The sequence below is a fragment of the Pelobates fuscus genome, chromosome 1 (assembly GCF_036172605.1).
Source record: "Pelobates fuscus isolate aPelFus1 chromosome 1, aPelFus1.pri, whole genome shotgun sequence".
In the NCBI taxonomy this organism is placed as follows: Eukaryota; Metazoa; Chordata; class Amphibia; order Anura; family Pelobatidae; genus Pelobates; species Pelobates fuscus.
In genome coordinates, this window is record NC_086317.1 from 142460090 (window position 1) to 142604268 (window position 144179).

A 144179-nucleotide genomic window follows, 5' to 3' on the forward strand; every position below is an offset into this window, starting at 1 on the left:
AATTGGACACATGGAGGGGAGGTGAAGAGGGAGGGTATGGGACACATGGAAGGGAGGGAGGAGAAAGGCAGAGTATGGAACACATGAAAGGGAGGGGGAGAGAGGGAAGAATGGGACACATGTAGGCGAGTGGAGAGAGAGGAAGGAATGTGACACAGGGAGGGGAGGGTTGGAGGGGAGGTGAAGAGGGAGGGTATGGGACACAAGGAGTGGAGGAGGGAGGGTATGGGACAAATGTAGGGGAGAGAAGGAGGGTATGGGACACATGGAGGAGGGGAGAGGGCGTGTATTTGACAAATGAAGGCGAGAGAGGGAGGGTATGGGACAAACTTCAAACTAGTGTATATTTACAGTGTATTTGTACTATTTTCTTTATTAGTGTATTTTGCCTGTATCTTCCCTTTCATAGTTCTATTAGCTATTTTATCGCTTGATTTTGGAAGCAGTATTTCCATTTTGTTTTTGTTTTTTTCTTATATAATAAGGTAGTCATTTTTCTGAGTTATGACTTATGAGTGCATCTGCTCAGTATATTTGAGTATCAAAGTAACATTTTGACATTTGTTCTTTTGCTTGTTGTGGATCAGTGAAGGGGTATGTTTTACCCTCATGGAGTATTGTTACCTTGACCAGAAATCCCCAATTACATATGATTTTTCTTTTACCTTAATAATATTGTCACTTCTTCAAAAAGTCTTCTTGCTGTCAGTGTAGCCTTTAATATGTCTGCAAAAAACAAATGTCCCTGAATATTTCGTCTTTAGGGGGATTATTCCGCATTTCTTTCATGATTATATATTTTAGGTAGTAATAAGAAAATCGAACAATGACGTCTCTAGGAGCTGAGATGTCTTTAGGTTTTCTTAGTCTATGGAACCTTTCAAGTGGATGAGGGCCATATGTTGATATTTCTGTTATTGATGGAAATAGATTTATTAGGTAAGTTTCTAGTTGTTGGTTGGTAACGCTTTCTGAAATACCTCTTAATCTTAGGTTCTTTCGCCTTGAATGGTCTTCAAGATCTGATACATTGGTTTCTAAATATTGGATTTTGGTTTTAAGCTGAATATTTTGTGATTGCATCTTTGCAAAGTCATTCTGAAATTTGATTAATGCTTTGGCTTGTTGGGACAGTTTGTCCCCCAAATTTTACATTTCTTTTTTAATTCCTCTGTATTTGAGTCAAGATCTTTTATGATTCTTTTATATAGGTTATCCATCATTGTGTTAAGCGAGTCTTGTGTAAAGGATCGACTAGCCATATCTTCTTCTGTTATAGGATTTCCTGCAGATAACTCTATATGATCTGTCATAGATCCAATCGAGCTTCTCTGTAAAGTTTTAGATATTTCTTGGGTTTTAGGTGAACAGAATATATTTTCCTTCTTAGGTGCCATAATGTGTGTATATATATATATATTGTGACAGACCCCTTTTTGGAGTAACAGATACCATCTCGGAGAATTGCCGTTGTATGTGGATTATTGTGGATTTCGGGTACTTGTGGATCCGTACGGTATACACCGCCACGTGGAGAGAACAATGGGTCGCGGCCATTTTGACCGCATGGACTAATGACCGAACTTTCCACACGACGAATTCCGACCTTACCGACAACGTACGCCCATGCTGGTCGACGGATCCAAAGTACCGAAATAAAGACACCGGATCCAAAAGAGAGTTTTCGTTTATATTGTATAGTTCCTGCGTAATTGGTGCAAACGTGTATCTGGCGAACGGCCCAACCGATCTAGGGGATTTTCACGTATGTTGTTCCCTTAGATCTCCGTTCCCTAATACACGTAGCACATTGTATTTTCGTTGCATATTGTGTGTGTTATTAAACCTGTAATAATTGTAAAATATTCTGCCCGGTACAGTGGGAGTGACTCCCACTGTAAATGTATTATCTCCTCCGGATACGGGGAGGAGTTGTTGTACGGCATAAAAGCCCGAGTTGCAGAATAAACATTATTCCTACTTTGACCCTCAACACAGAGTCTCGTCTCGTGCTTGGAGGGGATGGCTATGACTTGGATTCGTAATTATTGGGAACCTGTTATGCTTTAGCTGACTTCAGCTCGTGGGGGAAAGGACACCTTCTCAGCGGCGTAAACCCCTACTACACCGGGGTGCCGCTACAATTGGTGGCAGCGGCGGGATCGTTCTTTCACCCCAGAAGGACAGCTACCGAGAGCAAACAGGATGGAGGCCTACTACGGAAGGTTGAAACGATCTACCCTAAAAGACTTGTTGGAGAGCCGTGGTCGTTCGGCTAGCAACAAAAAGAAACGAGACATTTTGGCAGAGTTGGTCGCATTGGACTTAGCTGAGCATAATGGCGAACTGGGTGTCGAACCAAACCCGGAACCGGAGATCGCATTGGTCCGAACCCCGGAAGATGAACGATTCGACCACGAGGTGAGGGTAAGGCTGGCTCACTACGGACCAAACCCCTCACCTAGGATTGTAACCCAAGTAATTGCGGCGGTCGATGCCAACCGGCGCCAGACTTCCACTAGCACCAGTCCAATTGCTGGGACTTTCCAAACTCCCGAGGAAAAGAGGAAAGTACACTTTGCCGCTTTTAAAAATTTTGTGGAAGCAGAGGGGGAGATTGACCAATACCTAGCGGACTTTGAACGTCAATGTGCCCTGCATAAAGTACCCTCCGAGGAGTGGGTCAAAATTTTGTCTGGCAAATTATCCGGACGAGCCAGTGATGCTTTCCGGGCGATCCCGGACCATGAGGTGGGAAACTACCGATTGGTAAAAGAAGCTCTATTGTCCCGATATGCGGTAACCCCCGAAGCATATCGGAGACGCTTCCGAGAATCCCGAAAGCAAACCGGTGACTCCTACACCGAATGGGCCTGCCGATTACAACGCACGGCTGGCCACTGGATGGATGGGTGCCAAGCTACCACCGCGGAGGAGGTTTTACAGTTGTTTTTGTTGGAGCATTTTTTTGAAAAGGTGGACAAGGAGCTCAGAGAGTGGATTCGGGATAGGAGACCCCTTACCCTACCCGAAGCCGCCCGGTTGGCCGACGAGTACGCAGACGCCCGCAAACCCGATCTCTCGGTCCAAAAGACAGCTACCCGAGTAGAAAGCCGCCCCGTCGGCCCTACTCCAACCACCCCCGCTACTCAACCTAGCTACAACACTTCCTCCCGCTTCGCCCAGTCCAGTGTCCCGGACCGCCGGCGGTGCCATAGGTGCCAACAGGTGGGCCACCTGAGAGACAAATGCCCACTTGATCCCGCTCGACAAACTTCCTGGAGGAAGCCCGCTGAAGGGAACCCCCGACCTTTTACCTCAGGGGCCCATTGCATTGAAGCCCAACCCCTGGGGGAAGAGCAATGGGAGATTTTACACGAGGCCAATCCCCTATATGCGGCTGCCGTAGACAACCGACAGCATCACCGACAAACAGTCCGGGTAAATGGACAAGTTGTCAGTGGATTACGAGACACTGGGGCCACCCTAACTTTGATTCAACACGACCTGGTCCCCGAAAAGGAACATACTGGACAAACGGTGGCCGTTAGAGTGGCCGGGGGTGCAGTACATCGCCTCCCCACGGCCCGAGTGCATTTGGATTGGGGGGTGGGAGCTGGCCAAGTGAATGTGGGCCTGATGAAAGGGCTACCCGCGGAAGTACTCTTGGGAAATGACTTAGCCCCGCTGTTGTCCGCTTTTGCTCCTCAAGGCCCTGCTGGAGCCTGCCCTGTCACCACCCGGGCTCAGGCTCGTGCCATTGGAATCGGCCCGCCGGTCGTGGAGACCCAGGTAAGATCTAACCCTCCGACTGTGACCTTAGGACAGACCCCCTTAGACTGGGATACCCCTGAGACTTTCGGGAGGGAGACACGGGAGGACGTCACTCTACGGAAGTATAGAGAAAAGGCTGACAAAAAGGAACTAGGGACGGATGGGGAAAGCTACGAGTGGGTGGGGGATAGGCTGTATAGGATCCCCCAGGAGCCCGCAACAGGTAAAAACCCCGTCCCACAGAAGCAACTAGTGCTACCTAAAAAGTACCGACAAGAGATCATGAGGATCGCTCACGATATACCCTTAGCCGGCCATTTAGGAGTACGTCGCACGGGCCATAGGATTACCCAGAATTTCTTCTGGCCAGGGTTTAACCGGGACGTGCGACAATATTGCAGAACCTGTGACACTTGCCAACGGGTGGGTAAGAGGGGGGATCGCCCAAAGGCCAAATTAATGTCGATGCCGATCATTGGGGAACCTTTCTATAGGGTCGCCGTCGACATTGTAGGCCCCCTAGCGCGACCTAGCCCATCCGGTAAGAAGTACATTCTTACGGTGGTAGACTATGGGACCCGGTACCCCGAGGCAGTACCTCTGGCAAATATTGAAGCTGAGACCGTGGCAGATGCCTTGGTTAAGATATTCACTCGGGTAGGGTTCCCTAAAGAAATCCTATCCGACCAGGGAACCCAGTTCACTGCCGTACTCACACAACAGTTATGGAAAGTGTGCCACATTAAACCCCTGCTCAGTTCCCCGTACCACCCCCAAACTAACGGTCTCTGTGAGCGCTTTAATGGGACTCTCAAACAAATGTTGAGGACCTTTACGGACGGTTGCAGAGACTGGGAAAGATTCTTACCCCACCTGTTATTTGCCTATAGGGAGGTCCCCCAAGAATCTACGGGTTTCTCTCCCTTTGAGTTATTGTATGGGAGGAGGGTGCGAGGACCCCTCGATCTCATTCGGGACCACTGGGAAGGGGAGACTGAACAGGCAGGGACACCTATTGTGCCATATGTCCTGGAACTCCGGGACCGCATGGAGCAGCTCTCCCTATTGGTAAGGGAGAATCTCCAGGCAGCCCAGGGGCGACAGAAACGATGGTACGATAGGGGTGCCCGGCAACGACTCTTCCAAATAGGGCAGAAGGTATTGGTGCTAAAACCGGTGAAGGACAACAAACTGCAAGCTGCGTGGCAGGGTCCTTACAAGGTTTTAGCCCAACTCTGTGATACCACCTACCTTATTGCCAGCTGTGCAGATGAAAGGATCCAACGATCCTTTCATGTGAACATGTTGAAGGAGTACCAAGAACGGCAGGAAGATATTCACGCTGTTTGTGCCCCAGCTACCGATGACCCCGAAAGTTTACCCCTACCGGACCTGCTAGAAAGGGAGACTCACCCCGACCCAGTTAGCCTAGTGAAACTGGGAGAGCGACTGAACCCTACGGAGCTGGAACAAGCTAGACAGCTCCTATGGGAGAAACAGAGTACCTTCTCCCAGGAGCCAGGGTACACCACCACCACCACGCCATACACAAGGTAGAAACCCCAGGGCAGGCCCCCCTCCGACAACCCCCTTACCGTATTCCGGAAGCCGTCCGGGACGGGATGCTAAAGGAAATACGGGAAATGATCCAGCTGGGGGTCATTGAGCCCTCTGACAGTCCCTGGGCCTCTCCCGTAGTCCTAGTCCCCAAGAAAGACGGAACCACTCGGTTCTGCGTCGACTACCGACGACTGAATGAAAAGACTACCACTGACGCTTACCCCATGCCCCGGGTAGACGAATTACTAGATCGCATAGCCAGGGGTAACTATCTATCTACCATAGACCTCTGCAAGGGTTATTGGCAGATTCCCCTGGCCGAGGATGCCGTCCCCAAGTCGGCATTTGTCACCCCGTTTGGCCTATACCAATTTAAGGTCATGCCATTCGGGATGAAAAACGCCCCGGCTACGTTCCAGCGAATGGTGGATCGGCTCCTCGATGGATTCCAGGAGTTTGCATGTGCATACCTGGATGACATTGCGATCTACAGTGAGACTTGGGAGGAACATTTCGTCCACATAGGAGTAGTCCTAGATAAGATTCGGGCCGCGGGCCTGACCCTAAAACCCGAGAAGTGCCATTTAGGAATGGCCGAGGTCCAATACCTGGGTCACCGAGTAGGATGTGGGAACCAGAGACCGGAGCCTGCCAAGGTTGAAGCAGTAGCGAACTGGCCTACACCTAATACCAAGACCCAAGTATTGGCCTTCTTAGGGACCGCCGGGTATTATAGGCGTTTTGTCCCTGATTATAGCACGATAGCCAAGCCCTTGACTGACTTGACCAAGAAGAATTTACCCCGACAGGTCCTGTGGTCTCCCGCTTGCGAAGCCGCATTCCAATCACTCAAACATGCCCTTGTTAATGCTCCTGTCTTGGCTGCCCCAGTACCTAACAAACGTTTCCTTGTACATACAGACGCTTCCATGTATGGACTGGGGGCTGTGCTGAGCCAAATCGGGGAAGATGGAAAGGAGCATCCGGTCGCATACCTCAGCCGAAAATTGCTACCAAGGGAAGTGAGTTATGCGGCCGTAGAGAAAGAGTGCCTGGCCCTGGTATGGGCATTGAAAAAACTAACACCTTATTTGTATGGACAAGAATTTTCTTTGGTAACCGACCACAATCCATTGGTATGGCTTAACCGGGTCGCAGGAGACAATGGCCGATTGCTAAGATGGAGCTTGGCCCTGCAAACGTAGAATTTCACCATCAGCTATCGACCCGGTAAGCTAAATGGCAACGCCGATGGGTTGTCTCGACAACTGGACAATTCTCCGGACAAGTGAATTCCGGTCATCCCTAAGTTAATCCGAAAGGATCAATCCAGGTCTGCCGGAGTGTACCACTAGGAGGGAGCCGTGTGACAGACCCCTTTTTGGAGTAACAGATACCATCTCGGAGAATTGCCGTTGTATGTGGATTATTGTGGATTTCGGGTACTTGTGGATCAGTACGGTATACACCGCCACGTGGAGAGAACAATGGGTCGCGGCCATTTTGACCGCATGGACTAATGACCGAACTTTCCACACGACGAATTCCGACCTTACCGACAACGTACGCCCATGCTGGTCGACGGATCCAAAGTACCGAAATAAAGACACCGGATCCAAAAGAGAGTTTTCGTTTATATTGTATAGTTCCTGCGTAATTGGTGCAAACGTGTATCTGGCGAACGGCCCAACCGATCTAGGGGATTTTCACGTATGTTGTTCCCTTAGATCTCCGTTCCCTAATACACGTAGCACATTGTATTTTCGTTGCATATTGTGTGTGTTATTAAACCTGTAATAATTGTAAAATATTCTGCCCGGTACAGTGGGAGTGACTCCCACTGTAAATGTATTATCTCCTCCGGATACGGGGAGGAGTTGTTGTACGGCATAAAAGCCCGAGTTGCAGAATAAACATTATTCCTACTTTGACCCTCAACACAGAGTCTCGTCTCGTGCTTGGAGGGGATGGCTATGACTTGGATTCGTAATTATTGGGAACCTGTTATGCTTTAGCTGACTTCAGCTCGTGGGGGAAAGGACACCTTCTCAGCGGCGTAAACCCCTACTACACCGGGGTGCCGCTACATATATATATATATATATATATATATATATATATATATATATATATATATATATATACACACAGGTGATACTCGAAAAATTAGAATATCGTGCAAAAGTTCATTTATTTCAGTAATGCAACGTAAAAGGGGAAACTAAGATATGAGATAGACGCATTACATGCAAAGCAAGATAGTTCAAGCTGTGATTTGTCATAAGTGTGATGATTATGGCTTACAGCTCATGAAAACCCCAAATCCACAATCTCAGTAAATTAGAATGTTGTGAAAAGGTGCAATATTCTAGCTCACAGTGTCCCACTCTAATCAGCTAAGTAAGCCATAAAACCTGCACAGGGTTTTTGAGCCTTGAAAGGGTCTCTCAGTCTGGTTCAGTAGGAATCACAATTCCATCATTGACACCCTCCATGAGGAGGGAAAGCCTCAAAAGGCAATTGCAAAGGAAGTTGGATGTTCCCAAAGTGCTGTATCAAAGCATATTAATAGTAAGTTATGTGGAAGGGAGAAGTGTGGAAGAAAAAGGTGCACAAGCCTGGAGAGGATTGTCAGGAAAAGGCCATTCAAAAGTGTTGGGGACTTTCACAAGGAGTGGACTGAGGCTGGAGTCAGTTCATCAAGAGCCACCACACACAGACGGATCCCGGACATGGGCTTCAGATGTCGTATTCCTCTTGTCAAGCCGCTCCTGAGCAACAAACAACGTCAGAAGCGTCTTACCTGGGCTAAAGAAAAACAGACCTGGTCTGTTGCCCAGTGATCCAAAGTCCTCTTTTCTGATGAGAGCAACTTTTGCATCTCATTTGGAAACCAAGGACCCAGAGTCTGGAGGAAGAATGGAGAGGCACACACTGCAAGATGCTTGAAGTCCAGTGTGAAGTTTCCACAGTCTGTGTTGATTTGGGAAGCCATGTCATCTGCTGGTGTTGGTCCACTGTGCTTCATTAAGTCCAGGGTCAACGCAGCCATCTACCAGGAACAAACTTTATGGGGATGCTGACTTAATTTTCCAGCAGGACTTGGCACCTGCCCACACTGCCAAAAGCACCAAAGCCTGGTTCAATGACCGTGGGATTACTGTGCTTGATTGGCCAGCAAACTCGCCTGACCTGAACCCCATAGAGAATCTATGGGGTATTTCCAAGAGAAAGATGAGAGACATGAGACTGAACAATGCAGAAGAGCTGAAGGCTGCTATTGAAGCATCCTTGTCTTCCATAACACCTCAGCAGTGCCACAGGCCAATAACTTCCATGCCACGCCGCATTGAGGCAGTAATTGCTGCAAAAGGGGCCCAGACAAAGTACTGAGTCCATATCCTTTTCAGAGGTCCGATATTGTTCTATATACACTCCTTGTTTTATTGATTGCATGTAATATTCTAATTTACTGAGAATGTGGATTTGGGGTTTTCATGAGCTGTAAGCCATAATTATCGCACTTATGACAAATCACAGCTTGAGCTATCTTGCTTTGCATGTAATTCCCCCTTTGCGTTGCATTATTTAAATAAATTAACTTTTGCACGATATTCCAATTTTTCGAGTATCACCTGTATATATATATAACAGCCGCCAGTCACTGCCACCTCTTTTCATCCTACTGATCATGAATAATCTTTTTATTGCAGTATACCAGCCCATGCACAAATCTATGCATTTCTTGCCAGTCTCCAATCCACACACACTTTAAGTTAATAGAAGTATTCACATTTCACCACCACATAAGTTGAGAGGATGCCTATTTGTGCCATATTGCTTCCTGTTAGGTATGATTTTTCTGCCCTAACACTTACAAACTAGATTTCAGGCAACACTGAAGTCTGGGCTTATCAATACCCACTGAAATCAGCAAGAGTGTAAGGGGGTCCTTCACTAATGCTTGCACCGGGGCCCTGTGATTCCTTATTACACAATGTTTTATATGAATCTACAACTATTTCTGTAAGGAAAGGAAGGCAGAAAGATTGAAAGGGCAGAATACAAGGGGAGTAAAGGAGAAAAGGGATAGAAGGAAAAGGAGAAAAAGGAAAAAAAGAAAGGGAAAAAAGAAGAAAACTTAAGAAATTAAAAGGAGAGAAAATTAACAGGTTAACCAAAGAGCTTAAGGGGTGGAAGAAGGAGTACCTCTTTAGACTGCTACAGGTTTGGCAACTTGTAGGACACAAAGCTAATAGACTGTACATACTTTGGTTGTTGTTTTTCTTCTATTTGTTTTTCCCCCTCATGTCATATCTAACGATAAAAAAAATGGCGACTGGAAAAACTCAAGAAAAAAAAAAAATGAAGAACAAAAATGAACCATGAGAAACGTTTATCTTTCTTTTGATCCCAACCCCAGAAAACAGGGGATCAAAGTAACTCATTGGATGAAACAACGAAGAGTAGGGAAAGCGAGAAAGCAGAAAAGGCTGAGACAGCAACTGAGCTTCAAAAGGTGACGGTAGATCTGCTTAATAATGCTCTGGAAATACAATTTATAAAGATAAAAAATGAAATACAACGCTTTTCAGAAGAGTTTAAAAAAGATTTACTTAATATCAACAGCAAAGTAATAGAAAACTCTGAAAAAATAAAACAAATGGAACAAGGCTTGATACAGAACCAGAACGATATCGATCAACTTAAAAGCAAAATTGTTCAAATGGAACAAAAACATGCAGACCTAGAAGACAGGTCACGCCGCAATAACTTAAAAATAAGAAATATTCCAGAAGTTTCCACAGATAAACTCGAAGAATTTTTAAATAACTTTTGTGCCAGTTTAAATATCAACAATTAGATATATGCCCATTTAATGGAACAATGGCATAGGATACCCAAACCTAAACATCTGTCTACAAATATTCCCAGAGACATCATGGTTTGTTGCTCGTCCTTCTGAATCAAATCAGCCATAACAAACTCAATCAGGGAAGGAGCAATTCATGGTCTTTATGAAAAAATAATAGTCTACTCAGATTTATCGATATACACAAGAGCTAAAAGAAGATTTTATGCAAAACATGCAGAGATACAAAGAGCCAACAACATTCAGTACAGATGGGGACCTTCGGCAAGACTATGGATTTATAAAGATTCAAAAGCATATGAAATTGATGCCCCAGAAAAGCTGAAAGTTTGGCTACAAGCGAGGCATCTGATCCTAGAAACCAATGGCCAACAACCAAGAGATGGAAGTGAAAGGATTGAAATGTGAATGGATATTATGTGAAATGGAATATAAACCTATACATATAAACTAAAAAAGAAAAAGATGAAGATAGAGGAAGGACAGAAGAAACAAGAGGAGGAAGATATAGAGATAAAGAAGAAAGAGAGGATGACATATATTCCTGTTTGATACAGGAAGAAGCAGATAGGGAGTAGGGGGGGGATGATGTAGGGGTAAAATTCTATGTATATAATGTGAAGCAAAAGGTTGACTGAAATTGTTTTTTGGGTTTTCTGTGAACACAATACACATATAGATCCACAAGAAACACTAGAGGAAGATGAAGGTGTAAAGAAAAAGGAAAATAGAAGAGTAAAGTAAGAGAAGTAAGAAAAACCATGATAGAAAGGGAAGGGAAGGGAAAAAGAGAAGGGAAAAAGGGAGAAAAAAAGATTATATATTATGATTAAGAAATGGATTTAGAAAATTAAATTTTTGATAAAGAAGCAATATTAATGCCAACCTAACCATATGCACTTGTAATAAGGAATACTTAACCCCTTAAGGACCAAACTTCTGGAATAAAAGGGAATCATGACATGTCACACATGTCATGTGTCCTTAAGGGGTTAAGGCTATAGGATCTCAATTTCCTATATATGTAAAATATGTTGTTGTGGTTTTTTTTTTATGGCACTAATATTATATAATCTTCTCATATGTCTTTCCCTTTCCTGTTTATTCCCTTCGTCTCTCTTCCACAGAAGATCTCTATAAAATTAACTCATCCCATTGGTTTTCTTCACCTTTGGCTCCATAGTCCGATTATCAGAATTACCACAAGGGTGGTGATAAGTCGACTCTTTCGTGAGTCTTTCCATCAGTATTGGTACACATGATAGGGATGATGGTACTTTTTAAGTACCGGTTGCCAGAGTATATCTCTGAGATAGGTCTTAGAACCTATGAATGTATGTTTTTAATGTTTTTCATGTTTTTTTTCTATTGTTTTTTATGCTCTTGATGACGGGAATGTGAGAGGAGCGAGGAGGTATGTGCAGTTTAGAGTTCAATGGTTAAGTTTGCTTCTTTGAATGTGAGGGGATTAAATTCCCCCCACAAAAGATCTATCCTCATCCAATCATTAAAAAAAACCTAAAATAGGGGCGGAGCCAAGCTATTAACCTGAATGGCCGCATGCAACCAAAGCTCCGTGCCAAACAGCCACATTAATCCCTCTCTCGCAGCCCAAATCTCCCACAAAAGGTGCCAAACGGCACTACCGACAATGGAGAAGGCGATGGGTAGAAAAACAAAAAAATCCAAACCTGACAGACCCAAGCAGGGAGGAAATATCGTAAACCTCTGGAGGCTGGTCCGCAGTAGCATGTGCGCCAATATTGCTGACTACGCCAAAGACGGATCAGACATTTCAGACGACTTCACGAGCAGGACAGAACTACATCATCCACCCGCTATGCCGGCCCCCCTCCCGACTCACCCACAAGCGGTCACGTCCCCGGTGACCACAGGGGTAATGAAAGAGCTCCTAGCGGGGCTGCAGCTCACCATACAGGCTGACATGGCACGCATCCGCATGGATCTTCAGGGCCTAACAGGCCGCCTGAGCACAGTGGAGGAAAACCCCCGCCAAAACAAGCAGGACACAACCATGCTGCAACAAGCCGTACACAAGCTGTAACAGCAGAATCGCAAAACAGAACTGTGTTTCGCAGAGCTGGAAGACCAACGAAGAAGCTTAAACCTCAAGATCAGGGGAATCGGGGAGGAGTTACAGGAGTCAAAGGTACCGCATTTTGTCAGACGACTGATGTCGGCACTCCTGCCCCCTAGACAGGCCAAACAAGCCTCCCCAGGCCCGCCAAAGCTCCTAACACGGCACCCAGCGACCTCCTGATACAGGTCCAGACCTAGGGGGACAGAACAGCGGTACTCCAAGCAACAAGAACTCAAGTTCCCTTCGTGTTTGAGAACATGCAGCTCTCGTTCTACGTGGATCTCTCGGGACCCACGCTAGCCTGGCGCGGCACGATGAAGCCTTTCACAGCCCTACTGCGGCTACATAACATCCCCTACCAATGGAGACGTCCTCAAGCACTCCTCATCAACCACGGGAATACATCCTACAAGATCCAGGACATAGACCTCCGGCCCACAAAACGGGTACCCCCGTCCACCCCACGCCGGACCAGAGAAGAGGGCCCCACAACAGGCACTACCGGAGGGAGACCAGAACTCACCTCAAATCGACACTCTGCCGCACGAGCCAATGGCAGGGAAAAAGCGGAGAGCCTCTCTCCCCAGAGATACTAGGATGGACGATAAAAAAAACACCAAGTATCAGCCCAAGCGAGCCACCACCCGGCTAAGTCACACACACATAGCCTCCCTCTCTCTCTCTCCCTCCCCCCCCCGGGGTTATGGGGTAACCGCACGAGAACAGGAGCACAACATTAGACTACCACTATAGCACATAACGCACTCTTTACCTGCCCACGACCAGACAGCCAACCTATTTCTAGAGGACTCTTGCCTTAATTGCCTATAGTACCAGCGACTTGACTAGAGGTATGGCCACACACCTAGGCAAACTGGACCCACTAAGCGCCAGCACCCACTACCCAAAATAAATTCCCTCAGCCCAGGGCCCTAGACCCAACTATGACAGACACCAGTTCCCTGACAGGCATGTTTGATGTGTTGCAATTGTCTAACTCATGTACTGATACATGTCGCTAATGCTCTGATCTGAGTTAAAAATAAAGAATAAAAAAAAAAAAAAACATAAAATAGATATCTGTGAGACAGATTGGAGGAGTCTAGATACATTTTTCCAAAACTCAAAAGACTTTCCTAGGATTATTACATCCTCATTACAAGATAAAAGGACATCTGGGGTAGCAATTTTTTGTCACGACATATAGAGTTGTGTATAAAACATTCCGAACAAAATAAGGAAGGGAGATATATAATTATGATATGCAGGGGGCAGAGCCTAACCAGCGAGCTGACAGGACGTGCTCTGCAGGAGCTCCTGCCACAAGGGCACAAAATCTGCCAATTACTCAGGCTGCAGAGCCACAATCCTCCTACAAATAAGCCCCCAGAACAGGGGAAACCTGCCAGAACCCAGCGATACCAAACCCAGACGCTCCTCAGGAAGATTGGACTTGGGTTCATTCTGGAGATCTCAGGTCTGGGGCACACAGATTCCGGTACCCAGCGGAGCCCAGACTCTGCAGGTTAGCGAGCGCAACCAATGCCCAGAAAGGCCGCAGGAACACATCCGGACGAACCCAGTGGCTCCCAGGGGCCCCACGGCCAAGCCAAGGCATTGGCTGACAGTGCCATATGTCCCCGAGCGTGGTACCTGTGTCCCCATCCAAGGACTTGCTGCCGCACTACAGCTTGTTTGTCCCCAGTCAGACCTCACCGTTGAATTTACGTTACATTAACTTTTTATTTAAAAATTATTATTTTGCCTGCTTCAGCCTATGCCCACACTTGTTACACTAACAGGGCAGCGTACCAGGGGTTGAACCCGCCGCCAGCATATGTCCACAGCAGGTTGTTGTATGCCCAGCTACCTTGTCATAACACCCAGTTAGCATCAGAGAGCCTGACACGCTCATTACAGTTGAAAGCATGCTAGGCAAAAGCGGAAGCATCTCAGGGATTTAACCCGCTGTTAGCCAGTTAATATTTACCTCGTCAATCACTGTACGCCCAGTTAACATGCTTAGCAAATCAATCAAAGTTAGCAATTATAACTCGATCTATACCAAAGTATACATGTTTGCCTATGTCACATTACCTTACTTGATAATCTTACTTAATCTTCCTAACTATAAAATTGTGCAAGTACTAATGTATACCCCATTGTTACAAATGTTAGACAAGCAAGAGGATTGCCGTTGGGGTACCCCATGCACGCTTGTTTTTTCATATGCACTGCAAAAAAAAAAAAAAATGAATAATTAAAAAAAAATATTACGATATGCACGATAAACAATATTCTTTATACACTAGTTAATACTTATTCACCAAATGTCGCACCAATGAAGTTTATATCAAGATTTTGGGATAGACTGAATAAGATAAAACAGGGACATATCATCTGGATGGGAGATTTCAATTGTGTGATGGATCCTAAGATGAATAAACAGACAATGCAAGACAGACAGATAAAAATGTCCATATACAAGCATAAAAATGTCATCTATGATACCTAGCGTATGTTTCATACCCAGGAACGAGATTATACATGTTTTTCTAAGACACACCTTGCTTATTCGAGCATCGACTATATTTTGACAGATATAAACTCTATTCAAAGAGTCAAGAAAATTGCTATCGATGAGATTACATGGCCAGACCACAACATAGAATTAAAAGATAAATTTACTAAAAAGAGACCTGAATGGAAACTTAATGTCAGGAATTGTATTTGTTTATTACTGGCCCTTTAAGACGGCATGAAAGTACACACCCCTTGGTTATTTAAACTCCAATCTCCAATACCTCAGGGCACAATTAATGTGTTAATATGACTAATTGCATTAGCTTCCTTCTTAATCATTAGGATCACTCCTAGAGAGACCATGTGTTCCATCACCAGACCCCTTCTGAATCTCCTCTTCATACCCCTATATCTTTGATTTCCTGGTTAACTAATTCGGACTGGCCTTGACTCTGCTTTTGGAATTTCCTTCAATACTACTTAATGTCCTACTGAACGACCTGGGACTGGACTTTAACACTGCCTCTGGATTACTCCCCTCTAACTTACTTATTGCATCTGTTACCGAAAAACCGGACTGGATAAAGGACATTTCTTATGGATTAACTCTGTACCCATCACCTAAACTTCTATTTTCAAGGACTGTCCGTTTATCTCTCTGCTTTGCTGCCACATCAGTTTGCCGTGCTGAAACTGCCTCAAAATAAAAAGTGAGTGGTTCTTATTTTTTGGGTTGGTTTTGTCAAAGAAAAAACATGACACTTAAATAATTTGTATTAGAATCTCCACAAAATAAAGAGTATATATAAAAAAACTATTAATTTTAATTTCCAAGTAAACTTTTCTAATGACATTCGTGATTCGTGTCCACTTTATAAAACTAGCTTCTCAAAACAGAAAAAAATATCTCTGAACTTTATATTAAGCTGGAAAATTTAAACCGATGTAATAAAATGAATCCCTCAAAGAACATTTTAAATAAGATTGATGATCTTAAAAATACTATTAATGGAAAATTAATCATGGAAACATACAAGAAACTAAAAAGGCTGAACTCTTTTCAATACTATAAGAGTAATAAAGCGCATAAGATGTTAACTAACAAATTAAACAATATTCAAAAAACTAAATCTATATCGAATATAATTCATAATAATGAGACTCTCTTATCCCCCGATAAAATAGCTAAAGCTTTTGAAGACTATTATAGTAGATTATATAGTATCAATCTCAAAAGAAGGAACTGAAAAAAATAACCCCTGTACAATTAAAAAAACTTAATGAACTTTCACATTGAAAAAGATTATAGATATAATTGATCACTCAAAATCTAATAAAGCACCAGGACCTGATGGTTTGACAGCCATGTTCTATAACTCATTTAAAAGAAAAATGGTGACGTACCTGCAGATGTGCAGTTTGCAGAAAAGGGGGCTCTTCCGGAATACTTACTTAAGAAGAAATATAGTTACTATCCTAAAGCAAGAGAAAAATCCTTGGGATGTTACAAGCTACAGACCTATTTCTCTTTTAAATGAAGACTTAAAATTATATGCTGGCATTATGGCAAATAGACTCAAATCTGTTATAACCAAATTAATACATATTGACCAGGTGGGATTTATACCAGGACGATCATCAACAAGCCATATACGAACATTGTCAAATTTTTGTGAGGTTGCTAGGCGCAGAAGAGTCCCGATGCTGGCCCTGTCATTAGATGCCGAGAAAGCATTTGACAGGGTCAGCTGGGATTTCCTTTCCAGTCCACAAGATATTGCACCTTCCCCCGAGAAATCCGAGAATCGAGAATGGAATTGATCTCATACTCCTCCTGACCCTCAACCTGGACAGGACGAGGGGAAGGCACAGTGGAGGAAAATCTGTTACATACCAAAGGCTTCAATAAAGAAACATGAAAGGAGTTCGGGATGCGTAAAGCAGGCGGAAGAGCCAGACGATATGCAACAGGATTTATCCGAGACAGAACCCTGTAAGGACCTATGAAACGAGGAGCAAATTTCATGGAAGGAACTTTCAAGCGGATGTTTCTGGTACTCAACCATACCCTATCGCCCGGAGAGAATACAGGAGCCACCCTTCTGCGTTTGTCAGCGTGTCGTTTGGACAACATGGAATTATGAACAAGGATTTGTCGAGTCTGATCCCACAACTTTCTCAGATTGGCAACATGAATATCAACCACGGTATCCCCTGGGAGGGGGAGGCCGACGGAAGAACGGAAGGATGGAAGCCATAATTCATGAAAAAGGGGCTAGAACGAGTAGAATCGCAAACACTGTTGTTGTGCGCAAACTCCGCCCAAGGAATCAGACCGACCCAATCGTCCTGGTGTTCAGAAACAAAACAACGCAAGAACTGTTCAACCTTTTGGTTGGTGCGCTCGGCAGCCCCATTGGACTGGGGATTATAGGCAGAGGAAAAATGTAATTTGATACCAAGCTGGGAACAGAAGGATCTCCAAAACCGGGAAACAAATTGGGAACCTCTATCAGAAACGATTTCAGAAGGAATCCCATGTAAACGAAAAATCTCCCTCGCGAAAATTTCAGCCAATTCGGGAGAAGAGGGCAATTTGAGCAGAGGTACAAAATGAGCCATTTTGGTAAACCTGTCAATTACTGTCTGTGAGGATAACCGTATGTCTTTTAGAAACCGGTAAATCAACAATGAAGTCCATAGCCAGACAGGACCATGGTTTCACAGGAATTTCTAGGGGTTGCAAAAGCCCACATGGAAGCGTATGAGGTTGTTTAGTCCTCATACAGACATCACATGCCCCGACGAATTCCTTAAGATCCTTACGTAATGAAGGCCACCAGAAATCTTTAGAAATCAGAGAACATGACTTGCGTATGCCAGGATGTCCGGCAAATTTACTGTTATGAAAACACTGCATAAGTTCCAGTTGGAGTTTAGGAGGAACGAAGTAACGGTCCCCCGGAATAGGTCCGGGTGCCAGATGTTGTAACTTCTTGATCTCATCCAGCAACGGAGAGTGAATCTTAATGCTAGTGCTGGCAATAATATTACGCTTGGGAACTATAGAAGAAAAAACCATATCAGGCATAGTAGAAGGTTCATGTTGGCGGGACAATGCATCGGCCTTAGAATTCTTAGAACCAGGTCTATAAGTGAGAACATAGTTGAAATGAGTAAGGAACAAAGACCAACGAGCCTGCCTGGCAGATAATCGCTTGGTTTCCCCTATATATGACAAATTCTTGTGATCCGTCAAAATAGTAACCGGGTGTAAAGTCCCTTCCAACAAGTGTCTCCACTCCTTTAAAGCCAAAATTACCGCTAACAGTTCCCTGTCACCAATATCATACCTGCTCTCAGGCCCAGACAATTTCCTAGAAAAAAAAACACATGGATGCAGTGGTTTATTCAAACTTAACCTTTGGGACAGAATAGCGCCTACACCTGTCTCTGAGGCGTCTACCTCGAGTAAGAAAGGCAAAGATGTGTCTGGATGGACTAATATCGGTGCTGAGGCAAACTGTTCCTTGAGAGTACTGAAAGCAACAAGCGCTTCTGGAGACCATGTCTTAGTATCAGCACCCTGTTTGGTCATGTTGGTTATAGGAGAGATAATAGACGAGTATCCCTTAATGAAGCGCCTATAGTAATTCGAGAAACCGATGAATCTCTGAATGGCCTTGAGTCCCTTGGGCAATGGGCAATCCAAGATCGATTGGAGTTTAACAGGGTCCATCTTAAACCCCTCTCCAGAAATAACGTAACCAAGAAAATTTACCTGAGATTGGTCAAAGCTACACTTCTCCAATTTGCAGTACAACCCATGCTGTAGAAGTTTATGCAATACCCTTCTGACTTGTTTGTGATGAATTTCAGGCTCTTTAGAATGTATTAGTATATCATCCAAATAAACTATAACACATTCATGTTGAAATTCCCTAAGAACCTCATTAATCAAGTCCTGGAATACAGCAGGAGCATTGCAAAGCCCGAAGGGCATTACCGTGTACTCATAGTGGCCATACCGGGTATTGAAAGCCATTTTCCATTCATCACCCTGCTGAATTCTCACCAAGTTATAAGCTCCCCTCAGGTCTAACTTGGTAAAAATCTTAGAACCTTTCAGGCGATCAAATAGCTCAGTAATCAGGGGAATCGGATAAGCATTTCTGATTGTTATCTTGTTCAAGCCCCGATAATCAATGCAAGGCCATAGTGTGCCGTCTTTTTTATCTACGAAAAAGAAACCGGCTGCGGCTGGAGAAGAGGACCTCCTAATAAAGCCTTTGTCTAGATTCTCCTGAATGTACTCCTCTAAGACTAAGTTCTCCTTAGCGGATAGAGGATATACATTACCCCTCGGGGGCATAGTACCAGGTAGGAGATTAATCTTACAATCAAAGGACCTGTGTGGAGGTAAAGTATCAGCCTTCCTCTTATCAAAGACTGCCTTTAAATCCTGATACTGGGAAGTTATCTGTAAATCTGTGGGCTTGTTAGAGTTGCTAGGTGTGTCCACTAGGCACAACGGTGAGACTTTCTGTACACAACCTTTCTGGCAATCCTGACCCCAAGAGACTATTTCACCTTGTTCCCAATCAATAGTAGGGTTATGCTTTTTAAGCCAGGGATACCCCAAAACTATAGGAACTGAAGGGGATGAGATAAGCATGAAAGAAATCTCCTCCTCGTGTAAAATACCAATGGTTAGTTTAACTGGTAAAGTTTCACGAGAAATAACTGGATCTAATAACGGTCTACCATCTATGGCCTCAACGGCCAGGGGGGTCTCCTTTAACTGAGATGGGATAGCATGTTTCTTGACAAAAGTTTGATCAATAAAGCTTTCAGCTGCTCCAGAATCTATTAATGCCATAGCTTTAAGTACTCCCTTTTCCCAAGTTAAAGAAACCTGTAATAGTAGCCTATGATCCCTGTAATCATATGTGGAGGACAAAATAGAAACACCCAAAGCCTGTCCTCTGGAGAAACTTAGGTGCGAGCGTTTCCCGGACGGTTAGGGCAATTAAGGCGTAGGTGACCTCCTACTCCACAATACATACACCGACCCTCCCTTTTCCTATATTGTCTTTCATTCTCTGAAAGGTGAGTGTTACCAATCTGCATAGGTTCTGGGAGAGCTAGAATAGTAGATTCAGAATTCTGAAATGCGGGAGTTAGTCTTAAGGAAGGTCTATAGCCATAATCACGAGTGTTCTGCCTCTGTCTCATGCGTTCATCTATACGAGAAATAAATGAAATGAATTCCTCTAAATTTTCAGGAAGATCCCTTGTGGCAACCTCGTCTAAGATCGCATCTGACAATCCGTTCAGAAATACGTCCATATAGGCTTGTTCATTCCACTTGACCTCTGCCGCCAAGGATCTGGAACTCTAGCGCATAATCCACAAGGGTTAGACTATGCTGTCTAAGACGTAATAGTAATCTAGCGGCACTGGCCTTTCTCCCTGGAGGATCAAAAGTCCTCCTAAACGTAGTAATGAACGCATTATAGTTATAGACTACTGGATTATCATTTTCCCACAGAGGGTTAGCCCATCTAAGAGCTTTGTCAATGAGTAGCGATATTATGAATCCAACCTTCGCCCTGTCTGTAGGATAGGCGCGGGGTTGTAATTCAAAATGAATTCCTATCTGGTTTAGGAAACCACGACAAGTATCCGGAGCACCGCCATACCGTAAAGGAGAAGTAACACGGGAAGAAATTCCCCCTGTGGCTACCTCTAGGCCTGTGTTAGCAAGAGAGATAGATGGAGTACGCATCTCCTCTGCTTGATTACTCGGATGGGATAGTAATGCTTGCAGCGCTAGAGCCATTTGGTCCATTCTATGGTCCATGGCTTCAAACCTTGAGTCAGGTGAACCAAGCTGAGCGTTTGTACCTGCAGGATCCATGGCCCTGTCGTAATGTCAGGATCGGGACAGGGATCCAACACGCAGAGTACGAACAGGAGAGATGTACGTATACCGGACCTTAGAATGGCCGGACTAACGTAAGGAGAAAGCAGAGAATAGTCAGAGACAAGCCGGGGTCGAGGGAACGAGAGGACAGGTAAGCGAGAGACAAGCCGAGGTCAAAGGACACGAGAGGTAAACAGGAACGATAGTACAAGCCGAGTCAAAACCAAATAGAACGATAAACATGAGAGCACTGAGGAACCAGACAAGCTAGAACCACGACAGGGCAATGAACCATTACACACATCCCTCTTTTATACCCTGGTTCTCTAATTCATGACTCCGCCCTTGCCGAGCCCTGATTCGTTGTTCCGAACCAGATTGACAGGTCGGGATGTGATTGCCGTCATGACGTCGGCTCCTGAGCGTCGTGTCATAAAAGGAAGTGGGGTTCTCGCGGCCGGCGTGGGAATGACTATGAGAGCTGTGAGGATTGGATGAATCAGCCCCGCTGAGAGAACGGACGTCGGGAAGTCTAACCTCCTCCGAGGTAGAGACTTCAGGTACCCTGACATAACTATATCGGGAAAATTTAAAAACTTTAGTGATCTACAAAAGACTTCAGGTTTCACGAACAAAGATTTATTTGATTATATGAAAGTAAGATCATACATAACGAAAAGACTAAAACTATTTTACGAAGAAAATGTAAAATATTTTTAGCAATTCATTAACTTAACGGATACTAAAAAATTTATTTCTAAAACTATTTTTTGCTATATAAAATGGAAAATAAATACTTCCCAAAAGCAATAGCAAAATGGAGCAAAGACTTGGGTTTGCAAATCTCCCATAAAGAATGTGGTAGATCAATCCTGTTTTTAAATAAAAATCTTCACTGTTTGAATTTAAATGAATTACATTTTACCCATATTTGTTTTCATGTTTATATGGAAGATTTGAGGAGATCTTCGGGTTAAAATCAACAACTTAGAGGAAAGTTTTTTCATTCACTTATAACACTTGGTGTTATGTCACATTGGTGAAATTTTATTATCACAGAGCTATATAGTGAAAGAGTTTTGTATTTTGTTTTACATAAGATTTTAAACAGATGGCACTTAGGTCCTAAAAAGATTAATAAAATATTTCCTAACCACTCCTCTGAATGTTGGAGATGTGGGGTAAAGGAGGCAGACTACCTACATATATGGTGGGAGTGTCCAATCATCAAATAACTATGGCAAGATGTCGGAAGAAAGATAAATAAAATATTAAACCCTACGATAACCCTTAGACCAGATCTGATGTTATTACATATTAACATACCCAGTATGAAAAACAAAAAAAATCAAAGACTTGATGTTGTTACTCCACATGATGACTGCAGCTAAATTAATTATAGCTAGAAATTGGAAAAGTCCATTAAAACCTGACTGGTGTTTAATTAAATTTCAAATAGGTTAGCAATTAACCATGGAAAAATATATTCCAACTCCTAATAATAAAACATTTATATATACTGACAAAACACAAAATATGGTGAAGTAAGTAAGAATAAAGCAAATGGTGCACGTGGTAGAGAACTTACAAAAGAGAAGTGGTTATCACGCCTGTCACCCTGTTAGGGGTCCTGTCCAAACCAGGGACCAGGTTTATCCCATAGGAACTGAGTAGCCGTGAAGGCAGATAATTTTCCCACAATATGCAGAAAAGGAAGTTTCAAGCTCATTCGTCTGTATGACAATATAGCTTCTTCTTAGGCTCAGAGATAAAAGGAAAACAAAGATAGTGCAGATGGTATAAAATAACAGAATTTATTCCAACAGATTGCACTTACAATAAATCAGTAGTAAAACAGCATATCTCCACAGTAGAGTGATGACCAGATCTCCAGCTGGAAATGGAAAGAGATCCCAAAGTAGAGATGCAAAAAAATAATAAAATAAAATAAAATTGGACTATAATAACAATGAATTAAATCAACAAATTATATAAAAAGTCCAAAGTACAGTATCCAACGCGTTTCGTCACTGCAGTGACTTCCTCAGGGAAATTTTGATCCTTCAGCAGGTTAGTGCATAACCCCCTAATTTGGTATCCTTATCCTTTTCTCAATTCTGATCTTTTAGCAGTTTAGTAAATATCTCCCTAATTATTTACCTGATGTGGCATTGCCATATTTAAGAATACCAAATTAGGAAGCTACATATTTAAACGCGCCAACATTCTCATGCATACATACACACACACACACACAATCACAGGCACATATATACACATTCACACACTATGTTTGTTTATAGAAGTCCACATAGCCTCCAGAGCCGGACTGGCCCACCGGGAAATTTCCCAGTGGGCCGTTGGCACCTGGGGCCGGGCAGACACCTGGGTCTTCTGGAGGCTGCTGGGGCACCCGTGCTGGCGGCCGCTGGGGGAGGTCTTCTGGCGGCCACTGGGGGAGCTGCGCTGTCTCTGCTCCCCAGCGTGCAGCTTAATGAGACCAGGGCTGGAATATGACGTCATATTCCGGCCCCGGTCTCATTCAGCAGCGCGCGAGGGCGGGAGAGCAGAGCCAGCGCAGCTCCCCCAGCGGCCGCCAGAATACCTCCAGTACGGGTGCCCCTGCAGCCTCCAGCACAGACAGCTGTCTGCACTGCATGACCCCCTGGCAGGTAGGAGTAATGTGTGTCATGGTGTGTGTGTCTGTCTGTCTGTGTCATGGTGTGTGTGTGTCTGTCTGTCATGGTGTGTGTGTCTGTCTGTCTGTGTCATGGTGTGTGTGTGTGTGTCTGTCTGTCTGTGTCATGGTGTGTGTGTCTGTCTGTGTCATGGTGTCTGTCTGCATTGTGTGTTTGTGTGTGTCTGTCTGTCTGTGTCATGATGTGTGTGTCTGTCTGTCTGTGTCATGGTGTCTGTCTGTATTGTGTGTGTGTGTGTGTGCGTGTCTGTCTGTGTCATGGTGTCTGTCTGTATGGTGTGTGTGTGTGTGTCTCTGTCTGTCATGGTGTGTGTGTGTGTGTCTGTCTGTGTCATGGTGTGTGTGTGTGTGTGTGTGTCTGTCCGTCATGGTGTTTGTGTGTCTGTCTTTCCGTCATGGTGTGTGTGTGTGTCGTTCTGTCCATCATGGTGTGTGTGTGTCTGTGTCATGGTGTGTGTCTGTGTTATGGTGTGTGTCTGTCTGTCTGTCATGGGGTGTATGTCTGTCTGTCATGGGGTGTATGTCTGTCCGTCATGGGGTGTGTGTCTGTCCGTCATGGGGTGTGTGTCTGTCCGTCATGGGGTGTGTGTCTGTCTGTGTCATGGTGTGTGTGTCATGGTGTGTGTGTGTCTGTCTGTGTCATGGTGTGTGTGTGGGTCCATCTGTGTCATGGTCTGTCTGTGTCATGGTCTGTCATGGTGTGTGTGTGTCTGTCATGGGGTGTGTATCTGTCATGGTATATGTGTGTTTCTGTGTCTGTAATGGTGTATATGTTTGTTGAATAGTGTTTTTACTCACCTTTTTTTCCCCACGCAGCGTGCTGGTCTCCCCTCGACTGGCCCTGCCTCTATGGCTGAGATCATCAAGCTTGATGCTCTCAGCCAATCCAATGCTTTGCCATAGGACTGGCTGGAAAAAGCTACACCAATCAGCATCTCCTCATAGAGATGCATTGAATCAATGTATCTCTATGGGGAACGTTCAGCACCTACAGAGTGTGGAGGCCCTGAACATAGGTGCACTGACACAGGAAGCACTTCTAGTGACCGTCTGAGTGACTGTCACTAACGGTGTCACTTATATATATTACTCAATCATCTGTCATGGCAAGACATAGCCTTACATATTACACGCGACAATATATGGCGCAGTGACTTGTGGGGCTGGCATAATTTTTTTTTTCCAGGGCTGCTTTGTATCCCCAGTCCGGCCCTGATAGCCTCCCTACCTGTCCAACTACTAATGGATGTCAAGTTTCAATCGTAGTTTAGTATATGGGTTCCATATTAACTAATTCAAGGTATATACATGCTACCTTATAAATGGTGACCTATTTTCTGAAAACAACGATTAATCTATCTTTTTCCTCCAAAACCACTTCCTCTTCTGCACATGTCACAACAACTGAATATGTGAGTTTTGTATGTCTCAAAATAAGCAGTGCATGAAAAACAAATGATTGAATTGGGAGTTGTAGCTTTCTAGCTTGTTTGTATAATAACATTTTAATATTTCCAGGTAATTTACTATTGGCTGCAATGAAAGCTGAAAAGTACAATTTTCCATACGCATTATAGCAGGGTATCATTTATACTTGCAGTTTATTACATTCTACTAATAGGGTATAGGGTTACTTTAATGTAATGTTTCTGTCACCTTACTTCCTATGCTACAGTATCATCATAGCACCTTACACCAGAGTTCCATAGCAATAATACAGTAATGTGTCATTGGGTTTAAATAAGATATATTGTTCTTGTTCAAAACTGCATTTTAGTTGTATAAATAGTTATTAGTAAGTCACATAACCCCTTAAAAACTGCATTTTAGTTGTATAAATTTGTATTATTAAGTCACAAAACCCCTTAATGAGTTAGGGAGTACCATGCCGCCCTGAAAAAAATTGGGCTTTAATGCCATTAGGTCAGCATGTTACGCCATAACGATCAGGAGCCCCCCAGAAGTAATAGACTTACTTTCTGTGGCGATCCTGGTCAGGAGGGACTGTCTGACAATCCAGGAAGTTCCCCTGCACCCAACACAGCCCTTTCGGGCCATGTGATCATGATTATACCAGGCCCGCACAACATATGGCCCTTGAGGTCCGCCAAAAGATTTAGTGCGGCCCGCACACTAAGGGGGCCCATCAGGTTGCCCATGCACCTAATGCCACTTGATGGGCCTTTCACGGCAGGGGCTCCGTTGAGCGCTGTGGCCCTTTAGAGTGCGCGGCCGTGTCCCTTGTTCATTGGTAGCCTGGGAGGAAGTGAGAGCTACGAGTCACTTTCTTCCGGGGCGGGAAGGATGCCGTGAGGAGGGGACCAAGATAAGCTAGGAGAGCCAGGTGCCAGAGGAGAAAGCAGAAGAGGAGGGGTGCAGGCTGCAAGAGCCAGCCCCTAACTCCCAACATCCTCAGCATGCAGACTGAATATCTGTCATGTCCTGTTCCATTATGTGGATATTTCTGGCCTTGGCTTCTGTTTTCCAGTACTCTTTGTACAATTCTTGTTCAGTTGTTCTTGTTTTTTTCTGGTTTTCTATTCTATGTCTGGTTTTCTTTATGCTGGGTTTTTTGGGTTCATTACTTTATTCCGTTCCTGGAATTCCCAGTCTCCTGGATTCCTTTAAATGTTTGTTTTTTGTTGCCACACCTTTGCCATTAATCCTTTTTGTTTCAGTCTGCTCCTGCTAGCAGTGGTCTCATTTCCTTTGCTACTTTCTTTGCAGTTAGTACTGTGTGTCTTTTATTGTTGTTTATTTACACTGCGGGGTACAGACCACATAACTAGCCAACTGAACCATCAGGGATTAGCGTGCCCCTCTCCCCTGCAAGGTAATAAGATTGAGGAGGAAGTAAATGCATGTTTTTTTTAAAATTACATTAGTAAATTAAGAATTTAAGCCCCTATCCTACCCCCTAAATACACACACACTACATAATCACCAAGATACAAAAAAGGTTTCAGGCCCAATTGGTGTTGCCACCCCTTGGGTCCTCTACCTTTAAGAGTGCAGCGCTGTGTTTGGTGAAGGATTACAGTAAGTTACCTGTGGTTCAAAGACAGGTACCCTTTGCGTTATTTTTTTTTTTTTTTGTTTGATACACACACACTACAACCCCTGCACTTACTTACACACACGCACTACATATACTATACATCCCCAATACACACTACACCCCCTGCACTTACTTACACACACACTACACATACTATATACCCCCAATACACCCTACACCCCCTGCACTTACTTACACACACACTACACATACTATATACCCCCAATATACACACTACACCCCTGCACTCACACACTGCATAAACACTAGACCTCCTATATACACATCCTGCACTTACACCAAAACACACTACACAAACTCTGTACCGCCTATACTCACAACACGCCCCCTGCACTTACACGCACAAACACTCTACACACAGTCTCTACCCCCTATATACGCACTACACCCTCTGCACTTACTCACAAAAACACTGCACACACTTTATTCCCCTATATATATATATATATATATATATATACACTACTTATCCTGCACTTACACAAAAACATGCTACATACATTTTATACCCATAGACTTGTATACACACTACACCCCATCGCTCACACACACACACACTACACAGTTTACAAACACACTACACTCCCTGTACTCACACACTATATACCCCCTGTAAACACACAAATCACACCTTCTGAACACACACCATACACACTTACTTTATGCCCCCTAAAACACACACACTACACCCCTATACACTTACTAACACTCTATATAAACACTACTCTATATATTCCTTACAAATACACACACTATATCTCTCTATGCATATACTTACACCATACCTGTCACGATTCCGGGAACCCAACACGCTAACAGACACACACACACACAGAAAAGATGACGTACCGGACCTTAGAGTGGCCGGGCTAAGCACCCACAGAATAGTCAGGAGACAAGCCGAGTCAGGGGAACCAGAAAACAGGATAACGATAAACAAGCCGAGGTCAAAGGGTAGGAGAAAGTCACAGAGTCAGATTAACAAGCCAGAGGGTACGTAACCAGAAATCACAAGTTCAGAATCAATACTATACAGCAAAGACCACAACAGGGCAGGGAGGAACAGGAAAGGTGAGTATAAATACCCTAGGTTAAATTCTGATTGGATAACTTCCAATCAGAATTAACAATCACACGTGGGAGATATCTAAGCCTCCCACTGTGATTGTGGTACTGTTGCTTTAACGCCGGGTCACTCACGTGACCCCGGCGTTTGCATAAATCAACGACCTTCCAGCGTGCAGCGTTATACATGCTGCCGCTGGGAGGCGTGACGGATGCGAGCGGCGAGCGGCGGAGAGGAGACGCCGCTCGCCGACAGGTAGGAGGAGGGGAGACCACGGGCGGCGATGGACTGAGGGTGAGTGCTGCGAGCTGCGAGCAGCCTCCCCTACTAGCCGCCCGCGGACCCCTGACATAACCCCCCCCTCGAGGACCGCCCAACGGGCGGGAAGCCGAAGGCTTCAAAGGAAACCGCGCATGAAAGGAGCGGACCAAAGAGGGCGCGTTCACGTCAGAGGCAGAAACCCATGACCGCTCCTCAGGACCGTATCCCTTCCAGTCAATCAGATACTGCAAGCGACCCCGAGAAAAACGAGAATCAAGCAGGGCAGCCACGTCGTACACGTCACTAGAGGCTGCGCGGAGGGAAATAGGACACCTGAGAGGACCAGAGAATCGATTACAGAGCAGGGGCTTCAAAAGGGAGGTGTGAAAGGTGTTAGGAATACGCATGGAAGGAGGCAAGGCCAGGGAGTAGGACACAGGATTGACCCTACGCAATACCTTGAAGGGGCCAAGGAACCTGGGTGCGAATTTCATAGAGGGGACCCTGAGGCGGAGATTCTTAGAGGACAACCAAACCCTATCACCCGGAACATAAGAAGGAGCAGCACCTCTACGGCGATCAGCAAATCTCTTCTGAGCAACAGCCACTCGAGAAAGAGTAGCATGGACCTGATCCCACATCTTCCGTAAGGAGGTTAGGTGCTCGTCCAAAGCGGGTATTCCCTTGTCGGAGAATACGCCGGGAAGGACAGAGGGTTGGAACCCATAAGCAACCAAAAAAGGACTTAAGCCAGTGGACGAATGAGTCACAGTGTTTCTGGCGAACTCAGCCCAGGGAAGGAGGTGAGACCAGTTGTCCTGGTGTGCATTCGTGAAGCAGCGTAAATACAGCTCCACAGATTGATTCGCCCGTTCAGCAGCTCCATTGGATTGTGGATGATAGGAGGAGGTAAATGACAAGGAAATCCCCATCTCAGCACAAAAGCCCCTCCAAAACCGAGAGACAAACTGAGGACCCCTGTCGGATACGATATCCTGTGGTATACCATGCAAGCGGAAAACCTCATTGGCAAACACCCGAGCCAACTGAACCGCAGAAGGTAGTTTTTTGAGTGGAATAAAGTGTGCCATCTTAGAGAACCTATCAGTCACAGTCAAAATTACTGTCATTCCATCGGATGAAGGAAGATCAACAATAAAGTCCATGGATAGGTGGGTCCATGGTTTCTTGGGTACGGACAAAGGCATCAGGAGACCCTGGGGTTTAACAGTAGGGGACTTACACTGTGCACAAACACGACAAGCCTGCACATAATCCACTACGTCTTTCTTAAGTGAAGGCCACCAGAATTGTCGAAGGAGACCTTTGTATGTTTTGGTAACCCCTGGGTGACCAGCCGTTTTGGCGGTGTGAAATAAAACCAACAATTTCTTTCTATCTCTTTCTTTCACGTACAATCTATCAACAGGTGTCTCAGAGGGTGCTTGGGTTTGGTATGCCTTGATACCATCCAGGAAAAGGGACGAAATAACCAAACGGGTAGCGGCTATTATCTTAGACGTGGGTACAATGGGTTCAGGAGCGGGGGCAATAGACTCCAAAGGTTCGTATTGTCGGGAGATAGCATCAGCCTTGACATTACGGTACCCAGGCCTATATGTGATAATGAACTGAAAGCGTGAAAGAAATAAGGACCATCTGGCTTGACGAGAGGACAATCTTTTAGCATCAGCTATATAGGAGAGATTCTTATGATCAGTGATAACCAGGATTTCGTGTCTGGCTCCTTCTAATAAGTATCTCCACTCTTTAAAAGCCATCACAATAGCTAATAGTTCCCTGTTCCCGACATCATAATTTTTCTCCGAATCAGATAGTTTTTTAGAAAAGTAGCAACATGGATGGAGGGGTTCGTTATAGGATAGTCTTTGTGACAATACAGCTCCCACACCTGATTCTGAAGCGTCTACTTCCATTACAAAGGGAAGGGAAGGATCGGGATGGTGTAACACAGGGGCAGTGGCAAATGCCTTTTTGAGAGTCTCAAAGGCTTTAATGGCGTCAGGAGTCCAAACCCTGGGGTGTAAACCCTTTTTAGTCAGTTTAGTGATAGGAGCAATGACTGATGAAAAGTTTTTAATAAATCTGCGGTAATAATTGGCAAAGCCTATAAACCGCTGTATTGCTTTAAGGCCTTGAGGAAGAGGCCAAGACAACATGGCTTCTAATTTTGAAGGATCCATGCTGAACCCCTGTTCAGAAATGATGTACCCTAGGAATTGTACTGATGTTTGGTCGAATAAACATTTCTCCAATTTACAATAAAGACCATTTTGTAACAATCTCTTAAGTACCTTCCTCACATGGGAATGATGAGACTCCAGATCAGGAGAAAACACAAGTATATCATCGAGATAGACCACGGCACAGACATGTAGTAAATCTCTAAGGACATCATTGATGAGGTCCTGAAAGACAGCAGGAGCATTACACAGTCCGAAAGGCATGACTAGATACTCGTAATGCCCACTGCGTGTATTGAACGCTGTCTTCCATTCATCGTTTTCTTTTATGCGAACCAAGTTATAAGCCCCCCTGAGGTCTAGTTTGGTAAAAAATCTAGAACCTTTGACACGGTCAAACAACTCAGTAATGAGAGGGATAGGATAAGCATTTTTAACTGTTATATTATTCAGGCCTCTATAGTCTATACATGGCCTTAAATCGCCCTCTTTCTTGGCAACAAAAAAGAAACCAGCACCAGCCGGAGAGGAGGACCTTCTGATAAAACCTTTACGTAAGGATTCCTGTATGTACTCCTCCATGACCTGGTTTTCTTTCTCAGAAAGCGGGTAGACCTTGCCCCTAGGAGGCATCTTTCCAGGTAACAGGTTTATGGCACAATCATAATCCCGATGTGGGGGTAGTCTATCAGCTTCCCTTTTTTCAAAGACCAATGCGAGGTCTGCATAGACAGGGGGGACAGAAACAGAAAGGGGTTTAGCTGTAGGGACATTGAGTAAACAAACGGGACGTAAACGGACCATACAGTCTCGTTGACAGGATTCCCCCCAGGAGAGTATATCCAAACAACCCCAATCAAGTACCGGGTTATGCTTAACTAACCAGGGGAAGCCCAGTATGATGGAAGCTGTAGGGGAGTCAATTATTTGGAAGGTTATCCTTTCTTTGTGTAAGGCACCCACGGCCATTACCATTTCTTGGGTCTCATGGGTCACCAGGGGTTTCTCAAGTGGTCTACCATCTATGGCCTCAACGGCCAAGGGTGTGGCCTTTTGGATCAGATTCAAGGCTACGGTTTTAGCAAAGTTCTCATCGATAAAGTTATCTGCAGCACCTGAATCGATCAAGGCTTTAGTTGTAATCGTGGTTTGATTGACCAAAAGAGTAACCGTAATGAATGGTCTGGAGATGGACACATGAGGGGAAAAAACCATAACACCCGAGGCCGACCCCTCTCTAGGCCTTAGGTGCTGTAGTTTCCCTGCAAACTAGGACAGTTACTTCGGAGATGCCCCCTCTTACCACAATAAAGGCACAAACCCTCCCTTCTGCGGTATGTCCTTTCAGCTTCAGATAAGCCTACAGCACCTGATTGCATGGGTTCGGGAGGTGGTTGAGTAGGGGGAGGTAACGCTAGTAGTGCAGTACTGGGTAAAGCAGGTAACCCCTGTGTATTCATTCTTCTTTGACTACGCCTCTCTCTTATACGGTTGTCAATTAGAATGATATAATCTATTAGATCATCCAGAAGAATAGGCAATTCCCTGGATGCTATTTCGTCTAATATGTAAGCGGCCAAACCCTCCTGAAAAGCTGTTACGAGGGAGTCGTTATTCCAAACCACTTCAGCTGCCAGAGTGCGGAATTCAATGGTATAATCCGCTACTGATCTACTGCCCTGTCGGATCCTGAGCAGAGCTTTGCCAGCTGAAGCAACCCGGCCGGGCTGATCAAACGTACGTTTGAAAGCTGTTAGAAAGTCTGCAAAGGACATTGGGGACGTGTTCTCCCACATGGGGTTGGCCCATGCTAGAGCTTTTCCTGACAAATGGTTGATCAGAAAAGCAATTTTGGCTCTGTCAGTGGGGTATGAGCGCGGATTCATCACCAAATGAATATCAATTTGGTTGAGGAAACCACGGCACGATGCTGGATCACCGCTATAGCGCTGAGGTGGCGTCATGTGAACCACGTGAGCAGGAGCGGTTACCGGATCAGGGCTGGGTTCTGGCCCAGCAGCAACAACTTCTTGAACGGCAGGTTGCAAGTGGGCAGTACGAGCCAGTATGGTTTGTAAAGCCTGGGCAAACTGATCCATACGATGGTCTAAACCATCCATTCTAGCCTCCTGATTAACTAGGAGCTGTGGAATGTCAGCAGGTTCCATAATGGCCCTGTTGTAATGTCACGATTCCGGGAACCCAACACGCTAACAGACACACACACACACAGAAAAGATGACGTACCGGACCTTAGAGTGGCCGGGTTAAGCACCCACAGAATAGTCAGGAGACAAGCCGAGTCAGGGGAACCAGAAAACAGGATAACGATAAACAAGCCGAGGTCAAAGGGTAGGAGAAAGTCACAGAGTCAGATTAACAAGCCAGAGGGTACGTAACCAGAAATCACAAGTTCAGAATCAATACTATACAGCAAAGACCACAACAGGGCAGGGAGGAACAGGAAAGGTGAGTATAAATACCCTAGGTTAAATTCTGATTGGATAACTTCCAATCAGAATTAACAATCACACGTGGGAGATATCTAAGCCTCCCACTGTGATTGTGGTACTGTTGCTTTAACGCCGGGTCACTCACGTGACCCCGGCGTTTGCATAAATCAACGACCTTCCAGCGTGCAGCGTTATACATGCTGCCGCTGGGAGGCGTGACGGATGCGAGCGGCGAGCGGCGGAGAGGAGACGCCGCTCGCCGACAGGTAGGAGGAGGGGAGACCACGGGCGGCGATGGACTGAGGGTGAGTGCTGCGAGCTGCGAGCAGCCTCCCCTACTAGCCGCCCGCGGACCCCTGACAATACCACTGTAAACACACTACACCCGCTGTGCACTCACCCTACACTCCCTATGCACACACTATACCCCTAAACACAGACTACAACCCCTATACACACACACACATGCACACTCAACTCAAAGCGAAGGTGTGGTGATATATAACATGAGCCAAGACTTCATGAAGGGGTAAAACGAATCTGTTTAATCTGGCCACAGCTCGGCCTTTTATGCAGGTCTTCCAGCAAGGATACTCCCACAGGGGACCTTGTGGAAGACTGTGACAACAATTACAGTGACCAATCAGTGTACAGTAAAATTTAACACACTCCCCCCTGCACATGAAAATCCCTCCTCTCTATCCTGGAGATAATTGACTTAAGTGTCCAGAGTAAACTTAATTATCTCCAGGCAGAGAGAATACTTCTATTTTTTAACAAGCATAAAACTGTATTAAAATACATAACTTTAATATTTCCGAACGGAATCCCCTCGTTCGACATATCCCGAGATAGCTTGGGTCTGAAGCTCAATATAGGCGAACAGCGCTCAGATCCCACGAACACAGTTAAATCGCCATGGAGCTAAAGAGTTCAAGTCACCGACTGTTCGCATAAAATATATCCAGCAATAGCACCATGAGTTTAGCTTTCTGGGGTCGGTCTCTTTCGTGGAGGTAATACGACAAACGCCACGGCGTTCACATAATTGTAAACGAACGGGATGGAAGTGAGATGGTCCCAGCGGTGTTCGTGAGAAATTGTGGCTGAAAAGAGTTCCACGCGGTCAACAACCGAACACCGCTGGGCGTTCGACAACTTAAAATGGCCGCTGCCACGTGTTCAGTAACACTAGCTGCGACCACCCAATCATTCAATAAATGTTTGTGGTTAACCGCAGTTCTGGGGGGTAAATGAGCGGCACACTTCCAAGGTTGGTGGCCTGGCTGTTCGGTAGTTTTGTTCGTTTTTTAGAGAAAGTACGAAATGGGCTACTACACGAACAGCAGGCGAAAGGTAAAACAAGATAAGTATTCATAGAACCAGGGGTTTTGTCACACCCCCTATACACACTAAACACATGCACACTCAACATCATATAAACACATTACTGTACCTATACACATGTGCACTACAACCTTTAAACACATGCACATTAATGATCCTAGATACACACTCAGTGCAACCCTCTGCAGCCCCTAGATACACACACAGTACAGGCCTTACATGCTCATACAAACCTCCTAGGCAAACACACTCTACAGGTCCCATAAACACGCACACATACTTTACAGCCTAGAAACACACACACACACACACACACAAACACACACTACAGCCTCTACCCACACGTAGTACACCACAGACTCCTTTACACACACAAACTGTATCCTCTACACCAGGGCTTCCCAAACTTTTATGGGCCGAGACCCACTTTTGAAAACGGTAATTTTTTTAGACCAACTTGCTCTTAATGCATATTTTAAAAATGAATAAACTTGGCACATCATGACAGCTTTAAAGGCAGAAAATCAGCACATCATGGCAATCAATTTTAGGTGCATAAAATGGGCACATCATGGCAATCAGTTATAGAGGCATTCAATTGGCACAACATGTAATTCATCTTTAAAAGCATACAATTGGCACACCATGACAATCAGCTTTAGAGGCATAACATTGGCACACCATGGCAATCCTTTTTAGATGCATAAAATTGCCACATCATGGCAATCGGCTTTAGATGCATAAAATTGGCATATGGCATCTTTAGAGGCATAAAATTGGCACATAATGGTAATCAGCCTTAGAAGCATATAATTGGCACACCATGGCAATCAGCTTTAGAAGCATAAATTAGGCACACCATGGCAATCAGTTTTTGATGCATAGAAGTGGCACATAACGGCAATCAGTTTTAGATGCATAAACCTGGCATATCATGGCAGATTTAGAGGCATCGTTTTGGTATATCATGGCAGTTTTAGAGGCAGAAAATTGGCATATCATGGCAATCTGTTTTAGAGGCATACAACTAGTTACCCACAGACTCAGGCAGAATCAGAAGCGATGTGTCCCTCTCTTTCATCCAGACATCTCTTGTTGAGTATCCCAGTGGTAGATCCCCATCTGTCGGAGAACTCCGACAATGCTATGCCAGCTGAGGATCTACCGTTTGCCCACCGTTGCAGGGTTGTATTTGTGAGCAGTGTTTGAGCGTTTGAATGTAAGCATGTTTTTGTATGAAGTACACGTGGGTGTATTTGTATGTACTGTTGACATTGAAATGTAGTGGTGTACTTGTGTGTAGTGCTTGCGTCTGAATGCTAGGGTATTTGTATGTAGTGATGTATTTTAAATACAGGTGTGCTTTAATGTGTTGTGTTGGTGTTTGAATGAAGGGGTGTTTATATATAATTTTAGTGTTTTAATACAGGGGTGTTTGTTGCGTTTGACTGCAGTGCATGTGAAGTGGATGCAATGTGTGTGTATTGTGTATTTAAAATTATATACAATGTGTGTTTGAATGTAAGCATGGAGTATGTGTGTGAATGTACATGTTTGAATGCAGGTATGCATTTGTGTGTAGTGTATACACTTCCACACACACTGAGACATATACTCATACAATGACACACATGCATATAAATACACAGACACACACCCAGACTGACAAAGCAGTACACATGCAGACACACACACTGACACAGATACACAGACACTCATGTACACAGACACATAAATACAGATGCACACACAGGGTAGTTGAGGGTGACAGTGTGGGGGGAGGTGAGGGTGACAGGGTGGGGGAGAGGTGAGGGTGACAGGATGGGGGGAGGTGAGGGTGACAGTGTGGGGATGGGAGGCTGACCCTGTTGGGAGGGGTAAGGGTGATCCTGTTGCGGGGGGTAAGGGTGACCCTGTTGCGGGGGGTAAGGGTGAAAGTGGAAAGGAGGTGAGGGTGACAGTGGGGGGGAGGTGAGGGTGACAGTGGGGGGAGGTGAGGGTGACAGTGGGGGGGGAGGTGATGGTGACAGTATGTAGGAGGTGAGGGTGAAAGCCATTCAAATACCTTTTTCTGCAGTCCATGGTGATCCAGTGGTCTCTTCTTCTTCCTCCCTCCCTGGTGGTCCGGTGGCTCTTGCTGTCCTATCTGCAGCTTCCCTTCCGCCGCGGGCAGACCATGCAGACATAGTCTCGCGAGCTCTGGCACGTGTAGTCTCAGAGCATTACCGCGGTAACGCTCTGTGATTGTCCGAGCTCGCTGACATTTACTGCATGGACTTCCCACGGTGGAGGGGAAGCTGCAGACTGGAAGGTGCACAAGGCTTTCTCCCGGTTTCAGAGGAGCCCTGAACCCAGCGGCACATATTGCAAGCCGCTGGGCACCCTCTTGGTGTCAGGCTCTTGAGGGCCTGACAGTCTCCCGGCGTGGGTCAGTTCGACCCACCAGAAATTTGCAACCTACAGTTTGGGAAACCATGCTCTACACACATGCGATCCCACAAACGACATCTAAACAAATACAACAGCATAAGTAGCAAGTTTACTACACATGCACAACACACTTTAACAGCCCTGTTCCTCTTTTGTTCTCTGGTATCCGACTATTAGGGACACCAAAGACAAGTCACAAAAAAACGCAGAGCATGCTTTCGTGGTGCAGAAAAAAAAACTAGGACATTTTCTCCATCCTAGAGAACTGGAGGCTATGGAGGGGCATTACACTAACATACTCATTTGGGGGGCATGCTTGTCATTGGTGATGACATAACACCCCCATTCTGGCCAAGGCCCTCTTAGTGGGCTGCTCTTCCATTTACTGCCCAGATAGAATTTCTGTCCCAGTCCGGCCCTGTTTGGACTCCTACCACATTATTTAATCCCTTACCCATTGTACATTTGCTAATAAGATAGAACATACCTTGGGATGCATCCCCGATTAATAGGGGGTTCTAACGGCCCTGCACTGTTAAAGAACACTATTTCACCAACCAAGAGATTATAGCATGAGTTTGGGGAACCAATTATCCCGTTGTCATTACTTTCCCCACATTTGATGAACTTTACAAAATCTTTTTATTTCAATTCACTGCTAATATGGAGACATTTCTAGGCATTGTAAAATGATTTTACTGACTCAGAAAGCGTTTTTTGTGTTTTTTTTAACAAACATCACATGGCTCTGAATCAAATTTGCACAGTCAGGATATATCTGAAAATTTATTTTTAGTCAATAGATGAATTGCCATTTTTGGTCAAACTGAGTGTTTTGCAATATAAGATACTCTTAGCACCATAACTACAGTATATTGTAGTGCCTGTCCATGCAAACCTATCATTTAAATCACTCTCCATTTCTGTTTTCCTAAAATTGGCTCTGTCATGTTGATATTGCTTTTGAGAATTTCATATGAATAAAATCTTAATTAAAAAAACTATCCAAGAATTTTATGGAAATTCATTTAGATGAAGTTGTTATCAACTGTCCTTTTAGCCCTCTAACAAGCTGATATACAGCTACTTTCCACTCTAATGTTTTTATGTTTTATTTTCCTGTTTGTTTCTTTCAGTTTTAGGTTGTTGTTTTTTTTATTTTATTTTTTTTTTTACTTTGTTGGTTTACTGTATTTTTATTTGCCTCCTATTGTCAAAACTAAAAGCAGAAATTTGCATGTATGTTCACTGTACATATGTTTTTTTTGTTTTATTTTGTGCCATTTTCAAAATAAAAATTATATTTTAAAAAGACTAAATTTTTGTAATACCCTTGGTACTTTTTGTTTTTGGAAGGGTTGGAAGGGCAGAGGGGTGTGGGTGTGGGGTGTGAGGGTTATATCACTTGACTCTTATGGATAGTTCCTAAATTGAGACTAAAAAAAGTTACAGCCTAGCTGAGCGTGATGGGGCTTACTGTCCTTTTAGTCATCACCTGGGCAGTCCCCTAGCCTCTCCTGGAGCTTAGACTCCAACTCTCATCCCTCTCAGCGTTGCCTTCTCACCAGTATTCCACAACCCATTCTTTTAAACACGTATTTATGGAGACAGCGCCTGCTATTTACAAGGAAATTTTATTTTTTAAAAAGCTGCTTTAATTAAATTGCATCTATTTTGAGGAGGAATACAGTCGTCCCTGTTGGGTGAAGGGTGTGAGTACAAGTAGGAGGATACAATCTGAAGACAGATTCGGCCAAACAAGGCTGATGAATCCAGAGATTGAAGCACATGAGGCACAGTGAGTGACCCAGAACATGGCAGTAAGCAGGAAGGAGAGTGACTGCAGGGCATGTGACAGGAGCTGGGGTGGGAAGGAGAGGGGAAAGATTACTTTTTTTTAACGCGTGTGGGAAGCGCAACACTAGCTGACGAAATCAGTTAGTAAATAGGGTTGTGAGAATCCAAGGGCAGACTAAGGTAAAAGGGGAGGAGTTGGTATATTAGGGGTGGGCAGGGCACCTAGCATTTCGTTGGGTGTCACACTGAGAGCCCCAAGGGACACACCCGGGTGTCCATATACCGTCTTGGTCGCAGTTTTGGACATCGCTTCCTTTGATGATGCCAGGGTGTTGCTGTGTGCGCTCTCGGTAGCACAGGTGCCCAAATATATCGCTTTCTGACACACCCTGCCCACTGACTTGCCTTTTCCGCAGCTTTCTGTAATGCTAAGTAAGGTCCGGGCTGCCATGACCGGACTGGTGGGGTCCAAGTCTACCAAGCAGAGCATAAAGCCTGACGTGTGCCAGCAGGATAAGGAGCCCCCCAAGACTGAGATCCCATCTCCACGGGTGCCCTGCAGACCTGGCTTCCTGAGCCTCACACCTGAGGAGCTGCAGGCTTCTGGGGACCACACCTCCAGGATTATACTGAGCCCCAAAAACCCCGGGGAGCTACACTGGGGAACCGGCTATGCAGAGTAAGTACAGCTTTAAAACTATGGATGGACATGGGCTGCAGCTGTGTACTGTGTTTTACAATGGCAATATGCAGAAGGCATACCATGGGAGTTATGTATAAAGTGTAATGCTGGGGCAACGTTCTGAAAAGGAACAATCAGCAGGGACATTCCACTGGTTTCCATAGTTACTACTACACATTTAGAATTCTACCCCAGAATTCTGTTTTATACTCACCCCATGTCTATGACAGTGTGTGCTTATCTTCATATTTCTCATTCATCACAGCCATCACTAACACCTGCTATCTGTTAGTATGTGTGTCACTGTACACCATATGAACCCATACAGATACTGCTTTCCTTACACATCAGCTCTGTACTAAAGTATATATGTAAGTTATTTTAAAGAGTCAAGTACAAAATCATCATAGTTATCAGGTAGTTGGAGAGTATTGTCCCTGCACATACAAATACATTTTAATAGTTACTTAATTCTGCTTCATCCTTATAATTATTTTCATGTTACTGAAAAAAAAGCCATGGGCATTGGTTACTAAGGGCCCAATTATATGCAGTATTTTTATGGTTGGTAGTACATAATAGGTATCTGAAGTGTACACTTTGTACCTAGATGTAAAGATAGATGTAAAAAGTATTGCTGAAGGTGAGCAGTCCGCTTTAAAGTATGTGATATATTTTCAATACCCTAATAAAGGCTTCTTTTAGTGCATTTTCATTTTCCTTATGTGAGCTTAACTATATTATTACTGATAGAAATGAGACATTTTATTGATAAAGGGATGATATAGTCACCAAAACAACTTTAGCTTAATGAAGCAGTTTTGGTGTACAGATTATGCCCCTGCAGTCTTACTGCTCAATTATGTGCCATTTAGGAGTTAAATCACTTTGTTCATGCACTCTAGTCACAACTCCCTGCATGTGACTTCTACAGCCTTCCTAAACACTTCCTGTAAAGAGTCATCTAATGTTTACACTTCCTTTATTGCAAATTCTATTTAATTTAGTATTTATTATCTCCTGCTCTGTTAATAGCTTGCTAGACCCTGCAGAAGCCTATTGTGTGTGATTAAAGCTCAAGATACAGAGCAGGAGATATAAACCTTTACAGTAAGTTACATCTGATTGAAAGTAAAAAACATTTTTTTTCATTCAGACTCTGTCAAAGCCAGGGGAGGTGTGGTTAGGGCTGCATAAATGTATACAAACATGATTTATCTCCTAAACGACAGAGAATTAAGCAGTGATCTATGCACCAAAACTCCTTCCTTAAGTTAATGTTGTTTTGGTGACTATAGTGTCCCTTTAATTAATGCGAGTATATAGACTTCCAAAGAAGTTACAGTAGGTACGATTGGTGTGAAAACAGACCTTTATTTTAATCCATATTGGATGGATATGTACTGACCAGCCAAAGTGAAAAAATACTTATGAAAAGAAGTTACAATAATTAATAGTGAATCGAGCTTTTCTTATTATATATAGGGAATATTACTGAGTAATGTGATAATCACTAAATAAAACTGCATATAGTAAACATCTCTTGCACAATATAGTGAGTTAAATGTACATGTTACCTCATATTTGTAAGATATGTTCATCCAACATGATAAAATAGTTGGCATTTGTGATTAGGTTTGCATTCTGATTAGTAAATCACTAATAGTGCTAAATGCAAATAAACAATTGTTCACATCTAGTTTTTTAGTTAGTAGTTTGTTTTTAAATGTTTTATTTTTTTTAATACATGCCTAATTAAATGCATAATTATGTTTGGATGCTTGTAAACCGATATGTTTCTGAATTAGTGGCTTCAAATAAAGCCTAATTTTATGTGAAGATAATACCAGGTTTGACATATTGTTCATGGTAATCCAAATAATTCCAAATTGAGGATAAACTGTGTTAAATATTAAAATACAATCATGAGCTAAATGGTTGGTGTGTAGTCTTATGGCATAACTAATTTCATTTTATATAGTTCGATTGAGCAGCTTATGGCTTTATATATTTCTTACATAGGAGGCAGCCGGTGTATAATCAAAATGAACCACAGGGGTCTGACCGTCACCAATCCCCAAGACCTGCTATAATAAATCCCAATAGGACCTATGATTGTGCTAGTGCCAGATGTTGAAGTGATATATATATATATATTGTAAGTGATTAATTGTCAGAGCTATTCACTGAAGTGAAATTGCAGAAATAGAGGAAGACTCTTCACTAAAGAGTGAATTCTCAGAAATAGAGGAAGATTATTCAACATGACAAACTGCGTAAGAATTGGGGCATTCACAAAAATTATTTACTTCTCCACTGACGTTTTCTAAAATTTTCCATGTTGCCTGAAGAGAAGGGGGTAAGGGTGCATTGGTGCTTTATCAATGTAATAGTTAGGCGTATTTTAATGTGCTTGTATTTGCACCTTACATATATATGACTCCAGCAATAAGATCCTAAACCTAGAGTGAGCAATGAGGAACTTGTTGGGAGTTTACAGACAGCATGGTGAAAATACATACGGTAATACATTTTACACACAGACAGGTGTCAGAAAGTGTGATTAAGTCACATTTTTCAGGTGTCAGTGGTGGAACATATTTGTATGTTATAACTTCTGCGCTTGAGGCATAAATTCAACTGTTCTCCAGGAAGCAAACTTTGCAAGAATTGTTCTAAAATGCATTTTTGCACCTCCAGAATTGTTGAAGATTAAAGGACCACTATAGTGCCAGGAAAACAAACTCGTGCCCCCACCCTCAGGGTCCCACTCCCGCCGGGCTGAAGGGGGAGGAAGGGGTTAAATCCTTACCTTTCTCCAGTGCCAGGCTCCCTCGGCGCTGGGGACTCTCCTCCTCCTTCGGTCGTCGTCGGCTAAATGCGCGTGCACGGCAAGAACCGCGCGCGCATTCAGCCAGGCTATAGGAAAGCATTCTCAATGCTTACCTATGGATGCTGGCGTCTTCTCACAGTGAGAAGCGCGGAAGCTCCTCTAGCGGCTGTCAATGAGACAGCCACTAGAGGCTGGATTAACCCTAATGTAAACATAGCAGTTTCTCTGAAACTGCTATGTTTACAGCAGGCAGGGTTAATCCTAGATAGACCTGGAACCCAGACTACTACATTAAGCTGAAGTGGTCTGGGTGCCTATAGTGGTCCTTTAATACTTTGCTTTGTAACATTAGCATTTTAGAATATAAGAAATAAACATTCTGTTGATTATGCATGAACGCGTGTTATTCACATAATTACATCACTTTATTTTTAGTTTTTGTTTGTTCTTCTTTGTGTACATTATGAAAACATTGACATTTATTCACTAAAGGGCATTTGTACACTGAGGAACGGACAGGGGTCCCGAAAGGTTTGTCTTTCATATGCTCTTCAGATAAAAGTGCTCGTTGTGTTACCTCATGTTTTCACGAAAGTCTTGAAATGAAGCAAATTGAAACCTAAATGGCAAAATATTCAAAATGCAGTGATTTTAACCTGTATACAGGTGATCCTCATTTACCGACCGGGTTCCGTTCTTACGAATCGGCTGTAAAATGAATTGGTCGGTAAGAGAGGATGCGCTATAGAGCAGGTCTATATTTGGGGGAATTTCCCCGAGCATAGGCCAGCTCACTAGAGTAGAGAATCCCTCTAAGCTATGTTTGAGGTAATTTTCTAAGTGAGAACTACCTGTATTGCCATTTGGCTTTTCATTTGCTGCAGTCTGAAGTTTAGTGAATGAACTGTATATATAAAAAATATATATAAAAAAAAAGAAGTAAAATCACCGTCAGAGCAGAGCAAAGGATTGAAAATCTTAATTACACCTGGAATTAAACTTTATATCAGTTTTGATAAAAAGATTGCCACTTATTATTTAAAATGGTGTTTCCAGTAAAATGTAATAGGGAGGGCCAGACCATTCTTGAAGTTTATCTAAAACAAGATAAAAACAAACAAACAACTAAATACATACATATCATGCAACACCTAATTAGTACAGTTAATAAAATATTTGTTAGCTGCCTGATTTTATTATTTAAGGTATACAGAATGCAATATATTATTCCACATAATCTGGGAGGCTCAGTAATAGAGGAACAAGTTCATTTCTGCAGAGTAACAAAAATCATCAGCCTACAAACCCAAAGTCACAAGACTGGATGTGTAAGATATGTATAAGGCAACAGTTTGTTTCTCCCCAGCCACAGAGGAAGTACGAAAGGAGTTTTTGCTTTCAATTAGAACGCTTCCTAGAACAGCAGTGAAGTTATAAAGAAACACAGACACATCTATCTTAACTACACAACAATGAAACACGTTAACAAAGAAAGCCATATTTACCTTGCACAATCGACTTTTACCCCGTTACCAAAACACTTGTGTACCCTATGCTTGCCAGCAAGTCCATACTATACAAATAATTTAATGACAGTCTATCACTAATGGAATGGCTTCATAGTTAGAGATATTTTTAGATCAATAGAGTTATAAGGAAATATGTGTTGGGAAACTAGAGAGGGTAGCAAGTGTACCATATCCAATGTAATTAGCCATTATTTTGGTGTTTGGTTAGTCTCTTAAAGACTAAAAGTAGTCCGCAACAGGCAGAGTTGGTATTAATGATCCATAGGTTAATACATCATTTTATATTATAATTTGTTGCCGATTTTACCAGCATAATATACAGAGGACATGTTTGATGCAAGCATGTTTTCTTTTTTTTTTTAATTACTGTGTCCCTTTAACGCCTCCAGTCAGTGGCGTACACACGATCCATGGAGCCCCGGTGCGAAAACTGATCCGTTGGCTTACCCTGCGCGGGCCGGGGCTGCAACACATGACAGCGGGCACCTGGTCGCATTATGTACGCCAGTGCATGCAGATACACATACACTTAAAGGACCACTATAGGCACCCAGACCACTTCAGCTCAATGAAGTGGTCTGGGTGCCAGGTCCCTCTAGTTTTAACCCTGTAGCTGCCATGTTTCATTGAGGGTTAATCCAGCCTCTAGTAGCTGTCTCACTGACAGCCGCTAGAGGCACCTCTGCGATTCTCACTGTGAAAATCACAGTGAGAAGACCCTGGATGTTCATAGGAAAGCATTGAGTAATGCTTTCCTATGGGCGGTTTGAATGCGCGCGCGCCAGGAAAACAAGTTTGGTCCTTCAATGACAAACATTCAAATACACATACAGACAAACAGATACCCATGCAGACAAAAAGATACACACACGGAGATACACATACATACAGACACACACACACTTATAGTGACAGACCCACATACACACACACACTCTCACGAACAGACACATACACACATATTTACTGACAGACACACACACTCAGTGACAGACATACATACACACTCACTGACAGACAGACACACATACACACTCACTAACAGACACCAAACAGACTCACTAACAGACACACACTCATCAAACAAGACACACACTAACAGACACACACAAACTAACACACTCAGTAACAGACACACACACAGTAACACACTCACTGACACACACCGTGACTAGCAGATACACACTCAATAACAGACACACACTAACAGGCACACACACACAGTAACACACACACTCACTGACACTCAATAACAGACACACACAAACTAACACACAACTAACAAATTCAGTAACAGACACACACAGTAACACACTCACTGACACACACACAAACACACTCACTTTTTTTTATTTAATCCCCCATGCTCCCTACCTTTGGGAGTGCTGAGGGGATTCCAGCTTTCTCTGGGGTCCAGTGGGGCTGCTGGGTGGCCGGTCACTGCAGGCAGCGAGGGAGCACTGATCCTCCTGTGCAAAGTGATGCCACTGCTAGCCTCGGGGGGCCCTGAGGTGGCCAGCTCCTGGGCCACCCAGGAGAAGAGGCTGGCAAATTGCGTCCGTGGCCGCACTGGCGTACATACCCCGGTCGCAGCTGCGACCCCTGCGACCGCGCTATGTACGCCAGTGCCTCCAGTACTGAGCACTTTTTCTTTGCAAAAATATTATCATAATATTTATTTGAAATATGGCATACATAAATAGCACAACAGTAAAACAGTAAGTTTGTTTATGGATTGTTATTTACAAAAACAGAACAATTTTAATAATGTAAATTTACATAATTAGAATTTTTATAAAAATGGTAGGTATTTGTAAAGACCTTGATGAAATTACTATTACTATAGTTTAATAAATATGACAACGTAATGTAAAACTAATGTCTGTATTTGAGCATAAATCTCACGTAAATTAAAGGGACACTATAGTCACCAAAACAACTTTAGCTTAATGAAGCAGTTTTGGTTTATATATATCATGCCCCTACAGTCACACTGTTCAGTTCTCTGCCTTAGGAATTAAATCACTTTTTTTTTTTTATTCTTTATTTTTCTTTGTGCACGTAAGAACAGGTAACAGTTTATCTTGCAGTGCCACAACAGCGACTGCAGGCTCATCTTTTTTAAACAATATGGCATGCGATTGAACAGCACATTTTTTTTTTTTGTTATGTAATTACGCTAAATTATCATGCTTTATATATATATGAAAGGTATAGTAGTTTAAGAGCTACGTTTCTAAACAGAGGATTTCAAGCTGTTCAATATTATTACAAGTTTTGCTCATGAGGTTTAGGCTGAAACATGTAACAGCTAAATTAAGCTACATGGCATGTCAGTCAATGGGCTAGTGATCCCCACATTACGAGAAGGTATACATCTGACATAACATGTAAATCATAAGGCATCTACAACAATTATAACTTAATATATGCATGTGAGTGAAATAAGCAAGCCATGCAGCTCCACTGGGTCTCCACATGTTATTCCCCCCGCTCCTCAGGTCGTGCTCCGACAGGCTACTGTAAGTGGCAGGCTGTGTGACAAGCTTGGTCTCCCGGGCTTGTGGCTTCCCTGCCTCTGCCCTGTTTCTAGAGAGTGTCCGCTGGGCTCAGGATTCCTCAGGAGGCAATTAGCTGGTTGTCTTTGTGATAGTCTCTGTGAGGCTGAGTAGTGCATTCTTAGGCAGTTCATCTATGCCCCATGCTGGACGTGTGGTGTCCTCCCGTTGCTTTTTCTACCCGGCAGCCGCCTTTGCCTCTCCTAGCCTCAATGTGGTATTGTGGGTGGTCTGCCGACGGCCAGGAGCTGGAAGCATGGCTCATCCGCTATACATAGGGGGTGTAACGCTGCCTTGTGGGGTGTCAAGTCGCCTGGTTTACGGCTGGAGCAGGAAGCCCCTTAGTTGGTCGCCTGCTTTATTCAGGGTACTTCCCAGTTGGCCGCGTGGCGGAGATGCAGTGCGGCGGCCATTTTAAAGTCGGAGCCTCAGAGTGTACCCTGCAGAGCTTGGTGAGGATCGCCTCTGTGTCCATCAGTGGGGACCGGGATGACACCCCCCCCCCGGCCCAAAGGGCGGGGGGTAGGCATCACAGAGCCGTTGTGTGGCGGTCCAGCAAGCAGTCAGGCAGGGTGGCGGCCATCCATCCCGCCCTTCTCACATGTGGGCCGCGAGCTCCAAAGTCTTGTGTGGCCTTTGGGACCCCAAAGCTCCCGATCTCAGAGCCCGCTGTCGTGCCCACTTCAGCTCCGGCACATTCCTGCGTTCCTCTGGCTCAGTGACGGGCTGTGAACTCAATATATCGGTCAAAAAGGCCAGGTTCAGCAGGAGCCTCTCCCTCATGCGACCGGTCAGCATGGCGGGCAGGCCCCGCCCCCAAAATCACGTTGTTTATGCAGCCTTAGTCTGCATGTGACTTACACAGCCTTCCTAAACACTTCCTGTAAAGTCATCTTATGTTTACACTTCCTTTACTGCAAATTCTGTTTAATTTAGAAGTCTTTATCTCCGGTTCTGTTAATAGAAGTCTGTGTATGTATGTAATTAAAGTTCAGTTTACGAAGTAGGAGATTACAACTTTTAACGTAAGTAAGATCTGATTGAAAATGGAACCATTTTGTTTTCATTCTGGTTGTGTCAGTCACAGCCAAGGGAGGTGTGGTTAGGGCTGCACAAACCTAACTAAAAGTCATTTAACGCCTAAACGGCAATGAATTGGGTAGTGAATTTTCAGAGGCATGATATATACACTAAAGCTGCTTCATTAATCTAACGTTGTTCTGGTGACTATAGTGTCCCTTTAAGTACAATTAAATCATATATATTTCTAAAATAAAGTTCATTAAACAATATTATATCTGTAATGCTAATACCATGGCGTCATTTACTCCACATCTACCTATGACTGTATGAATTATATGATATTTGAAGCTTCTTTGGAAGGATTTCCATCTGCAGAAATTAAACAGTGCCCTTGCAGAATGATCAGGACTATTGCAGTGCAATATTCAATAGTAAACTCTGTCATGATTGAATCCAGTAACACATGTATACATAAAGAGATACTGAATGGTAAATATAATTACTGGTCCATTTTCAGTTTTGGCTTACTTGGTCTGTATTAATGTAAGTTCCACGAATAGTAAATAATTACAGTTAGGTAAGTCCCACAAATGATGAGTAAAAAAGTATGAGTATAAAGAATATATTTGGGAGGTGTGTTAGCCTCTGTTTTCTATGACAGAAGCTTAAAACCCTGGTAATATTATCAGTGCAATGTGCTGTTAGTAGCTTCATATCTTGATCACAGTGCAGATATTCTTTTTCTTTGTATGATGTTTTTAGAGCATAAAGTGTTTCTGTTTGGTTTTAGGTACATTTATTCATTTAAACATGGGGCTACATTGAGGGTTTGCACATGCTGTGATACAGGAAATAAAACACAGGCCACATTCTTGAAACGCTGTATTACTTTCAAAGTGTTAGTCAAGGTTCAGTAGCTTGAATTAGTGAAGCGGAAAACCAGTCATTATTAATGTGTAAGTAAAAGAAGGGGGAATTACCGTATATACTCGAGTATAAGTCGAGGCCCCTAGTTTTACCCCAAAAAACTGGGAAAATTGACTCCAGTATAAGACTAGGGTGGGAAATGCAGCAGCTACTGGTAAATTTCTTAATAAAATTAGATCCCCCAAAAATTATATTACCGTAATTGAATATTTATTTACAGTGTGTGTGAATAATGAATGCAGTGTGTGTGAATAATGAATGCAGTGTGTGTGTATATAATGCAGTGTGTGTGTATGAATGCAGTGTGTGTGTATGAATTATTTAATATCATTTATTTTATTATTTTAATATAATTTTTTTTTTTAAAAATCTTATTACATTTTTATTTTATTTTAATATTATTAACATTTTTATTTTAACTTTTTTTGTCCCCCCTCCCTGCTTGATACATGGCCAGGGAGGGGGGCTATATGATTCCCTTGTGGTCCAGTGGATGGGCTGTGCAGGAGTGGGGCTGAGAGCGAGCTGTTACTTACCTTAACAGCAGCTCCTGTCAGCTCCCTTCTCCTCTGTTCCGGTCAGCTCCACTGTAAGTCTCGCGGTCTGAGTGCCGCACGGAGCGTTGCCACGGTAACCCGTGGCAACGCTCAGACGCCGCGGCTCTCGCAAGACTTACAGTGGAGCTGACCGGCACGGAGGAGAAGGGAGCTGACAGGAGCTGCAGGAAAGGTAAGTTACAGCTCGCTCCCAGCCCCCACCAGGACCGCCGGGCTTGTAATGAGCCCGGCGGTCCTGGTCTGTATTATGGTAATGTAAGTTGCCATAATACAGACAGTGACTCAAGTATAAGACGAGTGGGGTTTTTTCAGCGAAAAAAAATGTGCCGAAAAACTCGTCTTATACTCGAGTATATATGGTATATACTTCGCAAGACTGCCCTCAATTTTTATGAGAATTGAACTGAGGGAGAAAAGTACAATTGATATATACAGTAAACTGAAAAATTGCATTATTCTTAGGATGTTTTTTTTGTTTGTGTGTTTGTTGTTTTTTTTAGAATTACATGATTTATTGCAATGTGTATTACCAATTTTTAACCCAAACCCAAATTATATAGATTATATTAACAAGGTGACATCATTTAATTGTAAAATGAACTGAGAGACTTGTTCCTCAAGTGCAATATAAAATACATTTTTTAAAACATCTTAAAGGAACACTATGGTCACCAGAACAACTACAGCTTAATGTAGTTGTTCTGGTGATTATAGGCTGTGCCTGCAGGCTTTCTAATGTAGACACTTACAATTCAGAGAAAAGGCACTGTTTACATTACTGCCTGGGGACACCTCCAGTGGCCACTCCTCAGACAGCCATTGGAGGTACTTCCTGGCTCAGTGCTGCACATCGTGCAGCACTGACGTTCAGCATCAGTTACAGAGAAGCTGAATGCTCCCCCATAGAGATTGGTTCAATGCATCTTTATCAGGAGATGCTGATTGCCTAGGGTGGTATTTAGCCCGTACCCACCCTGCCTCCTTGGCTAAGATCAACCTATAGGAAAGCATTGTGATTTGCTGAGATCATCAATTCTGATGATGTCAGCCAATGAGGCGGATTGGGGGCTCCCATCAGTGCCGGCAGTCCCCCAAGAAGCTGGAAATAAGGTTAGATTTCTTATTAGTTAAGAGCGGCAAGGGACCCTTCATGTGGTTTAACATTATAGGATCAGTAATACACTTTCCTGACCCTATAGTGTTCCTTTAATTTACCCCTTAACACAGTTCAGAAGGCATTGTTTACATTGCTGCGTACTAAGACCTCTAGTGACAGTCACTCATACTGCCACTAGAGTCGTGTGTCAGTGCTCTGCATGGAGGCGCTGAATGTTTCCCATAGAGAACATGCGTAATGTGCTCCCAATGCTTTCCTATGGGAAAGTATTGGCTTAGCTGAGATCATTAAGATCTCGGCTACGGAGGCGGGACAAGCAACAGCGAAACCATCAGGGCATGGGGAAAAATGGTAAGTAAAAACACCAATCATGTGATTGGAGGGGGCAGGTACCTAAACAGGCACACACTCTCTGACAGGCATACACACGCACTCACTGACTGACAGACATACCCAGACTCATTGACAGAGACACACACAGACATACACACACAGATATATATATATATATATATATACACACACACACAGACACACATACACAGACACACACACACAGACTCATTGACAGAGACACACACAGACACACATACACAGACACACACACACAGACTCATTGACAGAGACACACACAGACATATATACACAGACACACACACACAGACTCATTGACAGAGACACTCACAGACATACACACATACACACACAGACATACATACACACACACATACACTTTCTCTAACACTCACATTTATATTTTGAATTCTAATCCACTCACCCTCCCTAACTCCCGGCATTATTACACAGCGTGAGGGAGCAGAGAGGAGCTGCAAGAAGACTGCATACAGTAATTGTATATATTATATATATTTTATTAAAATTTAAATAAATACATTTAATAATAATAAAAAAATATGCAATTTCATTCTAAAGGTATTTTTATATAAAAAAATATATATATTGTTGTCAAAATACACTTAGAATGAAATTAAATAAAACATATATACATACAAATAGATATAATTACATACATATACACGTAGGATTTAAATACATATATATGTATATATATTTGAATTCTACGTGTATATTTATGTAATATTTTAACATAATTAAGTCATTTTATCAATTATAATTTGAGGGACCAGCCTGACAACCCAGGCAGCAAGTCCAGAGAATTTAATTTGCAAGTCATATGTTTATCCCTGTAACTTTCCAAAACACCATAAAACCTGGACATGGGTGGTATTATTGTACTTGGGAGACTTTGCTGAACACAAATATGTGTGTTATAAAACAGCAAAACTTATCACGATGATGTAAAAACAGCAAAAAACTAATATGAACGCTAACTTTTGCTAGCATTTGTGACTACATGGCTGCTAAAAAAACACTGGACATGCCCTGGGTTGGGTAATTTTTCAAATGGTATGCAATGGTGAGGTTAATTCACATTTCTGGGCTACCATACTGTCTTAAAGGCATCATAGCCAATCTGGCAAATTTCAATTTGCAAAAACAGAAATTGGCAAATCTTATATTTGACCCTGTAACTTTTTCAAAACACCATAAAACCTGTACATGGGGGGTACTGTTGTACTCGTGCGACATTACTCTACACAAATATGAGTGTTTAAGAGCAGTAAAATGTATAATACTGATGATATCATTGGTGAAAGGACAATTTATTTGTGAAAAATGCAAAAAAATTATATATATAAACGCTAACTTTGGCCAGAGTTTGTGACTAAGTGGCTACTACAAAAGACTGGACATACCCCTTTTATTTTATACCCTGGGTTGTCTACTTTTACAAATGGCCAAGATAAGGTTAATTTTCATTCTTGGGATACCATACGGTCTCAAAGGCAACATAGGCCCAGCAAACCAATCTGGCAAATTTCAATGGAAAAGGGAAAAGCCCTATATTTGACCCCTGTACGTTTCCACAAAGTCATAGAACCTATACATGGGGACACTGTGGTTCTCGTGAGACATTGCTGAATATAAATATGCAGTAAAATCTAACAGTATTATGACATTCACAATCAAAATGTAATGCAGAACTTAAAAAATGAAAAAATGTCTTAATTTCTCATACTTTTTTAGATTTTTTTCACATTCATTTATGTTTCATATATAAATATTTGATATGAAATGAAAGCCCTGTTTGTTTTGATCACAACTTGTACAATTGGCTCCGTCCTTAACCCCTTAACGCCGGATGACGGACCCGTTTTGATGACGGACTGGGTCCGTCATGCGCTAATCGTGGGGTTATTATTATTATTGCAATTTATATAGCGCCAACAGATTCCGTAGCGCTTTACAATATTAAGAAGGGGATTTAACTATAAATAGGACAATTACAAATAAACTTACAGGAACAATAGGTTGAAGAGGACCCTGCTCGATCGAGCTTACATTCTATAGGAGGTGGGGTGTAAAACACATTAGGACAGGAATTTGCAATCAAATAAGGTGGACTGCCCTTTAGGAGAGGGCAAGAGACAGGTATGTGAGGTATTGGTTAGTCTTGGAGGCCATAAGCTTTCCTAAAGAGATGGGTTTTAAGGCACTTCTTAAAAGATGCAAGACTAGGGGAGAGTCTGATGGCGGTAGGCAGGCTATTCCATAGGAAGGGAGCCGCCCGCGAGAAGTCCTGCAAGCGCGAGTTGGCCGTACGAGTGCGGACAACGGACAGGAGGTGGTCACGGGCAGAGCGGAGAGACCGAGAAGGGACATACCTATGGATCTGTGAGGAGATATAAGAGGGGCTAGAGTTGTTCAGTGCTTTATAGGTGTGAGTAAGTACCTTGAATTGACTCCTATAGCATACAGGAAGCCAATGTAAGGACTGGCAGAGGGGTGAGGTGTGAGAGAAACGACTAGAGAGGAAAATCAGTCTAGCAGCAGCGTTCATTACGGACTGTAGGGGTGCAGTACGGCTTTTGGGAAGACCAATCAGGAGAGGGTTACAGTAATCCATGCGGGAAATTACCAGAGCATGGACAAGCTCCTTGGTAGTATCTGGTGCAAGAAAGGGGCGGATGCGGGCTATGTTTTTAAGATGAAATCTACAGGATTTGGCAACATGCTGGATGTGAGGCTCAAAGGTGAGACCAGAGTCAAGTATGACACCAAGACAGCGCGCTTGCAAGGATGGACTGATGTTGGTACCACAAACTTGAAGGGAGAGCGAAAGAGGAGGATCAGTATTAGGAGGAGGAAAGACAAGGAGCTCAGTTTTTGAGAGATTGAGTTTCAGAAAGCGGGAGGACATCCAGTCAGAGATGGAAGAAAGGCAAGCAGTGACACGTTGCAGGACGGCAGGGGAGAGGTCCGGGGAGGAGAGATATAGCTGGGTGTCATCAGCGTACAGGTGGTAGTGGAATCCAAAAGAGGTAATAAGTTTGCCAAGAGAGGCAGTATAAAGAGAAAATAGAAGGGGACCAAGGACGGAGCCTTGGGGGACACCAACCGAGACAGGGCGAGGGGAGAAGGTATCATTAGAGAAGGAGACACTGAATGAGCGTTGGGAGAGATAAGAGGAAAACCACGAGAGGACAGAGTCACAGAGACCAAGCGATTGAAGAGTTTGAAGAAGGAGAGCATGATCAACGGTGTCAAAGGCCGCTGAGAGGTCAAGAAGAATTAGTATGGAGTAGTGGCCTTTGGATTTAGCTGCGATTAGGTCGTTAGTGACTTTGATAAGGGCAGTCTCTGTAGAGTGGAGAGGGCGGAAGCCAGATTGAAGGGGGTCAAGGAGAGAGTTGGAATTGAGGAAATGAGACACACGGGTAAAGACAAGTCTTTCCAGAAGCTTTGAGGAAAAAGGGAGCAGGGATATGGGACGGTAGTTAGAGAGGGTGGATGGGTCGAGGGATGGTTTTTTTAGTATAGGCACTACAGTGGCATGTTTAAGGTCAGCAGGGACGATGCCAGAAGAGAGCGAGCAGTTGAAGATGTGTGTTAGAGAAGGCACGAGACAAGTGGAGGGAGATCTGATAAGGTGAGATGGGACAGGATCGAGTGGGCAGGTGGTGGGGCGAGAGGAGCAAAGAAGAGCAGCCACCTCTTGGTCAGTAGCTGGGGAGAATGTCTGAAGGGTAGGAAAGGCATGATCTATGTGTGATTGAGAAACAGAAAGGCAAGGAGGGGAGAATTCTTTCCTTAGCTGTTCAATCTTGTCAGTGAAGTAACATGCAAAGTTATCAGAAGTAAGGTTAGTTTTGGGGGTGGCCACAGCAGGGCGAAGAAGAGAATTAAAGGTGTCAAAGAGACGCCTGGGGTTGCGGGAACATGAACTAATGAGAGAGGAAAAATAGGACTGTTTGGCAAGGGCAAGGGCTGCACTGTATGAACACAATATACCTATCCTCCCTCATACACAAGTATGTCCCGTCGAGACCCCTGCGCTCATCCCAAGACCTACGCCTATCCTCTGCCCGGATCCCCACCTCTGACGCTCGCCTTCAAGACTTCTCTAGGGCTGCACCTATTCTGTGGAACTCCCTTCCCTCCTCAATCAGACTTTCACCCAGCCTCCACTCCTTCTCTTCTGGTCTGCCTCGGTATTCGTTAACGCTCTTCTGGTCTGCCTCGGTATTCGAGACAGAGCGGGAGCACCCGATTGCGCTGTCCCTGCAGCAGTGATCGCTCTGACAGACAGAGCGAGCACATGTGCTGCAGGGACTCACAATCCGCCTCCCTGCTCTTTCGCATTCTGTGTGAAGTGCAGGGAGACGGATCAGCAGTGTTCTTCTCCCTGTGTAAAAAAAAAACAGTTAGTTTAAAATCCCACCCCTTTTACCCATTTTAAATTAAACTTCACCTCTTCCCTGCCAATTGATCACTGACTACAGTGATCAATTGACAGGGACTACATTTTATTGTGATTTTATTTATTTTTAACTCCTGAGGGTCAACTTTTATTTTTTGTAACCCTCAGGGGTTAAATTTATTTTATTAATTAATTTAAATATTTTAAAATTATATATTTAGCTAGTTGGGGTGGGTGGAAGTTAGTGGGGAATTGGGGAATTTGGTGTTGGGCTAGCTAGGGGTTAACGTTAAAAAAGTTGAAAAAAGTAAAAAAAAATGTTTTAATAAAGTTTTTTAAAAAGTTGAAAAAAATCCCACCCCCCCCTTTACCCAGTCCTAATAAAAATGAACCCCTTCCTTGTCAGTTGATCACTACCTACAGTGATCAAAATACATATCACAGTATTATACTGTGATCCGATTAATTATTTTTTTTTAACCCTCAGGGGTTTAATTTGTTTCATTAATTAATTTCAACATTTTAAAATTCTATATTTTGCTAGCTGGGGTGGGTGGTGTCACGATTCGGGAACCTAACACACTAACAGGTCACAGAAAGCCATGGGGTGTTCGCTTTAACAAATGAAAGCCCTTTGTGGGGTTTTTTGAAAAGTCTCAGTGATATAATACCCTAAAATGAGACATAGGCCCGTCAAACCCATCTACGAAAATTCTAACTATAGAAACTGAAATAGCCTTGTCTCTTATATGGCATTGTAGCTTTACAGAAAAGTGCCAAAGGCATACAATGGGGGTATCGTTATACTCAGCAGATGTAGCTGAACACAATATGGGGTTTTGTGTAGGAATAGCACACACCAGCTTTACGAAATGCACATTACAAAAACCTTTTTATATGTGTATATGCCAAAATAAAGAAAAAAAACACAATTTTACTCCAATATTTAGCAGAGATTGGCGATGAAATGGCTACGTAAAAAGTGTCAAATCAACGATCTTGAACACCAAGAAATCCACAGACGGGGATTATTCCGTCCAGGCTTCTAATACCGAGCTGATATAGCTCTTAAAAGTGTGAGTGTGAATTTAACACCTCTATTTTGTCTAGTTATATTGTTCATACATACTGTACCATTATTGTATTTTGTTCCTTTTTTTTTCAAGTTACTTCGTTGCCCAGTATTTCATTATACGTATGTATCTTTCTTATTATTAGCGCTGTTCACCTTTTTGTTATATTTGTCCACTTCTCACAAGGTTGAGGGAACACCTTGTTGGTGAACTGCAGCTCACTTTCAAGAAGAGAGCGCTTATTTCTGTCTTTTCCTTTTTTTTTCTGTGATGGCTACTAAACCAACAAGACAAACATACCAACTTCTAAAATGTTTGCAAATTGAAATTTTATTTTAGTCCTTGTATTTTGTGACCTGTAACTTTCAAAATTAGCTGAAATCCTATACATATGATGTACTCTATAAATCAAGACAACTAAATTAATTTATTTTGAATTACATTTTCTAAGCTGGACATATTATGCACACGTTTTTTGTTTTTTTTCAATTGTTTGGCATTTTTATTTTATAATTAATGAGAATGTATCTATGTATATGTGATTATCAAAACAAAGTATATAATATGTATTTGTGCAATAAATGACAGAGATGCAAATTGCGATAGAACACAAACAGCAAAAAATGCAAAAATGGTTTGTGTCCTTAAGGGTAAGACAAGCTTCTGAAGCTGTGTCCTTAAGGGGTTAAGGGTTTAAACCAGATCAGTTTAACCCCTTAAGACCGCATGACATTCTATGCCGTCCTTATTTTGGTGGCTCTAAACGCCGCAGGACGGCATAGAACGCCCTGCGATCTTTTCTATTTACCCGGTCGCCGGCGATCGCGGTATGGGGGACTTACCTGGGAGCCCAGGGAGTCCCCCTCTGTCCTCTTCAGCCCCCCAGGGCCATGTGATCGCGAGGTCCTTGGGAGGACCCCGCGATCACATGGACGGCATAGCTGTCCAAGACATTGCCAGCAGGGGGAGTGCCTGTAATGACAGTTACTCCCCCTGCTGTCTGAAAAAAAAAAATTTTAAAACAGTGTAAAAATAAGATTATATATACTTAGATCATAAATATATTTATTATATATATGATCTAAGTACCTAAATACACATATACACACATACACATAAATATACATACACTGTCTACGTGTATTTTAATATTAATATATACATAATTATATATATATATTAATATCAAAATACACGTACAATGATATTGATTAAATATATATATAATTTTCATTATATATATATTTTTATATAATAAAAAATAAATATATAAATACGTTAAAAAATAAAATAAAAAAAATAAATAGATAAAAAATATATAAACATGCGTAATTTCGTTCTAACTATTTTAAAATTAATATGTATATATTGATATCAAAATACATGTAGAACAAAATAATATATATATCTATATACATAAGTATACGTATATATCACTATATATATACCTATATATAAATAAAAATAATAAAAAAAATTATATACATATATATACACATATATATATATATATACACACATATATATATATATAATAATTTATACGTATATATTTATGTAATAATTTTACATAATTAGGTCATTTTATTAATTACAATTTGCAGGACCTGCCTGACAACCCAGGCCGAAAGTTCAGGGAATGAAATTTACTAGCACTATATTTAACCCTGTAACTTTCCAAGACACTATAAAACCTGTACATGGGGGCTACTGTTTTACTCGGAAGACTTCGCTGAACACAAATATTAGTGTATCAAAGCAGTAAAATATATTACAACGACGATATCGTCAGTGACAGTGACGTTTTTTGCATTTTTCACACACAAATGGCACTTACACTGACGATATAATTGTTGTGATACGTTTTACTGTTTTGAAACACCAATATTTGTGTTCAGCGAAGTCTCCTGAGTATAACAGTACCCCTCATGTACAGGTTTTATGGTGTTTTCAAAAGTTACAGAGTCAAATATAAGGTTTGTGTTTCAGTTTTTTCACATTAAAATTCGCCAGGTTGCCTTGAGACCGTATGGTAGCCCAGGAATGAAAATGATCCCCATGATGGCATACCATTTGCAATAGTAGACAACCCAGAGTATTGCAAATAGGGTATGTTCAGTTTTTTTTAGTAGCCACTTAGTCACAAACACTGGCCAAAATTTGCGTTCAAATTAGTTTTTTGCATTTTCAAATATTAACACTAACTTTGGCCAGTGTTTGTGACCAAATGGCTACTAAAAAAGACTGGACATACTCCATTTGCAATACCTTGGGTGTCTACTTTTTCAAATGGTATGCCATCATGGGGGTAATAATTATTTCTGGGCTACCATATGGTCTCAAAGGCAACGTAACCAATCTGGCGAATTTCAATGTGAAAAAACTGAAATATGTAACATGCTATATTTGACCCTTTAACTTCCCAAAACACCATAAAAGCTGTACATAGGGGGTACTGTTTTACACGTGAGACATTGCTAAATACAAATATGTGTATTTTATTGCAGTAAAAGCAAACAGTATTTTGACATTCACAGTTAAAATGTCACGTAGAACTAAATTTTTTTTAAAAATTCTTATTTTCTCCCATTTTTTTATATTTTTTTCATATTAAATTATGTTCCATACCTAAACATTTGATGTTAAACAAAAGCCCTGTTTCCCCTGAATAAAATGATATATAATAAGTGTAGGTGCCTTTAATATGAAAGAGGTGAATTACGGTTGGACAGACATATAGCGCAAATGCCAGGTTTTGTTTACGTTTTTTTTGGATCACAACTTGTACATTTGGCTGCGGTCTTAAGGGGTTAAAAAAAGGTCTTGCTCCACTGTACTGGTAATACAACACTACTACAGCAAAAAACTTTTAAATAGCAAGAGGGAACACATTTGGGTCCTGACATAGCTATTAGTAACCACGGTTTTAATATAAAAATGTTTAATTTCTCCTTCAGTTGGGATTGATTATAAATAGGAATCCTTTCATTTAAATACAGTAATATTTAAATGAGGGTTAATAAGTATAGGGGTGTATATAAAAAATACCCCTTTCTGTCTCATTAGAGATATCTTTGCCAGAAGCTCAAGGAAGCAGGCTGAAGGGTCAGTGTTAGGACCCGCTTAGGGGGGTCTGCCTTGACGTTGGCAGGCGGGCATTCCCTCCAATGGCCATTGGAGCAACTAAATGACCTCCATTTGTCTAAATATACATAGGGATTAAGGAGAAAGCGCAAGTAACATTTTTCTTTCCTTTGGTTTTTACTATATATTGGGGCTGATGTGTATTGTAGTCCTTGCTGCTTAAGCGCAGGACTTCTCTTTTTGTATTTGTATTTACTTTGTATCACACAGCCTGGTTACAATGCTGCTGCCCATCCCATGTGTTCCCTATTAAGGGTTAATAAGTATAGGGGTGTATATAAAAAATACCCCTTTCTGTCTCATTAGAGATATCTTTGCCAGAAGCTCAAGGAAGCAGGCTGAAGGGTCAGTGTTAGGACCCGCTTAGGGGGGTCTGCCTTGACGTTGGCAGGCGGGCATTCCCTCCAATGGCCATTGGAGCAACTAAATGACCTCCATTTGTCTAAATATACATAGGGATTAAGGAGAAAGCGCAAGTAACATTTTTCTTTCCTTTGGTTTTTACTATATATTGGGGCTGATGTGTATTGTAGTCCTTGCTGCTTAAGCGCAGGACTTCTCTTTTTGTATTTGTATTTACTTTGTATCACACAGCCTGGTTACAATGCTGCTGCCCATCCCATGTGTTCCTTATTAAGGGTTAATAAGTATAGGGGTGTATATAAAAAATACCCCTTTCTGTCTCATTAGAGATATCTTTGCCAGAAGCTCAAGGAAGCAGGCTGAAGGGTCAGTGTTAGGACCCGCTTAGGGGGGTCTGCCTTGACGTTGGCAGGCGGGCATTCCCTCCAATGGCCATTGGAGCAACTAAATGACCTCCATTTGTCTAAATATACATAGGGATTAAGGAGAAAGCGCAAGTAACATTTTTCTTTCCTTTTGGTTTTTACTATATATTGGGGCTGATGTGTATTGTAGTCCTTGCTGCTTAAGCGCAGGACTTCTCTTTTTGTAAATACAGTAATAGTTTATACTTTTTTATACCAATCCCTATTACCTCCTTTAAAAAACAAAACAAAATTGAAGAGGCATGGTCACCTGAGAGCTATTAGCAAGAACTCCTCGTGGAGAGGTGGGGCTTTCTTATCACATCACCTTCTGGTAAACCTCTATTTTCATTTACTGGCAGATAAAACTGTCTGGAGTTGCATTGTTGTGTATACTCACACATGAGCAAGAGTGCAAAAGATCTATTTTGAGAATTTAGGAAGATACCTATTTTCATGAGCAAACGTGAGTAAAAGCTGCTAGGATATGGCAAACCAATGATTGCCACATTTTACCCCCCACAAAATTGTCCATGAAACAGAGTAGTCCTCAGTTTTATGATATATTCTGATTGAGATGGAGTTTCAAGTTTAAATGTATTTTTTTTTTAAATCTACCTATAAAAAGTTAAAATGTGACATGAGATTTAGAACGAGCAAATACATTTTGTATAAAATTGCAGTTTGATTTTTTGTAATATTTATTGAAATTTTAAGTATTACAATCACCATCAATGTACCAGTATCAAGTCACAGCGCAAGAGTAAAAAAAAGTACATTGCCATTGTATATCTCTATAATATATAAAGATCTTTATATACATACAGTTAAATCAGAAAAGGAACAAAGAAAAAGAAACGCAAATTCGTACAGCAGTAGATTTGTGGTTGAAACCTAAATGCAAATATAGAGGAGACTCTTCATAAGTATATATGACACAGATGAGTACGTAGCACAAAGGAAAAAAGTCGATATGGCAGGGGAAAGACTTAAGTATCCTGGTTAACTTGAGTAAGAGGGGAAAGGGGAAATAATGTTATATGGGGTTCACACAGATAAAAAGAGTGCATAAAAAGGAACAGAACGGACTCAGCGGCTGACGACCAACCCTCTCTGGCTGGAGCCATTGGAAAAAGACTAACCATGGTGAGAACATAGGCCTGGTATTTAACACTAAGTATAGACCTAATCTCCTCCATGGATCAAATTAATTTTACCTATCAATTAATTCCTTAATGGATGGATATTTAGCAGATTTCCAACAATAGATAAGTGCGATAAGGGAATATAAATAGTGTTTCTTGGGCATGGGTGAAAGGTGAAATCTTTAGGTGTAAAGGGGATCCTTGTATCTGCACCATATTTTTAATGCGGCAAGATTTACTTATCCAGTATGGGCCTATTGTAGGGCAGTGCCACTAGATGTGACTTGTAGTTCTCAAAGGGGTATGACATATCTAGCATGACCTGGAGACTGGAGGAAAGATACTAATTAAAATTTGAGGAGATGGGTGCCACCTACTATTAATATTTTTTTATTATTATTATTATTGCCATTTATATAGCGCCAACAGATTCTTTAGCGCTTTACAATATTATGAGAGGGGAGATTTAACTATAAATAGGACAATTACAAGAAAAACTTACAGGAACGATAGGTTGACGTGGACTACTAAGTAGTTTATAGTTGACTAGTTGCATGGAAGAATCGATAGATGATTTGAGTATAAATTCTATCCCCCAGTCCATATCTGACTCAGTAGACTCAGTGGCATGTCATGTGTCCTTAAGGGGTTAACATCAGAACAGAGTTGCTCAAATTTGGTTTGGGTGACAGGTGACCATAGATATATGCGCAATAGCATATATACAGTTCACTTTCTAAGATGAGGCAGCCATCAAATATGCAAATCCTGAAATATTCTCTCTGCTTACATGTGCTGTACATGTGAAGCATCTAATCTGCTGTAAAGAGTTGGAGGGTAATGTCAGTTGCCCCTATGTATCCCATGATTTAAGGATTTAAAAAGACCTTCTGATGCATCAGCTGACTCTCTCAGCCTACTCTCATTGTGCACATATTGTTAGTGATAGTACTTACTGTCCCTGCACATCATGTGCAGCCACAATGAAGGCAGTGCTGAGTTATGATGGTGGATACATTAAACTGTTTGAAAATGGTTTAATCACTAAGGGCAAGACGGTGCCCAGGCCCTCCTGCTACCATAACAACATCATAGAGAAGTTTTTCTTTAACATCCCCATCCCAGAAAAAAAGTTGACTACAACAATATGAGTGCAAGCATGTAGCTAGTATTTTAAAGTCCACTGACCATTTCCCATTATGGAAAAAAGGCATCCCAAAATCCTAGAGTGCCTCTGACAAGTCCCCTGTCTAGAATAGGAGACCGGTTTCTTTAGACTCCCTGATCAGTATGGGCACATGGGCAAAATACTCCCTGCATGGCAGAAATCATTTGAGCGCAGCCAAAATATACATTTTCCACAAACATTTACAGTAAATAAAGAAATCTGTTTGGCTTTTTTAATAAGCATCCCAGATTAAGGTTAGATCTCTTGTCATGTTACTATGGTTAGTTACCATGCAGATCTGTTATGTAACCTGTTCCCTGAGTCATGTAAGTTTAAGAATAGATGCCAATTAAAGTTAATCATGGTTATTTATGTGGGGTGTTTTTTAAAAGAGTGTCCGCCTTTGTATAATTCCATATGGATGTTCTATATTGGGAAACGAAAGTGATGAGTTCTATGTAACTCTGCTTACACTTTGATTTTCTTTAGTTAAAACAGCATACTCTGACGTTTTTATTGTTAAAACAACATGTATATAGCATTTGATTTATTCAATTTTATTCTCAGAGAATATTATTAACGATCTAACGTGTGAGCACAGCTGTTTTCATCTGTGGCCCATATAAAAATGATCCTTCTGGGATACATTGAGTAGAAGAAAGATTTGATATGATTATGTATATTTTGTTTTACATTTCCATTAAATTTACCTTTTTCAAAATTCTTGTCAAATTCTTACTTCTGTTGATTTTTTTTATGATGTATATAACTTTTTTTTTTTCTGGCTGGGAATCAATGCTGGGTCAGATTCTACTGTTCTCTGACTAGTTGCTGCTCGGGCTGGTACAACCTGCTACTGTAGTTTCACACAGGGCACACAGAGCAATCACAGCAGCAGGCAAGTTTGCTTGAACAACAGTATATCAAATAAAAGTAGCATCTAATCCAATGTGGCTGCTCAGACAGATAAAAATGTGGAATATTCTAAAAAAAAAGTCTATATACATAATTTTTAAAAATATTAACATTTCATTAAATGTAATAAATGTGTAAAAAAACAAGATGACAATTTGATCATAGTTGTCCTTTTACTATGTACCAAAATTTAAAGTGTCTCTTTCTCCTATTGTTTCCTCTTCTTTTCCAATCTGTTCTTCTTTCCTTAATTTCTGATCTATTTCTCTTTAAAACATAAGACAAAATAAGGAGACTACTTGTACAACAAAATGTTTACAAGGGGTAATACAAAGGCACAAGGATAGTGTTATACTGTATACACATAAGAGAATACTAATTAGTCAAGGTTAAACTCACAAGTGTAGTTGGTATATAAAGCTCATCAAAATGTAGGTGGTAGAGACCTTTCAAGATAATCCTCCAGATATTCAGAGATGTATGTAAAGATAAAAAAAAAAAATGGAAACCATAGTGCAACACTTTAAATATAGAATACACTGATTTATTGCATACACTTACAACATATGTGTAGATAAAAAAGCCCATCAATAACATCTGGGGGCTGGATACAATCATCCTTGAATTTTTCACCAAATACTGTAGATGGAGATGGAAGGATACAAATTATTTTAATTTATTTATTTTATTTATTTATTTTAATTTTGTATCCTCCCATCTCCATCTATTTGATGAAAGATTCAAGGATGATTATAGTATTACACTATCCTTGTGCCTTTGTATTACCCCTTGTAGATATTTTGCTGTGTGCATTTATATTGAGGTTTTTAGCGGATTCCTTTTTATCTACCAAGTGGTTCTAATTGGAAGGGTAAATACCATTTTCAATTTTATATGTGTGTGACACGAGAGCAATGCCCTTTTTGTGGAATGTAATTTTGAGTAGGGAGACTACTTGGTCTTATGTATTTTTCTACGTTTGACAATTGTGACAAGTAGGTAAAGCTTAAGGCAAGCTTCACTTCCTCTGTCGTGATAACTTTATATTCACCTCGATCACGTTGCCTCGTGCCCAGTTCCATTTTCATGACTCTCAGTTTACTGGGCATGCACAGCCGTGTCATCTCCAAAGTACTTCTCCGTCGCATACTGTGAGCAAGAGAAGGTAGTGACTCAAGCCAATAGGAATCGGGTGTGGATTTCAAATATACATAGAAAAAAGGGGAATTGTTGGCACATAATGGTGTGGAGTACCCCTACCGATATTGGAGTACTGTGACGTACTGTTAGCCTTAACACAATATGGCCATATGGTGTAGCTTAATCCCCATATTTGTTTGCTACGATAGGTGATTCTAAGGAGCCTTGTAAAATGTAAAACTGTATTGTTGTTTTTTTGTGTGTGCGCTGATTATTAATCTGATGGTTGTGAGTTAATCATCTCCTTTACTACAGCCCTGTACTTCTTCACAGAATGCATCTATATGTTCTATGCAGTGCTGCTATTTACAGAATACAAACCAGACGTGTTTTAACAGAAAGGTGAACATGTATATGTACAGTCTAGACTCTAGTCTACTACTTATTGTGCAATGCCCCCGCCCCCCTCTCAGCAGTGGTAAGAACAGGAGTATCCAGGTGTATTTAGTCACCCAAAAGGGGTGTAGAAAAAATTATGTTGGCATCATATTGATGGACCAGACATATTATGTTCTTGCTGAAAGAAAGGGTTCTAATCTGGGTTTCAGGTCTCCAGACGTAATGAAGCAGTTAATCCTGGGATTGTTCATATCCATTGTAATAGGAGCGGGTCCTTCGGTTGCTTTATTTTTTTTTAAAATAATAATTTTGGAGAGACCTATGCGCTTTGCACGTTAAAATTTCTTTTTTTTCTTTTTTTTTTAATTCTGTTAATGTTTAACAACAACCGCTGTAGAGATATATTTGTGTTAACAAAACCTATGGGTGTTTTTAAAAAAACACAGGAGCTTTTTCTAGGTCTTCTAAAACCTGTAATAGTTCCTCACAGTGATTGACAGCATATATCAATGAGACTCTTATGATCTTTTTGCAAGTCATTATAATGATTAAACAGTGTCCTTAAAAGACAATTTCACTGTTAATAAAGCTCATAAAATTTTTATGGAAAAATGCTGTAAAGTAAGAATGCTTTCAAAATAAAAATGTTAATAGTTTATTTTTATCAATTAACAAACTACAAAGTGGGTGAATAGAATAAAAATCTGAATCAAATCATTATTTGGTGCAACCACATTTTGCCTTTAGAACAGCATCAATTCTTTAAGGTACACTTACACACAGTTTACTTACCAGGTAGATTGTTTCAAACATCTTGGAGAACTAATCATAGTTCTTCTGTGGATTTAGGCAACCTTACTTCTATCTCTTCATGTAATTCCAGACAGTCTGAATGATGAAATCGACACTCTTTGGAGTCATACTATCACTCTAGACCAGGGGTCATCAACCTATGGCACTCGAGGTGCCTTTGCACGGCACTCAAGGCTGCCAGATTAGGCTCTGGCCTATTAGGAGTCCCAGTGAGACTTCATATATCTGCTAGTGCATACCGAGCAGAGATTGCAGTTGCTCAGGGACATTCCTCACTTTGCGCTTTGCATTACTTAGAGGAAGTCATCTCAAACCACTTTCTCCCAGCACTTGTGAACAGGAATTTGTATTGGAGTAGAGCAGCCTGCACCTGATCAGCCTGGTCCTCAGTGGACCCCAGGGAAGCCACCCACACTGCTAGATATACACAGAGCTGCAGAAAAAGCCTCCCTATCATACAAGTAAAACAAACAGCCAATACACAACCATAACACAACTGACATTCCACATTCATGCACACAACCCAACAAGCAGCCTCACATGCAATACCAGAAGCTGCCCCACACATACACACACCACCAAATACACATTGTGACATATCATCCACACACACAATCCCACAAGCAGCTCCCATACCAAGCTCATATTCATAGGTATCATACACAATACCACAAACTATGGAAATGTGGTTGGGAGCCTTTGCTTCAATGGATACATTAATCAAACATGTCTCATATAGGGAGACGTATTTTAAAATCTTAAACAGATGGTATATAACACCACTTAAGCTTTGGAGAAAAAAAAGAAGATATATACAAAATTTGTTGGAGAGGTTGTAATCAAGCTGGCTCAGCAATACATATGTGGTGGTCGTGTCCCTATATGCAAATGTATTGGAAGGAGGTCACACGTGGAATATCTCAAATTGTAGGTGAGAAGATTAAATTAACCCCAGAATTGGCCCTGTTTCACCTCTTTCCTAGTTACCGCTCATATTTTAGCGATAGCGAAATGGTTGAATGCTGTAAATTGGAAAGGAAAAAGGTTGCCAAAGTGGTCAGAAGTGGTAAGAGTAATGCAAAGAAATCGAACAATGGAAAGAGATGACGGTCATTTAGGTGCTCATATCGTCCCAAAGTATAGATGGGCTCTTTGGGATGAATATTGTTTGACCCTTGGACAAAACTCTTTATAGTTACTCCCCTTTGTCGGCCCTCCTCCCCAAGGAATCTCGGTATAATGTATGTGGTATGTGTGTGGATGTTGAAGTATGGGTATTGTTGGGCTTTTGGGGGGTTCTCTTTCTTTTATAGTTATTGTCTGTACGACTCTTTTTACTCCTCCTCTTTCTTCTGTATTTAGAGTGTCCCAAACCTTAGCATTGAAAATAGGCATACTTCAAAGGGCTTCCCCATATTCTGGGCTCTAATGCCGACTAGAGTTAGGGGCAGTTGACTGACAAATATAGGAAAGGGGGGGGGGGGAAAGGCGTATGAATTTGGAAGGGAATAATCGATGAAGACTAACAAAGAGAATGGTTTTAACCCAGTTTGGGTTATTATAAGCACTCATACATTGTCAATTGATAATCTGTTTGCTGTCTTTGTTGTTTGTTGTCTTTGTACTTTTGTATTATGTGTTATGTTATGTAATGAAGCTATACAATAGAGCAGCCAACATACACATAAATACAATGCTACAAAGCAACTGCAGAACTCATAAATAACACAAAGAGAATACGGCAATATATAAACCTACAACATCTAAACAAACAGGACAGGCACGCCAAGGGACTTCAACATCTTGTTTTGGCACAGTATTACTAAAAGGTTTCCTACCCATGCTCTTGACACCTAAACACATTTAGCTCAATGAATCAGTTTTGGTGTATAGATCATGTCCCTGTAATGTCACTGCAAATGTTTGACTTTTAAGAGTTAAACCACTTTGTTTTTGCAGGCTTAGCCACACCTCCACTGCCTGTTTTACAGAGTCTCCCTACTCTCTTCCTGTAAAGAAAGATCTAATTTTTAAACTCCATTTATTGCACAGTGTGTTTATTTTATAATTTTATATTTCTGGCTCTGTTAATTGGCTGCTAGGACTAGGGTTTCCACCTGGCCAGTATTCTACAGGCACAGCCGGTATTTGATGCTGTGTGGCAAAAATTGCAAACATATAGGAGGAGAATGCTCTGCAATATCGGCACCGGCCCCTAGGATGTGCGGTGTTCTAAGTTGTGCTAGGAAAGGGCTGAGATGCAGCATGTCCCTGTCAGCTCCACTAATAGAATGGAGCATGGGAAGAGTGGGAGGACCTAAAGGAGAAGCAGAAGGAGTCAGGTACATGTGTGTAAGTACTCAGCAGTCTGTGTGTGTGTATTCAGCAGTCTGTGTGTGTGTGTGTGTGTGTGTGTGTGTGTGTGTGTGTATTCAGCAATCAGTGTGTGTGTGTGTGTGTATTCAGCAGTCTGTGTGTGTGTGTGTGTATTCAGCCGCCTGTGTGTGTATTCAGCAGTCTGTGTGTGTGTTCAACAGTCATTGTGTGTGTGTGTGTGTGTTCAACAGTCATTGTGTGTATGTGTATTCAGCAGTCTGTGTGTGTGTTCAGCAGTCTGTCTGTGTGTATTCAGCAGTCTCTGTGTGTGTGTGTGTGTGTATTCAGAAGTCCGAGTGTGTGTGTGTGTATCCAGCAATCAGTGTGTATGCATATTCAGCAGTCTGTGTGTGTGTGTATTCAGCCATCTGTGTGTGTATATTCAGCCGTCTGTGTGTCTCTGTATTCAGCAGTCTGTGTGAGTGTATTCAGCAGTCTCTGTGTGTGTGTGTCTATTCAGCAGTCATTGTGTGTATGTGTGCATTCAGCAGTCAGTGTTTGTATGTGTGTAATCAGCAGTCTGTGTGTGGGCAATTAACAGTCTGTGTGTGTATGTATTCAGCAGTCAGATGGGAGAATGGTGAGAGAAATGGAACCAGAATATCCATCTCTGATAAATGGTATGTACACTCCTTGTTATACACAATAACTTAAACAGACATAGTAGACACACACTCACAGCATCCAGACACTGACACACACTCAGACAACCGTATGCACACAATGTTATACACATTTAGACAACGACACACTTCTATACACACACAATACTATACACACTCATTCAGACAGTATTATACATGCACTGCCTCACATACACAATGCTATGTGCATAGTCAGACAAAGTACACACATTAAAATAAGTTTATTAGTGATTTAGGGAATTTTCTCTTTCCAAATGTTTTCATTCTCTTGTATATGTTGTGTCCTGTGATGTCACGCATATATAATTAATTATGCAAATTAGCTTGGCCAGTATTTTTTTCCAAAAAGATGGCAACCCTAGCTAGGACCTGCAGGAAACTTATGTTTGTAATTAAAGTTCAATTAACAAAGCAGAAGATAAGTACTTCTAAAGTAAACACAATGTGCTGTTAGCTGATTGAAAATTAAACCATGTTTTTCCTGTTGACTGTGGAAATCACAGCCTTTGGAGGCATAACTGGAGCTGAACAAGGAGAAAGAAATGTGATTTGACTACTAAATATCAGAGAATTGAGCAGTGAGACTGCAGGGACATAATATATACACCAAAACCACTACACTAAGCTAAAGTTGTTTTGGTGCTTAGAGTCTCCCTTTAATGGTTTTGGCTGTATGTTTAGGTTGTTATCAAGCTGCAGAATACATTTGGGGCCAATCAAATACCTTTCCTGATGGTATTGCTTAATAAATAAGTATCTGCCTTACTTCTCGCTATTGAGGAGACCATTAATTCAGATCAAATTCCCAACTAAATTTGCCGAAATGCAGTCCCAAAATTGCAAGAACCTTCTACTATGTTTCATTGTAACATTCTCCAGCTGTTAATCAAACAAACTGCCTTCTGCTACAGCCAAATAGTTTAAAGTTCAGTCGGGAACACCTCTGCCATTTTTTTGAACTCCAATTCTTGTGTTGTAATGCATAATTGAGCTGCTTTACCTTGTTCCTATGTCAGAGGCATGGCGACATTTGGTGTTTTTGGACACAAATCTTCCATGAAGAGTACTTCTCTGGACAGGGTTTCACAGGGTTCTGCCAATTATGTACTGATGGCACTGCCATTTTTCAAGGAAAATAAGCCTGAGGTGTATTTTATGAGCTTCACTAAGTTTGCATCTGTGTTTTGCCTCAATGTTGGACATTTATTTATGCTTCTTTTGAAGAACTTGGACAGCACACAGGATAACCCCTACCTGCCTTGACATTTCTGCATGGCAGAGACTTTGCTGATGCAGTAAAACTAGCGTCTTATTGCTGTGCTCAGTCTTGCAAAGGTATATGACTTTTGACATTAAACTGCCTTCAGTAACCTCACCTTTTGAGCAGAGTTTTATTCCTCCTACGTGCTGTTTCATGTAATATAGTGTTACAACCTACATATTAAATGAATGATCATTAGCTCCTGTTTGGTATAATAGTTTAATTATGAACCTGACTACAAGCCTACAAAATCATTGACTGTGCAATTGTAGCAATTAGAATTACAAATCTATGTTCAATTCAATTAGAACTGAATGCTGTTTTGAAGGAAAAGGGTGGTCATACCAAATTTTGATTTAAATTTTCCTTCTGTTCACTCACTTTGCATTTTGTTAATTGATAAAAAAAAAAAAAAAAATATGAACATTTAAAAAAAAAAAAAATGTAAAGCACTTCTAATTTACAGCATATTTAACACCTTCCTATATCTTTGGCCCAGAACTGTATATTTTAAAATGCATTTGTAGCATACCATCGATACATTTGCTCCCTCTCATTTTTTGGGTCAATGGTGCAATGCTTTCCTTTTAACTGAAATATATATATTGATGATGTTTTGTGATACTTATGTGATTTTTATTATTATAGAGTGGTGAATGCGGGAAAAAGTTTACACAATGAAGACCAGGCTTGCTGTGAATATATAACTGTAGAAATGAGAGATGGAAAATCGAATGACTGTCTCAAAGAATTTCCAGAATCTGGCCAAAGTATAATCCAGAAACAAGAATCTCTGGACCAGGTTAGTTATTTTATGTTGTGCTATAAAAAAAAATAATTGGTCAGTGTAAGGTGAACTTTCAGAGCCTGAGAATGTAGCATAAGAGTAGAAAACAAATGTTACAAAGTCACAACGACCTAGTACAGTACAACCTCTGTGTCATGATTCCTGATGGTGATAGTGTTATATTTAGCAAAATTGGGAGGACACAATAACTTGAGTTGTACACAAATGTTACTTTTTAAAGGGACACTATAGCCACCAAAACAACTTTAGCTTAAAGAAGCAGTTTTGGTGTATAGATCATGCCTCTGTAGTGTTGCTGCTAAATTCTCTGCCATTTAGGAGTTAAATCACTTTGTTTATGTAGCCTTAGTCACCTCTCTGCATGTGACTTATGCAGCTTTCCTAAACACTTCCTGTAAAGTGAGAGCTAATGTCTACACTTCCTTTATTGCAAATTCTGTTTAGAATTTCTTGTCTTTTGCGGTGTTAAGGAGCCTCTCACAGCCAGGGGAGGTGTGGCTTGAGCTGCATGGACAGAAACAAAAGTGATTTAACTCCCAAATGGCAGAGAAATGAGCCGTGAGCCTCTAAAGGCATGATCTATACATAGAAACTGCTTCATTAAGCTAAAGTTGACTTAAAGGGACACTATATCGTTGTTCTGGGGAGTATAATCATTCCCTGCAGGCATTTTCATGCAAACACTGTCTTCTCAGAGAAAAGGCAGTGTTTACATTGCCCCCCAAGGGACACCTCACGTGGCCACTTCCCAGAGGATTCAATACATCTCCATGAGGAGGTGCTGATTGGCCAAGCCAGTGTTTGGCCCTGCCTCTTTGCTCATTTCAGCAATCATTGTATTAGCTAAAAATCATAAATTCTGATGATGTCAGCAAATAATATTTAAGTTGTATTTTTTTTGTATTTTCGGATTTTATTTGTCTTTCTGACGAGTGAACAAATGGAAAAAAAATTTTAAACTGGGCATGTGCAGGAATTTCACAGTGTAATCTAGTGTGGACACATGATGTGTCCCGCAGGGCCTTCACCTGCCCACATTAAAGCCGATGGTGCCTAGTACCTAGATCCGGGCAAGGAATAAACAGGTGAAACGGGGAACCTTCGGGCATTTGGGTGTGACTGAGGGACAATCAAATGTAGTGGATTCAGGAGGGGGGGTTTTAAAAAAAAACAAAAATGGATAGGGCCATGACAGTGCCGCTTTAAAGATTAAATAACTTCGTGCAATTCATTCAATACACCTCCAACTCTCCAAAGGGGTAGATATAACTGAGCACACTTAATTGTTGTGGTATATTATGAACATGCTGACTTTTGCGGTACATAAAAATCTCAAATAATGGATAAATTCTTGGCTCCACAATTATAATAATAGGCCAAATCTTGTGCCAGTTAAATACAGCTTTCAGTGTATTCAGAATCAGTAACCATTATGTTTGTTTTAACATTCCAGGTTGATCATGATATTGGTTTCTCGTACTGGGGACTGTTTGATGGTCATGCAGGGTGTGGATGTGCCATGTTTGCAGCAAAGCTACTCCACTTTCACGTCTGCGATCAACTAAGGGACTTGGTGTCCATCCTAAGGCAGCCTGTGGCAACACCTGCGCCTCTATGTCTTGTTCATGTAACAACTGAAAATGCAGCAGGTACTCCAAAGGAGAAAAAAACACAGCCCCCCCTGGATACAGAGCTACGCTTCCATCTTGAAAAGCAAGTTTTTCCAGAGAGCCTTGTTATCGGTGCACTTGAAAATGCTTTCAGGGAAATGGTGAGTGACTGAAAGTTAACCTGTTGTTGGACTGCAATTCACTTAATTCTATGTCCGTTGCCGGTGGGTTAACCCAGTGCTCTCAGCTTATCATTGCCCTCCAAAGCTGGAAGGCTAATGCAGGAGATGATTGGTTGAAGATACTGTTGAAAGCCCTGTTTTTTTGGTATACCTCTTTAAAATAACTTGACATGAACTGTGTCATAACGCTGCAATCAGGTGACTATTCATTAAACAGTGAGTGAATTGCAAATAATAGGTCATTTAGAAAAATCTCCAGTTCAGCCATATATATTAATCTATCTTTCACCATGCAGATTTGATTTCACCACCATACTCTCTTTAGTTGTATATTAGTGTACATCTAATAAATGTGATTTTTAGTTTTATGTAGGGATGCATAATGGGTTTAATGTGCTTAATAGCTGTTTTGTTAACTCAGTAAGACCTCAGGCAACCGGTAAGGTATGATTTGGTTTCCTAATTCATAATAAAAACTATTTATTAAAGGAACGCTATAGGGTCAGGAACACAAACATATATTCCTGACCTTATAGTGTTAAAACCACCATCTAGCCCATCTTGCCTCCCTAAATATAGTAAAATCTTACTTGTATTCAAGTCTGCAGCTGCTGGCTCTGCACCTGACCTGCCTGCATGCCTGACATCATCAGAAGTAATTATGTGAGCCAATCACTATGTTTTCTTATAGGATTGGCTGAGTTTGTCAAGGAGGCAGATCATGGGTCTCCTCGTCAAACATAACCCTGGCCAATCAGCATCTCCTCATAGAGATCCATTGAATCAGTGCATCTCTATGAGGAAAGTTCAATGTCTCCATGCAGATGGTGGAGACACTGAATGGCAGTAGTGCACAGTGTGCAGCACTGCCCTAGGAATCACCTCTAGCAGTCATCTGATGAGTGACCAGTGAAGTTATCCCTAGGCTGTAATGTAAACACTGCATTTTCTCTGAAAAGACGGTGTTTACTGCAAAAAGCCTGAAGGAAATGATTCTACTCACCAGAAGAATAAGTTGTAGTTGTTCAGGTGACTATAAACACAAAAACACGATGACTTTACTTACTTACAGGTAGTGTGTCACATGTTTTTGTAGGACAAAATCCTTTATGTAAGTTGGCTTAACTGTATTATAAATTCATTTATCCTTTAAAATCTAAATTATGTTTTTCATCCTCCATTTACTTTCCCATGGATTTGAGTCACCATGGGACATACTTATGGTGTTATTAACTAATCAAAGTATTTTAGAAAATTGATGTTGGAAAAATAATTCAGTTTGATTTTCTTTATTTTTTTACTTTTTATATTTTGGCAAAAAATATGCAATTTCCTTGTCAATTTTCCACAATTAAGAGTATAATTCCATGATAATATACCCTGGATCAGACAGAAAAAGATGAAGTCAGACGAGTCGATCAGTAATGGCATTTAATCAGGACACAGATCAGTACAGGTAGCAGGCTAGAGGAACAGAAACAGGTGTCAATAATAAATAGGAATGATAAAATACAGGAATAACATGCTATATGTATATATGATAACCTAAATACATAAACTGTGTTTCCCCATACATTATTAAAGAAGTAAGCTTGGTTACGTGTGTCTGAGTTCAGATTTTTTATAAAGATTGTTAGTTAAAGCATATCATGGACGTGCACTAGCAGAGCTTTTAAAACACATTTGGAATAAGAGTAATTTCAAGCAGTTACTTGGCCAATAAAATAAAGTGTAGCCAAAAAATATCTTGAAAGCTGTATAAACATATATACTTAGCGTGCTACAGATGGTTGTATTGGTAGTGGCAGCCAGTGGCGTACCTACCATGATCACAGGGGTTGCAGTTGCGACCGGGCCCGTCACTTCAGGTGGCCCGGCCACAGGTGCGATCCCTGCGACAGTGAGCCAGTCGGGAGGTACAGCCACTTCATTTGTAAGGGGCCCAGGTCACCTGAGGGCCCCGCAAGCTCAGGCCCCTCTTTTGATCTCCCTCCCTGGGTCTTTGCAGAGTTTGCGCAACGCTTGTTTGCACGTGTTGCTGGGACTCGCACACACAAGAGCTTCTGCAGCACCACCGGACCACCAGGAAATATGCTGCCCCCTCCCTGGATGCTGGTTGGACACAGGGAGGGGGAGATATACTAAATCATTTTTTTTTAATAATGTTAAAAAAAATATACTCCCTTTTCATCCCCCACAGCCCCTATTCTACCCAGCAAACAATCTCACACACATAATGCATCCCTACACACACACATACACACACAGTGCATCCCTACACACAGACACAATATGCATCCCTACACACACACACACAATATGCATTTCTAGTGAAACAGACATATACAGACACACATACACATACTAACATACTTACAGACACAAACACGCATAAGGACATACATACACACACACACACACACACACATAAATACATACATACTGACCGACATACATACTGACATAGACAGACAGACATATACATACTGACATAGACAGACAGACATATACATCCTGACATACACACACATACATACTGACATACACCTACATACAGAAATACATACAAACACCTACATACTGACATACATATACACAGCCATACATACGCACACTGACATACATACAGATAGATAGACAGACACATACTGAAAAATATAAACATACAAACACACTGATACTCATATACACACATACTAAAATACATACATACGCATGGAGAGTTGGGACACATGGAGGGGTTGGAGGGGGGGATGGGAGGCCGGGGGGGGACAGGGCAATTTTCGCACCGTGCCCAGTGATTTCTAGGCTCCAACTAAAAATATAAATGAGAATAATAGTGTAGAATTGCAACACTCTAAATTACTACATATCAGTTGCACTCACAAGACGTTTGTAGATATAATGCCTAAAAGTCTTCTCAGGGCTGTCAGTACACGTCCTTCGTTAAAGGACTCCACATGAATGCTTAGGAACACCTGGTGTGAATTTACGAAGCCAATGTAGACTTACAGAGCTACAAAACAGACCATAAATCAACTTAAATTCCTCAAATGCAGTACAGACTAAACAAAAATAGGGAAGAAAATGGCGACCTCTTCAAAACTTCATCTGAATCTGATGCTAGGCTTAGTAGCATAAAGCTATATGCAAATATATTATTATTATTTTATTATTATTTATATAGAGCCAGTACATTTCATAGCGCTGTACAATGGCATATATTGTATTTTAATGGAAAAAAAGGGGTAGGAACAAGGAAGGTCTGAGATTCTGAGGCAAGAGGAATGGGGATAACCCTAAGTAGAATGTAACAAAATAGAGGTGCTTGCCTACTAGTATCATTTTAACTAAAACATAACATTTAATATATTGATTAAAAGTATTACTGTTGGTAAATCAACAGGATAACTAGAAAATGTATTAATTGATTATAAGACTATCAGCAATATAAAACAAAAAATATAAAGAAAAAACTTATACAAAATTATCCAAAACCATATAAGATGACAGATGTTTGTAAATGGAAAAATATGTGTGAGATTAGTTGATAATCAATTTGTATACTGCTGGAACTGCAGGCTGAGCCCAAATATAAAAAGCTTGTAGTGTTTCTTAAAAGATGCCATTAAAGCTAAAACTGGCGATCCCAGGAGACAAAAGATATTGAATAGAGTAGATATAACAATGTGGTCAATCTGTAGTCTACAATTGTTGCAATTTTCCTTAAAGGGAACTATTAGTATATCTATGCTAAGGTTATAGACTCTAAGACAGGGGTCCTCAAACTTTTTAAACAGGAGGCCAATTCACGGTCCCTCAGACACTGCTGGGGGCCGGACTATAGTTTTACATTTTTTTTTATCAAATTCCTATATGTAGTGAAACAGACATATACAGACACACATACACATACTAACATACTTACAGACACAAACACGCATAAGGACATACACACACACATACATACATACATACTGACAGACAGACATATACATACTGACATACACACATACTGAAAGACATACATACAGGGAGTGCAGAATTATTAGGCAAATGAGTATTTTGACCACATCATCCTCTTTATGCATGTTGTCTTACTCCAAGCTGTATAGGCTCGAAAGCCTACTACCAATTAAGCATATTAGGTGATGTGCATCTCTGTAATGAGAAGGGGTGTGGTCTAATGACATCAACACCCTATATCAGGTGTGCATAATTATTAGGCAACTTCCTATCCTTTGGCAAAATGGGTCAAAAGAAGGACTTGACAGGCTCAGAAAATTCAAAAATAGTGAGATATCTTGCAGAGGGATGCAGCACTCTTAAAATTGCAAAGCTTCTGAAGCGTGATTATCGAACAATCAAGCGTTTCATTCAAAATAGTCAACAGGGTCGCAAGAAGCGTGTGGAGAAACCAAGGCGCAAAATAACTGCCCATGAACTGAGAAAAGTCAAGTGTGCAGCTGCCAAGATGCCACTTGCCACCAGTTTGGCCATATTTCAGAGCTACAACATCACTGGAGTGCCCAAAAGCACAAGGTGTGCAATACTCAGAGACATGGCCAAGGTAAGAAAGGCTGAAAGACGACCACCACTGAACAAGACACACAAGCTGAAACGTCAAGACTGGGCCAAGAAATATCTCAAGACTGATTTTTCTAAGGTTTTATGGACTGATGAAATGAGTGAGTCTTGATGGGCCAGATGGATGGATTGGTAAAGGGCAGAGAGCTCCAGTCCGACTCAGACGCCAGCAAGGTGGAGGTGGAGTACTGGTTTGGGCTGGTATCATCAAAGATGAGCTTGTGGGGCCTTTTCAGGTTGAGGATGGAGTCAAGCTCAACTCCCAGTCCTACTGCCAGTTTCTGGAAGACACCTTCAAGCAGTGGTACAGGAAGAAGTCTGCATCCTTCAAGAAAAACATGATTTTCATGCAGGACAATGCTCCATCACACGCGTCCAAGTACCCCACAGCGTGGCTGGCAAGAAAGGGTATAAAAGAAGAAAATCTAATGACATGGCCTCCTTGTTCACCTGATCTGAACCCCATTGAGAACCTGTGGTCCATCATCAAATGTGAGATTTACAAGGAGGGAAAACAGTACACCTCTCTGAACAGTGTCTGGGAGGCTGTGGTTGCTGCTGCACGCAATGTTGATGGTGAACAGATCAAAACACTGACAGAATCCATGTATGGCAGGCTTTTGAGTGTCCTTGCAAAGAAAGGTGGCTATATTGGTCACTGATTTGTTTTTGTTATGTTTTTGAACGTCAGAAATGTATATTTGTGAATGTTGAGATGTTATATTGGTTTCACTGGTAAAAATAAATAATTGAAATGGGTATATATTTGTTTTTTGTTAAGTTGCCTAATAATTATGCACAGTAATAGTCACCTGCACACACAGATATCCCCCTAAAATAACTATAACTAAAAACAAACTAAAAACTACTTCCAAAAATATTCAGCTTTGATATTAATGAGTTTTTTGGGTTCATTGAGAACATGGTTGTTGTTCAATAATAAAATTAATCCTCAAAAATACAACTTGCCTAATAATTCTGCACTCGCTGTACTGACAGACAGACATATACATCCTGACATACACACACATACATACTGACATACACCTACATACAAACACCTACATACTGACATACATACACACAGCCATACATACGCACACTGACATACATACAGAGAGATAGACAGACACATACTGAAATATATATACATACATACACACATACTAAAATACATACATACACACAGACATACAGATAGACACATACTGACATACATAAACACATACATACATACATACATACATACATACATACACACATACTGACATGCATACATACAGACAGACACATACTGACATACATACACACAGACACAGACAGATACATACATGCATACAAACACATACTGATATACATACACACAGACATACAAACACATACATACAGGCATACATACAGATAGACACATACTGATATACATACACTCATACACACAGACACAAACAGATACATACTGTCATACATACACACACACACACACAGACATACATACTGAAATACAAACACAGGCGGGGCCGGGCCGCCGAGCTGAGCGGTCGCAGGACAGCTCGGCTCCTGCAAGATGATCCACAAATAGCCTATAAATCGAGAATTTTGGGGAGAAATATCCGAGACTAACTGTGACCCTCAACGGAATCGGGCTGCCCGAGCTGAGGAGAGGCTTGCCCTCGGGGTTTTAGTCCCTCGGAGGATGAGGCCTGCTGTAACAGGCGGATCCCATGCTGGCGGTGAGTGAAGCGGACGGCCGCCGCAACGCTATCCCGCCCGACGGAGCCTGACACAAAACGATAATCTGCGGACCCGGCCCTGTTTCCCCCCCCACTGGACCGGGGGGGTGATCCCGGTCCAAACTAAACTACACTACCCTGAACCTGACCGTACAGCTCTCCATGCAACCGCCGACATGTAGCCCGGGACCCGCACACAAAATGGCGACGTCCAGGTGCACGGAACAGGCAACCTTGCCACTGGCATACGAGCAGCCACTCACTCCTATACTAAAGATACGAACCAACTGCCACCCATGTGGACATAGCAATCGGGAGGCCCGCTCACTCTTCATCTGAGCCGGGCGCTCACATTGGGGAATTCCCCCCACAGCCGGCCATACACCCAGGGAGAAGCCTGGAACCTGGTGGAACCCTGGGCCCACGGACCTGTAGATGGGTCCAATGGCGGAGGGCGCGAGCACCCACACAGGCCTCAGGCCGAAGACAAGCGGCCCTCGAAAGCTGAGACGCCACTACAGGGAGCATGGCACAGCACCACCCGCCCACAGAGACTGCCAGAGGAACCGAGTGCAACAGCACCAGACCCCAGCAACGACCGACCTTGGGGCAAGACGATGCACAGCAGCCTAGAGCCGGGAAGCCTCTCACACCATCACCCGTAATGCGGCAAGGACAATCTTCAACCCACACACTGGTCTGCCGGAAAACGAAAGGGATGAACAGCTGCAGCTCGCTACCAACCATATCTCCCTACTTACTGCTGTTGCCGGACTGACTGAAAGCTTTCATAAGCATACATGTCTCAAACTGGACTGTAACATTATTATTTTCATTTTAACCTGTCTCCCGCTACCTAGCACATATAGCTCCTGCCTAATGGTTCAGGGTACGTAATGTCAGCTAATTGCATATAGCCAAAACTGCAAACCAAAGTGCATAAACCTTGTATACCCTCTTATAGTCTACCAGAATAGGCATTGATATTAACTACAACAAACGGGTGTACACTCCAGCTGGTTTACTGCTAGCAGTGACTGCCTAGCCTCTCTGATCGATACTAACTCATAACTATCCTAGCTAAGAGGCGTATTAACCATGAACACGAGCATGACTATTAACACGTTTAACTTGTTAAGGCTTATTAAACATGATCACAAGCACGATTACTATTACGTTAAACTTGTTCAGGCATATTAAACTTGAACACAAGCATGAGTATTATTACATTTAACTTGTTAAGGCATATTGAACAGGAACACCAGTATGACTATTATTACATTAAACTTGTTGCTAATCTTCTGTAACGCTTAATTTAAAAAATATAAAAAACCGAGGCTGTTATGCGAAGGAGATGTTGTTTCACTATGTTCCCAACCTGTATAAGAACGTAAATCCCTTTTTCTTCATTCTGTACCCCCCATAATTCATGCCTCAATAAAAGAAAGATTGACAAAAAAAAAGAAATACAAACACACTGACACACACACACACATACTAAAATACATACATACTGAAATACATACATACACACACTGACATACATACACAGACATACATACAAACACATACATACATATACTGACATGCAGACGTACTGACATACACACACACACACACACAAACACTGAAATAAATACATACATACACACACACACAGACATACTGAAATACATACACAGAGAAAGACATGCATACACACAGCTAAATTTTCTTACTTTTTTTGCAGGAGGATGGCTGTGGCTGATGGGAGTCTGCATGGCTCTTCCGTCCTCGCGGCATGTCTTTCTTCCCTCCCGCGCGGAGGGAGCTGGGAGGAAGTGACGGCCACTTCCTCCTGGCAATACTTTGCGGCTGCAAATTTTTAAAGGGCCCGGTCGCGCTATTGCAGGGCCGCAGCGCTGTCCTTGAAGATATAGGGCCCATCGGGTGGCCCTGAGTGCTGGGGCCGGGTTCAGGACCCTGGCGGGCCGTAAACTAGGTGTATAAAAAATACTAAGACAAAGTACTACGCCGCGAGCTGTAGTTTGAGGACCCCTGCTCTAAGAGAAGGAACTCAGCCTATTCAGCCTATACCCTGAGAGCAAGAAGACTAAGTAATTCATTTGTTAATGGTGGGCAGCAGCAACAATGTGCCACGGGTCTATTTTCCTGTCCAATTGAGGAATGGCTTGCAAGAGCGGATAGGAGTTGCACTTCCAGATGCCCATGAGTATATGGAAAACAAAAAACTAAAATGTTTAGTGGTGGAGTATATTAAATGATGGGTAGTAGGAATTAAGTGAATCCACTTACATTGTTCAGAGTTTCAGTCCAACACTGGGTTGTATGCTTAGTATAACAGTATAATTCTTCCTTCAGGATGTGGAAATGCATCACTCTTTTTAAGTATACAACCTCAGTGGCGTAAATCATAGAAGTATCTGCGTAGCTCACACACTACAAGAGTTGTCTTGAAGCTCTGAATAATGTAAGTGGATTCACACAACCCCCATTGCAAAATGGGTTTTTGGACCTTTATGAAATTCCAACACAGTCAAAATATATACTGAGACAAAGTAGGGATTACTTTGTCTTAGTATTTTTTATACACCTAGCACTTCTTGACATTGGGAAGAGCTACCACCGTCTAGAGGTGTTTAGAGCTATCTTTAAGTAAGCCTGGCCACCAGACACCCCAGTGGCAATGCCACCCTCTGGGGTCTTTGCAAATGATCAATTTCCCCAGACAGTGACTGCGTCGCTTTAAATCGCTGCGTCGCTTTAAATCCTATTACCAATAATTGAATATACTCAACCAGTGGAATTTTCTGTTTTTGTTTTCCATATACTCCTGGGCATGTGGAAGTTGTCACGATCTCTTACCTTATTCCATCGCGCCCATGTGGTGCAGGATCCAGGGCAGACTTTTTTGAGGGGTTGAGGGCCCTGCTCAATGAGCTTACATGCTAGAGGGAGTGGGGTAAAGTGACACAAAATGTAAGGATAGTATTAGACTAATGACAGTTGCAAGAGAGGAATCAGTCGGGAGCTATTTACAGTTAAATGATACGCTTTTATGAAGAAGTGGATTTTTAACGATTTTTTGAAGGAGTGTAGACTGGGTGAGCATCTACGGAGGAGGGAAGTGAGTTCCACAGGAACGGTGCAGCCCTCGAGAAATCTTGAAGGCGAGCATCAGAGGTGGGAGTACGGACAGAAGATAGACGTAAGCCTGCAGCAGAGTGTAAGGGCCTAGACGGGACATACTTGTTTATTAGGGACGATAGATAGGTGGGAGCAGCAGTATGTAGAGATTTGAAAGCAAGGACCAGAATTTTAAATTGAGCCCTATATCTTACATGAAGCCAATGTGGGGACTGACAGAAGGGTGAGGCGTAGGCGGTGCGGGTGGACAGGAAGATAAACCTCGCCGCCGCATTCATTATGGACTGTAATGGTGCAAGTTGGGAGCACGTAAGACCACTGAGAAGTGGATTACAGTAGTAAAGGTGAGAAAGGACAGTGGAATGGACCAGCACCTTAATCGCATCTGGCGTTAAGTACGGTCAGATGCGCGCAATGTTTTTGAGATGGAAGCGGCAGGATTTGGCGATAGATTGAACATGAGGCATGAAGGAGAGGTCGGAGTCAAAGAGAACACCTAGGCAGCGAGCCTGCATGGTGGAGCTGATGGTAGCACCGTTGACTTGGAGGGAGACAGACACAGGAGTAACAACATTTGTGGGAGAAAAGACCAGAATTTCAGTTTTGGTCAAGTTGAGTTTAAGGAAGTGGGCAGCCATCCAGTTATACTATAATGAGTTTGTTGCAAAAAAGTACAAACATCTGAAAGTACCAAAAACTTTTCCTTATATACATATTTACATAGTCAAAGAATTACGTCCATTAAGCAATTCATTGCTTTTTGATCCAAAAGAAGGCAAAAAAAATACACATAAAACGTTACAATTTTGCAAACTAGAGAAATAAATCCTTATTGACCCCGGTTATTCACGAAGGTGAGTTTTTTTTTAATCCAAAGTGAATTTCAAATTTAAGGTCAAAATAGCCCAATTTTAAACATTTCTCCAAGTCACATATGCTTTTAGTTCTGCTATTTTGGCTTTAAATCTGAAATTCACTTTGAATTGCTGTCAATTCTCACTATAGTGAATTCAGTGTTTTGGCAATCTGGACAGTAGGTGGCGCAGTTGAGTTCTAGACAGTTTGTTTTGAAAGTAGATTTCAAATTTCCAATGGCAAAGTTATATAATGTAAGTTAAAACTGGAAATGCTATTTAAGTGCTTTATATGTCTGGAGTCTTTCACATTTATGTTCAGTAACATCCCCTGGATGTTGGGCACAAGTAACATCCCCAGGACGAACTTGGAAACCATAGTAATCAGAATGTACCTTTCCTGATTAAATAATTTGTTGTTGTTATTAGTTATAAAATTGCAGATTTTAAAAGCGCCTTTTAAATAGACAGAAAATCTATGCAGGGGGAAAAGGTGAGGGCTTGCAAATGCTGCAAGATGTCTTTAGATCTACCTGCAAGGAAAAAAATACATGAATAAGTGCATACATATTTAGGGTATGTCTACTAAATAGTGATTTTAAAATAATTTGGGGCAGTCAGTTATTTCTTGATGATTGTCCTGCAGAACTGGATAAAAACAAACAAGAAAAGCATTTATAAGCTTGCTAGTAGAAGATGATTGACGTATTCACATGAGAAATGAACATACATCAAAATGTATGTATGTTTGCTTTTTTAATTACTGTGACTAAATCAGAAAAAGAACTAGAAGTGAGAGTATGGAGACATCATTCACTATCTAGGTATTCAAACAGAGAGAGAAAATGATGGGAGAACAATGGAAGTTCTAGCTGATTGGAGCTATGTGTTGAAATATATACAGAGAAATACTTGGTATGCAAGAAATGTGAACACCAAAAAAACTACAACATATCACCTGAAAATACAGTGGAACATAGAGCCCACTATCCAACAAGAGCATTCAGACTTATAGGATGACTGTCACCTATTACATTTTAGCACAACCTAATAGCTAACTACGAAGTAGTCATTAATTGTGCTAAAGTTTGGGGAATTTTAACAATTCTTTAAATTTACTTATATTTTATTTTACTTGGACTTGGAAATTCATTTCAAACCGAACTTGGGCCAATCGGGTGATTGGAAGAATTTTCCATTTCCAAGCTGCCACATGACCGAATCTCAGAGTAACCAACTTGCGTGAGCCTAAACTTTTTTGATTCAGAGTGACGCTCATGGTACTAGAAAAAAGGTGAATGGAATGGAATCCAAGCAGGATTCCTCTTGACAATTTGACCTCAACTATTGAGGGAGAGAGACCAGCAGTGATTATGTGCCTGTGTTGGAGTGGGAGATAGTCTGGGTCATTGATTCTAGTGCGAGACTAGGTTTAGCTTCATGTGGTATCTAGCAGCAAGTATTGCCAGGAGAAAAGTTGATAGTTGATTGGCACTTGGCATACTTTTTGTCATTGGTCCTAGTGTGAGACTAGCTTACCAATACAATATACAGTTGTTAAAAAAAAAAAAATGTTTTGACCACAGCTAGTTCAATCGTTATACCTTCTTGTGCCTGCATCCCCTATTCCAATAAACAACTAAAGGAGAGTGCAGCACAGTATACTTTGTGGGGGTCATCAGAGTTACTATTTAGTGAGGACTTACCGCAGAGTGCCAAGGTAGTGTCCATGATGTCTGGTGGTGGTGGTGATGAATCCAATGATGATATTAAATGATGATAATATACACTTTTACCTCTTGTCCAGGAGCTACCTGACTCTAAGTATGAGTGCCAGAGGAATTAAAAGAGTAGAGTCTGGAAAGGATAGGCAGCAACTTAAGAAAGAACAAACATGCAAAATAAATAGTTCTATGGAAAAAAAAAAAAAAGTTCTCTTGACTAGCTCCTACTGCAAGTGCCACTTGTAGCCACCTTGGTTCACAGATTTTGTTTTAGTCATTTATTTGTTATGTCTAGTAAGAGACAGGTTACTTGATTTGCAGTGTGATTCTGTGGTACTACTTGTGCGTTGGATATTGCAAGCTTCTAACCCCAGTAATATACACAGTGTGTGGCTGCAGTCGCCGTGGAAGTGAACCATGCGTACACAGAGATTGACTTCTAACTCTTTGTATATAAAAGTATTGTAAAATGTATTGGTTCTTGTGGTCATTCCCTTCTTCACTCAACTTGAAATAATGAATTGCTTCTGAGTTGCTCATCCTTTTTTTTTTTTTCAAATACCTTTCTTTGTGCCCTGCCTGACTGAATCTTGCGGCTCAAGTTCTTTTAAACCAGATATATAATCTAATTTTGTTAACGCAGAATTAGCATGGCAACAAATGACTGATGTCATATAGCCATTAGGCCAGGCAATATTGCAGACATTTTGCATGCCAGCACAGTCATATGCAGCATCTTCCCGCTGTACTGGCTGCTTGAACTTCATTCCCCAATTTTTATTTTTTGGTATAGAAATTCAGCTGAACAAAACCGCAACATGAACCATACTCTGCCGACCTGAAGAAAAAAAATACATCTAAAAGATGTTTTTGAAGAACCAGTTTTTTTTTTTTCTTTGCACATGTCTACCTTGCATACTTTGGAATACAAAGCATGGCAAATGATATAAATTAATTAACTATGGCAGTGGCACTAATGGAGAAAATGCTGAGTATGTATATAGCATTTCTCTGTTAGAGGGGTCATGCGGCTGCAAATTAAATGTAAATAAAATAAAAGTACAGCAGAGGTAAGTAATTTTTTTTATTTACATCTACTGGGTTATTATTCACTCCAGTAAACTCTGCAATATCATTTACTGAGGTGAAGGAACAAGGAAACTATAACTTCTCAGGAAGTGACAGTTCCTCTTTAACCTGCCAGCCAGGACTAAATATTACTTGCTACCTCAAATGTGTGTGAATAATACTTTGTTTTTCATTTAGATGATGTCCATGGAACAGAGTGTCTGAGTATGTTGCAGTGTCACAGCAGAGAATTAGATGTGTTTATGATCAGTGAGTGTAAGTGCAGTTGTATGGTGCAGTATGTCACTATGGGTAAGTGTGTGTGTGTGTGTGTGTGTGTGTATGTGAATGCAGGGCTTGTTTGGCATGGAGGGTCTGTGCAGTGAAATATTTCTATCCGTTTCTCAACGTACATTTGACTGGCCCAACCCTCATATCTCTAGCCCACCCTCACTAACCAAGTCCTACTTTGTGTCACTTTATCACTTCTCATATCTTTTCCACCCACCCAATCTCCTCCATGTTCACTTACTACCCTCCTCAATCCCCTTTCCACGTCACGTATACCCACTCCTTATCGGTACCATGTCACTTGCAGCCACACCTTCCCTCCCTGTATTTAACATACACCCACCCCATGAAGGGCAGCTTTGCAGGGCTATAACTTCACCTGTTTCTCAGCAAATAGGGAGTAGAAATATGAGCCCTGAGCAACACTGATCAGTATTGCAACACAACTGAAAAATTACTTTTAAAAAACTACTAAAACAAGACTGCATATAGCTACTATATGAATCTTGTATCAGGGTTGCATTGGCCAACCCTGCCAGAGTTCTCTAAAAAGGTGGTAGAATACTTGAATAGAGTACAAATTAGCATACAAATTAGTTTACAACTGCTAACAAACTCAAATCCAGAGACTATGGAATATGCAGAAGCTCATTGGGGTCGACACCACAGATGGAAAGTCGACAAGTGGTCTTGCAATAAGGAAAGAAGAGAACCGTTATCTGATCAAGGTGCAATTGCACACAAATGTTGCTCTTCCTTCAGGATAGATAACAGCAGCTCAAGCATCTCAGGAAGCATTTTGTAAATGTGAGCTTCTTCTAGACACAGTGATGGACATACTGATGCCTATACTGATTCTAGAAGACCATAAGGAACTATAAAGTTGGCATAGATTGGGAGTTTCAGTTCCCGACCTAAGCACATTGACGTGAGGCATTGACTATTCAGAGACAGAAGAGACTGCTGATGCACTCAATAAACTATTGCCAAAAAGATCCAACTTTTGGAAATTACAAAATAAGTTAAACATTATATAATGATGGGCAAGCATCACATCTATGTGTTTCTTGTGTTTGACAAACTGAACAGAAGCCGTTTTTCTCTGTTTCCTGTCTTTTTCTGTGATCTATCCAGTGATTCTGACTGCAGTAGTTAGTCTTTCTGTTTTTAATTGCGGGTGTTTTGTTTTGTTAGAGACTCAACAGCGTTGAAATTACGTGGAAATTACGAATAACGTAAAAATAAACACAAGTCATATTTTAATTACTTACATATTTAAAGCCTGACCATCACCTGAAAATCAAAAGCCATTTTAAAACCTTATTCTGCACAAACTTAGATTATTCTATTCTTTCAACTTTTGGTTTTTTTAATCAGTTCTTCATCTATGACTGCTTAATAATGTTTAGGGAACTGTTTCAGAATAGTATCACATTGTTAAGCAATCATAGATAAAGAAGATGTTTTTGTAAAAACACTGCTGATATCAAATATACAATCAGAACTAGGGAGTTGAACAGATGAGTGGATTAGCTACCAGCACAGGATGTACAGTTTATGTCAAACTTTTTTTTTTTTTTTCAATATTTACAGTATTCACTTTTAAAGAGTTCTTTAGTAAACAACAAAATATAGACTTTTTTCTAGCACAATAGAAAAGCAGATTATAGTGCTGCATACATTTGTTTTCTGTGGTTATGATTGTACATTGACATGTAGTTGTCTCTCTACATACAGGATAAACAAATTGAAACAGAGAGGACTACACACAAAATTGATGGTGGCTGCTGTGCTCTTGTAGCTGTGCACTTGATGGGAAAGATATATGTAGCTAATGCCGGGGACAGCAGGTATGAAGTTCTGTTTTTGATGTGTTGGAAGCTCATTGGATGCTAAGGGTTGCATTGCAGATTGACTGGAACCTTGTGACTTTTGGGTCACATGACCACTGCGGAAGAGATCACTTGATTTCAAGTATCTACACGTCAGGAAATTATAAAGTCTCCCTCCACTGCATGCTCTAGTTTCACATTTAAGATAAATGGGAAATAAGTAACTGCTGTTGGTGTCTTATTATTATTGCCATTTATATAGCGCCAACAGATTCCGTAGCGCTTTACAATATAGTTAACAATTACAGGAGCTATGGGTTTACACTGCACGCATACCTAAAAACACTGCATTAAAGGGACAGTAAATCATCATATAAACCGCATATTAAAGACATTACTGGTGTTTATATGTACTTACATTTAGAACCAAATTTAGGCTCAGTTGAACCAAAAACATTTTTTAAAATGGTTAAAGGTGAGGCCTGACTGTAATGGAGGACAGACGTGTTTCACTTGGGCTCCTCATATAATGCATTACACAGCCCCATACAGATTGATTTAAGCAGCAACTGGAGCCTAATCAGAAGCCTGACCTTGCTAGGACCTGTTGCAGAGGTCGGTGACCTGTTGGGAGCCGAACCACCACACGAGCGATAGCATGCGGCCTTTTGTGCACCGGACGGGAGAGGCGGCCGATCTCCCACTCCGGAGAAACCCAGCGACTGCTCCTGTGAAGCAGACACTCGATAACCCCCCTGGGACCTTGGGGGTGATCACGGTCCACACTGGGAGAACTACGCACAACTGGAGAGAGGAAGAGGTGAAGCCAAACACACCAGCTGCCAACTCACCAGTCATGGCGGACACCACGTGTCTCCTCCGCCATCAAGATCTCAACACTGGGCTTCAGACTGGAAGCTGTCTTCGTTGCCTTTTGGCTAAAGCTGGAAAGCTGGGCACCTCCACATGCCACACCGCAGACAAGCAGCCACTTACCTGAATGGCACTCTCCAAGCACCAAGAAGAAACCCGAGGCTTTGGCCACGAAGAGGGTCCCACAGGGAGAGCGGAACAAGCACCACGATCATGTCCCACGGATCCAACCCGCTGGTCAATGCCGCATGGCGAGGCTTTCGCCCACGAAATCACTGAGGGTCCTCAGGGAGAATGAGGTACAAGCGTCAGATGCGGCTATCTCATAGACGCCGACATCTGGTGAGGGAGCAAGGAAAGCGGAGGCCTCTTGTGACGCGAAACCGCAACACACTGAATCCTGAGCGACGCCGCTGTGGCCCTGCTTGCAGCTCCAGAAAATGTCAGCTCCACGAGTGCAACCCGCGAATCTGTCATGAGTCTCTTGGAGAAGCCGAGTTGGCATGCCCCCACACTTGGACTCGGTGGCGTCCCCCGCTACGACCAGATGGACTCATCCATCTGCTGTCGGCCTACCATCCTTGGGCATACGCTGAACTACCCTGTACATGGACTGCAAGTCCCACTCATACAGCATTTAAGCTACAAGTTTTATAGCCCAACAGCCTATATATGATTTCTTATATCACAGATGGCACTGTATACCTTTTACTTTGGTTTAAGTTTTAGTTTCACCTCATGTTTGCGCTGCCAGGCTGGAGTATGTATAGTACTTTCCATATCTCACTTAAGCATGGCAAGGCCCTCAACTTCTTTACTATTTACTATGTTATGCTTGGTTTTAAGCTTAACGCAGCATCTATCAGTCACTTTAAAAGCCCAGTGGTATTAAAGCTCCATATACAAACACAAAGATAAAGCACCGCGCTTACAGCAGCAGTAGCTTAGTATCCAACAGCTTAAAATACATAGTAAAAACAAAGAAAACGTTACCTGCGCTCTGGCCTAAATCCCCATGTGCATTTAAACAAAATGGAGGCTCTTTAGTTTTATTCCAATGGCCATTTGAATATATAAGCTCACCAGCCACGTCAAGGCAAGCCTCAATAGGTGAGTTCCTACACTAGCCTCCATTTTGTTTAAATGCACATGGGGATTTAGGCCAGAGCGCAGGTAACGTTTTCTTTGTTTTTATTAAAGCTCCATGTCTGGAGGGTTCTCAGTGATAACGCCTACTTACTACGCTATGTAGTCACACTTGTAATGGCTCCACTTATGAGCCTAACCTACAATACATCTCAGGACATGTTTAAAAAAGCCTGTTTATTTTATGTTCGTTATTATTATTTTAAAAATTGCGCAGATTCAGTAAATTGTTAAGCCTTGTTACTTTATGAAGTGCACAGACAAGATATGTTTCAGTTAAGCTTGCGACCCCATAATACCTCAAAAATGTCAGTATGTTTATTCTAAATCAATAACTCGTCTGCCTTATCTCGTAGCTGACATGTTGGTTTTACGCTTGACAAATCTACACTATAATAATAATGTGCAATGTTATGATATGCCAAACAACTGTCTCTAAATGTTGACCGACATGCTGGCAATAGCTGTTGTCGCATCGCTTGTCTCTTTGTATTTTTCGTGCACGACAAAATAAAGAATTTTAAAAAATAAATAAAACATGGTTAAAAAGAAAACTAAGACCTTGTGCCTGATACTCATGTTGTTTTCAAGGTCCCCATGCTATTGAAGTGGGTCCTCAATGACTGATAAATAACTCTATAATGTCATAACCCAGGGAACTGCTGTAGAGACACTGATTAACCCAATGCTTTGGAATCACTTTGACACTAGGAAGAGTCCAATTAAAGTCATTTTCTTTGGATAGTTTTTACACAGAGAATTGTTTTCCGTGCTATGTCCATGTGTAAATATGTGATTTGTATTTTTGTTAGCCTCCTTTACTACACAGTGTGTTTAGTTTAGAATGCCTCATCTCCTGATCTGTTCATTTACTGCTACAGCATGCATCAGCCTCCTGTGTGTGATTAAAGTTCAATTAACAGAGCATCAGATAATAATGTATAAAGTAAACACATTGTGCTGTTAAAATGAAACCTTTTTTTCATGGAGTAGGCCATAACCAAGGGAGATGTGTCTAGGGCTGCATTAGCAAAGTGACTTAACACCTAAACAGCAGATAATTGAGCAATGACTGTGCAGAGACATGATCGATCTATACACCACAACCACATATATCTAATGTTGTTCTGGTGTTATCTCTTGAACGTTTCACATTTCAGGCATGGGTAAGTTTAAAATCCCTCCCATTTGTCTGTGTCTTCTTGGTCAGTGTACTGTAGACAGATCTGACCTGAAAAACAAGTGTAACATTAAACATGTTTACTTATGTAGGTACCTATTTTTCAATAACCTTTCACCATATTTGTGATGAGGGTCTTCTCTCCTTCTGTCTGCTTTATTATTACCTTAATAAATGTATTCCCTATTTGTATAATGGTTTTACGGGAAATCGTTTACCTAACTTTTGTTAGGTAATTTGAACAATTACCACAGTTAAGAAAATCATTTAATTTAGAACATGTAACAAAAATGCAATTAGGGATATTCGGTAGTGTACTTATAGTGTACCATATTTAAAGGAACACTAAAAGCGCCCAAACCACTACATTCCACTGTTGTGATTATGGTGCCAGGAGTGCCCTGTACACTTCCAGCTAGTGGCGTAGCAAGCGGGGCGGGCAAGGCAAGGTCCCTGCTTCCTCCCATATTGCCAGTGACCCTAATCCTACCCTCTGAGTAGATCCCCTCAGGATCGCTGCTAGGTCTCCTCCGTGTGGTGCAGTGAGTGAGGGGAAGAGGGAGAGGCAGGAGGTATGGAAAGTGAGGTCACTTCCTGTGTTCTCCTATCCTGCGGAGTGAGGGAGAGCAGCCTGGCACAGACATCAGGTATGGTTTTCCGTGCACAGCCCCCTCTTCACTGCACCCTTACAGATCCTCTCTCTCCCTGCACAGCCCCCTCTTCACTGCACCCTTACAGATCCCCTCTCTCCCTGCACAGCCCCCTCTTCACTGCACCCTTACAGATCCCCTCTCTCCCTGCACAGTCCCCCTGGCTCCCTGATAGTCCCCCTACCTGCATACACCTCCTCTCCCCTTCCTCCCCTGCACAGACCCCTCTCCCCCTGCCTCCCTGCACACATACCCTCTACCTACCCTGCACAGATCCCCTCTCTCCCTGACTGTCCCCCTCCCTGCACACATACCCTCTACCTACCCTGCACAGATCCCCTCTCTCCCTGACTGTCCCCCTCCCTGCACACATTCCCCCTCCCTCTCCTGCACAGAAACCATCTCTCTCCTGCACAGATCCCATCTTCCCCTACCTCACCTGCACAGATCCCCTCTCTCCCTGCCTCCCCTGTACCCTACACAGATCTCCTCTCCCCCTCCCTCCCTGCACAGTTCCATTCTCCCTCTGCCTCCCTGACAGCCCCCTCCCTGCACAAATCCCCTCTCCCCCATCTCCCTGACAGTACCCTCCCCTGCACAGATCCTCTCTCCCCCCCCTCCCTCCTCTGCACTGACCCCCTCCCTGCACAGATCGCCTCCCCCTTGCCTCCCTGACAGTCCCCCTGCCTGCACAAATCCCTTCTTCCCTGCCCCCCTGACAGCCCCCCTCCCTGCCCTGCACAGATCCCCTCTCCCCCTCTCCATCTTCTGCACAGATCCCCTGTCTCCATGCCTCCCTGACAGTTCCCCTCCCTGTATAGATCCCACTCCTGTTTCCTTTCACACCAATAAAATGTTAAATATATAGAAGCGCTTCAGTAACAAAAATTATTTAAAGGAACGCTCTGCCCAAATGGGCAACCTCCACCCCATAAAATCACTGTTTAGTAGATATGCCCCCTATTAATTACTCATTGGGTGCATATTTTAACCCCTTAACAACTCCTAACGGTTCAGGACCGTCATTGGAAAAAACCCTTTGAGGAACAGTGACGGTCCTGAACCGTCATAACGGTATTATGTACTTACCTGATCACCGCCGTTCCCCTGGCAGCAATCGGCGTTGCTTCCGGTGTGGGGAGACTGCCTGACAGCCCAGTCAGTCTCCCCTCTGCGAATTATGCCACCGCGGACATGTGATTGCTCTTACAGAGTGGTCACATGGCCATAACAGGTGTCCAAGTATCTGCCTGTGATGACAGGCAGTCTCCCTGCATGTGTAAAATGAAAAAAAAAGATGTGTGTGTGTGTGTGTGTGTATATATACACACACATATATAAATTATATTTTTTATTTATTAGCTATTTTTATATATATATATATATATAAATATATATTTACATATATATGTCATACTAAGTGTATTTTTATATTAATATATACATATATTAATATCAAAATACACTTATAAGTAAATTACACACGTATATATAATATATATAATAATGTTATATATATATATATATATATATATATATGATTATAAAATGCAAATAATAAGTAAATTAAAATAAATTAAAAAACGTAAAAATTGTAAAAAAAATTATATATATATATATATATGAAATTTTATTCTAACTGTATTTTGATATTAATATATATATATATTTCAAAATGCACTTAGAATGAAATTATATATACATCTATGTATATATAAATAAAAAAATAAAAATAATCATAAATATATATATATGTATATCCACATACAAAATTACATAAATAATTTCATAACTATACACGTTGACTACTTCAAATATATAAAAAGGTATATATATTTAAATTCTATGTGCGTATTTAGATAATATTTTTACATAATTAAGTAATTTTATTGATCGCAATTTGAGGGACCTACCTGACAACCCAGGCCGAAAGTCCAGATAATTTAATTTGCTAGCACTGCATTTAACCCTGTAACTTTCTATGACACCCTAAAACTTGTACATAGGGGGTACTGTTTTCCTCAGGAGACTTCGCTGAACACAAATATTAGTGTTTTAAAACGGTAAAACATATCACAGCGATAATATTGTCAGTGAAAGTGACGTTTTTTGCATTTTTCACACACAAATGGCACTTTCACTGATGATATAATAATAGTTGTGATAAGTTTTACTGTTTTGAAACACTAATATTTGTGTTCAGCAAAGTTCCAGAGTATAACACTACCCCCCATGTACAGGTTTTATAGTGTTTTTGAAAGTTACAGGGTCAAATAAGGGTCACATTTTTTACACTGAAAATTGCCAGGTTGGTTATGTTGACTTTGAGAGCGTATGGTAGCCCAGGAATGAGTATTACCTCCATGATGGCATACCATTTGCAAATGAAGACAAACCAAGGTATTGCAAATGGGGTATGTCCAGTCTTTTCTAGTAGCCACTTAGTCAAAAACACTGGCCAAAGTTAGCGTTCATAATTGTTTTTTGCATTTTTAACACACAAACAAATATAAATGCTAACTTTGGCCAGTGTTTGTGACTAAGTTGCTACTAAAACAGACTGGACATACCCCATATTGAATACCCTGGGTTGTCTACTTTAAAAAATATATGTACATGTGAGGTGTGATTCAGAGATTTATGATATATTTATATATTATATATTTTGAAACAGTTATTTCCTATTTGTACTTATAGACCTATAACTTGCAAAAAAAGCATGTAAAATTGTGTTTTTAAACTCAGGACAAAATTGTGAATATATTTAGCAGTTTTGTGCATTAACTTTTGAGGATAAGTAAAATATTTTTCAAGTAAAAGACACATTTTTTTTTTTCAATTTTTCACCATATTTTTTATTTATTTTTTTAAAGTAAATTATATGACATGATACAAATAATATGTAAAGAAAGCCGTTTTTGTCCTGAAAAAAAATGTATAACTTGTATGGGAACAGTAAATAAGAGAGAGGAAAATTACAGCTAAACACAAACACCACAAAAGCAGCTCTGGTCCTTAACGTACAACATGGCCAAAACAGTCCGGTCCTGAATGGGTTAAAAAAAAAGCTTTAAAAGGTTGTAAACTGTGTTGGGCTTGAGGTGTTGCATACTTAATAGAGGTATGTGTGGTGCAGCCACAGATATCCACGACTGCACGGGGCATGACATGGGTCGATATAGGGGCGGCAAACTTATTGCCAACCTGGGCGGCAAAAGCTCAGCTACGCCACTGCTTCCAGCATAAGTAGGCAAACAATTTGCAAGTGGTTTTACAATTTGCCTAGGGGCATTCTTTCAGGAGCTTCAGTTAGCTCCACATCAGGTCTGATTTGTTGGCTGAAAACATCAGCTAAGTGATCTTAACCAATGAGCTAAGTCCTGCACCCTTCTTTGGCTTTGCTTTAATATTGTTTTGAACAAACATTTTTAATGTTTATATGTTTTTGAAAAATATTGTAATTATGTAATATTTTGTTGTTTTTAATATTTTTATATATGATGTATTTTTTGAATTTTAATATGTTAAAAAAATAATTTTAAAAGTTTATCCAAAAATATTAAATAATTTGTAAATCTTCAAATAAGTGGTCCTCTTAACGAGAATGTGTGTTACGTAATAAGCACTTAAAAAGTACTTGTGAATTAAAAAGCAGCTCTAATAACACTCGTGTGGGAGTATCTCCTCCCTACACTTCCAAACAAAATTGTGCAAAAGGTGTTATATAGGTTTATTTAGGCCTATATATATATATAATGGAGCGCTTATAAAAAATGACCTAATACAATTCATAAAAACATGCAATTTGCTTACCCCTTGTAAATATACTCTCTATTTTTGTATCGTTCATACACTGCCTTGGCATATAACCCCCTACACAATTTACAAGGGGTAAGCAAATAGCATGTTTTTATGAACTGTATTAAGTAATTTTTATAAGCGCTCCACTATATATATATATATATATATATATATATATATAATGGAAAATTGTTTCATACTTACCGTAATTTTCCTGATCATTATTCATGGCAGCATTTACTCATGAGTTAGCTCCTCCCCTTACAGCAGAAAGGACAGCAAATAGAACTCCGAAATTGTTATAAATAGATCCTCCACCTTCCCATCAGGCAGTCTTTGTAACTAGCTTCACAACTTCTTATAGTATATGGGAGGGAACGTAATGCTGCCATGAATAATTATCAGGAAAAGAAAATTACGGTAAGTATGAAACAATTTTCCTTTTTCCTGACCATTATTCATGGCAGCATTTACTCATGGGGAATACCCAAGCTGAATATCTAGAGGGAGGGACAGAGTTCAAAAACAGCTAATAGCTATAAAACCATTATTGAGCTGCATAAACCTTAGAAGACTTTACAAAGCCAAACAAGAATCAATAGGAAATTGTCATAAAATCTGCTCAGACAAGATCATTTTCCCTAGAGGCTGCGAGGTCAGCAACCTCCTGGCATTCAAAATCAGAAATATCCTGAATAGATATAGAGAGTCAGATAGGAATTAAAGCCATGATAGCATAAGCTAGAGAAGGATAATGTCATTCTGATATAAAATGTAAAACCGAATTGATATCATCAAATCAGAATCTTGACAAAGGCATAACTTCCAGAGATCATATTGGAACAAACAGAAAATGTTGGATGTTAAACACGGGGAGAATTACACTGAGAATCCTACTACTTTCTGGATGTATTTATTAAATACGATTCACACTGCTTCCTCTTGCCTAGTGAACTACTTACCTGAAGATACAGGAACAAAATCAATATCTGCCTGTCGGAAAGAGGCAGAGCCTACTAGAGAAATAAGATTCTGTTATTAAAACACTGCAACAATGACCCTATGTTGCAAAATTCAGATTCACAACAATACCTCACACGGAGGATGAATTGATACAACAATGATCAGTCACAGGAGAGGAATAAACTAATAACATTAATAGGCAAAGGTCAAGAAGAAAAAAAAGAAGGAAAAAAAGAAATATCAGTATGAACCATAGAATTTGTGGCAACTACTAAATTATAAATTATAAATTATGCTTGCCTCTCGTCCATCTCTGACTGGATGTCGTCACGCTTTCTCAAACTTAACCTCTCTAAAACTGAACTCCTTGTCTTTCCTCCTCCTAATACTGATCCTCCTCTCTCACTCTCCCTTCAAGTCAGTGATATCCACATGAGTCCATCCCTACAAGCGCGCTGTCTTGGCGTCATACTTGACTCTGGTCTCACCTTTGAGTCTCACATCCAGTTTGTTGCCAAGTCCTGTAGGTTCCAACTCAAAAACATAGCCCGCATCCGCCCCTTTCTTACGCAAGATGCTACCAAGGAGCTTGTCCATGCTCTAGTAATTTCCCGCATGGATTACTGTAACCCTCTCCTGATTGGTCTCCCCAAAAGCCGTACTGCCCCGCTACAGTCTGTAATGAATGCTGCAGCTAGACTGATTTTCCTATCCAGTCGGTCCTCTCACACCTCGCCCCTCTGCCAGTCCTTACATTGGCTCCCTGTATCCTATAGGAGTCAATTCAAAGTGCTAACCCATACATTTAAAGCACTGAACAATTCCAGCCCCTCTTATATCTCTTCACTGATCCAGAGGTATGCCCCTCCTCGTACCCTCCGCTATGCCCGCGACCACCTCCTGACCGCTGCTCGCACCCGTACGGCCAACTCACGCTTGCAGGACCTCTCACGGGCGGCTCCTCTCCTATGGAATAACTTGCCTACTGCCATCAGACTCTCCCCTAGTCTTCAATCATTTAAGAAGGGCCTTAAATCTCATCTCTTCAGGAAAGCGTATGGCCTCCCAGAGTAATCTCTCCCTTACATACCTGTCTCTTGCTCTCTCCTATGGGATAGTGCTTTGCTCTCTCCTCCAGCTCTGCTTCACTCCTACTTGATATTTCCTATCCTAATGTTTCTAATACCCCACCTCCTATAGACTGTAAGCTCATTTGAGCAGGGTCCTCTTCAACCTATTATTCCTGTAAGTTTTCTTGTAATTGTCTTATTTATTGTTACATCCCCCCCTCTCAAAATATTGTAAAGCGCTACGGAATCTGTTGGCGCTATATAAATGGCAATAATAATAATAATAATAAGGAGGCCAACAACGTCAGTACCAACATTCAGAGATAAACATATTGTAAATAGTACAGATTATGCCAAACAGTAGAAACAAATGATTCGAGACTGTTGTTCAATATAAGTAGGAGATATGTAATAGGCAGGATACTGATGAGAAGGTGGAAATCAGAGCCACATGATCCATTGTAGCAACAGACACATAATACGCAGGATAGTAGAAGATATCCAGTTATCCTTATGAGAACAAACAACGTACTTACTCTTACCTTATCTTCAGATAGTGATGAAGTACTTATGGCAGAGCCTATGGTGATAATACGCAGTTTGTCATATCTGCAAGATATCAACACCAATCCAAGCATATAATCCACAAGTATTAAATCAATGCAATGTTTGGGAGTGACCATAACTTATACAGACCTAGGTACAGAGACCATGTAAAACATATCCGAGAGAGATAGGACAGACCTCTGGTTGTTGAAGTAGGAACCCAGGCTGGCAACTCTTTCCGGTATGCTGTATGCTGGGTCTTCAGGGGTAAGAGGCTGAACCCTGGCCTGGCTTCATGTAGGCAGTATATCACACCCATCCCCTGAGGGGGTACCCAAGCTGGCCTGTTGCTGGGTCTTCAGGGATAAGAGGCTGAACCCTGGCATGCAGTGGACCATTTTCATCCCCTGAGGGAGAGGTTGGGTCCGACCCCTGGTCACTAAAGGGGGTCGCCAGGCTAGCCACTTCATCTTAGTGCGTTTTGCTGCGTCTTCAGGGCTAAGAGGCTGAACCCCGGCAGGGCCTAAAAAATATTGCCTGGTGAGCATAAAAGAATAATCTATGCCTGCATAAGCAGACTCCTTCCAAACTGCTGTGAAGGACAGGAAAAAAAGACTGCCTGATGGGAAGGGGGAGGATCTATTTATACCAGTTTCAGAGTTCTGTTTCCTGAGTTAATGCTGCCAATAATAATGATCAGGATATATATATATATATATATATATATATATATATAGGCCTAAATAACCTAGCGGCATATAACACCTTTTGCACAAATTTGTAATTCTTATCTAAAACAGTTTGACTATATATTATGCCTTTTAGAATGTAAATGATTAATGACTTATCTTTCCAACATAATTTCATATCATTTTAGGCTGGTGCTTTTCTAATATGCTATTAATATCTCACATGGGGATTAATTTGAGTTATAAAGGCACACTTCACAATCTATTTTAAATCGTTGATCACAGTTTCTTTTTTTTTTTTTTTTGCACATTAATTTCAAATTATATGTATATATACTGATGTTGAAAAAACCCGAATCAAGAGTCATCCTGCTAAATAATGAGACTAGAGTTACATTGGAAAATATGCATAAAATACCAAAATTGCTTCCTTTTCCATAGCAGAGTACTTTGTACTAATACCCTTGCACCCAATCCAGATCAACATCAGCCAAACTCTGAGAAATGTAATTGAACTAGTTCTTTTACAGAGCCATAATCATACGGCAGGGGAAACCCATTCCAATGTCACAAGAATTTACTCCGGAAACAGAAAGGCAGAGAGTGCAGTTTCTAGTAAGTATATGATTTAACATGCAGAGATCGGTTGTGCACCATGTGTAATTTAAAGAATTCTCTCTGTAATTGTTGTGGTTTATATTACTTTTTTTCTATGAACCTTAGATCTGAAACAATAAGCCCACAAAGAAGCACTGAGATAATACCACCATATCAAAACTGGGCTGGCTTCACTGGGTGGTATCTTACATTAAGAAAATAAACCCCAAAGTGTCCCCCCTCCCCCCAAGGTGCCCATCATCACTGTATTTTGTTTCTTCCATGTACGGTTTTTGGTTCCATTTCCCCCATGTTGCTGTACATTGAGCCATATTTGTAGATTCCAATAAAGTTTTTTTCATCACTCAGGACAAAGCTTGTATTGACTTGCTTTTTCCCTCAAGCAAAACCATATTTCCATGGTTATAATTGGACATCTGGTGTTTCCTCTGAGCTCTTGATTGCAGTCCATAAGGTCATTTTTTATAGTCCTTAAAATACCTCACATGCGGTTTACTTTGTGAGTGCAGTGGAAAGCGCCTCTAGTGGCCATCTGAGAGCCACTTGAGGTGTGTTTAACCCTGCAATGTAAACATAGCCATTCTTGCAAAACTGCACTGTTTTACATTGCAAGGTTAAACGTACAGTACCACTGCGCCCAAACCACTTCATTGAGATTTTTTTTTATTTTTTTGTGGAATAAGTTAAACTTCTGTCATATTGCGATGGTACATTATAATTTTGTGAAACTTTGGCTAAAATTGTGTAAAACAAAAATTTTGAGGTCTATATACTCAAATGTGACCAGAAAACTATGTTGCGAAATTTGACATGAATACAATATGATACCACTTTCTGTATACAGTACAGAGTAAGTACTGGTAAGAAATCAATAAAGAATAAAGACCGTATAATAAGGTTGGAAGTGTTCCAGTAGTACCCAGCAGTTTATGGGTAGCATGTCTTCCTTGTGTGCACATGGGGCAAGAAGGCATGCCCCTTTTTGGACTGACATGTCATTAGTGATGTTAACTGCATTATAGACCCATCGATCCACTGGCCGTACCTCTATTTAATGTGAATAGAATTATTATATATTTTATAATTTGTTTATACATCTAAAGATAGAGTCAGAAATGAATAGATACTGAGATAAAACATGGTATGTGTAAAAATATAAATATATAATGTCATATCATTTTTTACATCAGGGTTTTTTGAAACCAGAGCTATTGGGGAATGAGTTTACCTGTCTGGAGTTTCCACGAAGAATCCAGCAGAAAGAACTCAAAAAGCGAATGTTGTATCGAGATCACACCATGACAGGCTGGTAATTGTCTTAATTCTTAAAAGCAACTAGAGTCTGTGGGAATTAAATGTCACTTACTGAATTTTTTGGAATATAATTTATATAAAATTTGGGGTAAAAAACCTGCCACGTCCTATATGTCAAATGCAACCTCTATATGATAAAATATGAATTTGCTTCTCTCAACACCCACAGATCACATACATTATCCCACCCCACAAATTTGCACACACAATTGCTCCCTTACACACACTGCATGCTCTAAACACACATACTCTGTATCCATTACACAAAGTGTATCCACTATACACACACACAGGGCCGCCACCAGAAATTTTGGGGCCCCTAACTCAGCTCAGGGTCTTACCGCCCACAGGAATACACACACAGACACAAACACACACACTGATACAAAAGGACACAGATACATACTAACAGACACACATACTGAAACAGATATACACGCATACAGGCATACATACTGACACACACATACTGAGACATACACACATATACAGACACACAGGCATACATAGTGACAGATAGACACATACTAACATACATACAGACAGACAGACATGCATGAGGACATAAAGACATATACATACATACACATTGACATACATACAGACACCGACATACATACATTCATACATACAGACATACTGACAGACATACAGACACTGACATCCATACACACATACATTCATAATGGCATACAGACATACATACATACATGCATATATACAGACTGACATACATGCATACAGACATACACACACACACACACACACAGCTCATTTTCCAGCCACCCTCCTGTCTCTTACCTTTTCTTTGCAGGAGGGTTGCTGGGGCTGATGGGAGTAGTTGGCATAGCTCTCCCTCACTGACGGGCGCGCGCTCCTATACCACGGCCACATCGCTGACCGGGCCCCTGAAGATATAGTGCGTGCCCCGGTGCAAGTGCACCGGCGGCAGTTTCGACGCTACACGTGGGACCCGGGTGGCCGGGCCCGTGACAACCGTTATGGTTGTCACCCCCTGATTGCGGCCCTGCACACACACTCTGCATTCTCCACACACACACACTGCATGCTCTAAATTATAACATGTTACTTGAATCACATTATAACACCACATCTCTAAATGAATTCAGAGTAAACCCATACTATGCTATAGTAACCGTGCACCCTAGCATTTACTCCATACTTGTAGCATTAAACAAACCTGCACCCACTGCATGGAATCCATTCACCCACAGCAATACTGTGCTGTATAATTTACTAAAAATGTGATGCATTGAAGTGTCGGTGTCACAAATTATGTAATTAGAGGTGTAATTTCTCATTATTGGATAGGATTCTGGGTTAAAATGAAATTATGCCAAATCAAACCTGGGGCTTTTCAGGATCCCACTTGGGGCTTCAGCCCAGGTCAGCACCCCACAGCAACACCTCTAGTTTACTGTACTAATGCCAGTGGTGTATTTTGGATTTGTGCTGCCCTAGGCACGACTAAATTCAGGCACCCCCAAAATCTAAATTTGCCCCCCCCAATTTGTGTCAAGGCCACTTTTTTGAATGACAGATACATGCCCTCATATACACTCACTGACAGATACACAGACATTGGCACATACATACAGTCATTGGCACACACTGTTTAACCAACACACACTTTCACTGAAAGACACACACTGACAGGCACACACTCTCAGATACACATAAAATGACATACACACACTCACAGGTACACCCATTCTCACTGAAAGACACACACTTTCACTCACTCACAGACAGACACAGACTGACAGCTACACTCACTCACTCACAGTAAGGTGGACAACCTCAGAACATGAGGCAAACAAGGCATTTGTCTGGGAGCTTGGGGTGGCGTTTTTTGCCGCCCCCCTGAAAGTGCCGCCCTAGGCAAATGCCTTGTAAATACATCCCTGACTAATGCACATTGTAAAAACTAACTTACTGCAAACCTGCTTTTTAAATTTAATGTATCATCAGTGAATTGGTTCAAAACATAGTTACAATCTGTACTTTCTGTTATTTTTAACAGGGCTTATAAAACCATTGTTGAAGATGATATGAAGTTTCCACTTATTTATGGGGAAGGGAAAAAGGTACTAAATGCAAATTGATAACTAATCATTTAAATATCAGTAACTTTTTTTTTTCCTAACCCTGTTCTATGTGAGGTTAATTCTGATGTGAAAGTCTACTTATATAAAACTTACACCGACTATATCGAGCATGTTAACTCCAACTCTAGCACTGACTATTTTGCATACTTCAATAATAGGAATAAAAGGAGAGCAAAAAAATGAGTAGTGACTTTTGTAAGACTGTAGCCATTTCCCTAGACTCTTAATATCTGCTGATATTGCTATCTTAAAAGGTAATACTTTATTGTTATTACTGGATGTATTAGAAACACTAAAGGCACCAAATCAACTGTAGCTTAATTAAGCAGTTTTGTATAGATCATGCCTCTGCACGCTCACTACTCAATTCTCTGCCATTTCTGAGTTAAATCCCCTTGTTTATACATGCCTAGCCCTACAAGTGACTTGCACAGCCTTCCTGAACACATCCTGTAAAGAGAGATCTAATGTTTAAACTTCCTTTATTGTAAAAAAAATAAAATATTTAGAATTTCTTATTTCCTGCTCTCTTAATATCGTTTAGACCACCTGTGTATGATTACAGTTATAATTTACAGAGCAGAAGATAACAATTTCTAAAGCAAATTTATATTGAATAATATCGGAAACGAAACAATTTTTTTCATGGAGGCTGTGTGAGTCACAGCCAGGGGAGGTGTGGCTAGGGCTTCATAAACAGAAGCTAAAGTCGTTTAACGCCTAAATAGCAGAGAATTACCCAAAAACTTGCTTCATTCAGCTAACGTTGATTGAGTGTCCCTTTAATATTTTTAATACTGTGCCAATCCAGAAATAAATTGTTTAAAAATCATAATTACTAAATGTCGTCATGTGGTAAAAGCATATTGCTATAAAATGTTGGAGATAGGGCTTTTGAATGATGTACAAAGTGCAGTATATGTGGCAATAATATCTGAAGGTAAGCATAAAGCAGCTGCTCTGGAGAGAAGTTCTGTCTTTTAGCTGCTATTAGCATTGTGGACTTTTAAACTACAGACTCAATCTGCACATTCTGTAGTCCTCTTACAGACTGGGTCTGAATTTGTAATCCTATTTCTTAGATAAAGTCATAGATTCATACTTGTTAGTATACATTCTAGGATATTCATATAGTTATTTGTTTAATATTCTGGGTTCTGTTGAGTATAAATATATATCTGCTGTGTAACCTTTTTATTTGCGATCTGCAAAATTCTTTTTTTTATATACTTTTGTTGTATTCAGTTTGCCGGGACAGATGGGGTTGGAAGACAGGTTTCCAGTTGCTCCCCAGGCCAACATAATGTTAGGTGTTATTTCATAGCATTTAAGGCTGCTAGAGTTAAGTAGCCACTATTTATCAGCCCAATGCACACACACATGGCCAGTGTATGGTTCAAAGAAGTTGATATCTTACAGCATCTGTCTGCCACCAGACGTGTACAATCTAATGACACGGCAGCAGGGTATGCATGACATCAGCAGGGTGGCTGCTGCATGATGTTATTCTGTGAATGCGAGTGTGTGAATGGCAAAGTAACAAAACACTGCCCTTCTAAGAGCCACAGCCATTTCAAGTCTGACTCTAAAAACATTGTTGAAATACATGTTAACCAACAGGAGGTACAATACTTTCAAAAACACATTAACAGGAGATAAGCTAGTATATAAAAAGTATATATTTATATAAACAAAAATACTTCAAGTGTGGAGAGTATAAAAAATATATATAGGACTATAATATAATATATTAAACAAAAAGCAAAAGATGTCCAAATAGAAGTCCCAATGTAAATCTTGCCGGAAGATAAAACCTCAAATGATCAGGGTAGTCCTCCTAGAATGGGGCCAGATCAGAGTGTTCTTAGCAGTCATACATGAAACAGAAAGAGAAAACTAATCGTGCAGAAAATCCCAGAATAACATATAAATACATTGAAAGTCTATGGTCATACTCACAATTGGTAGAGCTTAACCTAGCTCTAGTCTTAATGATATACAGTGGTACCATCCCCACTTATAGGATCCGTGAGAGGGTATAGGTAGACACATGTATCATCTGTATGAACATCATAAACATTTCTTTTTTTTTCAATTTGAATTTTATTTGAATTTTATTGAAATTTGTTTGCATTAAACATCTGCATTGCAACATGTGTAAAATAGGTAGAATAGGTAAACCATAGGTAAACAATATGTCAAGCACCGATGCAGTAGGCTTGATTAACTCAGGTGTAAGACAGTACATGAGACATTGTAGGGTACATTATGGGGTATATGCAAGGTACAAATAAGATACGATACATGTGGTATATAGCGTCTTAGACTACACAGGTGGGATATGCATACGATCTCCAGTGGCAGGAGTATAAGGGTTGCTGTCTCTAGTGTGGTCACGGTTTGTCAGATAACCTGCAAATCTGTTTTACATACAGTCCCCTGCTGGGTTGTGTGTGCTCCGCTGGATTCTGGTGTGCTGTCGTCATTGGCACTGTATTTTCTATGTTTCCTTGTTGATCCTCTGGCAGCTTCAGGGCTCGTAGCAGTGTCTGCGGGTCGTCAGCTGAGGACAGGGTTAGAATGTCTCTCCCACAAGGTACCACCAACGAGCCTCCCATGTCCCAGCGGTATTTAATGGTGTTGTCTCGCAGCCGTTTGGCCACTGGGCCTAATTTCCTCTTTTCCGCGAGGACCTGGAAAGGGGGATCGCTGTAAATTGAGATAGTGTGTCCCTCCAGCTTTACTGTGCCCAGTTCTCTGGAGCGTTTCATTATTGCACTACGTGCAGTTATGTCTCTAGTCACGGCAATGTCATCCCTAGGTGCCATTTCTGGGGCTATCGCTGCTTTCCTGACTCGGAAGGTTGCTGTTATAGATGGGTTATCTGGGCTATCTGCAATGCCCATAGAGGCTAACATCTTCCTCACAGTTGGGAGCAAAGCTCCATCGCTTACCCCTTCTGGCACTCCTCTTAGACGAACATTTCGCCGTCTGTGTCTGGAGTCTAGGCTGATCACTGTTTTCTGCAGTGAGTGGACCTGCTTTGTCAGTTCCCCCAGTTGTTCTTTAGTCTGGCTGTGTTGCCCGTCTCTTATGGCCTCTCTCTCTTCCACCTCCTGTATTCTTTTGCGGATGCCACCGACCTCGATCTGAGTCTGTTGTATGTCAGCCTTCCAGATCTTCCTCATGGCCGTAAGTAGCCTCTTAATATCTCCTTTTGTGGAAGGAGAGGAGTCATCCTCCGACTCTGTGGCTGATGATGTGCCGCCCGGGTCCAGTGAGGCAGGGGATTCCCTCTCTGCCTCAGAGTCGTCTGAGATCTCCGGGCTGTAGTGAGGTTCGGGCGCCATCTTAGGCTGGGACGGTGGTGCGGGCCTCTGGAAGGACTGCCTAATATCCGACTGACCTGCCGCCTCCTGCTTCTGATTCTTTCTATTTTTACGCCCCATGGTTGTCTCTTGTGGGGGGTTGTGATTAGGATCTCGTCAGGCAGCTTTTTTGGCTCAATTTCGTCTGGTTTGGTGGGGCCTTTACGGAGCTCCACCGATATGCGACTTGTTAGCTGCTTGGTCGGCCACGCCCCCAAAATGTCTACTTTTAAAAGCTTCGTATTACGCTCATATTCTACACACTAGTTCCTATAATGTAGGACTACTCTTGCGACCCGTTTTTTGCTCTCCATAAGTTTAGGGGGCAATCCAGACGTGGACCCCTTGCTCACGGTGCCTAGAGAGATATCAGCTATGCCTCACTGATGATGCCCAACAAGGCTGAAACGATTGTCTGGGGTTGCTGTGTCTCTCGTGCAGAGAGAACTTGCTGGCATTTCGGATCTGGACTGCCCGTATGGGTGGGACCAGTCTGATATGCTTCAGATATGTTATCTCTGTAATGGCACAAGATGAGCTAAAACCAGCCTGAGTTCTGAGCGGGGACCCACCGAAGGGCAGGCTATTTCAGCTGCTGTCCGTTCTCAGAATACTCTTGCGACCCGTTTTTTGCTCTCCATAGTTCCTATAATGGTCTACTACTGTTTTAGCCTCTTTTTTTTTGTCCTTTTTACATTTTCAAAAAAACAATTATGACATAATTTATGCGCCAAGTGTAAAGAGGCCACACCAGCATTCCCTATGTAAACCTATGTTTGCCAGACTTGATTTTTCCACTTCCACTTGAGAAGGCCACTTTGGTGAAACATGTTGTGGATATTTTACACTCTTTGTTTTAAATTGTATTTTAATAAAGGTGTTTTGGCCTCTTTCTACTGTGAGTGTGCCATTTTACTTTTTTATTTACATTTATTTTATTTTCTACCTGGCATCCGATTTTAAAGGAACACTATAGTCACCTAAATTACTTTAGCTAAATAAAGCAGTTTTAGTGTATAGATCATTCCCCTGCTATTTCACTGCTCAATTCGCTGTCATTTAGGAGTTAAATCACGTTGTTTCTGTTTATGCAGCCCTAGCCACACCTCCCCTGGCTATGATTGACAGAGCCTGCATGGAAAAAAAAAACTGGTTTCACTTTCAAACAGATGTAATTTACCTTAAATAACTGTATCTCAATCTCTAAATTGAACTTTAATCACATACAGGAGGCTCTTACAGGGTCTAGCAAGCTATTAACATAGCAGGGGATAAGAAAATCTTAATTAAACAGAACTTGCAATAAAGAAAGCCTAAATAGGGCTCTCTTTACAGGAAGTGTTTATGGAAGGCTGTGCAAGTCACATGCAGGGAGATGTGACTAGGGTTCATAAACAAAGGGATTTGACTCCTAAATGGCAGAGGATTGAGAAGTGAGGCTGCAGGGGCATGTTCTATATACCAAAACTGCTTCATTAAGCTAAAGTTGTTCAGGTGACTATAGTGTCCCTTTAAGTTCCAGTGAGGACCACTCCAAAAAGAATCTAAGGTGGAGATTATACCACTTACGCCTATACATTGAGCAGTTAGTCTGCTTAATTAAATGTGAGTACCCATTCATTACTCTATACTCCTGGTACCTTTTATACTGTTATAACTATTGTTGTCTCTTTTACATTTTTATGATCTTCATACCTATGATACATCTGTCTACCTACCCCATCTCACGTATACTATAAGTGGGGATTGTACAACTGTAATACTGTGATACTATAATTCTACTGTGTGTGGGGGTAATCTAAGATGCCCAGATATAAAGTCTTGGTGGTGGCAGTAAAGTGTGTACTAGCGTGTTAGTATAGAAGGGATTGCAGGGGTTAATTTAATGGTTGCTGGGACAAGCAACAGGTAAACACGGGTCTGGTGTCATTAACCCTTTCACTTCCACACTCTTCCCACTGTCTCGGCTGGGCCAATAGCCCACGTTTGTGACAGGAACTTGACACGGACAAGCGATCCCCAGGTGCCCATAGCTTGTAAGTTATGTTTCCTAATAGCCATGTAACGGATCCCAGTACTCCAGCTGAGTACATCCATGAAGAATCTCCCAAGTCCCAAGTGCACTAGTGATTATAAGTGTAAATATAGCTCCCAATTCCCAAATATGAGCCTAGACTTCATGAAGGGGTAAAATTATCTGTTTAATCCAGGCTCAATGGCCTGCTTTTATACAGTACAGGGGCACAGAAAACATGCCCATGACACTCCCATAAACACACCCACAAAATGTCACCAAAATGCCATGTCACCATGACTTAGCATAAAATGACAAATTATAGAAAACAAACAAAAATGCATATTTTGCATAAAGGAACCCCCATAGTTCATACATCCCCGAATAGCCTGGATCTGTGCACCCAACATATCTGAAAAGCACTCCGATCCTACGAACACAGCCAAAACGCCACCGGGTTTAACTTCTGACCAGCCGCACACATGGTCCTATGCCCAAAACTGTTCCAGGGCATTTTGTGCTTTTGCCGGTCAACTTCGGTAGTTACATACGAAAGATATACCGAACGCACACACTGGCTTGTTTGTAACGTTTGTTCGTATGAACCATTCGAACAAACCTACCGAATGGCGCTCTCCTGACATGTGTGGGGAAGAAGCAGGCATTCGTCAAAGTTCAGCAGTGTTTGGGAGATTGTGTCCGTTTTTAGTTCCACGCGATCAATGCCGAAACACCGCTGCCTGCATTCTCGCGAACAAAATGGCCACCATCACAGTTCCCACACATTCATGCATATGAACAGCAGCCACCCAGCAGTACAATTAGAACACACGTGATTGAAGTGTCAGGAGAGGTTCACAGGGGTTAACAAGCACAGAGGTGGTCCGCAGTTCGTGAGTCTGTTCGGTTCCCGAACAGCACAAATAAATCCCACGAACCACGTCTTTTTACCAGCCTTTTCTATGGCCCATAGTCAGTGGGCAGGAGGCTAGCCTCCTCCAGGAACCCGTGGCGAACGTCCAGGCAAGGGGGCATTCGTCACAAGCCACACCTCAAACCAACTGAAGTAACATGCTGGGCAACATGCTGTGCTGGGCCACTGGAATGTATTTGCCATGGGCCACTAGATTCCAGTCCTCCCCTGTCTGGGATATTCTCAGCTGGAAGATTCACAATTCTTATGCACAAGCTTTATTCAGTTTTGCTGTTAGCTCTCTGTCAAATGAAGTAGTATATATATCTAAGTAGCAAACAGTGCTGTTTCAGCTATACTGTTTTCAAAGAAGGAACATTTTTTATATATTTCTTTCTATTTATAACATTGGGAAGTATTAAATCTGAATGAAATAAGGATGTGATGGGTTGGTCCAATCTCTAATGCAATATGTGTCATGCAGAATGCCCGTGTGCAGAGCACTGAACGAGTGTTCTTGTACAGGCTTAGCTGCTCTGCCATTGCCGTCACAGCTGTATAAGTGCATTTAATGATCCTCTTGTGCCAGAAAAAAATAAGCATGGTGGTCAGAAGTTCCAAATCAAAACTGTCCTAATGCACCTGAGACTCACAAAAGCATGTAATATATGATGTTTCACTTTTATTTAAGACAAGTAAAATGTGCCATATTTTTTGTTTCTTTGTGAAACAGGCTAGAGTTATGGCCACCATTGGAGTCACCAGGGGACTTGGAGATCATGATCTTAAGGTCTATAACTCCAACATCTACATCAAACCTTTCTTGTCTTGTGCCCCAGGGGTAAGTATTTTATGCAAAAAAAAATGATACTGTCTGGTATGATCTGGTGTGATGGTCGGCCATCATTGAGCTACATAGCCAATAATCTTTCACTTGTAGGTTAGAGTTTATGACCTCTCAGAATATGAACACGATGCTAATGACGTCATGGTTATGGGAACAGATGGACTGTGGGATGTCATCAAAGATGAGGAAGTGGCTGATATTGTTCAAAGAGTTTTTGCATCACATGATAATGATGACCAATCAAACAGGCAAGTGCAAACAGAAACAAGACCGCAACGCGCTTCTATAATTCTCTGTGCTATTCTATTATTATTATTTATTATTGCCATTTATAGCGCTTTACAATATTATGAGAGAGGATTTAACTATAAATAGGACAATTACAAATAAACTTACAGGAACAATAGGTTGAAGAGGACCCTGTTTAATAAATGTATCTGCATTTCTGTTAGAACATTATATGTCTAATATTCTTGTATAGGACTCTATTTAATATTTAAGTTAAAAGTTTAAAAAAACATTTTTCAAAATATTAGAATATCAAAAAAATTTCAGATGTAAAAATACATCTGTATAGAGGCGTGGCTTGACCGCTGAGAGTGATGGCTGCTTAGGCAGAGAGCTCAGCGCCCTGCACGATCCGAAACGCCACGCAAACTGCTACTAACCCCTGCCACCGCTCCTAAAGTCCTCTCACTACCAGAGGGAAGGGCCAGGCAATGGCAGCAAACAAAAAATCCGGCAAGAAGCCAAAGGAAGGTACCCCATCCATCGCCGACCTGCTCACAACACCTAGGCCGCACGCGGCTAAAGATGGCGGCGGCCATATGAGCGCAGGCTCCCCGGACTTCCCGACTCCCCACAGAGGTACCTAGGCACTGGGCCAATTGCCCAGAGAGGAAGCAGCACAAGACAGCGGTGCTCCTTCAGGTGCCTGAAAGGACCTTCCCCCCAGCTGACTAACAGTATATAACGGACAGAAACAACCTACCAAGACCCAACCCAAACAGACATAAACACCTGGCATACAAGTCCAAGAAACTAACGAAACAATAAACAACAACAACAAAAAACGAAAAAAAAGGAAAATCAGAGGTAAAAAAGAGAAAATAAAATAAACAGAAGACGAAAAGAAAAAGAGAGGGAAAAACAGAAAAACAATAGAAAAAACAAAAAAGTAAAGAAACAACAAAAAACACCAAAATACAAAACATGGACAAGACGCTGAGCCAGAGACGACGGACCAAGCAGACAAGAGAGTGATTACGCCAAGACAAGACACGACACAGGACCGGACAGAAAGAGAACTCGACACGAAACAACGAACACTGACTTTACCACATTTGAAAAAAGGGACAGCACCAGTGAAAAACGAAGAATGGGACTGTGTCCCGTGGTATATACCTAAGCTGATAGAAACCGAATTAGGCTACAGTGACCACCGAAAACACGACCAGACACGCAAGTGTAAACCCATCACCCCCCCATGCTGTACATTAGCGTAAACACCAACTTATAAGAAAGGAAATAGCCAGGTACCCCCCAAAAAGTTTCCCCCTGCTGTTCGTCCTATCACTAAAACCACTCCTGCAAAGGATAAGGGAGGAGGGGAACATAACAAGCATACGAGCGGGAGGGGAGGAATACAAAGTCTCTGCGTATGCGGACGACGTCATGGTCACACTTACCGACCCCCAGAGATCTCTACCCCACCTACTCTCCCTCCTAACGGAATATGGACACGTCTCAGGCTACAAAAGTAACTTAGAAAAATCGGTGGCCATGCCATTGGAAATGGACAGGGCGGAAATTGGTAACATAAAAACCAACCACTCCCTCAAATTCACAAGAACTGACATTAAAAATCTAGGTATCAAACTCACAGCAGACCCAGGGAAACTGTATGAAGCGAATTACACCACCACGATGCAAGCACTCTGCCGGGAAACACTCTCATGGATAGGGAGACTGCATGCAATAAAAATGACGTTGCTACCCAGCCTACTGTTCCTGTTCCAGGCCCTACCGATCAAAGTTACCAAACAAGACCTAACGACACTACAAAGACACATAGATATCTTTATATGGGCACAAAGACGACACAGAATAGCTAGACAAGTACTTTACCGACTGAAAACAAGGGGAGGACTGGGTCTCCCAAATCTGTATCAGTACTACTTGGCGGCTCAGTTAGCCCAAATAGTAGCTTGGCATGCACCAGAGGGTTCACACAGGTGGGTAGACCTAGAAACAAAGCTAATGAGCACGGATCTGCCACAATTCTGGATATGGGTACCCAAACAAGACAGACCATCCCTACGAACCACTTGCCCGGTGATCCTAAATTCCATATGTATATGGGACAGGACAGCCACCAAATATGCACTTAAACACACACCCTCACCACTGACTCCATACCTGAGAAATAAAGCGTTTGAACCTGGGCTGAGGGCACGAGACTTTCGGGGCATAGAAAGTACGGGGATACAGAGATATAGCCACATGTATGATGGGGAATCCTTCAGAACGTTTGATAATCTGAAAACCTTAGCACCCCTAACTACGAAAGACTTATTTCGATATATACAACTGCGAGACTTCGCCAAAAACCCAGAGGTTAGAAAAGCAGCTCACACCCCCATGACGTTCTACGAACAGCTATGTAATGCCGAAACCTTTCAAAAGGACTTAATAACAGCCATATACGCACAACTCAGCGCCCCTGACAAAGACGCTAAAGACCCACGATACATTGGCCAGTGGGAGATGGACCTGGGAGGGGTACTGGAAGGAGTGGACTGGGTAGACATATGGGAAGCGACAGCTAAGACATCGATATGTTATTGCACCAGGAACAATCCTACAAAATGCTCATGAGATGGTATACCACACCGGTGCAATTACACAGAATGGGGAAAACCACGACAGACACATATTGGAAGGGTTGCGGTTGTAAAGGCACCTTCGTACACATGTGGTGGGAATGCCCAGAAATAAACAAATATTGGAAGCGCATACAGACACTACTAACCGCCGTACTGGTGAGACACATAGATTTAGACCCATGGTCGGTCCTGTTGTCCAAACCCATAGACGGCCTCCCCAGGAAAGAACAAGAACTCTTTAATAAAATCACACTGGCGGCCAGAAGGGCTCTAGCCCAGGCGTGGCTGAAGCCCATGATACCCACAGATAACGACGTAATAGTAAAGATCAAAGATACATATTTGATGGACAAACTCACAGCCCAAATTAGAAACACAGAAATATCATTCCATAACATTTGGCAACCATGGGGGATGACTATGCTGACGAATAAACCCCCACGAACTAGACAAAGACCGAGGCTCCAAAAGGGGCCTAGATCCGCCGCGCGCCCCGACGAAAAGCGCACCCCCCCCGCCACCTGAATCCGCCCCCCCTCTTCCCCCCCCCACTCACCCCACCTCCCCCCACCTCCCTCCCTCCAACAAAGGGAGAGTGGATAATGACAGCAAAAACTTCTTCTAAAACTCCTTAGAGCCACAAGCACGTCATTACGAAGGATCCACAGACGGCAGACGTAAAGGTAGTGCCACACCATATAGCTGGCATCGAGAATTATAAGAGAGGCACTAAGACCACCCCAAGACCACGACCCGGCACTAGGGTCTATTTAAGACAATCCCCACGGCCAGAAGAAAGAACCCGATAGGGCACCACAACGACTCCCTGAATAGGGTGGCACATAGGACGGGTAGACACTAGACGTAACAGCCAGGAACACACCTACACGTCTTTAAAGACCACTATGGCATGACTCCAACTCACCCACAGCATCGGACATAGAAGGCAGCCGACAGCACAATAGTTTGAACTGTTTTACGCAGGAACACTGACCGATGTGACAAATGGGAATCTAATGGATGGTGTCTTGATCTGTATTTTGTAGTCCTATGGTTTAATGTATTTAATTGTATTGTTATGTTCTTTTTATTTTATGAGTGGGCAAGACATGCCCTCCAAAGTAAAAAAAAAAAAAAAAAGCGACACAGAGCGGCAAACCACAAATGTCATATAATCTGAAAAACCAATTATCTATTGTAACATGCAATGTCAAATTATTGGTAATCGGCCCCTGCGTGAGCCAATGTATATCGCTATGCCGCACTCCGTGTCGACACAAAAATAAAGAATTTAAAAAATATATATATATCTGTACATCTGTTCCAAAAAACACAACTGGGAAAAGATGCATTTATGTATTAAAACAAACAAAAAAGCAAGACAAATAAATAAAGCACATTGCCTGTGCACAGTGACACTGAATAGAATTGCAAATTTTAACCCAAAATAGCCAAATTAGAAACATACTCTAAATTAGCCATGCTTCCATTTCATGTACATTTGCAATCATTTAGTAAATGCCTAACAATTCACAGTGTATAACCCTTAACAGATGTGCATGTCTTAGGCACAATAGGGAAGGCTCTCTCTCTTCTCCCAGGAGAGAGTGTCAGCTTACATGCTCAGCCAATCAGTGCTGTCCAAGTTTGCATGAAATTGAAATTGCCAATGTGGAAATCTAACGTTTGCATGAGCAATACTGAGAGCAAGGGGCTGGGCTCTGGCAGCGTGGAGGGCTTTTGGTTTGTTACGAACCACTTTAAAAAGTTTCAACACAGAACCAAGGAATTACACCACTAGCCTACTAGTGCCATAACCACTATAATGGGCTATAGTGGTTGTAAAGTTTAAAGTTTGCCTTCAAACACCTATAGTTCAGTTTTTATTCAAACAAGATAACTCAATATACCAACAAAGTATATGATACCTGGATGCAATGTAAGGAGAAAAAATAAATTTAATGGGTGGGTAAATGGTCATCATTCAACTGTCAGCACATATTCAATAAGCACATTATAGTCATAGACTGAGTTTTCTAGTGAAACGTGTATTTTTAAAGATCTGTTTTCCTTGCAGGTATAGTCTCGTTGCCAAAGAACTTGTCCTTCGAACGAGAGGAGTCCTAAAGGAAAACAGCTGGAGACTTGCTAGTGGTTCACAGGCCTCTGTAGATGATATATCTGTATTTGTTATTCCGTTAGCAGAGGGACATAGAAGCTTGTGACGAAGTGCACAGAAATACCATCATCGTGACTTTTGGAGACATGTCAATTAACGTTCTATTTTGGAGTCAAAGCCAGCTGAATGCACTTTATCGTAGAACACAGACTATTTATCGTAGAACAAAACTATTTTTTTGTTATCGTTTAAACATTTATTTTGTTATTTAATGACACTGGTTTGTTCTTTTAAATATTTTTGTTAAAAAAAAAATATGATTCTGAAACATTCTTCTGTCATTCGGATTAGAAATTATACTCTACAAAAGCTGAAATCATTGTGGAGAAAAAACCCATTAATTTTATAAAGATAAAGTTGTTGGGTTTGTTTTGTTATTTTTATGGGGTCATATAATAATGTAAAAATAAAAAACAGATATAACAGATATTTTTTCAGGTGGGAAGGGATAAAATGCAGATTTACTTCCTTATTTATATACTACTTAGAATAAAGACTCAATCCTGTACAACATGGTAAGATAACCGAACAGCAGCCACCTACATGTTAAAACAAAAATGTGCTTTATAATCATCCATTGGGAAGGTGATTATTCTATAATTTTGAATTTAGCTTTCCAGTAACCATCCATCTTGGTCACTGGGTGGCAGCAGTATGTCTATCAGTGAGTTCTTACTAGGTTGCTTGTCAAGTAGAGGCATTTCTGGCCTTCAGTTCATTATGCTGCGTCAGTGGAAGAGCAAACATGTTCTTATTTGTGGTTCATCATAAGGGCTTTTTTTTTTACCAATATAGCCCAAATTAATTAATTCATATCACCTATAATAATCATAATCTTAACACTATGGCCCCTGAATAATGTATATACAATAATTGGCTATCAAATAAAGCTGTTAGACAGATAGAACATGGTAGAAAAACTGATGGGCTGTGACTTTCTACTGGTAAATAACCGAATTTCAATTTTTGAGACAAATATTGCAAACTCCCGCATATGATTGCTGGGAAATGTGAGTTTAAGGAACTGAGCTCAACAACAAAAAGATATCCTTGTTTCAGTACAGTTTTAAGCTGCTGCAGCAAATCGTGGCGTATTACCACTGTTCTGTTCTCGCTGGTTGTAAGAAAGAAGAAAAACCTACCTATTAGAAAGGATTTTAGGTGAAATGTTCAAGAGAAATAGGATATATTGGTACCATGTGAATTGTGGACATTTGAAGTTTGATTTTCTGGTGTCAATTCGAACTCTTGAAACAGCATTAGGGATTTTAAGATTAGTGTTGATTAACTTAAGGATATAGAGTTTGTCTGCATCGCCGAGGACCTTCACTCCCGAATCGGCTTGTATCAATAATAAAGCATCAGAAAATCCCATGCCAGTTCTGTGGTCTTGAAAATTCTTCACTACTTTACGAATATTTCTGCAGTGGAAATGCTTGGTATTCTGAATCAGTTTATCTTCTCTAGTTTTAAAAATGGCATGTCCTAAAACGGTGTAGACCTCTTGGCAAGAAATCAAATCTCAATTTTGCCTTTTGAATTCACCGAATATATCTTATTGGGTGAATTGTCAGGAATTTAATTAGAAGCCACTAGAGGCGCTTCCAATTTACCAGACTCTGGTTCTACTAAAACGATGCTTGACATCCTCACAGTCTGCACGAGGACATAAAAGGTCACATCAAGGCACTGCTTTCCTATGGGGAGGGCCTAATGCGCTTGTGGAGTTCACCATGCATTAGCCCCCTCCTCCCCACTCCCCTTTATGTGGAAGGGGGAACAGAAGGTATTGTAGTGTTAGGAATACAGACTTGTATTCGTAACACTATAGAATCTCTTTAAAGTGCTACTAATTTCTTTTATATCCTATGACAGGGTGTCACAAAGCACGGTCTGTTATTTCATATGTAAGTGAAGAAACATTTCAGAATGTGGAAAGAAATGTAAACCTTTACCATTAAAGGATATTCCTGTGAATTCAGGTTTTCAACCATCCAGTTGCAACTTCGTATGCATTACACCATTTACACAAGAAGGATCCCTAAGCCAAGTCACATACACACGCTTTAATGTACTTAGGATTATTGACGTGTCATTTAAATTCCGTAAATGACGGAAATCATAGTATGCCAGAGGCAGCCCTCACAAACCTAGCTTGACTTGTCTCTCCTCAAGGACTTGAATTCATAAGCAAATACATTCTATTCACATACGATGAGAAATACATTCCGTACAAGCAAATGACCATCCTAACTGGAGTTACCAATTTGCATGTTTTGCCCAGTGTGCTTGAAGAATAACATACATGAAGATTTGTATAGCCAACAGCTAAGTTTTATTTAACCATTTTGTTCCTCTAAAACTTTAAATGTGACCATGTAATTTTAACTATAATTCATTGTTTAGTAAATAAATATGGAATAGAGATACAAAGGGGTATATTATTTCCTAAAAATAGTGTTTAATTTGAAGATGTATAGCAGACGTCATATGTAATTTCTTTTACTGTGTATTTTAACATTTACAGGAGCTTTTATTATATTATTGACATAGCAACAGTCAAAGCATTCCATTAAAATTAGTTTAACCCCTGAAGTGTCACATGCTCATACAACATGTTTGTGCAGATGACAATTGTCATTAGCACAACTAAAGCATCATAGTTAAAGGATGTTTCCCTTGCAACACAGGTAAGACAATGTCTTTGAAGTCTTCTGACAGTTGACGCAGGTATTTTTGCACCACATGACTGTCAGATACTGAGCAAGCAAATACCACAATTTCTTTTTTTTTTTAACCTCAAAGTAGATACCTTTAGCCCAGTGGAAGAAGATAACCTTCATGTCGAGGAGAGACTTTTCACCAGATAACACTTTTTTTTTTTTTAGATCTTTCACCATCTGTTTTATTGTGCCTAGTTTTCTTTACAACAGCCTGATCACATTATCTTCAAGTTCAAGTTGGGTGGACGATTTTTTTGCAATAAATAGTAGCAATGATGTAGAACTTTTTATGTATTCCAAAGATTGGCCTCCATTTAATATTGTTAATTCATTTTCAAACTAATTTAATACTTGTGGATAAACTTTTAAAAATTATGCAATATTGTGAAAGAACTGTTTTGTAATATTGCTATACTGATTAAAAATGTATATATATTTTTTGTTGATTTTAATATTTTTATTAAAAAAAATAATTTAAATAATTTTAGCAAAAATTACTACATCATTTGGAAAGCTTATCCAACAATATTAAATCAAGGACATTTTTAGTTTAGCCATTTCCAAATCTCTCAAATTTCAATTGCTAAACCATGTTCATGGTAAATGTACCAGCACACCTACATCTAACCAATATCTCATTATGATGGATTAGACACTGACCAACATAACCACTGCCACTTACGGTCATGGTTATGTTGCCAAGAGTGTACATTTTAGAACAGTGTGACAAACCACTGCCACACTGATGTGAAATTAACACTTCCGTAGTATAAATGTCAATTTCACCCAACATTGATTTACTTGAGAACTCCCAAGCTCTTTTGCGCAGAATTGGGTATCAAGTTTTCACCCCCAGCTTTTTTTTTAGTAAACTGTATTCAAAGCAAAGCAACTTCCAGTTTTTCCCTCCAGTATCAAATATTCATAAACTTTCTCCATTAGAGAACACCAAGCCCCAAAACCACTATAGCATGCTACACTGCTTATGGTGCCAGTATTGCCAATGCAGACTCTCCACCCCCTTTCGCAACTGTAAGTATTCAGACCTTTCTAGATTAGGCCTAGCTCAAGAGAGGTATTGGAAGGTCCTAAGAGACTGCAGATAGGTCATGAATGACACCTGGCAGACCCTGTAAAAAGCCAGACAATTCTAGAAAGGTTTGACTACTTGTATTGGGATGGTGTGGAGGTGGGTACTGGTTATGGTCCTTGGAGTGTTTCTTTTAAAGGGATTTAAAGTTATGTTAATAAGCAACAAATATGGATTGAGATTCACACAGTTTAAAATTTACAAAAATGTTTATTAAAAAACACAAACAAGTGCAAATATGACAAAAGTCTTAACAAAAAAGTCAAAGGCGATGTGTGGCACAATGGTGTTCAGTATTGATCACATATTTTACAAATAAAGTACTTTTTTTATTGGAACTCTACACTGCTGCTTGATTCCTACTTTAGATATCCTTGGTGGGAAAATATACACCACCTATGCCCTCCGGATTGAGCAAACTGTTATTTGCTCTACCCCATGTAAGTAGATTGTTTTAGCTCTACTTTCAGTGTACAGTATTGTCTTTGTGTTTTATTTACCCCCCACATATATGAGGACCTGCACTACACATAAATCTTAGAGTGAGTGTTATACCACTACATTATGCTAGCACGTTTGCTAGAAATTGTAATGTTTGGGAGAAAGCCTATTTAGAAATAGGTCTCTCCATCTGTCAGAGAAATCTTCAGCACAGACTATGCCGAAAAACTGACTAACAAGGGTAAGCAGAAAAGACCTCCCTCAGGTGGTCCTTCTTATCTCCACTCACAGCACATGCGCTATAGTTGCTATGGAAACTCCCTAGCTGACAATGCTAGCGCTGGCTAGGGACTACAGGAATGGAATGACATGACGTCACTTCATTCTGGCGCCAGGATGCTGTTGACAAAATCAGCATCTTGTGGAAGCATCCTCAAGCAGGGCAAATCACAGAGGGAACCAGGTGGGTGTCACAAGAAGAGTAACACCCATAAAGCTAAATAAATTGCAGCGCTGAAAAAGAGGCAAGGTATTATCCAGAAGTTTTACATTGAATACATCATGTATGATGATATATGAAGCATTCAATGTAAATTGGAGGGAATTTAAGGTAGTTTGTGATAGATTCACTTTTCGATTTTAAAATGTTCTTTTGGATCAAGAGAATGAACATCCATCCAAAGTTGGAGCACAACCCGCCACCCAAACGTTACAACTGTAATTACCCATCTACATTTCACTAATACTGTTCTAAGTAGTCTGCCCTTACTATATATTTGCAGGATCCACTTGCAATGTAGTGTAGATTTTAAATCAGGTGTTTTTGTTTAACTAAAAGCTAAATCACAGTAAACACACCATAGCATCACTTTAGGGAGTGACTGTCAACATTTGCACTTGGGGTGTACCAGGCTACTTTTCACATGGCTGTCAGCCAACTAGAATTTACAGCTGGAGAGCCAAAACATTTGGCACCACTTAGAAGTAAAAACATTATTCTCCTAACCAATTTGTATGTTGCAGCATCCAAAACCTAAGTGATATAAAGGAAACATGCATCTGTGTTAGAACACACTGTCAATACTTTTCAATTTTCCTTATATAATCTCAATATGCCTTTCTGAGATGAACATGTACATGTACTTTAGTTGTGGTGATGGAAAGCAGGAGATTGATCTGTTGAAGGCCTCGCTCCGGTCACTCAATCCTGAACATTGAATTCTATAGTACTATACCAGGTACAGAAGAGACTACATATTATGAATTACTTTTTTATGTGCTCTTTCATTAGAAGAAAAAAAAATAACTTATGTGTACAAGCTCGGGACAGAGTTGTAACTGAAATCATACACAGCAAAGAACAATAGAAAAGGCTTAAAGATTGCAGAGCTACAATATACATAAGACTACAGTTTTTTTTAGCCTTCAAATGAGGAAATTGTGTGTTCATTTTAAGGAAATTGTTTTATTTTCAGTTTTTTTCCATATGTGTTCTTGTTTTAAGACTGTTCTCCTTTACAACACGGCTATAATTAACTTTGGTTTTAATATACTTACGAAATTGTATGTACTCAAATGACACTTTCAGAGAATTACAGTGACTGCCGGACCTGTTTCCACAAAGTATAAAGCATACCATTCACTTAACCCCTTCGTCCTGCAGTGGTTAAGGGAGAATGCAGTTTATCCAGCTTTCTACGAAGCCAAAACAAGATAGATCAGCCCTGTGTTCTGGATGGTAAAAGCCAAGGCACCAGGATCCATGTTTTTTCAGCCAATGCTTGAAACTTTAAATTGAAAGTCCAGCAATGGGTAAAACGAACATGTAAAACGTATATTATCCAACATTAAAAATCAGACGTAATTACTACAATACATACATACACAAAAAAAAAAAAACTAAATACAGAGAAAAAGAAACAGCAGAATACGGAGAGCCATACTGAACAAAATATCTAGGTCCCTTGACCCAAGTCTACCTAACACAGAGCTGGTATAAATTCCAGAAATACATGCAGTGAATGGGATGTTGTAATAGGGTGAGATATCCAGTAGATGTCAATGGAGTCCCAACTTAACCAAGAATAGACTGGTCAGCAGTAGGACACACAATCATATGAATAAGTATAGAATAGAAAACCAAATGTATCCTAATAAAACGGTGTGGCTTGGTTGACAAACTCCCCAGTACGGAGGAGAGAGTGGGGAAGCAACTGTAGAATACAATCCTAAATAGATCAGTTTAAAGGAACAATATAGTGTTTGGTGGACCACCATAATAGTTAAAAAGGAGAGTATTAACTCCGGTGCCGTACAGTTCGTGCTGCAGCTGCTCCGCCTCCCTGATTAGTTCAGTCGAATCAAAGCATCCCCGTTAAGCACTGGGAGACTAGTGCACATGCTTGCCAAAAGGCCGCACTGGGCCAATCAAATGCGCTCTAGGAGAGTCATTTCAGCCAAAACAGGTTTTAACTTGGTTATAGCCATTGAAGAGCTGCTAGCGACTGTCTTCCCGACAGTGAGCAGAGGCGTGTTATTCCCGCAATGAAAATATTGCTGTTCTTGCAAATACAGAAATGTTTTTCAATTGCAGGTTTAATAAGACAGAGCACTGCACCCAGGCCACTTCAAAGACAAAGTGGTCTGGGAGCCTTTAGTGTCCTTGTAAATATTTTTGTTCTTAATATTATTGGCTTCACAAGGTTTTATGGAGAGTGGTTCCTAATAATCGGCTGCAATTAAAGCGAGTTTTTAAGATTGGATAATAAACGTTTTTTATTTTTTTATTTTAATTATCCACTCCTTGACATTACATTCAGAATTTCTGTAGTAGTTACCTACCACTGTGTCTTCCCTGATTGTTACAGCACTGTGCATATGGGCCCATCCTTTACAAAAATATAATCTGAAACCTGACTTAGTCAGCCTATTGGCACTTGTGAGCTATAATGAAGAGTCAAAATCTGTCTGTTAATAAACTACAATTGCCATCACTAAAGTCAAGAACTTCAGGTTAGTGGATTTTACCTTTTCCCAACTATACCCTAGCCAAGTACATTTAACTGACCTAAACTCAATTAGAAATTCATAATGTTATTTTAACCTAAACTCTTAAAGGACCACTCTAGGCACCCAGACCACTTCAGCTTAATGAAGTGGTCTGGGTGCCAGGTCCTTCTAGGGTTAACCCATTTTTTCATAAACATAGCAGTTTCAGAGAAACTGCTATGTTTGTGAATGGGTTAAGCCTTCCCCTATTTCCTCTAGTGGCTGTCTCATTGACAGCCGCTAGAGGCGCTTGCGTGATTCTCACTGTGAAAATCACAGTGAGAGCACGCAAGCATCCATAGGAAAGCATTATGAATGCTTTCCTATGTGACCGGCTGAATGCGCGCGCAGCTCTTGCCGCGTGTGCGCATTCAGCCGACGGGGAGGAGAAGAGGAGGATCGGAGGAGGAGAGCTCTCCGCCCACCGCTGGAAAAAGGTAAGTTTTAACCCCTTTCCAGAGCCGGGCGGGAGGGGGTCCCTGAGGGTGGGGGCACCCTCAGGGCACTATAGTGCCAGGAAAACGAGTATGTTTTCCTGGCACTAGAGTGGTCCTTTAAATGCAGTTCCTAACCAAAATCCCAGGCTTTAACTCCTCAGATTCCAGAAGTATAGCATTGATTACTATATTGCTAGTTTTAACCATTCCATGTGGCTTACTAATAATAACATTAACCTCAAAAAAAAAAAAAATGTTTATGAGATTATTGTTCGCTAGGCTGGCAGAGCATTATGGGATTTGTAGTTATGCCACAGCTGAGGATCAAGTTTTTGGCTACCCCTGCTTTGACAAAACCCATCCCAGCAAAGCATTCAAATATACCTCTTTCCAAGAAACTTAAAGTGGCAAAAGTAAAGCAGCATTATTATATCTACATCTCCACGTACAACAGTGCCCTCTATTAATATTGACACCCATGGTAAATATTAGTAAAGAAGGATGTGAACAATTGTCTTTATAGTTTATTTTTATCTTTTGTTCCAAAAAATATAAATAAATAATACACAAAATAATCTGCTCTCATGGATATCAAACTTTTGCAAACACAGCACAGGTTTATATAAAAAATAAAAATATGTGTGGCTCAATTGCTGGTGGCCCTATAAATTCATGGAAAAAATATATTTTCATTGATATTTTAAATAGATTAGTACACCTAGTTGTCTAGGAACAGTATATTGTTCAACCATGAATTCCTGTTTCACAGGGGTTAAATATGAGGTAACACATAGGCCAAATTCCATCATTCTTCACAATGGGCAAGCCAGGAACATAGCGATGATGTGCAACAAGTGGCCAAAATTGGATTTTTTTTTTAAATAGCAAAAGCATTGAAAATGCCAATTTCCACCATCAGGAGGTTCCAGTCAACTACAAACGTTATGAATCAATCAGGAAGAGAACGTGTGTCTATAATGTCTCAACGCTCTGTGAACAGGATGGTTTGAGTGACCAAAAATCTCCAAGGATCGCAGCTAGAGAATTGCAGAAGTTAGTTGCGTCTTGGGGTTAGGAAATCTCCAAAATTACAATCCAACGTCACCTATATCACCACAGGTTGTTTGGAAGGGTTTCAAGAAAAAAAAAAAAAAAGACTACTCTTGTCCAAAAACAAATTGAAGCATCTTCGGGTTGCCATACACTACTGGAACTTCAGATGGCATCAGGTTCTATGGTCATATAAAACCAAAATAGAGCTTTTTTTCATTAAACATCAGAGGTGGGTTTGGCACAAACGAGCTAGAACTTCTGTTAGAATACCTGACAACATGGATTCTTTTAAAAATCAGCAGAATACCGGACTACCTCTGCAAGAAAATGGTTTAATAAACACAAAATCAAGGTTCTGCTATGACCATCCTAGTTTCCTGACTTAAACCTCAAAGAAAACATGTGGGATCAGGAGAACAGGAGAGTCCAAAACTGAACAGGATAGTCCACCAGCTTCAACTTCGAAATCTGAAGGAATTGGAGAAATTGTGTATGGTGGAATGGTCTCAGATCCCCTACCATGTATTCTTCAACCTCAAGCATTATATGTAGCACAAAGTATTGACTACAAGGGTGCCAATAACGGTGCCACACATATTTACCAAATATTTGTAAAAAAAAAATGTTATAAACCTGTGTTGTGTTTGAATTGTTATATATCTATGATAGCATATTGTTTTTATTTTAACAAAAAAATCAAAAAGGTTAAACAATAAAGACAAACTTTCATTGCCTTCTTTGCTCAGATTTACCCTGGGTGGTATATAATTTGTAAATGCATAAGCACATGATTTCATGTATGCATCCACATATGTTATAGGTTAATGGGGATCTAACCAAAAAACAGCTAGCATTTTGGTGGGAATGCAAAACATACATTCATTGCTACCATAAACACAAGGAGTTAATATTGCGCCCCCAAAGCTTGCAAAGGCATTATTTTCCAGAGTGCACTTCATTTAAAGGTGCAGTGTTTTTTTTTTTATGGCATTACAAAGCGCATGCAATCAGAACAGTTACTGACAGCTATCTTTTACAAGATAATTAGTGGAGCATGGTTTTACAGTTGTGTACAATTTGGAGTTTTGAACTTTATAAACTCCTGGCCACATGAAACGAAGAATCACTGGTAACCCCTCTGCCATAAAGAGTGCCCACAGAGCCAGCTTACATGTCTAGAGGAAGTATCAGATAATATGGTGATTCTTTATCTGGGTCTGGAATGCTTTTCTTAGATCACAATTTTATTTTATTTCAAAATGCTTCTGTTTTTTCTGTTTACCTGCACTGTTCATCTTATATGCAAGTTTGTGACGGAAAATGATGAATCTGCCCACAGCTGGCAAGGCAGTAGTTTGTCTAGTTATCTCCATGGGCAAATACCACTGCCCCCTAACTATACAAACTACTACCTCAGCCAGACAACTGAGCCAAGCTCTTCTTATGTATTCAGGTATCACGTAGTTTCTGGATAGCAGGTTCTGTTGTAGATTTTGAACACTATAAAAAAAAAAAGGTTAATCTTTAGTTTCAGACAGGTGAAACAGTTTAAACTATGCATGCTACTTGAAGCAAGCAGTGTATTTTATGTTATCAAATTTTAAAACCGATATACCAATGTAACTCTCCAATTAATATTCCCTTTTAGATAATGCAAATAACATCCAAGTGGCTGCTTATGGTGACCATATATATGGCCACAGCCCACTTATTTTAATGAACACTCCAAGCACTAAAATTACTACAGCACGCTGTAGTGAATATAGTACCAGGAGTCTCCTGGCACCCTCTAATGTCAGCGGTCCAACCTTATGGTAACCATTTGACTTCTTACTTGGGGTCCACTCGGCACCACTCCCTACCTCTTCTGGAGACTGAAACGCTCTGCCTGAGCTAATCCCATTATTGTAGGGCATATCTTAGGAGAGCTAATGGCTGCTACCAACAGGGAAGAGAGGCAGGAATTGGAGCTTGGTGGACCCCCAGATAAGTAAATTTTACCACGTTTTTAACGACTTGCATAGGTTAGAATGCCTTGGCAATCCTGGCACCATAACCACTACAGATTAGTGGTTATGGTGCATGAAGTGTTCATATAAGATTCAGAAATAATTGCATTATAAATTACATAACTTAATTTTGAAGGATCTAAATTTGAAAGAGACAGACCTTTTAGAAATGCCAAATATGCACATGTTTAACACAGATACAATTTTATGTTTTCGTAGCTATTTTACTCATAAAATATAAGCACCAAGTACATTACCACAAATTGTACTGACATTTCACTGACTTACAGCAAAGGAAAGAACTCACATGGCAAGACGCAACAAAAAATGGCTACTGACTAGCAACCAATGAAATGTGCAATATCTTTGGCAGACGTGACATTAGGGAGTGGGAACTTCTGATCAGTGACTAAACAGCCATATGTTTTGTGGCTGTCTACGATAGCCATGTTCCACGAACAGCAGGTCACTAGAAGGTGCGTTAAAGAGATAGTACTTCTAGGTTTTAGAAGCTTCCTGTTTAATATGAGAAGACATTGGTTTCCAGGCCCCTCTGCAAAGTCACAGTTTAGTCTGTCCTGCGTTTCAGGAATGATTTATCAGAGACGAGTTAAAGTAAATACCTTCTTAATGTAATCAAGAGGGAGACTGAAAAATACATAATATAAAACAATGCAGCTTTTTTTTTTTACTTGTTTGCAAACTGAGGAAGAAACAAAATGTTTTTCATTAAGAACGCCGATTCTCTTTCGATGCGATGATTAATGGCGTTGCAGTTTCTTTATGGAAAACGAAGGGTTAAGTGCGCTCCCCACTGTGGCTCAGCCACTCTTACTGCAAGGGGAAAAGGTGTTTTGTCAGACAGCCCAGGCAGCCAATTACAGGGTTCTTCTCCTTCAAACTCCAATTTCCCAGCCAATAGATGCAGGAGGGCGTGATGCAGCAGAGTTAGGTTGTCGCTTGCTCTGCCACGCGTTCACCCATCAGATGCTTCTGCAGCAGCCCAGGCCTGTGAAGTGCATAGGATTGATAAAAGCATGTGTATTAGTTGCAAACAATTAGATACCCAAAGTACGGTTTACAACAGCAATCATGTAAGAAAAGCGCCATCAATAACGAATGGCATTATCATTGTACATATATGCAACACATAATAACAAGTAAAGCAAATACTGTATCAGCTTGATTTCCCCATGCACATTATACATACACAGCACGATATTGGCGCGCACACACACACACACTAACGCAACTTACAAAAAAAGAAGAAGGAAAAAAAAAAAAAAAAAAAACAGCTATAAAATTAGAAATCAAATGCATACTAAACAAAACTGCAATCTACTACTGAGAATATTCTGCACAGTTAATGGCGGCTATAGATGCAAATGCTTTGTAACAAGAGCTTACAATCTATATGTAGATGCTGGGGAGGACAAAGCCATAAAAATAGATCACTCAAGGTCATAAAAAGATGGGACCACACATATTAGACAGTTAATTAAAAAATGAGTCCCAGGATAAGTACTATTTACAGCAAACATCTGGCAATCACAAATTGTAATATTTTAAACTCCTTCCAGTGTACATCAGCATACAAATAAATGAAAAATAAAAAAATTATCAGTAATACAGAAGACAGTGAAGGATATTGACCAGTAGCACATATATAACACGTGGGCACTGCAGATCTAAGTATGCATTTGATAAACGCTGCATTGTTGCCCTTGGGAACACGTGTTAGAATACAGGCACATGATGTGAAGTATTTCTGGTTATAATAAGTGTCATGATTCTACTCACATTCTGGAGATCTGCATGCTGCAGGTGGGCTGTGAGAGCTCCCATGCCGTCCTTTGGAATGACCTCTCTCTTACCTCCCCCTCCTTACAGGCATGTCAGCTTCCTCAAAGCCATGAGCAAGCTTTTTTTCGTGGGGTGGGGTGGATCTGTTATACCCCTGGAGAAATGATGCTGCATTTCCATGGGCCTGGGCAGACTGCTGCAGACATAAGGCTGCTTCCATAAACTCAATGGCAAACGCTTATTAAAAGACTCACTCACTGACTTCAGCCTATACTCACACTCCCCCTCCTCCCCATGCTGCACAAAAAAAAAAAAATTCCATTCCCAGCCCTGTGATGCAATATGGCACTGAACCAATAGTAGGTGGCTTCAGTTTTTTTTTTTTTTTTTTTTCTTAAAGGGAAAGGCTTATATCTACTAGAACTGTTACCTGTTAAAATAAGAGAGAAGTAAGAATAATTAGAAACATGGGGGACATGCTCTGCTGCTGCTGTCTTACTGACAAGAACAGTTTTACTGCGTTTAGTTTAGTATAGTGATGCCCAACAGTATGTAGACTTCACAGCTGCCAGAGGCAATAGATTAGTCACTGAACTTTTTTCTCTATATTTCTTGATTAAATCAGTGACACGCTTATTTACTAAAGAGATTTAAGTCAAGAACTGTAAGTGAATTTCAAATTTCAGACCAAAATGGCTGACTTGGAGATTTATTTTCAATTAATAAATTTTCAGATATCCCAACATGCAAAACCTAATTTCATGGAGGTGGCACACACTGGACACATGCACACGCCATGACACATACAGACATCTTGACAAATGCACCCACACAATAACACACAGATACTCACACTGACACATATATATACACACACACACACACACACATTGAAATATACACACACCTTGACACATACATATTATAATGTTTATATTTGCAGCCACCCTCCTGTTAACATACCTTTTGCGTCCAGGAGGGTGGCTTGCTTTGGTTCCTGGTGATGCTGGCTGAGTCTCATGAGAGTAAGCGTGCAGCAGCTCATTCCTGCCTCTCCTCTGCCTCTATGCTGCCTGTGGTGCCGCAGCCTCCTTCTTCCCTCCATCTTGCGCAGCGCTCTGAGAAGCTGGGAAGAAGTGACTATCTGTCACTTCCTCCAGGCCGACCGATACTAGAGGAGTCCAGTCACGCTCTTAAAGGTCCCCTGTTCAGTGATAAAGAAATAATACCCATCTACCTTGTATGTCAGATTGCGTGTGCAATTTCTGGGATATTGTATATGATTTGCGGGTGTCAGAGAGCCGCATTGAAAAAGCAGGAAACTCTAGGAAACCGCCAGGAGAGTTGGGATGTCTGTATTTTGGCCTTAAAGGGACACTCCAGGCACCCAGACCACTTCTGCCCATCGGGGTGGTCTGGGTGCCAACTCCCATCACCCTTAACACTGCAAGTGTAATTATTGCAGTTTTTATAAACTTCAATAATTACCTTGCAGGGTTAAGTCCTTCTTTAGTGGCTGTCTATCAGAGGGACTTCCTTGTTTTTAAAGCAGCACTGTCATGCCGAACTTACCTTTCTTTAATCGATTTCTCTTCCTCTGTCAGGATCTGTTCTTCATTTCTTCCTGTCTGCTCTAGTTATCTTTAAAACATAAGATAAAGTACGGACTACTTTGTCTTATGGAGGTTTCCTACGCTTGACCAACTTTGACCAGTGGAGGAACAAAGTGTGCTTCATTTCCGGTGGTCAAAGCAATTTTACCACATGACAGGAGGCTTCATATTTGCATAACTCTCTTTGCTGAAAATCTCCAGCAGCACAGAAACATAAACAACCAATCAGAAAAAAAGGAGGATGTTACACAAAAGACCCTGTGAGACCACGCCCTTCCTCTTTCTTTGCTGCTCCAGCTAGTGCACAGGTCAGAGTATTTTGTTCTACCTTATTCCTTTGGATTTCACGGTTTTAAAATTGATTATTCAGATTTTTTTTCTACTTTCTCTGTCACGCCTCAACTATTACTTCATGACTATTGTGGTTTAATTGGTGTTTAGTATATAATTTGGACTTTTCTTCCCTCCTCCGCCCTCTGGCATTATTCCCTCAAACTGTCACTAACTAGCTTCTGCCTTATAAGCCTCAGTGCTCTTGGCTAATTTTTCGCCATGTTCGCCATCCTTCTATCAGGGGACACTGTTTAGGGTGTGCACGGGGTGGAGGGGGTTTACAGGGTTGGTCTTACTATACCGGTTAGTTATGGTGGCCATGGCTGGCGGCCTGTTGCACGCGAACTGCAGCCATCTTGGATCTCGCAAGTACCGTGAGATTCTCAGCTGCCATTCTTTTTTTGTCATTCCAGATCGGGAATCACTCGGTCTGGACTCTGAGGATACAGATTTCCCATCCTGCTACCAAATATAACTATTGTGGAAGGTACTGCTTACTAAAACTATTTGAATCTCCTTGTACAAAGGATTAATACATGTTTATACTTGGAATTCATTCACATGAGTGTAGTATATATATGGATTTTCTACATATGGCTGTCTAAAAGACAATACCAATTAATTTTTATAGACCTGTTCATCCACTGGGATTATTCTGTACTGTGCAATGTGTATATTACTACTATGTGGGTGTCCTCTGGGTTTTTCACAGCACACCACCTGGGGTGAGTCCCCAGATTATTAGGTATAGCTCTGCCGGAGCAGACTATATAAAGATATGGCACCTTACTTGCAATGTTAGTACCTATGTGATTGGGCTGAATACTCTTGCTGACCAAGGGGTTACGGCTCACGAGTACAATGGAGTGAGCCCCAATATAATGACATGCCTCCAAGCATCTGTTCGGAGGGTGAGCCCCTCTCAGGTACCAAACCCCAAAGAGGGGTCTTATTGAGTGAACCCCAATTTCATGAGACTATTATGTCTTCCATATCACTCAAGGGAAACCCCCTTTTGTACCACTAGAGGGTGTGCCCTCTTTCACTGGTACCTACTACACTCACGACACATTGCCTGCTACCAGGGTTCTGGGCGAGCCCCAGTTGTACCAGGAGTCTGGCACCTCGTGGACTTGTTCCTCTGCCACTTCTTCATTCTAGATGCACTCGATCTGGACTTTAGTAGACCTCAGGACTAGGATTACCACTACCTGTCCCCATTCAAGTACTGTATATCAGCTAAAGGTACTCACTTCATATTGCTGGATCGTTTATACTGCCTGTCATTTCTTCAGTTGATAGAAGACTACCAAAACCGTATTGGACATAAGATGTATGTGAAATTTCTACTGAGTGTATTATATGCTGTATGAAGGCAATCACTACTACCCTTTAACAGGGATATATTATATACTGTACCAAGTGTAAAATTACTGATGTGGGTGTCCTCTGGGCAGGGCCGGTGCAAAGATTTTTGCCACCCTATGCGAAAGTAAAGTTTGCCGCCCCGCCCCCATGTGACATCACAATGCCCCACCCATATGATCTGTCATGTTAACTAACGCCAGTGCTGCAGTGCCGCTGTGTTTACATTAAAAGGCCTGCAGGGACAGGCTATAGACACCAGAACCACTACATTAAGCTGCAGTGGTTCTGGGGACTATAGTGTTTCTTTAATGTGAGGTAAATTAGATTTTAGTGCCACGAATAATATACTAGATTGCCTACTTACAACTAGTGATGTCGCGAACATAAGATTTTCGGTTCGCGAACGGCGAACGCGAACTTCCGCAAATGTTCTCGAACCGGCAAACCGGGCGAACCGCCATAGACTTCAATGGGCAGGCAAATTTTAAAACCCACAGGGACTCTTTCTGGCCACAATAGTGATGGAAAAGTTGTTTCAAGGGGACTAACACCTGGACTGTGGCATGCCGGAGGGGGATCCATGGCAAAACTCCCATGGTAAATTACACAGTTGATGCAGAATCTGGTTTTAATCCATGAAGTGCATAAATCACCTAACATTCCTAAATCACAATGGATATGGATTGACACCTGACATATGACATATTGACACCTTGACATATGGATTGACACCTGTCCTCAGAGACCCTGATACACACTGACACAGAGCAGAATAGGGACTGATCCCCCTACATAGGGTCACTTGGCAGATATGGATTGACACCTGTCCTCAGGGACCCTGATACACACTGACACAGAGCAGAATAGGGACTGTTCCCCCTACATAGGGTCACTTGGCAGATATGGATTGACACCTGTCCTCAGGGACCCTGATACACACTGACACAGAGCAGAATAGGGACTGTTCCCCTACATAGGGTCACTTGGCAGATATGTATTGACACCTGTCCTCAGGGACCCTGATACACACTGACACAGAGCAGAATAGGTACTGCTCCTCCTACATAGGGTCACTTGGCAGATATGGATTGACACCTGTCCTCAGAGACCCGGATACACACTGACACAGAGCAGAATAGGGAATATTCACTAAATGCCAAACATTGTTATACAGGGGAATATTCAGTAAATAAGGATAAGGGGGGGGGGGGACCTGCTGTCCTTCCCCCCGGCCCCCACCCCTGCATGGTGGGTGGGGGCCATAAATCACAATGGGGGGGGACCTACTGTCCTCCCGCCCGCCCCCACCCGTGAGCGGTGGGTGGGGGCCATAAAAATAATGAGGGGGGATGACCTACTGTATGATGTTGTATCGATCAGGTAGTGTAAGGGTTACGCCCGCTTCACAGTGACAGACCAAACTCCCTGTTTAACGCACCGCAAACAACTGCAAACAGTCCATTTGCACAACCGCAAACTCCCCATTTGCACAAGGTTGGATACCAAGCTAGCCATGTCCGTTCCTTGTCCTCACTGATGTCATTGAAGGTCTCTTACTCCACCCAGCCACATACAACACCAAGGGTCCCCGAAAGGTGACAACAAGCCCCCTGGGACGCCTGCTGTGTTCGGTCTTCCACCTCCTCAAAGACACCTTCCTCCTCTGACTCCTCTTCTTCAGACTCCTCTCTCTGCGTTGCCTCTCTCTGCATTATTATAAGGTGTGTTAAGTAGTACTATTCTTATCAGTTTAATCCCTGTTACGAGTAGAGGACTATTTCCTTGTTTCGCCAAACCCCTTCAAAGATGGAAAAAGCGGTATGAGTGGAAGAAACGAGGAAATGTGGTCAGGTGGTGGTGCCAGCCCCACCGAGGGCTTGTACCCAGGTATGCTAATAAACTGAAAAAAGAAAAAATCTCCCAAGAAGGAGATCTAAAACTGGCATAGGAAAAGGTTAGACAACTATAATAAAGTGATACCTACAAATCCTAGTGAGCATAGGTGTATAATAGAGGGAGAAAGGGAAAGCAGAGTAATGCTTCCTAATACCGTGGTTAGTACCCTTTGTTAAAGTAAATTGAGTAATGGACAAAAGTCTTTATTGTATCATTTATAAATAACAAAGGGATACTATACTCATTCCCCTATAGTGGCTAATTGGGTAATAATGGTAATACTATTACCTATTATATAATATTGGCAGGGGCAAGGAAATTCCCTCTAAATAGATGGGTATAGGCAGAGAGTATGGAGACGGGAGTGATGCTGTCATAAAAAGTGTCAATAAGGTGATATAAAGTTAGATGTATCACAGACACACAACCACCCTTTCTCTTTGCTAGTTTCCAGAAATGCTGGATAAGTAGAAGGGCTATAAGGACTCAGAGAGGTCTAATAAGAATCCTCTAAACTAGCCCTAATCTCCTTAAACACCTTCAAGGGTGTTCTAAGCTAAAGCTCAATCTAAACGTTTAGATGACTGCCTGATTTCCCATCACAGATGCTGGCTAGGAATAACACTGTGCAGGACAAAGAGTGGGTCTAAGTGCCCATAGTGCAGTAAAGTGTCCCTAGTGAAGTGAAAAAGAGAATAACGAGCTGGCGCCCTATCAGGGGATGTGTATATGGCATCGATTTTAGGAACCGGGAGATGGAAAAAGATGCTTGGTTGGTCCTCCTACTTCAAATTTGGGGCACTGCGTGTGCAATCTAATGTGCCACCAGATAGGAGTGGTGTGTTAAGTAGTACTATTCCTATCAGTTTAATCCCTGTTATGTGCCTTTTTTTTTGGTTTGTTTTTTGAAGCCACAGTGCAGCACTAGAGGCCCGAAAAATTAGGCATGTACACATGCCTGAAAAATTAGGTATTGTTGCAGCCTGGAGCAGCAGCCAGAAAAATTTACGTTTGTTTCCCGGGCAGAAAGTGCCCTAAAACATTGCGGCTTGAACCCTAGTTGGTGGCGGATAAGTCACGCAAGTCAACCGGCATTCAGAGCTAAAATACAGCAGCGTGCGACCATTTTTAGCCCAAGGCAGCTCATCTCATCAGGCCTTTTTTAGTCGAATGTATCGCCCACTGTCAGTCCCTTCGGGATCCATCCCTCATTCATCTTAATAAAGGTGAGGTAATCTAGACTTTTTTGACCTAGGCGACTTCTCTTCTCAGTGACAATACCTCCTGCTGCACTGAAGGTCCTTTCTGACAGGACACTTGAAGCAGGGTAGGCCAGAAGTTCTACCGCAAATTGGGATAGCTCAGGCCACAGGACAGCTGTCAGACGCTGGGCAAGGGGGTGACTTTCTGACATTGGCTTCTTACGCTCAAACATGTCCTTCACAGACATCTGACTGTGGGCAGATGAGCGGGAACTGCTCAAGGCGAGAGACGGAATGGCGGATGGTTGAGAGGGGGCAAGGAGGACAGCAGTGGTTGATGTGGCTGAAGATGCTGGACCAGGAGGAGGATGGTGGCTTTGAGTTTGTGTGCTGCTTGTACTCATGTGTTGATCCCATAGGCGTTTGTGATGTGCGATCATGTGCCTACGCAAAGCAGTTGTACCTAGGTGGGTGTTGGACTTCCCGCGACTCAGTTTCTTTTGGCACAGGTTGCAAATGGCATCGCTGTTGTCAGAGGCAGACACACAAATAAAATTCCACACTGCTGAGCTCTGCAATGACGGCATTCTGGTGGTGGACACAGCATGCATTGATTATCGTGCTGTCAGGCGGACCCTGGGTGCCGATGCATGCTGTCTGACTGTGCCACTAGCTCCTTGCGTCGACCTCCCCCTGCTTCCAACTCATCTCCTCCTCCTCTCTGTCTCCCCATCTGAACTTTCGCCCTGTTCTTCTTCTTGCCGAGCGGGCACCCACGTGACATCCATGGACGCATCGTCATCATCAACCGCTTCACTTGTATCTGACAACTCAGCAAAGGAAGCAGCAGCGGGTACAACATCATCATCATCACACCGTACGTCCATGTGTGTAATGCTGCCTGACTGAGACATATCCCTGTTATCTACATCCTCTGGCAATAATGGTTGCGCATCACTAATTTCTTCAAACGGATGTGTAAATAACTCCTCTGACAGATAAAGTGAAGCGGCTGTGGTGCTAGTGTTGGTGGTGGCGGCAGGCGGGTGAGTGGTATCTTGAGAGGTGCCCGAAGCTAAGCTGGAGGAAGATGGTGCGTCAAGGTTCCGAGCGGAAGCTGTAGAAGATTGGGTGTCCTGTGTTAGCCAGTCAACTATGTCATCAGAACTTTTCAAGTTCAGGGTACGTGGCCTCTGAAAACTGGGCATTATTCTAGGGCAAAAGGGAATCACAGCACCACGACCACGATTGCCCCTGCGAAGTGGCCTGCCTCTGCCTGTCATTTTTTTGGATTAGTGGTACTATGCATGCAAGCTACTGTGAGACCAGATATGAGAGGCACTGTGCAGTGGCAGAGGTTGGCAGAGTACACGCTGTAGGCCTGACACCCGCTTGAAGACAACTAACTGCTATTCAATCTATAACAGTGAAAAAAGTATTTTGGTTTTAAATACACGGTATTGTGACACCAGATATGAGTGGCAATGTGCACTGGCAGAGGTTGGCAGAGTGCACACTGTAGGCCTGACACCCGCTTGAAGACAACTAACTGCTATTCAATCTATAACAGTGAAAAAAGTTTTGGGGTTTTTAAATGCACGCAATTGTGACACCAGATATGAGTGGCACTGTGCACTGGCAGAGGTTGGCAGAGTACACGCTGTAGGCCTGACACACACGCTTGAAGACAACTAACTGCTATTCAATCTATAACAGTGTAAAAAAATTTTTTGGTTTTAAATGCACGCTATTGTGACACCAGATATGAGTGGCAATGTGCACTGGCAGAGGTTGGCAGAGTACACGCTGTAGGCCTGACACCCGCTTGAAGACAACTAACTGCTATTCAATCTATAACAGTGAAAAAGTTTTTGGGTTTTTAAATGCACGCTATTGTGACACCAGACCAGATATGAGTGGCACTGTGCAGTGGCAGAGGTTGTCAGAGTACACACTGTAGGCCTGACACACCCGCTTGAAGACAACTAAATGCTATTCAATCTATTACAGTGAAAAAAAAGTTTTGGGGTTTTTAAATGCACGCTATTGTGACACCAGATATGAGTGGCACTGTGCACTGGCAGAGGTTGGCAGAGTACACGCTATTGGCCTGACACACAGACGCTTGCAGATAACTAACTGCTATTCAATCTATTACAGTGAAAAAAACATTTTTGTTTTTAATTTCACGCTATTGTGACACCAGATATGAGTGGCACTGTGCACTGGCAGAGGTTGGCAGAGTACACACTGTAGGCCTGAAACTCCCTTGCAGACAACTAACTGCTATTCAATCTAAAACAGTGAAAAAAGTTTTTGGGTTTTTAAATGCACGCTATTGTGACACCAGACCAGATATGAGTGGCACTGTGCACTGGCAGAGGTGTGCAGAGTACACGCTGTAGGCCTGACATCCGCTTGCAGACAACTAACTGCTATTCAATCTATAACAGTGAAAAAAGTTTATTGGTTTTTAAATGCAATCTATTGCGCCACCAGATAAGAGTGGCACTGTGCAGTGGCAGGGGTTGGCAGAGTGCACGCTGTAGGCCTGACACACCCGCTTGAAGACAACTAACTGCTATTCAATCTATAACAGTGAAAAAAGTTTTTGGGTTTTTAAATGCACGCTATTGTGACACCAGATATGAGTGGCACTGTGCACTGGCAGAGGTTGGCAGAGTACACGCTGTAGGCCTGACACACACGCTTGAAGACAACTAACTGCTATTCAATCTATCACAGTGTAAAAAAAAAATTTGGTTTTAAATGCACGCTATTGTGACACCAGATATGATTGGCACTGTGCACTGGCAGAGGTTTGCAGAGTATATGCTATAGGCCTGACACACAGACGCTTGCAGACAACTAACTGCTATTCAATCTATAACAGTGAAAAAAGTTTTGGGGTTTTTAAATGCAATCTGTTGCGACACCAGATAAGAGTGGCACTGTGCACTGGCAGAGGTTGGCAGAGTACACGCTGTAGGCCTGACACACAGACGCTTGCAGACAACTAACTGCTATTCAATCTATTACAGTGAAAAAAACTTTTGGGGTTTTTAAATGCACGCTATTGTGACACCAGATATGAGTGGCACTGTGCACTGGCAGAGGTTGGCAGAGTACACGCTGTTGGCCTGACACACAGTCGCTTGCAGACAACTAACTGCTATTCAATCTATTACAGTAAAAAAAGTTTTTGGGTTTTTAAATGCACGCTATTGTGACACCAGATATGATTGGCACTGTACTGGCAGAGGTTTGCAGAGTGCACGCTGTAGGCCTGACACCCGCTTGCAGACAACTAACTGCTATTCAATCTATAACAGTGAAAAAAGGTTTTGGGTTTTTAAGTGCAATCTATTGCGACACCAGATAAGAGTGGCACTGTGCACTGGCAGAGGTTGGCAGAGTACACGCTGTAGGCCTGACACACAGACGCTTGCAGACAACTAACTGCTATTCAATCTATTACAGTGAAAAAAGTTTTGGGGTTTTTAAATGCACGCTATTGTGACACCAGATATGAGTGGCACTGTGCACTGGCAGAGGTTGGCAGAGTACACGCTGTTGGCCTGACACACAGACGCTTGCAGACAACTAACTGCTATTCAATCTATTACAGTAAAAAAATGTTTTTGTTTTTAAATGCACACTATTGTGACACCAGATATGAGTGGCACTGTGCACTGGCAGAGGTTGGTAGAGTACACGCTGTAGGCCTGACACACACGCTTGAAGACAACTAACTGCTATTCAATCTATAACAGTGAAAAAAGTTTTTGGTTTTAAATGCACGCTATTGTGACATCAGATATGAGTGGCAATGTGCACTGGCAGAGGTTGGCAGAGTACACGCTGTAGGCCTGACACCCGCTTGAAGACAACTAACTGCTATTCAATCTATAACAGTGAAAAAAGTTTTTGGTTTTTTAAATGCACGCTATTGTGACACCAGATATGAGTGGCACTGTGCACTGGCAGATGTTGGCAGAGTACACGCTGTAGGCCTGACACCCGCTTGCAGACAACTAACTGCTATTCAATCTATAACAGTGAAAAAAGTTTTTTTGTTTTTAAATGCAATCTATTGCGACACCAGATAAGAGTGGCACTGTGCACTGGCAGAGGTTGGCAGAGTACACGCTGTAGGCCTGACACACCCGCTTGAAGACAACTAACTGCTATTCAATCTATAACAGTGAATTTTTATTTTTTTTTAAATGCACGCTATTGTGACACCAGATATGAGTGGCACTGTGCACTAGCAGAGGTTGGCAGAGTACACGCTGTTGGCCCGACACACAGACGCTTGCAGACAACTAACTGCTATTCAATCTATTATAGTGAAAAAAAAGGTTTTGTTTTTTTAAATGCATGCTATTGTGACATCAGATATGAGTGGCACTGTGCACTGGCAGAGGTTGGCAGAGTACACGCTGTTGGCCTGACACACAGACGCTTGCAGACAACTAACTGCTATTCAATCTATTACAGTGAAATGTATTTATTTTTTTTAAATGCAAGCTATTGTGACACCAGATATGAGTGGTGGCACTGGGCAAGTGGGCACAGTATCCACTGTGAGCCTGACACAGAAGCTGGCAGGCAGGCAACTGCAATTAGATTACACAGGAAAAAAAGCAGACTGATGTTCTAGCCCTAAAAAGGGCTTTTTGGGGTGCTGTCCTTACAGCAGAGATCAGATGAGTCCTTCAGGACTCAAGTGGACACTGAATACAGTAGCCTAGCTATCCATTTCCCTCCTCTATCTAAGAATGCAGCTTCAGAATGAATTTAAAATGGATGCTGTACAGGAGGTGGGAGGGTCTGGAAGGGAGGGTCTGCTGCTGATTGGCTGGAATGTGTCTGCTGACTGTGAGGCACAGGGTCAAAGTTTACTCAATGATGACTAATAGGGGGCGGATCGAACCGCGCATATGTTCGCCCGCTGTGGCGAACGCGAACACGCTATGTTCGGTACATCACTACTTACAACCAGATTAGGATGATGATGGGCTCTAGCTGCAGTCTGGCTCCACTGGTCTGGTGTAGAACAGGCTCTCTGGAGGCTGTTTGTAACTGTGGTCACAAAAATCAATGTCTGGGAGAAAGGGAAGCAGCTCCATTTTTTGGGTGCCCTTTACGCAGCTCAAGGTCTGGGTCCCAGGGTCCACCTTCATGTTCCACCAATGAGTTTGTTCACAGGGGGTGGAGTGTGTAGGGGATGTCCTGATATGTGTGTAAGGAATGCATTGTGTGAATCTGTGTTTGTATGTGTAAGGGCTGCAAGGTGTGTTTCTGTGTATGTATGGGATGCAGTGTGTGCGTCTGTAAGGGGTGCATTGAGTGTGTGTAAGGGGTCCATTGAGTGTAAGGGTTTGTGTGTAATGCATTGTGTGTTTTTCTGTGTGCAAGGGGTGCATTGTCTTTGTGTGTAAGGGGTGCATTGTGTGTGAATGTGTGTGTGTGACGGATGTCAATCTCTCCCCCTCCCTTGTCACTCTCTTCTCCCCCCTCCCTTGTCCCTCTCTTCTCCCCCCTCCCTTGTCACTCTCTTCTCCCCTCCCCCTCCCCACTCTCATTCCCCCTCCCTCCCCTGTCAATTTCTTTCTCTCCCCATCAATTCCCCTCCCTTTCAATTTCTTTCTCCCCCCTCCCTGTCAGTTTCTTTCTCCCCCCTGTCAATTTCTTTCTCCCCCCATCAATTTCCCCTGTCAATTTCTTTCTCCCCCCCTGTCAATTTCTTTCTCCCCCCCATCAATTTCTTCCTCCCCCCTGTCAATTTCTTCCTCCCCCCTGTCAATTTCTTTCTCCCCCCATCAATTTCTTCCTCTCCCCCCGACAATTTCTTTCTCCCCCTTCCCCTACCTCTGTTGTAGTGTGGTCAAGCCCTGTATGGTCCGCGGGTACAGGGAGCTTTTGTTTCCTGTACCCAGCCGGACTTAAGGAAGTGCAGGGAGAGAGGCGGACGGCTGCTGCATTGCTCTCCGACCCGAAGTTGCGCATCAACATGTTGCTCCATCATATAACTGGTCCCGTTTCCCCCCCTCCATTGGACCGGCGGGGGTTATCCCAGTACCTGCTGGAGGGTTTGGAAGTCACTCAGAGGCTATTCATTGGCAGACCACACTGTAAGGGCCTGCGTGGCCTGCTTCTAAGATGGCTATAGCCTGGAACCCTAATAACATTTGACACAAAGATAAGCGTGCGGAGACGCACACTTAACGAGAAAGATGCCTCAATTATTTTTGTTCCTATGGTCCCTGTGCCGCCATGCGCCCAGCACTTGAATTTGGCAGCTGCAGCTACTTACCCTGTCCTTGAGCCTAATGGCGGGAAACTCCTCACAATGGCCCTATACCCTGGAGGAAAGTCCGCAAGCGACAGAAATCATTAGTACCTGTCCGGGGACACAAATTACGGCGGCTGGACAGACTGAATATGATGGTAAGGATGCAGGCTCGTGTGGCACCCTGGGTCTGATGGCGTGGTACTGGCTGGATTTTGGTGACCTGGTGGCTGGTGTGAGCGGGGGACACTTTCATGGTGCCAGTATGCTTGTTAAAGTCTGACCTCTCCTACCTTTTAGTCTTTTTTGTTGGCTTTTAACATAACTAATAAAGAGGCTCCAGTGGCTTTTTATACTGCTGCTTATACGTGCTTGACACCTAAAGTACACATACTCTTGTTTATTATAGCCGTGTCCACACTCAAGCTACGTTTTTCAGTTATAGATTTATTAAGTCTAATGTAAGGGTACATCTGAGTAATCTGCAAATGCATTACTTATTATAGTCCATGTAGGCTAGCTTGTTTCTCTTATACTCTATATCAGCGGTTCCCAAAGTGTGGGTCGCGACCCACTGGTGGGTCGCAGGGCGATTCCCAGTGGGTCGCGCTGACCCACACATCCGGGGCCGCCGGGGAGTCAGGCAGACTGACACCACATCCGCTGACCCACACATCCGGGGCCGCCGGGGAGTCAGGCAGACTGATACAGGGCAAACCGCCGGGCCCCCCCCCCCCCCCACTGTAGCCTTTTTTCCCCCTGACCCCGCCCTCACACTGCCCCCCACACTGTTACCAGCACACACACTCCCTTCCACACTGTCCCCATCACCTCTCCCACTCACTGTCACCCTCACATTCCTGTCTCTGCGTGTATGTGTATCTGTGTGTCCTTTTGTGTCAGTGTGTGTGTGTATTTGTATGTCTGTGTGTTTTGTGTGTCAGTGTGTATCTGTGTACGAGTGTCTGTTTATCTATGTGTGGGAAACTAGGTGTCATTGTGTGTATTGCTGTGTCATGGTGTGTATTTGTGTGTCTCTGTATGTGTGTGTATATGTGTATACACTTCACACATACTCCATACAAGAAAACATGCTTAGATTCAAACACATATTGTGTATATGTATATTTTATAAACACAATACACACCCTGCATCCACTACACACACACGATACACACTGCATCCACTACACACGTACTGCAAACGCAAACATTACATACAAACACACCCCGGCATTAAAACACTAAAATTATCTACAAACACCCCTTCATTCAAACACCAACAAATTGCACACCTGCATTTCAAGTCCGACAATACATACAAACACCCATGCTTTCAGACGCAAACATTACAAACAAGTACACCACTACATTCCAATGGCAACAGTACATACAAATACACCCATACATGCACACATATACTTAATACAAAAACATGCTTACATTCAAACGCTCAAACACTGCTCACAAATATAACCCTGCAATGATAAGAAAATGGTAGATCCCCATCTGGTATAGCATTGTTGAAGTTTTCCGACAGATGGAGATCTATCTTTTGGCCACACTTGCACTAGAGGGGGGCCCAGAAAACATATTTGCACCAGGGCACTCTCTGCATTAGTTCCACCACTGGGATAATCAATGTAAGGTGCGTGGATGAAAGAGCAGGACACAGCACTTCTGATTCTGAGTCTATGAGTTAGCAGTTCTATGTCTCTAAAACTGATTGTCATGATGTGCAAAGTTTCTGCCTCTAAACTGCCATGATATCCCAGAATTATGCCTCTAAAACTGCCATGTTATGCCAATTTTATGCATTTAAAACTGATTGCCATGGTGTGCCAATTTTATGCTTTTAAAACTGATTGCCATGGTGTGCCAATTTTATGCATCTGACTTTGCCATGGTATGCCAATTGTATGCCTCTGAAGCTGATTGCCATGATGTGCCAAGTTTATGCATCTAAAGCTTATTGCCATGCTGTGCCAAGTTTATGTATTTAAAGCTGTCATGATGTTCCAATTTTATGCCTCTAAAACTGATTGCCACGATGTTCTGAATTTATGCCTCTAAAGCTGGTTGCCATGGTGTGCCAATTGTAAGCCTCTAAAACTGATTGCTATGGTGTGCCAATTGTATGCACCTAAAGTTGCCATGATGTGCCAAGTTTATACATCTACAACTGATTGCCATGATGTACCAATTTTATTCATCTAAAGCTGATTGCCATGGTATACCAATTGTATGCATCTAAAGCGGATTGCTATAGTGTGCCAATTTTATGCATCTAAAGCTGACATAATGTTCCAATTGTGTGCCTGTAAAGCTGATTGCTATGGTGTGCCAATGGTACGCCTGTAAAGCTGATTGCCACGGTGTGCCAATTGTATGCATCTAAAGCGGGTAGTGTGCCAATTGTATGCCTATAATGCATCTAAGCGGATAGTGTGCCAATTGTATGCCTTGTATGCATCTAAAGCGGATTGCTGTAGTGTGCCAATTTTATGCATCTAAAGCTGACATAATGTTCCAATTGTGTGCCTGTAAAGCTGATTGCTATGGTGTGCCAATGGTATGCCTGTAAAGCTGATTGCCACAGTGTGCCAATTGTATGCATCTAAAGCGGATAGTGTGCCAATTGTATGCCTCTAAAGCGGTTTGCCATGGTGTGCCAGTTTTATGCCTCTAAAAGTAATTGTCATGGTGTGCCAATTGTGTGCATCTAAAGCGGATTGCTATGGTGTGCCAATTGTATGCCTCTAAAGCTGATTGCTATGGTGTGCCAATTGTATGCCTCTAAAGCTGATTGCCATGGTGTTCACTTTTTAAAAAGGGGAAAAATTACCGTTTTGAAAAGTGGGTCTCGGCCCATAAAAGTTTGGGAAGCCCTGATCTATACACACTTTCCTCACTCTCTACTCACATATTGTCTCTGCCCACAACTAACCTTATTATAGGGGAGACTGCAACGCAGTAATCTCTCTGCAATTGATTGGGAATCGCAAGGACAGGGAAGATCACGGCTACCTGGACATGGCTTACTTTTTACACAATTTCTAAACACCCACAACCTCTTTTTGGAGGGCACAACACCTGTCGACATTGGATTTCACGTTTTACTCTCTCATAATTTGTATTCCAGAATAGATTATTTCCTCATCTCTCCAAGGTTAGCTTCATGGGCAAGAAAGTCTAACATAGGTAACATTACCTGGTCAGATCATTCAGAAATATTCATAACACATTCAATTCCAAAATCTAACCCTGGACCTGGAGATTGAAACCCCTTTTATTACATGACAAGATAATGACAGAAACCATTTCCAAACATATGCATGACTACTTTCAGGCGAACAATAACTCAGTGGCATCACAGGTAACATTTGGGACTGCACACAAACTCATCTTAAGAGAAGCATAAGGAAAAACTGAAATGGGTGAAAGGAAACCAGTACACCCATAGTCAGAATTTTACCCCAAAATGAATTTGCTCCGTTAATAAATTGCAAAAATTGCCAGTAATGGAGCTTGAATTGAACTTAATGGTAGTACTTAAAAATCTTTATTAATCCCTCTTAAGGGAAAGAAACGAACACCACACACAAATAAATAGATAAGAAAGGTGTGAAAGAATATTATGTACAGTGACAAACGTGTTAATAGTCTAGCCGCACCTAAGTACTAGTATGCATAGTCCTAGGGAACTGATGGAACCTAAAGTCAATAGCAGGGGCTCATAGTAAAAGTAAGTGCTGACTGGTCCATAAGTCGAGGCTATGCTAGAGACCGTGAGCCGGGTTCACAGTGAATGCATATTGGCCATTCACTATTAGGAACAGCTAAAGAGAAACTGTTCTATGACAGCTCATAAGCGGACATAGTACCCGCCGGTCTAGTTATGCAGGATGTGACTAGACAAGAGATAACAGGCATCCCCTGTGGGATCGAGACTGTTGCAAAAATTAAGTAGGAGCAAAATGTAACAAATAAGTATAAATTATAGTTACATTGGTCCAAGAACGATACAAACTAGGCTAGTATCATAGTAATCAGTTGCAGAGGGTGCACCGGAATATATAGGGGGCAGTGTACGCCAAACTTAGTAGTAAAGTTGGTAAGTAACACTGACTCCCCGATTCATAATATTCCGAGTGGCCTTCCGAAAGCAACATAGGCTGCCATACGATACAAACTAGGCTAGTATCATAGTAATCAGTTGCAGAGGGTGCACAGGAATATATAGGGGGCAGTGTACGCCAAACTTAGTAGTAAAGTTGGTAAGTAACACTGACTCCCCGATTCATAATATTCCGAGTGGCCTTCCGAAAGCAACATAGGCTGCCAGAGAGCTAAGAGAAAGAACAGAGAGTGAACGGCAAATGAGGTCTCATGTGTAATCGAAACTATAAGCCTGGACACCTCTTAATATACTCGTTCTCTGGAGCACAAGCCAATATGAGACGTATAGTAGATGGAAATAAAATAATACAAGTAGTATTAAGATCCTCCGAATTCCCGCTATGTATACACGGACACCCTTAATGGGTTAAGTATCAGGAGTACTCATACTAGATATCCCCATGCAATATACGTGTGGGTAATTACCAGGGAAGCTGGAGGCTTATTCAACAAAGATATTCGTACGGCATACAAGCCGTGAAACAGCTAGAAATCTGAGTTTAGAAAAAAGTATGCCCTAGTAAATCCCAGAGGGTAAAACCCCCCAAGCCTAGATTGCAGCTAAATAACAGCAGAACGCTAGATACAGAGTGAACTAAATATTAATCCTAAAATAGGACAATATAAAAGTAAATAGTATCAATAGCACTCCTAAGTAGCAGCAACGCTCAATCCGGTAATACTTCGTAAGCTGAATAGCTTTCCTAGATAGGACATATAGTAGA

At 41.7% G+C, this 144179-nt stretch overlaps 1 protein-coding gene across 3 annotated transcripts; it reads left to right on the forward strand.

Annotated features, from left to right (window-relative positions):
• Positions 1-38178: 38178 nt before the first annotated feature.
• PPM1J (protein phosphatase, Mg2+/Mn2+ dependent 1J) lies at positions 38179-114106 on the forward strand. 3 transcript variants are annotated; one of them, XM_063450705.1, is made up of 10 exons: positions 38183-38771; positions 69595-69748; positions 71208-71525; positions 86685-86797; positions 98228-98312; positions 99506-99624; positions 101674-101737; positions 108787-108894; positions 108994-109148; positions 113863-114106. In XM_063450705.1, the coding sequence occupies exons 1-10, from the start codon at positions 38518-38520 to the stop codon at positions 114008-114010; spliced, it is 1518 nt and encodes a 505-aa protein (XP_063306775.1). In that variant the 5' UTR covers positions 38183-38517; the 3' UTR covers positions 114011-114106. The 3 variants fall into 3 exon arrangements, with proteins under 3 accessions (XP_063306782.1, XP_063306790.1, XP_063306775.1); XM_063450712.1 differs by lacking the exon at positions 101674-101737 and having other exon boundaries at positions 38179-38771; positions 113863-114003; XM_063450720.1 differs by lacking the exons at positions 99506-99624; positions 101674-101737 and having other exon boundaries at positions 38182-38771.
• Positions 114107-144179: the final 30073 nt, after the last annotated feature.

What these genes read in the sequence shown, in the direction of transcription:
- PPM1J (XM_063450705.1), top strand. Translation starts at nt 38,518, where the DNA reads ATGCTAAGTAAGGTCCGGGCTGCCATGACCGGACTGGTGGGGTCCAAG. An exon ending in GCTAATGCCGGGGACAGCAG is followed by an intron (nt 86,798 to 98,227) that starts GTATGAAGTTCT and finishes GTTCTTTTACAG; the next exon opens with AGCCATAATCATACGGCAGG. An exon ending in AATGATGACCAATCAAACAG is followed by an intron (nt 109,149 to 113,862) that starts GCAAGTGCAAAC and finishes TTTTCCTTGCAG; the next exon opens with GTATAGTCTCGTTGCCAAAG.